Here is a 144,179-nt window from a genome sequence, read left to right on the forward strand (position 1 = left end):
AACCAAATCGCAAGTGGCAGTGAACTGCACTGCACGATGTGTTGTTGTGTGCGATTTTATACTAAAACAAACTTCACAAAATTGATTCACACAATACCTACATATATTTATTTCATATTAAATATATATTAATACTTTAATATTATATGAAGTAAGTGACCAGCCCATAGTTAATACGTTCCAATTTCACGTTAAAAACAATTTTTTATTTTATTTTATTAAATACACGATCAAAAGTTTAAAACCTTATTCACTTCTCCATCTCACACTTTCACTCTTCACATACCCTCATTCATTCTCAATCTCTCTCAAGTCTCACCCACGTCTTGGATGGATGGACTTTTTCATTGCATTCATATTTATTTAAACAATTTGTTATTGGGTTTGTAATTTAATACTTGTTTTGGGTTTGAAATTTATTTCATGCTTGCTTTAGAATTGTTTCCACTAGTTGTGATAATTGAAACGTGAAACTAATAAACATAACTAGCAGTGTATATGGTACACTGTTATGGACCTTATGGATGTAACTTGTTAAGCATTTTTGTGTTACATGTTATATTTGTTTAACATGTATAATTGTGTATGGTTTATATTGTTATATTTGATTATTATTTTATATATATATATATATATATATTTGTGGTAAGTTTAGTTCATTGTCAATCTGATATGATTTTTTTTTTTTTTTTTTTTGTCTTGTATATATTTGTGTTACTTTTATTGCTACGTATGTTATATATTTTTGAAACTTATTGTCATATTATCTTGGTTATTAATAGTAAACTAATAATTAGTTATAATATCTTGAAAAATACATCTTAGAAAAACCAATCAAACTGTATCTTAAACATTGCACCAAATCATATTGCACTGCACATATGATAGCAAAACTAAAATACAATGCCATGATTACCGCTAAAATACAATGCCATGATTACCGCTAACCACATTCATATAATACTGCCCTCTGGTAAAAAAGTTTGCTTTTTTGGGCCGAACTGTCTACCTAAAAATAAAATTGACTGCGGTTTTTTCTAAAAGATTGATTCCTAAAATGATACGAAATTAATTATGAAGAGAGAGGGAGAGTTCAAAACATAACGTGAGTTATTGATCATAACTTCGTAAGAGAAAAACGTGAACAAAAAAAAAAAAAATGTAAAGTCATTGATTCTCAATAATTATTGAGATGGTGTTTTACTTTTCCTTCCTGATAGAAGAGCCATCAAAAAGTTACAGATCGACAAAGAAGTCATGAGTACTGACTCTTAATGGAGTGATATATACTGATCATGTTGTAGCCTTTGGTCAGACTTACCATATTAGTAGTTTAGTGCTATTTTACATATTAAGGAGATATTTTTAAAAACTCATAGATTGATGGCGTGTTGAATTTTTTTTTTTTTTTTGGGAGAATGATGGTGTGTTGAATTGATGGGGCCTTTAGGTATAGGGCATTACCAACAGCTTCTTCATATTTTTGTAATATTTGAATAATAAACAGTAATATTTAACTTTTACCTACTACTTTTTCAAATATATCTTCCAACAGATTCTTTATCATTTTCTCTATCTCATTTAAATATTATTTCTTTATTCTTTTTTTAATCTTTTTTAATATTTCTTTATTCATTCTCACACAATCATAGTAATGCTATTGCCGCTGTCACCACCACGCCACTACCACTGCACTACAAACCAACATCAACCACCACCACCATCAATCACCCTAACCCCCACAACCACAAAACCCAACCACTCCCACACCCACCTAACCCACCACCACCCAAAAAAAAAAAAAAAAAAAAAAAGAGAAAAAGAAAGAGAAAAGCCACCGCCACAACCCATCAGCCACTACCACGCAATCTCCACTGTCAACAACACAAACACCACCCATACCCAAATTAATTCAACCAAAACGACCCACAGGCAAAACCCATCATCAAAAACGGATTAGAAACCCATCACCACCCACGATCATGTCGATCTCACCGCCACAGCAACCACTTCTCCACAAAAACCACACCGCAACAACCACGCTGATCTAATGGGGTTGTCTCCATGCTGATCTGAGAAAGAGAGAGAGGAAGGAAGTGCTGATGGGTTTCGAGTTTGAAGAGGCCGGTAGATCTTGCTGGAAGTGGTTTTATGAAGATTTTGATGATGAAGCTAATGGTGTGGCCATGGCATGGCGTGGTGTTGATGTATTCTGAAGAGAAACCAAAGAGCACAATAGAGAGGAGGAAAAACGTTTGGATGAGAGAGAAAGAATAGTAAATTAATACCACTTGGCAATTTTTTAAGATAAAATAAGGGTATAGAGTTGTTACAGTGGTCTCTAAATTAAGAGAACTATTGTAGCAACTTCAAAAAAAAATTGAAAAAGTTTTGTGTTTAGAGAACCTGTTGGAGGGTGAACAGTGAGCTTTTTTGTCCAAAAAATACAAATAGAACATCTATTGGAGATGCTCTTATGTTGCATTTGAGACTAATGAACTCTCCCCCTTAATTTGTCTATTTGGAAAAAGAATATTTCAATACTAGATATACTAGTATATTACATATTTCAAAATACCATTTGAAATTATCATTATTTATATATTACATATAATAAAAAATAGATATATCTATTCAAAATCAAATAATAAAAATGATTAATTTTGTCATCTCGTTAAAAAGAAGCTTACAAAATACTATTAGATAATGTCCCAACTTTGACGTAGGAATCAACCTACAGGCTACATCCAGTTCTTGATATACTAAATTAAAAAACTAATAAATTAATTTATTATTTTAAAGGATTAGATATATTAAGGGATAAAGAATAAGCGCAAAATTTTCTAAATTTATTATTAATAATTAAATATACTTAAAATTGTTCATTGTGTATTTTTTTTTTTTTTGGGGGTCATGTTATTGTAGTTAGCCCAATCTAGTTTATATTTAATTAATTATTGCATATCACAGTCCAACCTTTGGTTGAACCACGATCTAACTTCAAAATCATCAACCTTTCAATTTTTCAGTTCTTTAAAAGGTACTATAAGAAGAAAAGAAAAGAAGAAAGTGATGGAAGGGTAAAAAAGAAGAAATGAGAGAAGTTTGTAACATTTGAGAGAGAGAGAGAGGAAAAAAAATTTAAGATGATGATTAATGCATGGGAGAGAGAAGAGAAAAAAGTTGAGAAAATGTGATGTGATAGCTTGAAGTGAGAGAGAGAGAGAGAGAGATCATATATTCCACCCAAAATCTAAATATTAATCAAATATGACAAAATGATTGAAGCACACTATAATTTAGCAATTAAGAAATTATACCATATACCGTACGGTAATATGTTTTCTCTCTCTCACAATTGGTGGGTCTCACTAATATATATCCAGTGCATGATATATTTTCTGGAGCAATGGGGTTTAATGTACCGATTTCATAATTGATATGACATATTTCATTTGTTTCAATTGGAATGGATTTGATTGTTTAATTCAAACTCATATTTAGGAGAGAGAAGGAAAAATGCCATTAAGGCATAAGGCTCAAGGTGAGGATGATGTTTTGTCATCATGCCAATGTGAAAATGTAATGATGAGAGAGAGGTATGTAACACGTTTGTATGATTAATCTCAATAAAATAACATGTTTATGAGGGTTTTTTTTTTTTTTCACAAAATTTAGACCACGCACTCAAATATGAACATTATCTGTATATAATTATTTGATTTATTTTGTTAGATTTGTTAAATTAAGTGATTATTAATTTAGTCATGAGTTGATTATGTTACAATAAGTTAAGTTAGGTTTCTTCAAAGGGATTTTGCAAAGTCAATACATTCATGTTTTTGACACAAATACACTTTAAAGCCAAAGTTTTCTAGCCCGAAGTTGCACTCATGCAAATCTTCTTCTTCTTCTTTCGATTTGTTTTTGCTTTTAGAAAAAGAGGAAAGCAGCTCCAACTCATAACTAAACAAATCAAAGTCGCCTAGAAAATTTAACAGTTACCCTACATATAATAAAAACTCTGCATATCTATGAATAGTAATAGTAATAGTAATACTAATAATAATAAATAAATAAAACCCCACCTAGAGTGATAAAGTTCCCTCTATAAGAGTATTCCCTGTCGTATAACTTTCATCCTCAGGTGCTAGCTAGTAATTATCACCATCAATTTAGGTCTCACTCGGCAATGGAGGCTAAACAGCAAAATGGGGCTTCCCTCATTGTACCTCTCATGCATAATGAGAATCACCATGAGCAACCAGATGTAAAGTCACATAATATTGATGTTCAAAACACTTCCAAGTCCAACACCACGTCTGTTGTGGGGACTTGTTTCAATGGAATCAATGCATTGTCAGGTTATTTCTCTTTTTAATCTTGTTTCTTGTTTTGGGTATTTTTATTTATTTTTTATATTCGGAATTTAGAAATAAATTAATCCATTGGCCTCCTTCATTTGGCTTATCATAAGTAAATTTGTTTTCCACATGTTACAGGCTATCAGTGCATAACTGGTTTTGGATTTTGTTGAATAAATGTAAGTTTGGATACTGTATATTTTGTTGAAAACAATAAAAAAAAATAATTTTTGGATTATTGTTCACATCAAAAATACTGTTCATTTGCCTATTTGCATTGTTCATGGAATTCATGTCCCATGAACAATGCAATAGGTGCTGTTCTTTTTTTTTTTTTAAATAAAAAAAGGGCAAAAATGCATCTGCATTTTCCAAACACTCTCTAAGAATGGTTTCTTGGAACTCAACAAGGTTTAAATTTAATATTTTGGAATCTAGAGTCTCACATATTTGTGCTCCATGGAGTCCATGCTCTTGAATCTGGATGGAATTAGAACAGACCTCTTTTCAAATTGGACATGCATGTTATCAATGGCTTAGGAGTATATTAAGGCAATGTCCATTTTTTGAAAAGCAGGGTGCTCTTCATTTCGAAAAGTATATTAGTATTAGCATAATTACGTTATCGTATAATGTACTATAGGGTGCTTGCTATATATATATATATATATATATTCAAATCAAGTCCCATACTCTAAAGTTTATTTGCAAATGAGTATTCTTCGCTTAATAATAGAACCTAAACTTAGTTTGAACTTATTTTGTGTGCTATATAAATGAATATAAACAAAACTTTTTTTTTTATAGTAAAATTAGAGCTATTCATAAACAAGTCAATTCATTTAGAGCCCTAATCATTGCCACTTATAAGAAACTTTAATGGGTTTTACACATAAGAATATAAATTTTATGTAGACTGGTAAAACTGAATATTCTTGCTTTATATGTATGTATCTGAAATATAATTATATATATATTTTTTAACATTTTGGCCTTTGAATACTTTAAAAGGAAAATAAAAAGAACATGTAATAAACTACGATTCTGTACATTAGAAGTGAGATTGAGGATTTATATTTTTGCACCGCAAACATACTTATCGTGAATTTGGTCCCCCAGTTATTGGGACCAGCCAATATTGTGTGGTGCTGGTAGCCTTGTACTACACACATGATGTAATTTCTTCTCAAAATTTCAAACTGGCTTCAAGTTTTAAGGCAGGTTGGCATATTAAGGTTCAAAGATGTTCTATCTGAATCAACATCTTGAATTGGCTTATCGATCTGATGAGAGAACCACTTATAATTCGTGGCAGAAAAGCCCTCTCCCAAAAGAATGAATTTCTAATAATTATTTTACCTCATTTATCATGGGTTTCTAGTTTTTGAGCTCATCATGCATGTTTTATTTTTGAAACATTATAATCGTTTCTCAAACTTCAAATGAAAAAGACATCCATGCATTTCACACCATGTCGTCTAAAATTCCCACATTCAGAAGTAGATATATATATATATATGCAAGATAGCGATTTGAAAGATTACTAAAGCATTCATTCACAACAAAAGAGGTATAATTGCTATAATTTCATTTTAGCATCTAAAACTGTAAAATAAGGTCCACAGTAAAGCTGCTATACTTAAACAAAATAAACAACTGAGTTATAGTCAGTCGTCATCTTTGGCAGCATACTGCCGCTATAAACTTAAAAAATAAAAATAAAAATTCTCTCTCCTATTTACTTTTACTTTAAAAAAAACTTTTCTTCTCGTTTACCGAAAAAAAAAAAAAAAAAAAAGGTTTTCTTCTCTCTCTTTTTTTCTCCCTTTTTCTTCATTCTGCAGCCGTTTCTCTCTTTTTTTTTTTTTTTTTTTTTTTTTTTTCCCTCTCTTCTTCTCCTCTCTGAGCTCTCTCCCTCCCTCATCTAACTCAAAAACTTAGCAACAATGGTGGTGGGGTTGAAATCGGCAACAGTTATGGTGGTGGTTGAAATCAGCAACAGTGGCGGTTCGGTGGTCTAGATCGGCGATGGGCGGCAGCGGTTTCTCTCTTCCCTTTCTTCTTCTTCTTATTTTATTTTATTTTATTTCTTTTGCTATGGCCGAAAATCTCTCTCTTTCTTATTGTGTGCTTGGTTATTGGTTGATTTGGGTTTGGGTTTGGGTTTGGGTTTGAGTTTGAAAGATGGGATTTTTTGGTGGTTATCAGTTTGATTTTGGGCTGGGGTTTGCAATGGTGGCTGGTGGCTTGGGTCTAATGGTGGTGGTGGTGGATTGGGTTTTCTGATGGGGGTGGTGGTGGCTTGAATTTTTTGATAGTGGCTGATGGTATTGTAGTAGGTTGTTTTTGTTTGGGAGATCCGGACAGAACAAAGAAAGAGAGAGGAAGAGACGCATAAGAATAAAAAATAATTAAAAAATAATATTTTAATAAAATGGTAAAAAAAATAAAACATTTAATGTGGAGTGTATTATAAAGTGTGGTGTTAAAATAAATAAAGTAATGTTTTAAATTAAAAAAACTTATAATTTTTAGTAATTTTACTATATATCTTCTTCAGAAATGTCTACATAATTATCACTATATATTATATATATATATATATATATATATACTCATGCATTTTGAATTTTCTTAGTAGAATCTATATATATGAAAACACGTGGTTGTATTAAAAATAGGTCCTACAGTACTATTCACACATTTAAAAATTATTTTGTTACAGTGTTTTTAGTTTTCAGTTTTCAATTTCAGTAAAATAAGTTCTATCCAAACACACCTAGAATTTGACGGACATATATCCCCACTCACACGTTGCTACAGGGTATTGCTATTACATAGTTATTATATAAATTTTAGAAAGTATTTTGTCAATTTTTAAACAACAATTTTAAAGAGTATTTTTTATTTAGATAAAATTTAGTTACAGTAATTATATACTATTCTTTAGGTTTATTTATTTATTTCTTAAATCTAGTTATGTGAGCTTCGACCATTCATGTAGAAACCCCCCTCCCCCGATAAACCTGGAATTTTCAAATGTGCCTAAACTGAGACGGTGAGTTTTTAAACACAGAGGCACATGATCACATGGTAAATAATAATTTTCTACCCAATGTGTGTGCTATTAAATTTTTTCACACATGATGAATTATAATAATTGCTGTTGTATTTTGATGCTATTGACATATGCTCTGCATTATCAAAAAAATATTGGCATATACTCTGCCAATTCTCCTATTATGAATTAATATAAATTCGTCGTTTACAAAAAACATTAAAAAAAAATTAATCGGAACTTGTTAGTAAGTACTTTTTTTTCCCTTCTAAAATAATAAAAAACAAAACATACTTTCTTTCTTTTACTCTTGAATGAAATACATATGTATATCATGCCTAAAAGACGAGGGCCTCTCATGGTTAGTACAAAACAATGCTAACTGTGCACATGTCCTACTCGAAGAGGAAGAAATACAAGGATTGTATCACTATTTCTCCAACTGAGTATATGAAATTTTAATTAAAAATAAAAATTAAGTATACGAAATCGACACGCGATAGATGACAATATAGAATTTGCTTTAGAGTTCTTGAGAGTTGGGGTTGACACATGCTTTAAAGCCTAGCCTAGGCTTGCGTATTTATAATTTTATATCCTCTCATATTGCAACATTGTAGTTCCATAAGTATAGGTACCTTGGGTTCTTAATCTCTTAGCTTTTCCAAGTGTTGAACTATTCAACATTCTATAAAGTACATCTCTCCGATCTCTTTCTCTCTCTCTCTCTCTCTCTCTCTCCACCAATGGATGCCAAGCTCTGTGAGCCTCTCATTCATGATGAGACGCAAAATGGGCTAGCTCCCAAGCTAGAGGAAGTGGAATCAAACTGTCATCATTTGAATACAACCAGCGTTCCTTTCTTCAAAACGTGTTTTAACGGACTCAATGCTTTGTCAGGTTCTAATTTCTACTTTTGTTTTTTCATACCAGCGAAATTTCATTGTTGTTTCCATAATTAGAAAGTTTGTATGGTTTGTTTTCGGTAAACAATTTTGTTTTGTTTTGTTTTGTTTTGTTTTTTTTTTTTTTTTTTTTTTTTTTTTTTTTTTTGTTTTTCAATAACATGGTTGAATCCAACTAGTTAAGAGTTAAGACCCCAGAAATAGAATAGGCCTATTTTCTAAGCCTTTTGTTACATTTCTTTGTTCTGAGCTAGATATGGTGAATTTATTGAAATTCCCGTATCATGAATTTTTATATTAAGAACCAAAAATCTTGGTGTTATTCGTTTATGAAATGCGCGCTTTTGTTTATTTTTTTGTGAATCACTTAAACCATTTTTCTTTGTGAATCACTGAAACCATTTTTCTTTATATAGATTTACACTGCTAGTTCAAGCAAGGAATTCTATGTCTAATTCTTTCTTTATCTGGTTTTTTCAGGAGTTGGGATATTGTCAGTTCCATATGCACTATCAGAAGGAGGATGGTTAAGCTTGATACTTCTCTTTGTTATCGCGAGTGCAGCCTTCTATTCAGGCTTGTTGATGCAAAGATGTATGGATACAGATTCTGATATAAGAACTTATCCTGATATAGGCTACCGTGCATTTGGTAACATTGGAAGAATATCGGTATCCGTTTTCATGTACGTAGAGCTCTATATGGTTGCAACAGGATTCTTGATTCTTGAAGGGGATAACTTATACTACTTGTTTCCCAACACCGGAGTTGAAATTGCCGGGATAGCAATCGAAGGAAAACAAATCTTTGTGATAGTTGTGGCTGTTGTAATTTTGCCTTCTGTTTGGTTGGATAATCTTAGCCTTCTTTCCTATATCTCGGCTAGTGGGGTTTTAGCTTCTGTTATTATCCTTGGCTCAATCTTATGGACTGGTGCATTTGATGGAATTGGCTTTGATCAAAAGGGGACAGTTTTTAATTGGAATGGAATCCCTACGGCTGTTAGCTTATTTGCCTTCTGTTATTGTGCACATCCAGTCTTCCCTACATTATACACTTCAATGAATAATAAACGTCAATTTAGCAATGTAAGTATAAACAACTTGTTTGAGTTTTCATAGCAAATTAGATTTCATTTTGACATACATCATATGATTTATTGTGGAACATAACTTTTGAAATTAACACTACTACAAACAGAACAAATTTCATAGTTTTGTTTTAGAACTTATTACGGTAGTAGATTGTGATCGGTAGAACATAACTTTTACATGGGACTTTCATTGATATCACTTTTACTGTACACTAACCACGATTTTCGACCACAACATTTTTGAAAAAAGTTAAGAAATAGGTGTAAATATGATAGAAGATGCTTTAGCCGTTTATATTGCTCACTTTTACTTCGCAATGGAAAATATGAGAAGCAAGATGCCTTTAGCTGTTTATGTTACTCACTTCTACTTTGCTATTTTTGTTGCAGGTCCTCCTTGTGTGCTTTACATTATGCACCATTAGTTATGCATCAATGGCAGTTTTTGGTTACTTAATGTTTGGGTCAAATGTTCAATCACAGATAACTTTAAACCTTCCCATTGGAAAACTTAGCTCAAGAGTGGCAATATACACCACTTTGGTCAATCCTATAGCCAAATATGCATTGATGGTTACACCTATTGTGAATGCTACCAGAAGTTGGTTTCCATATCAATACAACAAAAGGGTGCTTGGCCTCTTAATCAGCACATGCCTTGTAATCAGCACTGTTATTGTAGCCTTGGCTGTTCCCTTTTTCGCGTATCTCATGTCATTGGTTGGAGCATTTTTAAGTGTCTCAGCTTCGATTATACTGCCATGCTTATGCTACTTGAAAATTTCAGGCACTTATAAAAGATTTGGTTGTGAAATGGTGATTATATGGGGCATAATCCTAATGGGTGTTGCCATAACAATAAGTGGTACTTACATATCTCTCTTAGAAATAATACATCATCTGTAAGAAGAGGATTTCTCTTTGTTGCTAGTAGAGTTTTGGCATTGTAATAAACTACTGAGTACTCAGAGAAGGGAATACGTGATTTATTGGAAGAAGTTGCCGGTATCTGTTCTGGACTGAAGTTCATAGATATAAGGAATTGGACAACTTGTACACTAATTTATAGAAATTGTAGCTATTTTGCATGGAAATATGATTTCCGTTGGTGAATGAAATATTTTTGAATTGATGGTGTTTCTTTATTTCTCCCATGGGAAACAGTGTGGAACCATGCTCAACCTGTTTGTATAACCAATGCAATTTTTAAATTAAAAAATGCTATCACTATGTTTGTATTATCAAATATCCTAGGCACTTCAAAACTTCTATTGTGGTACAGGGTCAGCATATCATACATGGAATGAAGACACAATTTTTTTTTCTTTTTATAAAAATTTTAACTCAGCTTGATTAATAATATCTACCAAAGATTTTGGTGCAAGAGTATAAGAAAGAAATATGACAGTTTTTTAAAGTTTTAGGTGGTGTTTGGTAGTGTATTTTGAACAACAATTTTTCGTGTTTAAATAACATTACATGTTTTTTCACACATTTTTTCACTTACACGTATTTCTAAAAAATACAAATAATAACATTACCAAACAAGCCTTACTTTTTCACATACAACTATTTCATAAACATAAAGCTATATCAAACACAGGTCAGCAAAGGATATCTTTTAACTAGATAAGGGAGAAGTAATAATTAAAAAAAAAAAAAAAGCGAAAAGGAGAATATATAAATGAACCCACTTGATCTATCGCTACTGGACACCAGCTTATGCTTAGGGATTCTGCATTCAAAATATTTTTAAAACCTTTTGAGAAGACTTTACATCCATTGATGCACATGAGACATGTATTGACAAGTGCCAAAAACCAAAGCAACAAACAAAACTAACAAAAAAGAATGAAAGAAAAGCACGGTGTTTTATTGGATTATATATGAAGAAGTACAACGTGACAAGGATATCTTTTAACTAGATAAGGGAGAAGTAATAATTTAAAAAATAATAATAATAATAATTTATTAAAAAAAAAAAAAGCACAAAGTAGAGTATATTTTTTTTTAGAAACCAAAAAGGATAGCTCATGTGTGATATCACAACCGACCACACCCTACAAATACATCATCTATGAGTACCACCAACATATAATGGTGCCAGCACAAAAGGAGAGTATATAAATGAACCCATTTAATCTATCGCTAATGGACACCAGCTTATGCTTAGGGATTCTGTATTCAAAATATTTTTAAAATCTTTTGACAAGACTTTACATGCATTGATGCACGAGACATGTATTGACAAATGCCAAAAACCAAAGCAACAAACAAAACTAACAAAAAAGAATGAAAGAAAAACATGGTGTTTTATTGGATTATATATGAAAAAGTACAATGTGGAAAAGGAAGTATTAAGATATATTTAGATACCGTTTATTTTGCTAAAATTGAAAAATTATTATTGAAAATACTATAGATAAAAGTAAAAGTTAATTGAAATAGTACAGTGAGGCTTATGAATAGTGTCAAAAAGTACAATGAGACTCATAAATAGTAGCTATAAGGGCCTTGGGCCCAGGGCCCATCATTTGGGTATATGATAAGCCTAAAGCCCAAGCCGATGACTAAAGGCGTCCGAGAAGGGGTAATTGCTATCAAAAGGGCTCATGTTGGCAAAAGGAGAAGTTAGTGGAGATCATAACTACCCTGGGAGTTGTGTCGAGGATGATAGCCTCCTCGGCTAACCATGGTCGAGGTCAGTAGAGGTGGCCTATCGTCCGGAAAAATGTCACAGAAACACTCAGTTGATGTGGATAAGCATTACGAGAACTCAGGACAGGGAGATGTCCTAAAATATCTAAAGAGAAAGCTGCTACCTCCACATTAAATGCACTGCAGCTAACTCCCTGGCCGTATTAATGTAGAAGTGATACCTGAACAGTGTATTTCAGCCTTACAACTACTACATAAGGACTTATGAAGAGTGCTGATGGGACAAGTATCCACACCGACCGTCTAGCAAGCACGTGGAGGGTGGATATGAAAAGGAAAGGCAATATAAAAGATGAAGGAGGCAGTAAGATAGGCGGATCGGAAAATCAAGGAAAAAAACACTGTAGCCATCTACAATCAAACTTGTAATGTTACCTAAGAACTTTATATAAGAACTAGTGTCCTCAGATTTCACCGAGGACGTTTTTTCTTCAGTTTACACTTATGAATTTTCATTCTTTTATCATCAAACCTATCTAACTCGTTCTTCGGTTAACTAAAACCCAATTTTCTAACATATTCTCTACAAATTCATTATTTTAGGTTTTTTGCGCCTAAGTCCATCCACGTGTTGGGCTTGGAATTCAAATCTGGTCCCTACAATTGGCGCCATCTGTAGGAATCACTGATGCGATAATGAGTTAGACGTTGAATGATGGTAGGTTCAGGTCCAAATCAAGTAGAATTGATGGGGTCTCAATGTCAAGATCATTTCCGTGAACTTGAGCGAAGGAGAGACCGGGAGCTGAGTGTACACCCTACCCACACCAATAAGAGTCAATCTCAGGGTAAAAACCATGTCTCTCATGAGGAGAATGCTAGAAACATGCAGAAGGAGATTGATTACCTAAAGAGAAGCTTACGCCACGGGCGCAGAAGTCGGGCTCTTTCTAACTCTGACTATTCTTTCGATGATAAGGAGGACAAAGACTATAGACAAAGGTCAAGAACTCCCCCCAACGAGTCTTTCTCATATGATGAAGACTATCGCCATGAACGCAGAAACAGAAATTCATCTTTGAGAGGCCTGGTAAATGATGCCATAAGTAAAGCACTCAACCAAATTTCCAAATCACCTTTCACACACTAGATTGAGGAAGGGAGACTTCCTCGGCGGTTCACTCAACCCACTTTCATCTTGTATAACGGCAGAATGGACCCTATTGAGCATGTTAGCCATTTTAATCAAAAGATGGCTATATATTCCAAGAATGAAGTCTTGATGTGCAAGGTTTTCCCATTCAATCTGGGGCCTGTGGCGATAAGGTGGTTTGACGGTTTGAAGGCAAGTTCCATTGATTTCTTTAAGGAACTCACCCAAATGTTTGGGTCCCGTTTTATTACGTGTAGCAGAGCTCCTCATCCTTTGGCTTCCTTGCTATCTTTGTCCATGAGAGAAGGAGAAAATTGTGAGATCTTCAACGAGATAGATAGTGATTTTGAAGACGTAGCCATCAATACTTTCAAGCTCGGCCTGCTTGCTGAGCACGGCCTAAGGAAGTCTTTGACAGGAAAACCTGTTACTAGTATATGTCAACTTATGGATCGGATTGACAAGTATAAGAGGGTTGAGGAAGACCAGCAGCAAGATAAGGGGAAGGGCGAGATTATCTCTCAGGAGAGGAGGGATTTCAGGTCAGACCGCTATAATAATAACAGACCCCGGAGAGATTTTGCCGGACAATCTGGGCTTGCAACCCCTCAAGTGGTAAACACCGTATTCCGAGAATCGGTGCATCAAGTTTTAGAGAAGATCAGGAACGAGTTGTATTTTAAATGGCTGAATAAGATGAGTGGAGATCCTTTGAGGCACAACCAAAGCCTCTATCGCTAGTACCACCAAGACTGGGGACATACCACCGAGGATTGCCAAATATTGTGGAACCATCTGAAACAACTGGTTAAGGAGGGGAGGTTGCAACAATTTCTGTACCGACCCAACGGACAGAGGGACCAGTCAAGGTCAGGGGCTTATGGGAATGCTCCTTCAAGGCCCCCATTAGGTATAATTAATGTCATTTTTGCTGCATCTGGAAGAACTAGTTCTTATCTTGCCAAGGTGATGTCTGTAGCCAGACCACCAGTTGAGAACCCTAACTCCGAGCCAAAGAGAGCTAGACTTGAAATCTGACCTTCATTGAGTTTCTCGAACGAAGACAAGATTGGAACTATCCAACCATATGATGATGCTTTGATGATCACCCTTAGAATAGGGGGTATGATGGGAAAAGGGTAATGGTGGATCAGGGCAGTTGTGTAGAAGTCATGTATCCTGACTTGTACAGAGGACTAGACTTAAAACCTGAAGACCTGACAACTTATGATTCGCCTCTGGTAAGTTTTGATGGGAAGCTTGTTACCCCGAGGGGCCAGATTAGGTTGCTTGTACAGGCCGGCTCAAAGGTAATGGAAGTGGACTTCATAGTGGTGGATGCGTACTCCCCTTACACGGCCATTGTGGCTAGACCCTGCCTTCATACTTTGGGGGCTGTTTCATCAACTCTGCATCAGAAGGTGAAGTATCTGTCCGGAGACCAGATTGAGGAGCTGGTAGGGAACAAATCCATGGCTAGGCAGTGCCTCGTGTTTGCAATTTTGCATCAGCCAGTAGCTGAGTCCTCGGTCATGGTCAAGGAAGGTTTATAGCAGTCAAAGTCTCCGAAATTACCTGGGAAAAGGCTAGCTGAGGAGGCCAAGTGTGAGGATTTAAAGAAATTTCCCATTAGTGGCGATCCAGAAATATTTTTTCAGGTTGGAGCTCAGCTGCCACCTTGGGAGAAAGAGGAGTTGGTAGTGTTTCTTAAGAAGAATGTTGATGTATTCGCTAGGAATGCTTACGAAGCTCTGGGAGTGAATCCGAGCTTCATCTACCATCATTTGAATGTCAGTCCTTCTGTCACTCCCAAGAAGCAACCACCTCGGCATTCGTCCAAGGAACATTCAGATGCTGTAAAGGACGAGGTGATGAAACTTAAGCAGGCTGGGGCTATTAAAGAGGTTTTTTTTACCCTGAATGGTTGGCTAACACCGTAGTGGTAAAGAAGATGACGGAGAAGTGGCGTGTATGTGTAGATTTTATAGACTTGAACAAAGCCTGCCCAAAGGAACATTTTCCTATACCTCGAATTGACCAGCTGGTGAACGTAACTGTGGGCCATCCTCAGATGAGCTTTCTGGATGCTTTTCAAGGATATCATCAGATATCTTTAGCTTTGGAAGACCAAGAGAGGATAGCTTTTTTCACTCCTATAGAAAACTACCATTACAAAGTGATGCCCTTTGAACTTAAGAATGCAAGAGCTACCTACCAAAGGATGATGACCAGGATGTTTGAACCACAGTTGGGAAAAAACATTGAAATTTATATCGATGATATGGTAGTAAAAAGCAAGGCAGAGTCCAAGCATATTAATGACCTCGGGAATACTTTTGCTATCTTAAGGAAACATAAACTACGACTTAATGCTTACAAGTGTTCTCTTGTCGGGTCAGTCAAGTTTTTAGGCTACATGGTTACACACTGCGGAATTGAAGTCAATCCTGACTAGATTAAGGCGATCAACAACTTGCAACCACCTCGGAATCCCAAAGAGGTCCAGAAGCTTACGGGGATAACCGCTACTCTAAACCAATTCATCTCTCGGTCAGTTGACAGGTGTAGACCTTTCTTTAAGTTGTTAAACAAGTGGAAGGGGTTTGAATGGACCGAGGAGTGTGTCCTGGCTTTCTAGCAATTGAAAGAATATTTGTCTCGGCTGCTTATCATGTCCAGCCCCGAGGTAGATGAAGTTTTGTTTGCCTACATCGCAGTGGCATCCCATGCGGTGAGTTTGGTGTTAATACGGGTAGATAATGGTGTACAAAGGCTAGTTTATTACGTGATCAAGTCATTACACGAGGCCAAAGTCCATTACTTACCACTAGAGAAGGCCATTTTGGCAGAGGTGCATGGCACGCGTAAGCTCCCCCAATTTCCAATCACACACGGTTGTTGTCTTGACTCAGGTCCCGCTTAGATCTCTACTTCGGAGCGCTGACCACACAGGGAGAATTGCTAAATGGGGCACAATCCTAGGGGCTTTTGATATCATCACCTCCGTCAAGGGTTAGGTCCTCGCCGACCTGGTGGTCGAGTTTGCTGAGACCCCATCAAAAGATGAATTAGGAGAGTGAAACATGGATGGAAAATCGGTTGGCATAATCTCCTTGCAAAAGCTCTTGCCATGGATGGTCTACGTTGATGGTGCAGCTAATCACAGAGGATCTGGGGTGGGACTCATTCTGATATCTCCAGAGAAGATCACAGTTGAAAAGTCCCTAAGATTGGGATTCTCAGCTACAAACAATGAGGTCGAGTACGAAACTTTATTGATAGGGATGACCATGGTTTAGAAGATGGACGGAAAAACAATGGAGATTTTTTCTGACTCAAGGTTGGTTGTAGGCCAAGTCCAAGCGGAGTTGGAGGCAAAAGATCCCAGAATACAAGAATATTTGAGCCAGGTTAGACACTTACAGTCTAGATTTGAGTCTTTTGTTTTATCACAAGTTCTTAGAAGTAGGAATGTCCATGCGGACTCTCTCGCTACATTGGCAACTTCCTCGGCATAGGGCTTGCCTAGGGTAATCCTTATGGAAGACTTGTGCAAACCCTCCGAGGTGGGAAGGAATGTGGTCCACATTCACCAAATAAGGGCAGGGCCTAGCTAGATGGACCCTATTGTGCTATTCCTTAAGGAAGATGTCCTACCTGAAAGTAAGTTTAAAGCCGACAAGATACGGAGAAAAGCTCCTCAGTTCTGGCTGTACATGGACCAAAAGTTGTATAAAAGATCCTTCTCTGGCCCATACCTGCTATGCGTACACCCTGAAGCAGTTGAGCTGCTCCTAGAAGTGTTACATGAGGGGATTTGTGGAAGCCACACGGGGGGCAGATCTTTATCTCATAAGGCCCTCACGCAAAGTTATTGGTGGCCGAATATGTAGAAAGAAGCACAAGAATATGTGAAGAAGTGCGACCAATGCCAAAGGTTTGCACCAAACATTCACGAACCAGGAGGAGTCCTCAATCCTCTGTCCAGCCCTTGACCTTTTGCTTAGTGGGGTTTGGATATTGTAGGCCCTTTCCTTAAGGCAGTAGGGAATAAGAGGTATTTGTTAGTGGGCACAGATTATTTCTTTAAGTGGGTTGAAGCTGAACCTTTGGCGAATATCAGGGATGTGGATGTCAAAAAATTCCTTTGGAAAAACATTGTTACTAGGTTTAGAGTCCCCCGTACCCTCATCTCGAACAATGAACTTCAATTTGATAGTAAAGACTTTAGAAGATATTACTGTGACCTGGGCATAACGAATAGATATTCCACCTCGATGTATCCGTAGGGAAATGGGCAGACTGAGGCTGTCAACAAAGTCATAGTCAGTGGACTTAAAAAGAGACTGGATGACGCAAAGGGGAAATGGGTAGAAGAGCTATCACATGTCCTATGGATTTACCGGACTACACCTCGAAGGTCCACAGGGGAGACGCCCTTCTCTATGACTTATGGGGCCGAGGCTATTATTCCTCTAAAAACCGGATTCCCTACGTTGAGAACAAGTTCCTTCACTCCAAGCAAAAATGATAAGCTATTGGAGAAGAGCTTAGACTTAGTTGAAGAACGGAGAGAAAGCACCATAGTCCAATTGGCCTACTATCAAAACAAGCTCAAGCAGGAGTATGATGCCAATGTAAAGTTAAGGCCACTAATAATTGGAGACTTGGTCTTAAGAAAAGTCCTAGGAACTGCAAAGAACCCAACATGGGGAAAATTGAAACTCAACTAAGAAGGGCCATATCGTATCACATCGGCGGCCGAGATAGGTGCCTATTATTTGGAGGATCTAGAAGAAAAAGCTGTACTACACCATTGGAATATAAATAACTTTAAAAGGTATTATTATTAATAAAGGCTTCCTTCATCCTATTTGGTTTTGTTGTATTATGTGTCATGCGTTATTAACATCAATCTAAGTATCAAACTAAACCTTGGCCATGCTTGGCTCCTCGGACCACATGCCTTTGGAAAATTGATAACTTTTAGTCATTATTTTAAGTATTAAACAGAACCTTAGCTATGCTTGGTTCCTTAAACCACCTGTTTTGGAGAAATTAATACTCCTTGACATCAATCTAAGTATTAAACTGAACCTTGGCCATGCCTGGCTCCTTGGACCACATGCCTTGGGAAAATTGGTAACCTTTAGTCATTATTTTAATTATTAAACAGAACCTTAGCTATGCCTGGTTCCTCGGACCACCTAGTTCCACGGACTACCTGCTTTGGGGAAATTAATACTCCTTGACATCTATCTAAGTATCAAACTGAACATTGGCCATGCCTGGCTCCTCGGACTGCATGCCTTGGGAAAATTGATAACCTTTAGTCATTATTTTAAGTATTAAACAGAATCTTAGCTATGTCTGGTTCCTCGGACCACCTGCTTTGGGGAAATTAATACTCCTTGACATCTATCTAAGTATCAAACTGAACCTTCGCCATGCCTGGCTTCTTGAACCGCATGCCTTGGGAAAATTGATAACCTTTAGTCATTATTTTAAGTATTAAATAGAACCTTAGCTATGCCTGGTTCCTCGGACCACCTGCTTTAGGAAAATTAATACTTCTTGACATCTATCTAAGTATCAAACTGAACCTTGGCCATGCCTGGCTCCTCGGACCACATGCCTTAGGAAAATTGATAACTTTTAGTCATTATTTTAAGTATTAAATAGAACCTTAGCTATGCCTAATTCCTCGGACCACCTGCTTTGGGAAAATTAATACTCACTAACATCTATCTAAGTATCAAACAAAACCTAAGCTATGTTTGGATCCTCAAATTGCTAAGTATTAAGTCAAAGTCTTGGTTATTATGGACTTGGTGAAATACATGTTTAAGGTAAATTGGTATCCTTTATTAATGACTTTGTTGCCAGGTGTAATTACTCCAAACAACAATGGTTTTCACTGCAACAAGAGTCCTAAACAAATGCCCATGAGTATCACTTAAAGCATTTCAAGGCATATCTGTGTTTGTGTAAAAGTTGACTATACCTTTGACCCTATGAACTTGTTGACGGGTAAGGCACAAAGTAATTTTAAACCTATATGCGCGTTGCAATACTGTGTATGTTCTTAAAATTAAGATTATGCTTTTCTAAGATGATTAACTTAGTAAATTTCACCTGCTTTTACTGCTGATCATATGAAACAGGACAATTACAATATTACTCAAGTGGATTAGTGAGAGAAGTGTTACATCATTATTATTTTTATTAAGGGTTAGCTAAGATAGAAATCATATCAACTTCAGTATGTAAATCGTAGGGAGAAAGAAAACGCCCACAACTTTCATTAATAACAACCTTAAAACAAGGCAAATCAAATACAAAGGGGCAAGTTGATTACAAATTGTGAAAAAAAAAAAAAAAAAAAAAAGAGAAAAGAAATAAGGGCAACCTATTGCTTCATTCTTATTACAAGTTTTTCTTTTGAATCCTTGGGAGGCTGGGTGTTTGCTGCTGTGGAGGACACTTTAGTTTTGTCTTTAGGGTCCTCTTTCGAGTGTATGGGGAGGGTTGCCAACGCCAACTCCATGTTTTGAGAGGCTTCTTTTTCCTTGGGGGGATCCTTTGGGGCCGTTGAGGGTAGGTCAGAGCCTTGGACTACTCCTTTATTCACATCCCCTGCCTTGGTAACACCCTCGGCCTGCTCTGTCTCCTCCGAGGAAGTGTTGGCTATAGAAGGAGCCTTAGGTGGGTTGTCTTGAATTTCATCGGCCTCCGAGGACACTGGGTCGACCTTGGAGTCTGCAGATTTGGAAAGGCGTATGGTTGGAGGGTAGTAGATACTTTCAGCTTTCTTGAGCACAGAAGAAGCCTCAACCCCGACTTAATTGAGTGCTTCACTACATGTCAGGGCACAGTAAGTCCTACATACGGCAAGGACCTCGACCCTGAGGGTGTCCTCGGTCTCGGCCCTGTGGGTGTCCTCGGTCTTGGCCACCCCAACATAATATCCATGCTACTCTGCTTCCTCTTTGGCTTTCTCTGCCTCTTCCTTGGCCTTTTCGGCTAAAGCCTTAGCCTTTTCAACCTCCTCCATTTTCTTCTTCAATGCAGCAATTTGGGTCCTGGAGGAGGCTAGTTGATCCTCAGCACTGTGCAGCAGCAGCAGCCTTTGGCTCTCGGCTTGCTTTTCAACATTTTCAAGAGCGGCTACCGCGTATTTTCTTTCTTTTTCCTCTTCCTGTAGCCTCTTCCTGAGCTCTTGGAGGCTCTTATCGGCCACTTGAAAGGCCTTCACAGCGGCGATACGCCTTCCTTCCTCTTCGTTCATTTGCCTATGTTAATAATTGGTCATCTCCTTGGCTCGGAAGAAGGCCTGAACAGCCTGCCAAGGAAAGAAACAAGGATTGGAGAAAGAGGATAAAGAAAACAAATTAGGGAAAAAGGAAAGGGACATACCATGGTGAGGTATCTTTTAAGACTGAGGAAGACCTCATGTCTCCTTATACCTCGCAGCTCGGCCATATCCTCGAGGAGCAGCAAAGCTTGCTCCACCGCATCTGCAACGTAGCCGACTGTTCCTCCTTGGAAATTGCGGATGGAGGCGTTGGTAAGGAGAGGTTCTCCATTCAGCATTGGGGTAGGGAACCAGGCTGGAGGCCCTACCTGGAGGTTGCTTCTCTTCTTGGCGCCCCTCTGCCCCGTTTCGGCTTGTTTGGATGCCCTTTGAACCTCTTCCTCGTGGGGAGGAAGGGTTTGTCCAACTCCCATCACCTCCTTCCCTTTTTGCTCTCTTTTCCTCTTTAGGTCGGCCATTTGGAAGGGCAAAGCAGGTGGAGGAGTGGGAGGCTTGGTATGAGTTGCCTTCCCAAGTGCATCCCTCCCAGGTTGGGACTCTATCAAATCCAGTGGACTGGACTTTGGTTTGCGTTGAATACCCATCTCGTCGATTATTGGTGATAACGGTGGGCCGAGATCAGGGATTGAAGTTTCCGGGGACAAGGCTTGGTTGAAAACTTCAAATTCATCCTTGGAATCAGCTACTTCTACCACTTCTTCCTCTTATGTGTTGATGGGGCGAGACGAAGTAGCTGCTCCGGTTGTTTGTTATGGTGACGAGGCTTCTACTTTTGGTATACCTTCAAAGATGGGAGTTGTGGCTTGTACGCCCTCTAGTTTTGGACTAGGAAGAAGAAAACCTGGTATGGCTACACTGATCCTTTGTAGGCACTGGTCGTTCGCCTTAATAATGCATTTAGGTGCTAGGAAAGTCTTAGAAACTGGGGTGTAGCCCAATATCAGGTGAGCGGCTCTAAGTTGACTGACAGAATGGATGAAGACCTCGGCCTTTAAGATCTCATCTAAACTCTCCCAGTTTACGAGCCGAAGTTGGGGACAACAGAGTGTGGGTCTGCGAGATCATCAAGAAAGCCAGGAAGATAACATTAGCGAAATACAAGTCAAAAGAAACCTTAAATACCTACATAAATCAAGGAAAAAGAAAAATGAAACAACTTTGAAATTGCGAATTTGAGCCTAAGGTCCCACCTGGTTCGCCCTCCCTTGTCGGACAAAGGAGGCCATCGTGCCAGTCCCTTGATATAATCAAGAAGTCTTTGTTTAAGCCTTTATTGGAGTCAGGGAGGCATTGAATAAGCCTAACCTTGGGGTATCTAGACTTAAGGTAATATCCTTGCCTAGTGAGGTGGTGGAGGTTGTAGATCCAGTTGACATTGTGGTGAGTCAACCCTAGTCCCATTTTTTCATTGAGGGCATCTACACACCCCAGTATTCTGAACATATTGGGGGCACATTGAGTAGGAGCTAACCTATGGGCCCTAAGGTAGTCTCTAGTGACAACACCCATGGGGATTCTCATCCCACCTTCGATAAAGGCAATCATGGGGATAACTACCTCTCCCTCTTTCCTATTTGTGTGCCATTGTCCCTCTTTGCAGTACCTAGTGCCCGCCCCTGGAGGTGTTCTATACATCGCCCTAAGATTCGCCATCCCCTCCTCGGAATCTACTAAGCTCTTAAATCTACCCATTTCTAAGAAAGGCTGGGAAAACTAAAGAAATTGAGAGAGGAAGTTAGAACCGAGGAGAAAAAGAAAGAATACGAAGAGAAGAGGAATGTGTAGAAAATTAAAGAGTAAAAGTTCAAGAAGACTTACAGAAAGAATAAAGGTGTCCTCGGACAGGTCTTTAGTATTTGTAAGGGCTCAGGTGAGTTGAAAAGGTGTGCAGGTTTAGGGTATGTGCGCTAGAACAAAATGAATGCTAAAGTGAAAGGAGAAGTTGATTTGAGAGGTATTTATATCAAGGGAAAAGCTAGAAGCGGGAAAATTCCCGCTCGGTACCCAACAAGAGTATCAGCCGTTGGATAAGCATCATGCCGTAGAACGTGGGGAACAAGATGCCATAAGAATTTAATGAAGGCGCGTCTCGAGTGCCATAACATTAGAAACGTGCCTTGGGCAATTAAAAAGGCGTATTTGCTAGCAGATGAGAGAGCCAAGGAACACAGGGCAACTACAGTAACATCAAAATCCTCATTTCTTCCCGAGGATCCAGAAAGAAGGATCTCGAGGGGCTATTGTAGGGGCCTTGGGCCCCGAGGCCCTTCATTTGGGTATATGATGGGCCTAAAGCCCAAGCTGAGGACTAAAGACATTTGCGAAAGGGTAATCACTCTCAAAAGGGCTCATGTTGGCAAAAGGAGAAGTCAGTGGAGATCATAACTACCCTAGGAATTGTGCTGAGGATGAAAGCCTCCTCAGCTAACCAAGGCCGAGGTCAGTAGAGGTGGCCTATTATCCGGAAAAATGTCACAGAAATACCCAGTTGATATAGATAAGCATTACGAGAACTTAGGACAGGGAGATGTCCTAAAATATCTAAAGAGAGAGCTGCTATCTCCGCATTAAATGCACTACAGCTAACTCCCTGGCCACATTAATGTAGAAGTGATACTTGAACAGTGTATGTCAGCCTTACAGCTACTACATAAGGACTTATAGGGAGTGCTGATGGGACAAGTATCCACACCAACCGTTTGGCAAGCACGTGGAGGGTGGATATGAAAATGAAAGGCAATATAAAAGATGAAGGAGGCAGTAAGATAAGGAGATTGTAAAATCCAGGAAAGAAACACTGTAGCCATCTACAATCAAACTTGTAATGTTACCTAAGAACTTTATATAAGAACTAGTGTCCTCGGATTTCGCCGAGGACGTTTTTTCTTCAGTTTACACTTATGAATTTTCATTCTTTTGTCATCAAACCTGATAGGCCAAAAACGAATTGACCTCTTGTGATAAATTAACCAATTAATTTAGCCAAGTGAATTAATTAAGTTAATTAACATGCAAACGCATGGTAGCGCAAACAAATCACCAATAAACTAAGTATGCAGCGGAAAATAAATTTGACACGGTGATTTGCTTACGAATGGGGAAAACCTAACGGCAAAAACCTCACCGAGTGATTTTCAGGTCACCATTCCCGAAATTCCACTATTATCAAAACAAGCGGTTACAAGTAAAAGAATTCCAGTACCTTATACCAACCTACAGTTAAACTCTTACCCCAATACTCAAATGGACTTGTTCTGTAGTGACAATTTCTCCTTTTGATGCACAGCTCCCAAGTACGTGACTAACCAATGCACGGATCCCAGTATACAACTTTAATCACCAACTAGAGAAGGTTGTTTGCTGCAAAGTTCTTCAGTTCACCCCAACAATGAAGATCAAGAAGATGCTTGGTCACAAAACCCTATAGTGCACATACACAGCAATTTCTTCAAGAACGATGAACTAGAGCAAATTCTGTCTCTGGTCACAATTTACTTGAACAAATTTTGCTCAACACTTGTGCAACTTGTGAACTCTTTGACGGCTCTTAAAATAATCCTTTTATATGTCTAGGGTTAGGAGAAAAGAAGGCCCAAAGACACATTCACGGATTCCAAAAAAACAGATCAGAATTTCTTTTTCTTTCATAAACCTTGACAGATAGGAAGTGTCGAGCAGTTGTCGAGCACACGGGCTGAAACAGCTTTCTTAAGCTCGATAGATGCAGCTGTCGAGCTTTAATGAATTTTCACTATTCAGCTTGTTTCTTGGACAAACTTGAATGACTTCAACACTTGATCTTGAAACCTTATTTCTTAAAGCATTAAAAACACCTAAATCTACCCAATTACAAGTAAAGCGCGTTTTGTCAAAGGATTAGCCAATTACATAAAATAGTGACATATGTTCCTAACAAGTAAATCACATATGTCCTAACAAAACCTATCTAACTCGTTCTTCAGTTAACTAAAACCCAATTTTCTAACCCATTCTCTACAAATTCATTGTTTTAGGCTTTTTGGGCCTAACAAAATGAGGTGGAGAAACTGAATTTCATGACTAATGCATTATAACAAAATGACACAATCACCTAACAAGTGACAATCAAAGTGTTTTACACTTTTAGCAATATAAGTTGCAGCCATGCATTTAAAAGTTAAAACTCTAAATCTAAAGTAAACTAGAAATAGCTATTTTTTTATTATAAAAAAATGGATAAATTCGATACCTAAGAAAAACTTTGCATAGAATGAATGAATTAGTTATTCAGTAAAAAAAAAAAAAAAAAAAAAAAAAAAAAAGAATGAATTAGTTACGCAATAACTAAAGAAATGTATATAGAATGTGTTACATTACTTATTTCGGTCCACTTTGGTCCTTTTGGTCCGGTTTTGTCTATTTGGTCCATTACGGTCCCGTTTGGTCAATTCAGTCCAATTCGGTCCATATTAGTTTAGCTTGGTCTATTCGGTCCATTTTGATCTTTCAGACTGGTGCGGTCCACTTTGGTCCATTTTGGTTCATTCGTGTCTAATTCGGTACATTTTGCTTCACTTTTTTTTTTTTAATTTGGTATACTTGATCAAGTTCGGTGTACTTACTTAAAATTTGAAAAAGACAGGTTTAGGTTAAGAATACCATCAATTATTTGAGTAATATCAATTGTAAGTAGGGGTATTCACCAAACCGCACAAACTGCACCAAAACCAATCCCAATATGGCATAATCACACCGCATCACAAGTAAGGATGACAATTTATGCCCGACTCGTGGCTACCCAGCTCGGCCCGACCCTAATGGGTTGGATTTTACCTGGTCAAATAAAGAATAGGGTCGGGTTTGGGTTTTAAAAAAAAAAAAAAAATGAAACGAGTCCAAATTTTGGCAAAAACCCCGCCTGAACCCGGAACCGACCCGACTCAACCCGGTTAGCTAAATATAAAATTTCAAAAAAACCTACCTATATATATATATATATATATATACATCACAACCCTAACCTAAAACTCATTTCTCTCTTCTCTCTCAACTCAGCCACCTTTCTCCTCTCTCTCAACTCAGCCGCCTCCCTCACTGACTCTCACTCTCACTTGCATCTCATTCGGCCTTCACATAGGGAATGTTCAAAGCTGGAATGTTCAAAGCTATAATTGATGGGAATGATGGTTTTTTTGATGAAGTTAGGGGTGTGAATCTAAATCTCTGGGGGTGTGAATCTAAATCTCATGCAAGTGACAGCGGAAGGGAACTCTATTCTTCACGTGGCAGCAAAATCTGGAAATGCACAAATCACAAAAGGGCCCTTGCAATCGATTCACAACAATCACTTTTGTATATGAAAAATTGGAAAGGCGACACTGCACTACATATTGTGGCGAGGTTAGGGCATTTCGACATGACAAAACTTCTTATAACTTGTGCAAATGACTGAGAAGTTGAAGAGTACAGCACTGAATGAGGCTATAAATGATAAATGATAAATGGAGTTTTGTTCCTCTCTCAATAGTTTTTGTTTTTGGGTATTTGTTTGAGGATTCAAAATGTAAAAATCTGTCCACAAATGTAAAAATCAGAGTATTGTTTCTTCCATAAATGATAAATGGAGTTTAAGGATTTAATTGATAACAATGTTGATTGATTTGTGTTTGTGTTTTTTTTTTTTTTTTTTTTTTTTTTTTTTTTTTTTTTTTTTTGCTGGACAGGGCCAATAGAGACTCGACGGGCCGAGTTTGGGTCTAAAAAAAAAGACCTGTTTATTAAACGGGCCAGGTCCGGGTAATAGGGGAGGACCCGTAGGTCGGGTTCAAGTATCAAAAAACCCAACCCGAACCTAACCATTGCCATTCCTAATCACAAGTAACAGTACACCGCACCACATAGTGCAGTGCAATTTGAGGTTTTATAATAAGAAAACTGCACCACACCGAACCCTCTCTATATATTAATATATTTATTTTTTTAATATTAAATATATTATTAATAGTTAAATAACCCTAACTTTCAAAAAAAAAAGTTTAATAAACCTAGCGACTAGCTACTGGGGTATTAAACTATTATAATATCAAATACACATTATTAATAGTTTAATACCCTAGCAACTAGCCGTCTAACTGATTATGTCAGCTTCTAAAAAAAAGGGAAAAAAAAATATCACTCTTTCACTCTCTGTCTCAGTGTCTTAGCTCTCAGAGCCATTCGTTCAAACCTTGCTGACACGATTTAAACAATTTCTTGTTGGGTTTACAATTAATACTAGTTTTGGATTTGTAATTCATTTCATGCTTTGCTTTAGACTTGTTTACATTATGGTTTTGATAATTGAAACTTGAAATTAGAACGCATGACTAGCATTGCTTCGAGTCTGGGTAATTCTTTTTTGCTTTGTACCTGGTGCTTCGCATAAACTCTTTACTTCATATTCTTGATTTAAAGTGAAGTGCATTAGATTTTGATAGTTAAAACATTTAGGTTGCTTGCCACTGTACCTTGTTTGAACTACTTGACTTCATTTAAATGTTTGATGTATACTTGAGAATCTGAGATAGTGATATTACTGATATATGTTGAATTGTATGGTGATATATGTTGAATTTTTATATAGCAGGTGTATTATAGGCTGGGATAGTAATATATGTTCAATTTTTGTTATATACCAGGTGTATTATAGTTCTTAAAAACAAAAATTTGGGCTAGCCCAAACCAACCTTAAGTGTTGATTAGGATAGCTAGCCCAAATAAAGAAAAATTAGCTCAATGGTTTAAAACTTGGCCCAAAACAAAGGGAAAATTCAGTTTTGGGATGAGCAGGAAAAGCTCAAAATTTGAAAAATATACTGACTTCAAACCATTCAAACCCATTTTATACACCGCACCGCACATATGACCACAAAAATGAGGTTTGGTGTGGTTATAGTTTTGGCTAAACTATACATTGCACATGTGACCGCAAAAATGAGGTGCGGTGCGGTTATAATTTTGGCTAAACCACATCGCAAAGTGTGGTGCTAAAAATGGCCCAAAACCGCACCGTTTTGCAAACACTCCTAATTGTAAGTATACAATAAGTTTTGATTATCATGATAATTTCCTTAAGAAAATGAAAATTTTGAATTGTAAATTTGACACTTAAAAATTTTAGTTATATCAAAATAAATTATGAAATTAGAATGCATAATAATAATAGTTAGAAGAATATGAACCACTTCAAAAAAGAATAATATCAATCAAAAACACAAAAAAATGATAAAATTATCCATTAGTAAAAATAGAGAGATAGAAATTACTTTTAGAAATTGTTATTAGCCATGTTAACATCTAATGTGCCATCTATGCACTTCATGTCCCACGTAAGCAATTTTTGTTAGTGAAATAATGGTATGGATTAAATTAAAAACAATTTTCAACATTAAGGAACCAGAATAGGAGTTCAAAAAAAGTGGAGACCTAAGTGAAAAATGGCCCAAAATGTGAGTACTAAAAAAGTATTTTCACGTTTAAAGTATCCATTCACCTTAGAAGGCCGAATAAAACTTGAAGCCAAACATCCACTTACCTGCACACCCACCCACCCCCCCCCCCCCCCCCCCCCCCCCAACACCAAAAAAAAAAAAAAAAAATCCTCAAAGTAGAGGCTCTTGCCATCGTCTAGGCTGTACAACTTGCACTATTTGAAGGATGGGACAAGATCATTTTTGAAGTAGGCGCTAAAATTTGCTTTGATAGCCTAGCCTCTCCTACTTCACCTTTTGACTGTCCATTAGTAGTATAATTTCTAATATTTTATGCCTAGTAGAATCCTTGGGTAGTTGCTCTTTTCAGTGGCTTAAGCAGCCAAGCTCTCTTTAACCTCTTCTGCCTCTTTTATGTTTTGATTGTGCAAACACAATAATAATGGAAATAATACACAAAGAGAAACTGAATAGTACTTCTGAATATTATTAATATAAAGAAAGGAAATACACAACATTATAACAACCTCTGCACAAAGTGTTCAAGCCCAAAACTCCACCAGAAAGAACAAAGTAGGAGGATCCAAGGGGCTGATTCATTTCCATTTTTGATACCTCCACTCTTCACCTCCCCCTTGCGCACGTATCTAGCCCAATATCTGAGACAATTCATGTTAGCCCATTAATCACCACAATTAAAAAGAATAAAAAAGTCTCTCTCCTTTTCAATGTGGGATTAAACATTTTTCACAACTCTTCATCTTCCATATTCACTCCACATCTTTACATTTATTTTATAACATTTACTCATTTTAATTATTTAATATTAAAATATTCCAACAATCCCCCACTCATTTTAATATTAAATTTTAGTTAAAGAGAGATTACCAGGCAAAGATGGGTCACTATGCATCATGAAGGTGTGCTCTGCATTGAACCTTCACTTAGTAAAACAGCGATCTCAACTCCAGAGTCGTAGTGGTCTCCGACTTGAACTAGGACTGCTTTAGGGAAATTAAACATCACTGCTTACACATAACAACCCAGGTGTTGACATGAGCTTTTATAGCTAGCACTTTACAGCCATGTGCTGATCCCAGTTTCATGGGTGTATTTGAGATTAAGTCCAAATCTCATAGGGAGCGGCCCCACCCCCACACTCACATAGGTGAAATTTGTCAAGGGTGCTCCTGCAATTCTGACACCCCACTCATACGAGCTATAAATTTCATTAAGAGTTTTTTACTCAACCTCTCCACATTACAGGATAAATGCACTTACATCATAGGGATGAACAATTAAAAAATTATTTACAGAATAACTAATTTAAAAAAAAATAAATAGTGCATTTCTTACGACCATCATATGATTCGTTTTTCCCATTGAACCCAATTCTCAGGATCTCTGGTCCTTGGGTTGGGTATCCTCATACATGGCTCATGATTCTATGGACTTTAGTCCCATCCCCCTCGATGTATTCCAGACTCTATCTTTTGCCAAGGCCTTGGTAAATGGATCTGCAAGATTATCATTAGATTTAATATAATCCACAGTTATGATGCCACTACTCAAATAAGATCGCACGGTACTGTGCTTTCTTCTTATAGGTCTGGATTTACCGTTGTAGTAACGGTTTTTAACTCTACCAATTGTGGCAGTGCTATCACAATGAATTAATATAGGTGGAATTGGCTTTTCCCAAAGGGGAATTTCATATAACAAATCTCTGAGACAATTTGCCTCTTCACTAGCTGAAGCTAATGCTATTAATTCAGCTTCCATTGTTGAATTAGCAATTATTGTTTGCTTTTTAGATTTCCAACAAATAGCACCACTACCTAAGGTAAAAATATAACCAGTGGTAGAGAGAGAATCACCTGACAAAGTATTCCAATCGGCATCACTAAAAGCTTCAATCACAGCAGGGTACTTTTTATAAAATAAGCCATAGTTTTTGGTACCAATTAAATATTTCATAACTCGCTCAATAGCTAGCCAATGATCTTTACTAGGTTTGCTAGTAAATCTGCTAAGCACTCCTACTGCATATGCAATGTCAGGTCTAGTACAATCTGTAGCATAACGCAAACTACCAATGATACTAGCATAATCCTTTTGATTAAAAATCTCATTATCATTATTCACAGGAAATAAATGAACACTAGAATCAAAAGGAGTAGCTACACTTTTGTGATCATGAAAATTATATTTTCTCAATATTTTCTCAACGTAATGTGATTGATCAAGATATATTCCATCACATGTTTTTGTAATTTTCATGCCCAAAATAAAATTAGCCTCACCAAGATCTTTCATATCAAAATGGCTTTTAAGCATATTTTTTGTTTCATTTATAACATGCATATTTGAGCCAAAAATTAACATATCATCCACATAGAGGCTAATAATAACATGTAAATTATTCCATGATTTAGAATAAATACATTTATCACATTCGTTTGATTTATAACCATTCTCAATCATGCAGGAATCAAACTTTTCATGCCACTGCTTAGGTGCTTGTTTCAAGCCATATAGGGATTTAGTTAGCTTACATACCTTGCTTTCTTGGCCAGGCTCTACAAAGCCTTCGGGTTGGTCCATATAAATCTCTTCCTCTAGGTCCCCATTAAGAAAAGCAGTTTTTACATCCATTTGATGAATTTTCAAATCAAAAATTGCAGCAATGGCAATTAACAATCTAATAGATGTAATTCTTGTTACCGGAGAAAATGTATCAAAGAAATCAAGATCAGCTTTTTGTTTAAAGCCTTTTGCAACAAGTCTAGCTTTAAACTTATCTATTGACCCATCCGGTTTCAACTTTTTTCTAAGGACCCATTTACAACCTATGGTCTTACAACCCGGTGGAAGATCTACTAATTTCCAAGTTCTATTAGAAATTAGAGATTCCATCTCATCATTTACAGCCTCTTTCCAAAATATGGCATCAGGTGATGTTAAAGCCTCTTTTAAATTTTTGGGATTTTCCTCAATGTTAAAAACATAATAATCAGGACCAAAATCCTTTTCAACTCTAGCTCTTTTACTCCTTCTAGGTTCCATTTCAAAATTTTCTTGATTTTGAAAATGTGAAGTAGAAGAACTAGGTTGTGACAAAATATTTTCTTCACCCCCACTATTTTTCAATTTAAAAGGAAATTTTTCTTCATGAAAAATTGCATCACCAGATTCAAAAATTATTTTGTTTTCAAGATCAAAAAATCTATAGGCTGCACTATTAATCGCATAACCAAGAAAAGCACAGGTAGTAGCTCTTATACCTAATTTAGGCATTTTAGGGTCAGTAAGCCTTACATAAGCAAGACAACCCCATACTCTCAAATATCCCAAATTTGGCTTATGTCCTTTCCACATCTCAAAAGGTGTGGTGTGTGACTTTTTATGTGGCACCCTATTCAAAACATGACATGCAGTTAAAATAGCTTCACCCCAAAAATGTAAAGGTGCACCAGATTCAATTAACATGGCATTTGTTAACTCAATTAAAGTTCTATTTTTTCTTTCAGCCACACCATTAGAAGCAGGTGAATATGGTGCAGTAGTTTCATGGATAATTCCCAAAGACTGAGCAAATGAGTTGAATGCACTTGATTCATACACACGGCCTCTATCACTTCTTATTCTTTTTATTTTTCTACCGAATTGATTTTCAACTTCTTGTAAAAAATCTTGAAATTTTTCAAAAGCATCACTTTTATTTTTCAACAAATAAATAGTTGTATATTTTGAGAAATCATCAATAAAAGTGATAATATATCTATTTCCTCCACGAGTTAAAATTCCCTCAAATTCACATAAATCGGAATGAATTAACTCAAGCAATTCGGTATTTCTTACAACATTTTTATGAGGCCTTTTTGTAATCTTAGCTTGACTACAAGTTTCACATTTTTCAAAATCTTTTGACAGTCTTGGAATTAATCCTAAACTACTCATGATTCCCACATATCTACTATTTATATGACACAAACGAGCATGCCAAAAATTAATAGAAGAAAGCATATAAACTGAACTGGTAGATGCTTTATTATTCTCAACATTCAATTTAAACATTCCATCACAAGCATAACCCTTGCCCACAAATAATCCCTTTTTTGTGATTACATAATTATCAGATTCCATAGTTTGCTTGAAGCCAGCCTTGTTAAGCAAAAAACTTGACATCAAATTCTTCCTCATGGACGGAGTGTAAAGTACATCTTTCAATGTTAGCACACGTCCAGAAGTGAATTTCAATTCAACCTCACCACTCCCAAGAACCTTGGTTTTACTAGAGTCACCAAGCATAACAGTTTTTTCTTCTTCAAAAGGAGTGTACAATTTGAACCAATTCTTGTCATAGCAGACGTGCCTATTAGCACCGGAATCTGCCCACCACCCTTCAACATATTGCACCATATTGATGTCTGTAATCATAGCCACTAAAGGCTCTTCGGTTACGTTAGCCTGCGGGACAGATTCACGTTTCCGAAATTTGCAAAATCGAGCAATATGCCCACTCTTGCCACAAACAAAACAGGATCTATTAAATTGATCTTGTGAAGGGGGTCCTTGGTTCTTATTGTAATTTTTATTTGGGTTTCCCCTTCCTTGAGGTCTATTATTATTTTTAAAGGCTCTTTTTTTAGGCTTCAATTGAACATTTCTAGGAAAATGATTTTTGGGCATATTATTATTGGATGAAATAAGGTTTACCTTTGTGGTGGAATTACCATTGCTCTCTTGTATCATGAGTGCATCTTGTCCTCTAGCCTCCTCCTCCACACGGATGCGTGTGATCAAAGTCTCCAAGGATGTCTCATTCTGTTTGTGCCGCAAAGTTTTTTGGAACTCCCTCCAAGATTGTGGTAGTTTATCAATTATGCCAGCTACCACCAAATTGTCTCCAATCTTTATGCCTTCGGATCTCAATTCTGCCACAATCATTTGGAAGTCTTGTGCTTGATCCACCACCGATTTTCCATCCACCATTTGGTAACGGAAAAATCTACTAGCAGCATACTTCTTTGCACCTGCCTCCTCGGTATCATACTTGCTTTGTAAAGCCTTCCAAATTTTCTTAGCAGAATTGTAAGTTGTATCATAATAATCATAGAAATGATCGGCAAGACAATTCAATAGATAAGAGCGACAATTATATTCATCTTTTGTATACTTATCTATTTTTTCTTGATGGAGAATATATTCTTCCTCACTCATCTCATCGGTAGGAACTTTTGACGGATTCTTGTCAGTGAGGATGTAGGAGACTTTGAGAAGACTTAAGTAGAAGAGGACCTTTCCTTTCCACCTCTTAAAATGGGCTCCCTTAAAGCGAAAGGGCTTGTTGAGATCTCCAACAGGCTCATTTGGTTTCTCTTGTGAAGACTCCATGTGTTTGAATCTCCTTAAAATTGATGGTGCAAACACAATAATAATGGAAATAATACACAAAGAGAAACTGAATAGTACTTCTGAATATTATTAATATAAAGAAAGGAAATACACAACACTATTTGGACTGAGGCGCGGCACTCGCTCTCTTTAAGGAGATTCAAGCCCTTGGTTGGCTAACTCTTGTAACCGATGCAGACCTTCTCTGACTTGTCTCCCCCAGGATACAACAGTCCAACAAGTGTTGTATGGCTAGAACAACCTCTGCACAAAGTGTTCAAGCCCAAAGCTCCACCAGAAAGAACACCCTTCCTTGCCAATAATCTCTCTATTTTTTTAGTGTGTATTGTGAATTGCAGTAACTTGGATTGGGTCTGAATGAGTCTATTTATAGGCTCAATGGGCCTTACGAAATTACTACCCAATTTATTCTAATTAATTAGGTCCAATTATTCTGATGTAATGGGTGTTACAAGATTAATTGTTGGATATTAATCTGATGGGCTGGAGTTACACAATTAATGGTGAGATGAGGAGTTTCTGAAGAATGAATAGGCCCAAACGGATAGTCCATTAAGTGGGTTAATGGCTCTTCATTGTCCATAATAAAAATGGAGTATTAATTCGGGCCATTTACTCACCAACGGATATGGTAATTATTCTGAATGGACTGTCAAGTAGGAGGATCCAAGGGGCTGATTCATTTCCATTTTTGATACCTCCACTCTTCACCTCCCCCTTGCGCACGTATCTAGCCCAATATCTGAGACAATTCATGTTAGCCCATTAATCACCACAATTAAAAAGAATAAAAAAGTCTCTCTCCTTTTCAATGTGGGATTAAACATTTTTCACAACTCTTCATCTTCCATATTCACTCCACATCTTTACATTTATTTTATAACATTTACTCATTTTAATTATTTAATATTAAAATGTTCCAACATGTTTCAATAATCATTGTCTGCCCAGTGACTTGTTCTTTCATGTAAGGCGGATTGCTGTTTCTTTTCCTTTTCTTGAATGAATAAATATTGAAGTTTATCCCAAAAAAAAAAAAAAAAAAAAAACCTTAGATAGGCCAAATCAAACTTGAAGTCAATACGTATAAGAAACTTATACTCCTTGGAAATACAAGTACACGTAACAATATAAAAAGACAGCCTGCACCAATTAACCATGCAAATTCCCCCTAAATTATTTTCAAAAAGGCACTAGCTTTTCTTTTCCACTAGTCATAGACTCATGCAATGTATGAGAATAAATGATTGTTTTGTATTGTAATATAATGTATAATTTTTTCTCTAAAGAGTTTTTGAAGATGATTTGTTTTCTCTAAAAATTAAACAATTTCTATTCAGTCCAATTAGGTCTATTGCAATCCCATTTGGTCCACTAGGTCAATTTCAGTCCCTTTCAGTCAATTATAGACTAATTGAGCCTTAAATTGATTTTTTTTGTAAGTTGCCTTTACAATTTTAGCTCAAAAATTCACTTTTCTTAATTTTTTGGTTTAAAAGTATGAAATTCTAATATATTTGGGCAAAACTCTTTAGTTTTGTTAAGTTAAAAAATATAAAGAAAATAGACATTAGAAATTAGAAATATGAGCCCTAAAAATGCAAAAAAAAAAAAAAAAAAAAAAAAAATTCAAAATTCTTATTCAGTCCATTTTGCCCTTTTTGGTCCTATTTGGTCCATACGGTCCTAATCAGGCCATTTGGTCCTATTCAATCCATTCTGTCCACTAAAGTTCTATTCAGTCCACTTTAGTCCATTCGGTCTTATACAATCCATTTCAGTCCGTTCAGTCCATTTTGGTCCTATTTTGCCCACTTTGGTCTTATTCAGTCCACATTTGTCCTATTCGGTCCACTTTGTCTACGTTAGTCCTATGCAGTCCATTCTGTTCACTTTGCTCCACTTCAAATCCTACTCGGTCAATTTTGTCCACTTTGGTACAATTCGGTCCATTCAGTCAACTTCAGTCCACATTCATCCTATTCGGTCCACTTCGGTCTAGTCTCTCAACTTCAGTTCAATTTGGTCCCGTTTGGTCTATTTTTGTCTATTTTGGTCCTCATCTGTGCATTTGTTCTTATTTGGTTCACTTTGGTCCAACTCAGTCCACTACAGTCCACTTTATTCCATTTGGTCTATTCGGACCATTTCAGTCCATTTTGGTCTACTTCGATCTATTTTTGTGCACTTACATAATGGGAAAAAACATGTTTGGGTTGAAAGCATCTATTCTAAATCCAAATTTTTTAAGAAAATATAAATAAATCTTAAGCTCATAATATATAAAATTGTAAGTATAATATTTATTGTTGCTACACTTTTGTTAAGCCACATTAACATAGCATTTTAGTCTGCTTCCGTACAACTAAATTTAAGTGAAAGTCTTTCTAAACATAAATGTTATGAATATACAAATGTAATCTTTAGGACAATTCATTTGTTTTAACATAGTTACTTTTAAATGAATTGCGTGAGGTTGATTATACATTTAAGCAAAGTATATATATGTGTGTGTGTGTTATTTTTATTTAAATAAATTATTCACTCTTTTAAAAAAGATTATCATAATTATCAAAACTACTCATATCAAACTTATACAAAATATGTATAATTTATTATCTAAATTTTATTGGAGAGAGAGAGAGAGAGAACTTGTGACACGGAATGTAAAGTAGAGATGCAAGAAAAATTAAAATTAAAAAAAAAATCCACCAAAGAGGGAAAAAAATGAGAGAGAGAGAGAGAGAGAGAGAGAGAGAGAGAGAGAGAGAGAGAGAGAGAGAGAGAGAGATTAACCTTTTGTGTGTGAGAAAACTAGGTATAAAATGGGAAAGATAATTGTAAATTTATAGTAAGAGGAGGGGAACAAGAAAAACAAAAAATAAAAGAAGATAAAGAGATAAATAAAAAGTGATATTAAGATAGATAGTAGTGGGGAGATGAAAAGGTAAAAGGGAGGGGAAAAGTTAGTGAAAGTATAACAATTAGTTGGGAAATGAATAAGAAAAAAAAGGAGTTAAAAAAAAAATGTTGAAAATGGGTAGATGATGTGGTCATTGATATGGCTCTACCGGAGTATAGCAATAATAAATGCTACATTTCAGCTTTAACTTTTAGATATAGATAAATTACTTTCTAGTTTCTTCCCATATCTTTGTATACATGCTATTTGGTCTTTCATGATATTTCTTCTTTGTTTTTGTCTTGATTTATTCTGTACAATGCCTTTATATCATGTACCACATAGGAATTATTCCCCCAGTGTATATAATCCTATCCTTTTTAATATATATGAGTTCCAATGACAATAATCAACTTCTACTAGAACTCCCCTAGTGGAAGTCATGGAAAGAGCTAATTAATAAACCGTATGCAAAAAACGATTTAAATAGGTTGGTTATTGAGCCATCCTTAATTATCAATGTACAATTACACTTAAACAATATAAAAGAAAGTCTGCTGGTGGTGTGTCTTGCTCTCATTTGTGCAAGAGTAATTAATTCATCCTTTTGTTATTATTTGTTTGGTTGTTTTTTTCTTCTTTATGAAGTACTTTACTTGGAATGAAGTGAGTCAAGTGACAAATCTGTGTTGTACTAGAAAATATTAAAGGTTAAATAGGACCACTAAAATAAGACCACAAATGACACCTCATTTGATGACTCCATACAGTGTGACTGAAGCTATCTGGTACCTTTAGACAAACAAGTGAAGAAAAAGTTTTGCCTTGCTCAAAGAAATTTTAATAAGTGTGTACTTAGATGAATTGTCTAGTTCCTGAAAATTTTTATTTTTTTGAAGTTTGAACTATTGCCTAATGCTCATAAACTAAAGTTATACGCATTCTGGTTTCAAAATTTTAATTAAAACCTGTGGAGGAGACTCTATATATATGTACAATGATGACAAAATCTACAAAATTATTTAAAAAAGAATGAAAGAATATCACACAGTATCTTAGTGGACGATAAAAAGCAAACTGGAAATGGGAGTACTCAATGAGCTTTGTGTGGTCTCCAAAAGCTGTGTCGCTTATTTGAACTCTTTCCTTTGGCAATGGAGGCTGAACAGAAAAATGGGGTTCCCCTTCCTCTCACTGTACCTCTCATGCAAGCTGAGACTCACCACGAGCCATCAGCAGTAGAGGCAAGTAGTGGTGTTCAAAAAACTATCAGCACCACATCATTTTTCAAGACCTGTTTCAATGGACTCAATGCATTGTCAGGTTCTGTTCTTTTTCTTGATAATTCTTGTTCTGAGGATTTTATTTTATATTTGAAAACTTATTTATTCGTTGTCATTGATTCATAGGGTTTTGTCGTATGTTTTTTTAGTATTTGTTAATTTGTTTCTCCAATCTATATGTTTCCTCAAGTTGGACAAAATGTATAGCCCCCATACAACGAAGTGAATTTGCAGATTGGAGAGTATTTTTTCTTATATATTTCTACATTGCCTAGATCAAACAAGTAGGTTTCATTGCTATAATTATATGCTCAATTATAAAGGTATTCAGCCCTTCATTCTCTCCTTACCCGATTTCCAGGTGTTGGCATACTGTCAGTTCCATATGCACTATCATTAGGAGGATGGTTAAGTTTGATACTTCTTTTTGCTATCGCCATTGCAACCTTTTACTCAGGCCTGCTGATACAAAGATGTATGGATATGGATTCTGATATCAGAACTTATACTGATATAGGCAACCGTGCATTCGGGAATAAGGGACGAATATTAGTATCGGTTTTCATGAATGTGGAGCTCTTTTTGGTTGCGACAGAATTCCTAATTCTAGAAGGGGATACATTAGATAATTTATTTCCCAACACAGGATTTGAAGTAGCTGGTGTTAGAATTGAAGGAAAACAAATCTTTGTAATAATTGTGGCCATTGTAATTTTACCTTCAGTTTGTTTAGATAGCCTGAGCCTTCTTTCATATATCTCTGCCAGTGGGGTTTTTGCTTCTGTTATTATACTCGGCTCAGTCTTGTGGACTGGTGCATTTGATGGAATTGGATTTCATCAAAAAGGGACACTCATCAATTGGAATGGAATCACAATAGCTGCTAGCTTATATGCCTTTTGTTATTGTGCCCATCCTGTCTTCCCAACAATGTACACTTCTATGAGAAACAAAACTCAATTCAGCAATGTAAGTAGAAACAAATTCTTTGAGTTTTATTATTTTAAAAATGATTTTAATTATGAAATATATCATGAGATTTAGACAATGTCAAGTTTTAGTAGTCATTTTGAAAGCAAGGTGCATTTAGCTGTTTATGTTGCTTACTTCTGCTTTGCTATTTTTATTGCAGGCCCTGCTTCTGTGCTTTACCTTATGCACCATTAGTTATGCATCAATGGCAGTTTTCGGTTACTTAATGTTTGGGTCTAATGTTCAGTCACAAATAACTTTAAACCTTCCAGCTGAAAAGCTTAGCTCAAGGGTGGCAATATGCACTACCTTGGTCAATCCTATAGCCAAATATGCATTAATGGTTTCACCTATTGTGAATGCTATCAAAAGTTGGTTTCCATGTCAGTACAACAAAAGGATGGTTCGCCTCTTAATCAGTGCCTCGCTTGTAATCAGCACAGTTATTGTAGCGTTGGCTGTTCCCATTTTTGCAACTCTCATGTCATTGGTTGGAGCATTTCTAAGTGCCACAGTTTCAATTATACTGCCATGCTTATGCTACTTGAAGATTTCAGGCAGTTATCGGAAAATTGGATGTGAAATGGTGATTATCTGGTGCATAATACTAATGGGTGTTGCATTGGCTATAAGTGGTACTTACATATCTCTTGTACAAATAATAGGGGATCTATAGGCAGATACTTTCTCTATGTCGATGTCAGAATTGTGGTACTGTATTCAACTACTGAGTTGTCTTGTAGGGAATCCTTGATTTATTCACACTGAGTTGTCTTGTAGGGAAAAAAAAAAAAAAGTAGATTTCATTATATTCTTGAGGCATAATGATATCAAATTTAGTGCCCGTTTAAGAACAACTTATCTAACTTTTTTGTTGAAAGTACTGTAGATAAAAAATTAAAGTTAAATAAAATAAGTAAGTAACTCATGTAGTACCTGCATATATTAAGAAAAATAAACAATAAGCTAGCTTATAAGTGCATCCCAAATAGGCACGTAGTATACTTTTTTGTTTTTGTTTAATACACTTTACCCTAAATTAAAGATGGAGCCTTGGTATGAGGGCAAGTTGCTTTCACCAAAAGTGACAGGTTGTGAGTTTGAGTCCAAGATTCAACCTTTCCAATAAATTGGGGGTAAGGCTACTTACCATAACCTCTCTTATACCCCGCAAAAGTGGGAGTTTTGTGCAGTAGGTATGACCTTTTTACATTGATACCCTAAATTCTCAAAATATTGACACCTTGCCCCTTTATCCCCCCCCTCCCCCCTTCCTATTAGGAATCTCAAGATAGTTTTGTGACCTGATGTGCTGTTGTGATCAGGAAGTTGTTGCTTGTTGCTACTTGCTTAATTGAGTTTAATAGATTGTATAATTAGGCAGGTGCCGTAGTTAGAATTGTCATGTACTGTAAATAGTAGTTAGCTAAGTAAGCTAAGAATGAGAATCGTCTTTACCCTCCAATCCCTTAGAGCTTGACAATTTCATGCTTTGATGCTATTAATTGTTAAGTACCATCATAATATTCTTTTTCCTATTATTTACTCTACCATATAATTTTTTGATCAGCTCAATTAGCAAACCAAGTTGGAATTTCTTGAGAATCCATACTTCAAAGAGTTCTAATGTGGGAATCATTTTATTGTTAGAATTAAGGTTGAGCAATTAAAATCACCATTTCCTAACATCTTAACCTTTTTGAGATAATCAGTAATTTATCATGATATCAAAGGAGGAAAACCTGAGTTTGATTCTTGTTTCTAACCTATCTCCATTTGAGCACCTAACCAATCTCCCATGTGTTTATAATCTGTTCCCTTTTAATATATAAGAGTTCCAATTACAATAATCAACTTCTAAAAGTAACTCCCCTGTTGAAGCAATGAAAAGAGCAGAGAAGCGTCAAATAAACCATATGCAAAAAACAATTTAAAAAGGTTAGTTATTGAGCTATCCTAAATAATCAATGTAGCCAGTCACAGATAACTTTAAACCTGCCAACTGATAAGCTTAGCTCAAGGGTGGTAATATGCACTACCTCGGTCAATCCCATAGCCAAATATGCATTAATGGTTACACCTACTGTGAATGCTATCAAAAGTTGGTTCCCACATCAGTACAACAAAAGGAAGTTTGGCCTCTTAATCAGTACCTCGCTTGTAATCAGCACAGTTAGAGCATCAACATTGGGCTTCTCAAATGCCAAATTGTAAAGTATATTTGGCATTTGGGCCCAAATTACTCCAACAATTGGATTGCTATACTTGGGATCGGCCAAAATTTTTTGGCATAGTGCTACAGTGCAATCTCACATATGAGATCGCACTGTAGCGCTATGCCATCCAAAAAAAAATATTTTAATAGTGCACAGTCCGTTCAACCTCTCTCTCTCTTACTGGCAGGATGACAGTTGGAAATGCAAGCATTTGAAAAAGCTGGGAATAGTTGATTTTGAAAAAAGAAATGACGGTTGGAAAAGTAATAATAAAAAAAAGATTAAAAGAATAATATTTTAATAAGATGGTAAAATAATAGAGTTTTGAGATGTTAGATGTATTGTAAAATGGTATGGTATAATTGATAAAGTAGCTTTTTGAGATGGTAAAATAAGATGAGATATAAGATCCAAATGTGGATGCTCTAAAGTAGCGTTGGCTGTTCCCTTTTATGCGACTCTCATGTCATTGGTTGGAGCATTGCTAAGTTCCACAGTTTCAATTATACTGCCATGCTTATGCTACTTGAAGATTTCGGGCAGTTATCAGAAAATTGGATGGGAAATGGTGGTTATATGCTTTATAATAGTAATGGGTGTTGCTCTGGCAATATCTGGTACTTACACATCTCTGGTACAAATAGTAGGGGATCTATAAGCAGATAATATCTCTATGATAATGTTAGAATTGCGTTACTGTATTCAACTACTGAGTTGTCTACCAAGGAACACTTGATTTATTAGATTTTGCTTCTGATTGATGTTCTACAATAAAGTTGATCTGCATTATTTGTAAAAGGCAGATGTTAGGAATTGGAGAAGTCTCCAACAATTTATAGAAATAATAGCTATTTTAGATAGAAATAATAGTGCCTTAGGTGAATGAAATTATTCTGAATTGGTGATTCTTGAATGCTCTCATGGAAACAACTTACTCTAGAGTGTTACACTTACAAGAGAACTGATTGCTCAACCCAGTTTGTAACCAATGCAAGTTTATTAGAGATGCACTATGTTTGTATTAGCACATATCCTAGGCACTACTGAACTTCGACAGTGTACTGGGACAGCTTGAAATATTTGGAATGAAGCAACAAATTGTGAGCTTTCAACTATAAAAGATTTGCTTTATCCAGTTCTTAGAGATCCATTTATTGTTGAAAAGTGGGCTAAAAGGTGCATGAAATTTTGTGTCTTGAAGAAATTATATAAATGATGCCCAGATTCCTATCAAGCAACAAGTCATTTGCAAGGAATATTTTCACTTACCAATCCAACTAATAATACAACTATTTTTCATAACTTGTTGAGATGGTACGATATGATTAGTTAATAATAAGTCTAACAATACTTTTCTTTTCTTTGATGACGTGGAACCTCACCAAGGTAAGACTCTTTAGACCCATCTTGAAAAGTAAACCATGAATATACGACCCCACCATTTAGAACAATGTATTTAAATAATACAGGATGTCTGGGTTTAACAATACTTTTAGATGGAAAAAGTTTATGGGTCTAATAATACTTTTTTTTTTTTTTTTTTACAAGAAAGAATTTCTACTCTAACCTAATCTAAGTGTATATGTATGTAAAACTTCCTTCTGGAGACTTGAACCTCGACCCTTACCCCCCACACCCTACAAGCACTTATACTTGTGGAGTGACCATCGTATCAAGGGTGTACGGTGGTATCTAATAATACTTGTTAACTTAAGCAATTTATGGAAAAAGTTTTTCCATAGACTTTCTCTTGACCTAAAGTAATTGCGATAAGGTAGTATTTAAATGAACTCTCTGGACTCTTCTGTGATGCTATTGTTAATTGTTTAATGGACACAATCTTATCCTCTGTAGATTCTTGGTTCAAAATATTTCATAAAACTTGTCGATTTGACTTTATATGCACATGTATGACAAATCACAAAAGCCCACAAAATTAATAAATAAATAAAAGGGTTGGAAGATTAGAGAACAAAACGTACCTTACTGGATTATAAATAAGCAAAACGTGATAAGGGATAGTTAAATTTTAATGAACTCTCAGGCCTAGAAAAGCTTGCATAACGGACCCCAAGTAATGCTCCAAAGATTCTGGGTTCAAAAATAATCTTTCAAGGAGGGTTAAATAAAAAACAATGTGCTTTATTGAATTATAAAAAGCAGATTGTGACAAGGGTATTAATGAATTCTTTGGTCTCAGCTGAGCAATCTGTTACTTTATTTTCTTTTATAGGTCATGCTAACGGGTGTCTGGGTAATGATCCATTTTAGAAAAAATTTAACATTACTTTTATGGAAAGTGGATAAAGTTGTCAAAATTTTATTTTATTTTATTTTTTCTCATAAAAACTTTCTTAAAATGGATTATTAACAATTACTCTAAAGGACATTTGTTAGTATTTTCCGTTTTTTATTGATGTACTGCACAGAACCCACAAAATTAAGAAAGGCTTAATTACAATCATCCTGATCCACCCTAAAATATGAAATTTGCATCTAAAGTTGAAAATTTTCTGTATAAAAATTAATAATTTATTGAGAAATTATCCATCTAAAACTATAAGAGCATTTGAAGTGTGCTCCACTAATTTAGACATTAATTTAGATAGTGGGTGGAAATTGCAAATTATTCCTGAATTAGGGCGTTGATTGCAAAATTTTGTAGTTTAGCTACATGTTACAAATATCCCTATAGTTTATGCTGGATAGCTACAATTAACCATTAGAAAAAACAACAATGTTAGGAACAAAAATTTTTCCGATTTTTTTTCACTCCTCACCAAGGTGATAACTTTTTTTCTTTCATACATTTTAAGTGGAAACACTAGACAATATCATTGAGCTACAAAGTACTTTGAAACAAGATTACTTTTACATAGATAATGATTCATTGAGCTACAAGTACATTGAAACAACACTACTTTACATAGATAATGATTCACTGATGACATCTCTGTTGTGCTAATCATAGTAGACGAAGTTTACCCAAAAAACAAAAAAAAAAAAAATCATAGTAAACCACGCCAACAACTGTTAAAAAAAAAAATTTATCTCTAATTTAATTCACCATACACATTAAAAACTAAAATATAGAAAAGACGGACAAGGTTTACCAAAAAAGAAAAGAAAAGAGGGACAAGCGTGTTTTATTGATTTGTACTTACCAAGAAAGTGTTTCATTGGAGGATTTTAAAACCCCCACGCCCAACCTCAAAGACTATTAAGAACGTGCTGAAGCTAAATTAACTTTGGTATTTCCAAGAACTCTTTGACACGTTTACAAGTATCAAGGGATAGGTTTAGGATATTCCATTCAAAACAAAGTAAAAACTCAATCTGCACTAATTGATTTCTCATCTTGAACTGCTTGTACTTGTATAAGCTAGGAGTAGGAGTGTGTGTGTGTTTTTTTTTTTTTTTTTTTTTTTTTTTTTTTAGTTATAACAATAAGAGGGAGATTCAAACACTAGCTCTTTTTTATAAAGAAAAACAAGGGAAAAATGACAATAGACCTCTTGAGCTTTAGGTGTTTGCAAGGAAAGGAACTAAAAATTAGTGTGTACTTTTTTTGTGTGAAAAAATTTAATAAGGAATTGAAAAAAAAGGGGAAAAAAATGCGACATACAAATCAGTAAGGATTCAATCAAACCTTCTGTTAAAGTTTCAACACCTTGTCCCCCAGCTCCAGATTTTGGCAAATGTAACTTTGATGCTGTGGTACGAAATGATCATGTTTGTATTGTAGCGGTGTTTAGAAATCATAGGACTGAGATCATTGTAATTTGGACAGATATTTTGGATTAGGGTGGCCCCATTTGGGCTAAGGCTCAAAATGGAAAAGTTGGTAGCTCTTTCTGTTGCCTCTTGGTCTAGTTTCTAGTTGTAAAGCAATCTCCATCTCTTTTGTTCATTTATCTGTTTTGGAGTACTGTGTTGTAGATGGGACTAGTGCCCCCTTATCTAAAAATATGTGTTTCAAGTAAAACAAAACAAACAAACAAAATCCTTTTTTTTTTTCAATTCTTTCAACAAACTTTTTCTCAATGATTTTCTGAACAAGAAGTGTAGTGTGTCTTCTACAACTTATGAAATAATATTTTAGTCTCATCTTTGGCGGAGAATACTCTCCTTGGAAGAATTAGGGTGGTTGATTATGGGTCAACTAGTTGTATAGGGATGAAATGGTCATCATTGCTAGAGAGACTCATCACAAAATCCATTAATATACTGTTAAGACAGTGTTGGAAGCACCTTTCCACACAAATCAGTTTAGTGCATCACAGTGAAGCATAGAAAAACGAACAAAAAAGTGTATACCTTTAGCGATGAGTAATGATACTAAGGTCTTTTATTATCTACACATCTCATTAATTTTTTCTTGATGGGTAGAAACAACCTAATTTATAGGTGTGAAAGGGACTTCTGCACATCTCATTAAATCCATTACACACTAGGCCATTTATACATAAAAAAAAAAAAAAAATAAAAACCTAGCATTCAATTTATCACTCTCCAAGAGAGTATAATCATCCTTAAAATAGCCATCTATATGCTCCTTTATGGTTTTTTCAAGCAAACTAATCTCCATCAACTTTTATGATCATTGACTGTTGAATAGACTCACATGTATATGTGGAAATGATCTCAAAACCACTGATCCAATTTTAATGAAATTAATATATATATATATATATATATATAGAGAGAGAGAGAGAGAGAGAGAGAGAGAGACCCATATAAAATAAAATTCTGACATACACGTCACAATTTATTTGGTAACCATGCGCTGTCGATCATCAGATGATTGTATAAAAGTAAAGATATTTTAATATGAAAAGGTAAGTTTTCAAGTAACACTTGAAAGGAAAAATAAAGGGCTCAAAACTTACTAAAAAGAAAAATTCATGGAAAATCAGAGGTTGTGCAAATCCAGTTTCCACATTCTGCAATAGAACAGCATCATGAAAAGCAATTTCAATTACAATAAGTTAATCATCTTCATGTGCAAGCTCAGCCCATCTAATAACTGGTAGATAACCCCATAATCAGCTTGATCATCATATCCAGAAAAGAACCTATGGATGGATCCACCTAAATTCACACAACTCTCTCCCGCCATTTTCTTCAACCTCCCAGCTTTCATAATCCTCCTCACATCTGCTGCTTTCTCCCACATCCCAACTTCAGAATACATGTTTGCAACCATCACAAAATTCCCACCTCTCCTTGGCTCCAATTCAAGCAACTTCTTCTTCACCTTATCTCCCACCCCATCTTTGTCATTAACATAATGAATGCTGCACGCACTAAGCAAAGTCCTCCATATAATTGGGTCGGGTTCCATAGGCATGTTTATTATAAAAGCATAAGCCTCCTTGAGTTGGCCAGCACGGCCCAATATATCCACCATTGCACCATAATGTATCATCATGGGTTTAATTTTATGCACATGCTCCATATCATGAAAGTATCGATACCCATCATCCACTAGTCCTGCATGGCTACAAGCACAAAGGACCCCAAGAAAGGTGACATAATTCGGACGTATTGATGAGTTATACATCATCTTTAAGAAAAGATCAAGAGCTTCCTTAGCAAACCCATGTTGAGCTAGCCCCAGAATCATTGCACTCCATGTCCAAACATTTTTCTCTTGCACTCTATCAAACACCAACCACGCATAATCTACATCTCCAGATTTTGCATACATGTCGACAAGGGCAGTACCCAATTGAAAATTCAAAACCATCCCTCTCACAATAACTAGGGAATGAACCCATCTCCCTAAGCTCAAGTTTCCAAGCTCAGCACACGCAGAAAGCATAACCACCATAGTGGTCTCATCCGGCTCAAAACCAAAATCCCTCATCTTTAAAAAATAACACATCCCATCATCAAACCACATGTTCTCAACACAAGCAGTTATTACAGCATTCCAAGAAACAACCGTTCTCACAGACATTTCATCAAACACCCTACACGCATCCGAAATCCTCTTACAACACCCATATGCACTGATCAAACTGTTCTGAACATACACATCAGAGTCCAAACCACACTTCACAATCTCCCCATGAACCTGCCTCGCTTCCTTAACCGCCGTAACCGCCGCGCACGCCTTGAAAAGGAACGGAAACGTGAGTTTATTGGGTCTAATTCCTCGCCTTCGCATTCCAAGAAATACCCATATCGCCTCTTTCGGAGAATCACTCGAGGCATATCCCCTGATGACAATGTTCCACGGCAAAGGCGTCGAATCATCGAAACCATAGAGAATCGACCGCGCATAACGCAAGTTTTTCGAGGGAGACAAAGTGCAGAACCGGATGAGTTCGCTTAAGAGGAAGCTGTCTCTGTGGAGGCCAGAGACTATGATTTGAGCATGGATTTGAAAGAGCTGCTGGGCTGAGGAGCAGAGCTTGAGAAGAGTGAGGCATTGGTGCTTTTTGGAAATGAAATTTGAATTACAGTTGGAGGAATTTGGAGGGAAGATGGGATTGGCAGTTGGGATTGGAAACCGAACCATGCATTGAGTTTTATGTCTTACCTTATTGATTGTTTATCTCTCTTTTTGTTTGTTTATTTGTGTAAGTTGGATCAGTATAGGTATTGGACTAATGGGCTTTTGTAGGCTTTGTTTTGAGTTTGCACTTTTAACACATTTAGAGCACTCACACTAGATGTGGGATATGTGTCAAATGCTAAATATTTGGCACATATTCCACACCAAACCCAATTTTAGCCCATTTAGTAGATGTGGTATATTGTTTTTTTTTTTGCAACATTGAATAGTACCGTGGCAAATTTGCCACGGTACGGAAAAGATGTGGTATATTGTTTGTTGTTTGTTTATTGTGTTGATGAATAGTAAATATTATTTTAATGTGTAGTAAATATTATTTTAATGTATATAATTGAATTATAAAACATCTAATAAATGGGATGTTGTAAAATGATGTGGTAAAATAATAAAGTAGGCATTTAATGTGGTAAAATGGCATAATTTTTGGAACATCTGCTACGGATGCTCTTATAGCAAATTTTAACTGGGTCATTACTCATTTGTTACTCATTCTTTAATATTTTGATATTAAATTGTAAGATTAACAACACTTCTATTCTTAGAGCCTTGGCATCAGGTGTGCCAAATGCTAAACTTTTAGCATTTGCCACACCAAACACAAAAATCATTGCTTCATGAGATGTGTCAAATGCCAAAAGAAATGACATGAAGCTATAGTGATGTTCTATAAATGGCTTGGTCATAATGTTATAAATATTTTAACGATTCTTTTTCTCTCCTCATGTCACATCTCCTTTATCAGCAAACGTCTTTCTTCTCTCTCTCAAGCCACTATTTACTTTCAAAAAAAGCTAATTTGTAAATTTTTTTTTTTAATTATTTTAATGTGTTTGAAATCTTAAAATAAAACATTTAATGTAGAGTGTATTGTAAAATGATGTAGTAATTTTTTTTTTTTTTTTTAAGTAGGTTTTAGTGTGTCAAAATAGCACTTAGCATAGCATAGTTGATGCTAGTGCTCTAGAATGAGATAGAATTTCTTTTATCATCTAAGTTTTTGGTCGGTATTTATATAGATAAACAGATTACATAGCAATAACTTCGAAATGGTACATTTGACTAGAAATAGGTTAATACTGAAATATTTTATTCTAATAGACAAACCGAAATAATTATCAAAATGATATTAACAATTTTACTAGTCACTCTTTATGTAGACATCGAGGGCTTTAATTTGAGCACAAGAATGGACTTGTTTCATTAAGAAACGAGTGAGATATGATTTTTTGCAGTTGACCTTGCTCGTTGTTACGGGAAGCTACAGGAAGAACCGAACTTTTGCTTGCTCTCCACTCCCTCCAAACTTTTCACCATCCCACATTTAAAAACTCTCAACCCTATATCCCCCACTCCTAGTATAAATAACCCCCCTTCACCTACAATTCAATTCACCCCAAAATCTCAGAGTTAAGTTTGAGAAAAAAATATTATGATGTTTAAGATCTTGAAGCTCTCTAGAGTCACTCTCACCTATACCAACTTTGGAGAGCATGAGAAAAAGAAATGTTTTATTTTTCAAAGTTTAACTAAAATACTATTTAAAATGAGTAAATAATAAAAAATAATTTAATTATTCACCTATCAAATAAACAAAAAAATATTTAAATAAATTTTAATGTTTAATCCTAAAACAATATTATTACATCAGTAATGGACAAAAGAACTAAAATGATTTCTTTGCTTATGTTAATTCATTAAAATGACAAAATTTGTGCTTAATGGATTCTAACGGCAATTCATCAAACTTATATGAATTTTTTTTCTATAAACAATTTAGGATTTTAATTGTGTTGAATATCTTTTTTGTTTCATATTTTTAGAACCCTTCTTAAAGTGAGAGATGCTCATTCCTTCTTTCTTTGTTTAATTAATTAGATATTTTTATTTATTTCAATATCTAATTATTGAACTCAAAATTTTTAGGACCTTTTTAGATTGAGGCCCTAGAAAATGGCCTTGACCTAATTAATGCTAGCCCTGGCTATGAGCTATATGGGAGAGTTTCAATTGTGAATGCTGTTGGAGGACTAAAAGAAATATTGTGTAATGTGCAACCGTTCAATCCATTTGACAGTATTGATATACATGTGTTGTTTGATGTGATTCAAGTGCATAAGTAAATCCAGTCATGCCTTAAAAGACAGTAGTTCCGTTTAGTTTTTCTGCAATGAAGACTAAAGTTTATCAGAAAGTGCTAAAGAAATTGTTGTTGTCAATGATTGTTGCATTGATTGTAACAGACTCTTCGGTACCTACTATATGTCTATATGTTAATGGAATTAAAAAAATAAAAGAAAAAAAAAATTTCAGGAAAACAAAATATAGACAACCAATAAGTGCAACTGGATAACATTACATGCTCAATCAGGATAATTAAATGTCTTAATAGTTCCATCCATTGAGTTCAAAAATGAAGTTAAAAAAAAAAAAAAAAAAAAAAAAACACACACACACAGGGACAAGCCAGTTACACAACTACACAACATTAATTCAGAACAATATTCAAACGGTACCTGCCTTGCAACACTCTGAACACAAACACATACAAATCCGTAGAATAAAAGAAAATTATTTTAAAGGCTTATTGAAAGAGAAACATTCCGAGACGTCCGCATTGTTCACCATGTGCACGAACCTCTTCCAATACTCTTGGACAATTTATGAATTTCTGGGCCGAATAATCAACGCAGATACTCATTGACAGAAGCTTGTGCCCTTTACACCAAAGGTGTGGTGTAGCATCGATTTGCTTCCAAATGGCGTTGGGTGAATATCCGATTGCGCGAGAAATTTTAATATAGTCAGTTTCTTCTTTAGGTTCAATGCACGTTGGAAGTTGGAAGTACTCGAACTCATTGAACTGCTTCCTACAACACCTTCCATGCTTCCTCCATTCCTCCTCCAAGATTGGGGTCAGTTTTGAAATCTGCAAGACTTTAAACTTAAATTATAAAAAGAAAATATAGCTAGTGTACGTACAACTAAAATATGGAAGAATAGTGTTGTCTGTGTCTAAAATTTACCGATTCAAGGTTGAGTTCTGGTCCAGTGCACCATGGATAACGTCGAGATTTTGAGTTACTCTGCCATAAACCATTTAGAATGAACTCTTGTGGAATAGGTTCCTTACATGGCGAAGGAGCAGTACAAAAAGTTGGTGGCCATGTTAGAACTAGCTGAAAGTAATCATAGGTGTTGGCAAATAGAGTCGGCCGTCGGGAGAGAGGTGAGGCAGAGGCGCACTGAATATTTTCATGTTTTTCACTTTTTTTATATTATTAAAGTACGGACATCAATTTAACATTATTGATTAAGTCCTTTTGTACGTGAGTTAAGGTAAGGTTTTTTGTGCTAGCTAGCAGAGCAAATGGTGTTGAATGGGCAAGGTGGCAAACAAAACTCATTGATTGAAGTCTCAATAGGTGTAGTAGCAAACAAAATCTTTTTGAGTTACCACAACTATTTATGTGATAGATTGTGACTGATTGCCTACATAGACTTATCATTTTTAATCCATTATTTGCAAAAAAAATTCCAAAATACATTTCTTGTGTAATTAATACTCCTTCCGTCCCACTTTGTTTGTTCTCTATTCCATTTTGGGATGTTCCAAAATATTGTCCTGTTTCTAAAAATAAAAGTTATTAGTTTACTAATGTTTCTATTATACCCCTAAGCCTCATTAAGAATAACTCTTTTTTAAAAAAGCTGATAAATTTATTTAAGGGTGATTTTGTAAACTTATACATTTTTATAAGGCAGACAAGATAATAAATGATGTTCCCTTAAAATATTTGACTTTTCAAACAGGACAAACAAAGTGGAACGGAAGGAGTAGCATTTATTTGATGGCTAATACACAATAAATTTATTTTCAAATATTTTATAAATTAAAAAATTATCATTATAGCCATATGTAATTCTCATTGAGGAAGTTATTGAATATTGAATGGTTTAATACCAAAGAGTTGAGATTTGTACAACACGACCAGTGGTCAAATCAATTGAAGAGTTATGCAATGGTTAATCTTTGGTGGGTCTGGAAGTAGAGGCAATATCTGTACGTAAAGAGCCACTTGGTGAAATAAGCATCCAAAGAAAGGAGTGCTTGGTTGTGAGATTACTAACCAATCGCTCCTACAAATAGAGATGCATGTTTATAAGAAAGCCATGTTCGAGAGGTGAAAACCTGTAGGTGAGTGCAGACACGACTCACTAGAGATTGAGCACCTTCCTGCTTTTGTGGTGTGCCTTTGTATTAGAACTCATTTCCTTCTCCCCTATATGTGTGTTTGTTTCTTAAAAAAAAAAAAAAAAAAAAACAAACAAACAATCAAAAAGCTAACAATGGCATTAAATATATTTCTAAATATATAGCTTTTAATTTGAACTACAAAATAAATTCTTTTCAAACAGATTAAATCCTTTTCCAAATTTACCCACACTACCAAAAAAAAAAAAAGTCTTATATCCGCATTTTTAAAACATGACTATATGGCTCTTAAAAATGTGGCTATAAGACAATTCAGCCTATAGCCACTTTTTTTTAGCTGCATTTTCAGCCATGGTAAATTCATAACTATAGGCCAGGACTAATGGCCACCATATTTCTAGCCTTTTAATTTTATCCAAAAAGAAAATTTTACCCACCATATTAGTACAAACAAATCGTGGCATACTGGCATGAAATCAGGACATTCTTTAGAATTCAAGAATACACACACATATATAAACACAAAAACAAAAACAAACAGAAAAAAAATGAGACCATCTCAATTTTTCCAAGTGTATGGTTGAGACAGAAGGATAAGATCTCCTTTTTGGCTAATATATGCTTGATGACCATCCCAGTTTTTCCAAGTGTATGGTCATCAAGCAGGAACATGCTTTTCAAAGACTCCCATTTCTTTCACACTCTTTCATCTACAAATAGGCTAAGAACACCACCATTCTAGACACTTCAAGAATCATCAAATGGAAAATCAGAGGACAATTCCCACTCCAAAACAGGCCAAGTGGAAGTGCTGGAAACCTCCAATGATCCCTATATCTAAACAATTCTCCCATAAAACAAAATCAATCAGCAACTGCTTAAGCTTAAACCAAAGAATAAAGACTGCCACTTCAAAGTTCAAACCTTTGTGTACTGCTCGGTATAACCCTTTGTTGAACGAAGGACATGTCACCTGCTCTATCATTGTCTCTTTCCCACCCTCCAATCTTCAAGTCTCAGGACTTCTCAAAGGATAACACCAACCTCACAAAAAGTACTTATAGAGAAAACCCATGTCAGAAAACACCTTTAGACATCAAAATCAGTTGGAGAAAGCTAATAAAGTCAACTGCCTTGGGCCTTACTGGAGGAGGACTCTCTGTTGCTCAACCTGCAAGAGCTGTACAAGAGAGTCCAGTTGAAGCCACTTCAAGTAGAATGTCATACTCAAGATTCTTGCAGTACTTAGATGAAGGCGCTGTAAGAAAGGTAGACCTGTTTGAGAATGGGACTGTTGCCATTGCTGAGATATTCAATCCAATACTAAACAAAATCCAGAGGGTCAAAATTCAGCTACCTGGATTGCCTCAAGAATTTCTGAGGAAAATGAAAGAGAAGAATATAGACTTTGCTGCTCATCCAATGGAAGTGAACTGGTGGCCTGCAATACTAGATTTGTTGGGGAATCTGGCTTTTCCATTGATATTGCTTGGCCTTTTGCTGCTTAGAACATCATCTACAAACACTCCAGGAGGCCCCAACTTGCCATTTGGACTTGGAAGGTAAAGTATGATAAATTAAAACTTGTACCAAAACTTTAAACGGTTAGAAAATGGTAAATTACTACCGTACACTCTTGGATGGTCACTTCATAAATATAAATATTTGTAAGGTGTGGGGAGCAAGGGTAGGGTTCAAGTCTTCAGGAAAGAGTTTCACACACAGATTAGACTAGAGTAAAATTTCTATATTGTTAAAAAAAAAAAAAAAAGGATATATTTAATTATTTAATAATTATTGTAACACTCTCTCTCACATACAAGCCTAGGGCCCTACAAGTGAGATTTCTGGGAGTTAAGTGGAGACAAAATTTAATATCACATGTTCTCATTATATGATGAATTATCACTTGTCCTAAAAGTTTAAGTTCTTAAAATTTTGTGAATTTAATCATTTCACTGTTATTTGGATTGTAAAAATTCTCATCAACTTTATAAAGCTAGTTTCTTTTCAAAATAGTTAAATTTTACATGATTCCAAATAGAATAATCTATGACAATTCATTGGACCAATTACTTCCAGTGCTCTAAATGTTCACTGCATATCTTATCTGTATACTTGTACCATATGTTTATCAACAGGAGCAAAGCTAAATTTCAAATGGAACCCAACACTGGAGTTACGTTTGATGATGTTGCTGGTGTTGATGAAGCAAAGCAAGATTTTCAAGAGATTGTTGAGTTCTTGAAAACCCCAGAAAAGTTTACTGCAGTTGGAGCTAAAATTCCTAAAGGAGTTCTTCTTCTTGGTCCACCTGGGACTGGAAAGACATTGTTGGCCAAGGCAATTGCTGGAGAAGCAGGGGTTCCTTTCTTTTCTCTATCTGGGTCAGAGTTCATTGAGATGTTTGTTGGTGTAGGGGCTTCAAGAGTGAGGGACTTATTCAACAAAGCAAAGGCTAATTCCCCATGCTTGGTTTTTATTGATGAGATAGATGCTGTTGGGAGGCAGAGAGGAACAGGTATTGGTGGAGGAAATGATGAGAGGGAACAAACACTCAACCAGCTGCTTACTGAAATGGATGGTTTTAATGGAAACACTGGAGTGATTGTTATTGCTGCTACCAATCGACCAGAAATTCTCGATTCTGCTTTGCTTAGGCCAGGGAGGTTTGACAGACAGGTAAGCTATGATTTCTTTATAAACCTTCCTAAATTAGAAATGCTCATTTTAAGCAAATGTGACACTATCAAGTTGTGCACGCCATTTGTTAAGACACATTACCATAGAGATAGTTGAGGTTGAGGTGAACATTCTTTTAAAGGCCTTAAATAAAATTTCATGGTTTTCTTTGCAGCTTACATAGGTCACTGTTAGTCTGTTAGATTAGAAATGTTCATTTCCTTTTAAAAGTTTCCCAAATTAGAAATGTTTATTTATAGAAAATGTGACACTATCTTGTTGTGCACACAATTGGTTAAGAAATATTATGGTATTTGAGGTTGACATGAACATTCTTTTAACTTTTAAGGCCTTGAATGGAAGTTTATGGTTTTCTTTGCTGCTTACATAGGTCACTGTTGGATTACCTGATGTGCGAGGGAGGGAAGAAATATTAAAGGTGCATAGCAACAACAAGAAACTTGATAAGGATGTATCTCTTAGTGTTCTCGCCATGCGAACCCCAGGTTTCAGTGGTGCAGACCTGGCAAATCTCATGAATGAGGCTGCCATTCTTGCTGGTAGGAGAGGTAAAGAGAAGATCACAATGAAAGAGGTAGATGATTCAATTGATCGGATTGTGGCAGGAATGGAGGGAACCAAAATGACAGATGGGAAGAACAAAATTCTTGTGGCTTATCATGAAATTGGGCATGCAGTGTGTGCGTAAGTAGCTCAAATCTTTCCTCACCCTGTAAAGTACTGAAACATTTCCCTCTTATTTAATTGGTTTGTATATACTACCTAAGCAAAAGAAATCACAAGGGAAAATGTACTTGATTTTGGTAATTCATGAGCTTTCAAGTGTACTGGAGCTTTATTAGTAACCTTCTTTAAAGTAAATTAGTACATGACAAAATCCAATCTGTCTTCAACTCTCACTGAAGTGATTTACTTGGCAATCTGTCTTCAATTAAAGCATATTTAGCTGCCCAACAAGGAGCTAAGCCTAAGACAGAGTGCTATTATAATATTATTATTTATGATTATTCTGCTTCTTTGAAGTCATATGGGACTAAATTGATCTAAATTCTTTGCAACCTCTAGGACATTGACTCCAGGCCATGATCCAGTACAGAAAGTCACTCTAATCCCAAGGGGCCAAGCCCGTGGTCTAACTTGGTTCATACCTGGTGAAGACCCTGCCCTCATCTCTAAGCAGCAACTATTTGCTAGAATAATTGGAGGCCTTGGAGGTCGTGCAGCAGAGGAAGTGATTTTTGGAGAATCAGAAATCACTACAGGTGCAGCTGGAGACTTGCAACAAATCACTCAGATAGCAAGACAGGTATGTGTTCACCATAAAGGAAGTTGTCTTTGGCACGTAGCTAATTAAACAACCATATGTATTTGTTAGAAATTACGCCACATTAATTAAGGAAGTAACAGAAGGTATAACTTTGGATATGATAGAATGAAGAAGAATAATACGTGTGAAACAAGTGTGATTAGTTTGTTGACATCCACTGAACTTTGTTGTTATTGTTTTTGTAGTTATTGGAAGTTGTCTCAAAGAAATTTTGGGATTTTTGTGGCTTGGGTAGTTGTTTTTTTTATATTTTTGTTTATATGAATTTGTTTTACTAGCCCCAAATTATAACATACTTCTTTTCTTTTATTAACAGATGGTAACAATGTTTGGCATGTCTGAGATTGGGCCATGGGCATTGACTGATCCAGTACTCCAAAGCAGTGATGCAGTACTAAGGATGTTAGCTAGAAACTCTATGTCAGAAAAGCTTGCAGAAGATATTGATTCATCAGTACGAGATATAATAGAAAGTGCATATGAGATTGCAAAGAACCACATAAGAAATAGCCGTGAAGCTATTGATAAACTAGTGGATGTTCTCTTGGAGAAGGAAACCCTCACAGGTGATGAATTCAGGGCAATCCTATCTGAATTCACAGATATTTCTTCCATTAAGATCAATAGAACCCCTATCCGTGATTTGATAGAAGCTTAGGTTACCTCAGTGTAATTGTACAGCCATGGAGACACTTTAGTCTCAGTATGTGTAGGAGGGAAGCAAAGTTAGATAGTTTGATAGATACAAAAAGCTTATATGATAGCTGGTGTAAGGTAACTTCATTTAGTGTAAGCCGCAATTTTACTCAAATCCATTATAGAAATATGCTAGAATTTGTGTGTAATTTTATGCTTTTTATGGTATAACCAAACAATTTCTTAAAATGAATTGCAAAGGTTATAAAGAGTATTTGAGCTTCCAACGTGACTTAAGAATTGTAGTTCACCATTTAAAAGAAGGACAAAGTTTAGCTATAAAATTTGTTGTAGCCTTAAACTACAACCTTACTTAATTAAATAAATATTATTAGATATTTTGAAACTCTAATCGTTAAATTGTATATTTTTTATATTCTTAATACACATCAAATTTTGTGTCAAGTGAATATTATTTACTATATGATCTATAAACTTATATTTTATGCATTCTTTTAAATTACAAAAACTTGCAATTTAAACAATTTATTGATAACATAGCTATCAATCTTCAATTTTCTAAAAATTTTGCAAGCATGGAGTATATAAGAAGAAGATGTAATCTAATGGTGGATTTGTCAAAATTCACTTTCAATAAAAAGATATTGAGTAAGACAAATCTAATGGCTACAACAATTTTGTATCTAAACCTTGTTCTTAAAAGAAACCCATTGAGAGCTAAGACAAATCCAATGTGAGCATAAATCAGTGGGGGGTAGGGCTATTAGAAAGACAAAATGGACTGGACTAGACCGACTAGGACCAAATAAGATGGACAGGACCGAATTGATTGAACAAGAGCAGACATAACTGAATGGACCAAATAAGACCGAAAATGGCTAAATTAAACTAAATAGGACCTACCATGACCGAATGAGACCAAATAAGGCTGAAAAGGAAAGGACCTAATGGATCATAAAAAACCAGCCAAACAAGACCGAGTAACGACCAAAGAGGACCGAACAGGAACTCACAAAACAGAAGAAGACCGAAGAGGACTGAATGAACCAAGTAAGACAAAACATTCACGTGTAGACCAACAAAACCGAGTAAAGACTAAAGATGACCAAATGGACTGAAAAAGACTATAGCGGACCGAACATGACCTAATGGACCAAATAAGAGCAAGGAGGACCAAATAGGACCGAACAAGACAGAATAAGACCGAATGGACCAAAAAGGATAGAATAAGACTTTTTTTTTGAAAATCGGATAGAATAAGACTGAATAGACAGAACAGGAGCGAATAGGACCGGACTGGACCGAACATAAACTATAGTTGGGGGTTATATGTATATCATGCATCTACGTTTATAGCCTTTATAGCATCAGCTTTATGTCCAAGTTCTGAGTATGATTTGATTTTTTTTTTTTTTTTTTCCCTCTTCTGCTATAGTTGGAATTCAAAAGATAGGCATAGGAAACAGATTGGAGCATGTTATACTTGTCATGAGGCAAAAACATATAATTAATACATAAAACATAGCCCATTAGTGATTTTAGTCCCTAAATTTAATGTAATCATTTTTGGTCCTAAACAAATTTGAAGTTATCAGTTTCAACTTTAGCTCTAAGTTGTGAGGATGACTAGCAAATTCAAAACTTTGCTAGTACTGGGACATGGGGTGAAGATTTATGGGAAGGAAATTGGTAAATTCAATGTCCTTTTTAATCTAAATTCAATGCGGTGAAAATTCATGGGAAGGAAATTGGTAAATTCATATTGTATTTCCAAATATAATTGGGTTAGTCAATGTTGAATTTGAATTTGAATCTTAAAATTAAATTTGGAAATTGCAGAGGCTTTAATGAGGTGACTATATATAAAATATGTCCACAAGAATTAAGCTTTTAAATTCAAATTTAAGTTGACATTTCTATTGACATTTGGCAAAGTTTTTAATAATTGATTTAATATTTTCTCAAATAAGTTGGGTAATTAATGTCAAGAGATTTCCTTCTAAGGATTATTTAAAATTCTAATTGAAAATAAAATATGGAAAGTATAAAAGATGATAGAGTCTAAAATGGGCAAATTAGTTCAGGTTTTAAATTGAAAAAGAAAATAAGAGGGAAAATTATAATAATAATTGATTTTTTTATTTATAATTGGAAATAAAAATATATAAATTCAAAAGATGTTTTTTTTTGGGGGGGGGGGGATTTGAGGGTACTATATTACAGAATATAACACCAAGCCTGCCAGAGGCGTAAAAAATTAAAAAAATAAATAAATAAAAAATAAAATAAAAAACCAGGATCAAAGGTTGGGTTAAACCTGAATTCAACCCAAAAACCAAAAATATTATGAGAGCAAGACCTAAACCCGACCCTAACATCCACCTGACACGCCCAAAGCCCTTTGGGTTGGGCGGGTTCCATGCTCAACCCTGCATGGGGAATCAAGATAAGAAATACAAAAATGAATTGGACGACCAAGATATGCAGTTAGTCCTTAACTTTAACCCATCAGCAATTATAGTTCTTAAAGTTTAATGTAGTTACTTTAGTCATTAACAAATTAAAAATGATATTGTCCTTAACATATCTACTAGATTATGGAGTGAAATGACACGTCATTTTTTAGTTAGGCCATGTCATCATTCTATTAGAGATTTAATGGATATTGATAGAAGGACCAAAAGCCATCACTTTTGGTTTGCTAGGAACTAGAAGCAATTATTTTAAATCAAATCACTCTGGGCTAAAGTTTAAGAATCATTTGCCCTGGCTTTACTATTTTATTTGAGGGCCATCCTTATGTATTGTCAATTTGTTTGAGACCATAAAATCTTGAATTAGGGAATTGAAGAAATGCTAACAGAGACATATTGTAACAGACATTTGATGTTGAGGATGATAGTTCGCATCAGGTCTCAGTATGGGTCGCATTAGCTATGCTGCTAATAGTTTAAACTTTAAAAAGTGGGAGACTATTGACTCTAGTTTATTTTACCAAAAGTCATTAGAACAGCGATAAGGAAAGATACTATATTTACATTGGTACTCTGAATTATGCATGCCCCTTATTGAGGTTGTAGGAAATTTGATACCTTTGTGAAAATTTCCGAGGGGGTGGTCAATACTCAATAGGTCGTATAAACACTTCTAAGCTTGCTTCATATTGGGGTTGCCAAAAATTCAGTTGGTTGCAGTAAGCTAGGGTAATGTGCATTGAGACTTTTTCCAAAATCAGCAATAAACTATTTTGTCTAATAATTGGTTTTAGTTAGCTTAATTGATAAAAAAAATTTGTCATTAAACAGAATATTTAGATTTCAACCCTCGTTTATACCAAAAACTAATTTATGTGCTAATTCGATAATAAAAAAGTAATCGTTATAAAACGATTGAGCGAACACCATTAAACAGATTTAGGAGGTGCAAAATTACTTGTATCAAGGACAAGACTAAAACGCTGGTCATTTTAGGCGCACAAAGACAAACTGACAGTTGTACATTTGACAAAGGCCATTGTTTTTTCTGGTTAAAGTAACGTCAGTTTAGGTCATGCTCTGTTAAGTCTTATGTCAGCCTTTATGTTCTTTTGAATGATGTGGCACATTCTAAGCTATAAATTTAGCTTAAAACTGTGGGTTCTTGTTATTGTATCTGGTAAATTTTTTGTGTTCGAATAAAAAATCTGAGTTGAAGCTTTGATTATATAATAAATTAATTTTTATTTTAATTTAATAATAGAGAATAGTCATTATAGAGAACATAATATATTAAAAATTTATTGTATCTATGTTAAAAAATAAAAAATAAAACCTTTAAATCAACTCCAACCTTTAAAATAGAGGCTCTCCATTTTAAAGTGCATGGAAAGTAGTCTACTAGTCTTATCCCCTAGAGGGTAGAGGTAGAGGACATGTCAGGATCTAAATGAGGGGACAGTTTTTTTTTTTTTTTTTTTTTTGGAGGAAATAAATGAGGGGAAAGTTGATACAGATAAGCAATCGTCAAATTTGGTATAAAAAATAAATAAATAAATAAAAATAAAAACCCAAAGAAAGAAGGTACAGTAATAAGTAAGGCATTCTTAATATTTTGAAAACAACCACCAATAATAATATCATTAGCCTGCCAGCAGTGTCCTAAGAGTGATGCAATAATAATATCATCTGCCTGCCACCAATAAATTAACCAAACAAGAGTATTTCTATGTTTTGGAATCCAATGTAAACAAAAAAATTTTAAGAGTGATGCAAGAATTATCGTAAGTTTTACCATATAAACCTTAAAATATAAAACAAAAAATTAATAGTAAATGTTGATATATAGCTACAATCAGATATAGTAAACTTAGTAGTAAATGTTCAGAGTACATAAAAAAGTTGTCTTTTATTTGGAGAGAAAAGTTTTGGGGTTCAGTTCTCATATAACTGCAATACGATGAAATGGTTTATTATGAGTGCTGGACAAGTATTTCACATAGATCTATCAATTTTTTTCCATCACATATAATAGTTATGGTAAAAGTTGTGTCGTATACTTTCACTTTGGGGTTTTTGACTTTTTCTAATGAAATTGTATTTATTTATACACAAGTAATTTTTTTGTATTTATCCAATTTTTTAGTAAATCATGTTTTTGGCATAAAGTTAAAGTGTTGTAAGCTCTAGTGAACGGATTAAATTTGTCCTATGGTTTTACACTAAAAAGTTATTCACATAAAATTTGTCATGTTCATTTGTTAATGTACTTTTGGTGTTTAATTAATTGTTTGTGTGATTTTAATTTTGGGTCATATTAACGGATGCCCTTAGGGCAATTGTTAATAAACTATAATATGAAAGTTTTGACATCACTTTCATGGGAAACATAAAAAGCTATCGACAATATTTATTATTTTATTATTCTCTTAATAAAATGTTTCTAAAAATAGTTCCTAAATCAATGCTCTAACGGCATTGTTTAACATTTTCCTTTAATTAATGAGTAATGTTATAAACACAAATTATTTTACAACATTTTTACAAAATATCGATGTGACCAATCTTTTATTGGTTTTCATTTAGGCCCATTATTAATATCACTTTTTCATTTACCAATAATCAAAGGACCACATCAACAATTTGTAAAAAATTTTGTAAAATAATTTGTATCTCTAACATTATTCTTAATTTTTAACATTGTTTAGTAGTTTGTGAAATTAATTGACAGATGGACAGTAATTTGTTCCAACAAAAGGCCCAGGCTATAAATATGTATACAACCATATCTGGCCAAATTGATGCTTTTTATTCAATAGATTTTAATGGGGAGTCAGTGAAGGACAATTGCTATTGAGGAAAAAGATATGAAAAGTTTTAATGAGAATATTCAAATTTCAAAATTGTTTTTGAAGAATTGTCATGTCCATCCAATTTTTTACTGAGCAACATCAATAATTCAATTGCCTGTGTCTCCTCGCATTCAATTGATTCAGTTGTCAGATTTCACCTTGTAAAATTATCAGATTGGATTCTTTTGACTAGTAGGTTCCTCATTGCTTGGATTTTGAATTGCAACATTCCCAAATTATCACATCTGCTTATAAATTCAGCACATAAGTTCTAAATAAAATGTGTGCTTGTATTTGAGAGACAGAGATGAAAGGATCATATTGGAGGCTCATTCTCATTCTCATATTCCAACTTCATCTTCAAGCAGCATTATGTGATACTGAGTTCGATAATGTCTGTAACTCTGTTCCAAAGGTGGCTAACTTGAACAAAAGCTTCTCTCCTTTACATTTTAGTATGTATATCTTTTGTTAGCGTAACATATTTTACTCACTGTTTCTGTACACATATGTATGCAGCCGCAGCCACCGGCAAGACAATATGATTTCATATACTTTGTTCAACAGGTTTTATAATATAAGAAAACAATTTGTTCTTATATATATTCAAAGAATTAATTCTATTGTGCTTCATATAGCCTAATGGGGTTGCATGGCTGACTTTTTTTCTCTTCAAATTAGTGGCAATTGTCTGTGTGTAACTTACGGTCTTGCCTAAAACCAGCAAGGCAAGTTTTCAGCATTCACGGTCTCTGGCCAGCTAGTTATTCCAGGAAAACTCAATGCAATTGTGGTAGTGAGTTTGTTCCAAAAAAGGTATTTCATGCATACACACTAATACACTACTTTAAGGGCTCGAAATTTGTGCTCTATATTTCAGTAATTCCATTGTAATTTTTCATGTGAGGACAGATTTCAGACCTCGTAGATAAGTTGAACGTGGAATGGCCATCAATGATACACGAGGATAATACCTTGTACTGGAAAAATGAGTGGGAAAGCCATGGAATATGCTCCGAAGCTGTACTCCCTCAGCGTGCTTATTTTGATGCAGCACTAAAACTTAAGCAAAAATATAGCCTCGTGAATATCCTAGCACAGAAAGGTTTGAAATTCTTTATAACTCACTTGCATTCAAGCTGTGATTGCTTGCTTTTAAAGTCAAAAACTTTTTTCTTGTCAAAGGATACTAGTATGTGTTTTACAACTTTTTCGCAATTGTTAGCATGACTTGTTGTCATTGGTAGATAACAAGAGTTGTCCCAATGCTAGACACATTGTGAATGCGATGTTGCTCTAATCATAACTTGTCACCTTATTAAGTTGTGAAAATGGTTGTTAGGCTACGTTTGTTTCAGCTAAAAACTAATTCAGAAATTACTTTTACACCCTTGTGTGTGTTTGGCTCCAACAGAATATATGGTCAAATGAAAAATCAATTACATGTTGACTATAAAAACACCCACTTCAGCCGTAAAAGCAATGCAGCCCTCATTTTACCTTCAAATGATTTCTAGGACTCGCAGAGAAAGAGAGAGAGCACAGGTGGCCGCCCAGCCAAACTTCGACACCCCAGATCGTGCCGGCCCCACCGCCCAGATCACGCCGCTCCACCGCCCAGATCGCGCCGGCCAAGCTTCCTCTTTTTTCTCTCTTCTTCCCCAACTCTTCTTCTCCCTCTTGCTCAACATCGCCGATCTGGCTGCCACCAACCACCAGCCCATTGCACTCCACCCCCAAACCCACCCTCTGCGCCAGTGAGTTTCCTCCACTGTTTGAGTTCTATTTGAGTCCAACGACCTCACCTCACCTCCGATCCACACACCTCCGCCCAGCTGTCACTCTCCCTCACGCCGGCAAAGCCATACCCACCTCCAAAAGCCAACCCACCCTCTACAAAAGCCGATCCACATCCCTTCAAACACATCTAACCAGAATCCACCCTCAAACCCAAAAACAACCCATAAATGTTTTTATTTTGATTTTTGGTTGTGTTAAAGTGTATATTTTGAAATTTTCTGTTATAATACCCGAATTTCATTTTCCTTACAGGAATTCATTTTCTCCTGCATTCATTTTACACTCAGAATTCGATTTACATATAGCCAAATGCAGCATTAATTAAAATTTTTTGTCCTTAGCATAACATAACTATATTTATGCAAGTGGAAACGTCTACAGCATAACATAACTATATTTAGCATTACAGATATTTATGCAAGTGGAAACGTCTACAGCAAAGGTAGCATTACCGATGCCATTAAAACAGCTACGGGGCACAGTCCACAAATACAGTGCAACTTATACAAGGAAATACCTCTGCTCACACAGATTTTCCTGTGCTTAGACTACAATGCAACTAAGATCATTGAGTGCCCCCCGAGCAAGAGATGTCAGTATGAAGATTTAATGATTCCTTACTCTTTGTTTAATACCTAGACAAAGAAAAAAAAAATGCTGACAAAAGGGGAAGGGCTTTTCTTTTCCTATCTGAAAAAATTGGGAAGTTTTCCAAGGAAAACATTAGCTTCTATTTGTTACTATGTTTGTATGGTGAGATGGAGGGAAAAGAAAATGGAGTAGTTCACTCCAGGAAATTTTCACTGCTGTAGTATTTGGATTATGGGAACTATGATCACTATAAAATATTAGGCTAAGGCCTTCAATTTCACAGATTACTTGTACATGACTACCCTCAATGACTTTCCACAATGACAATCTGACCTACTTGAGAGTAGTACAGAACTCGTTCAACATGGTACAATCTAATCATAGGTTAAGGTTTAAGAGAAGATCGCCCACTTGATATCTTAGGCTGATATAACTAATACCAATTTTATTACAAGATACTTACAAAGTGATTGGTACATTTAAATAATAAATAAATGTTTGAATTACGTCTATATATAGAAAACCTCTTGGAAGTATTTAAAGCAATCTTATTATATATTTTGAACGATTTTTTGGTACTAAATTACTTCTTTTCAATGATTTTCAAGTGATTGTACCTTTCAACAAATGGAATACATATAGCTTGTATTAAATTATCCACTACATTGCACGAGTTAAGAGCTAGTAAGATAATCAAAATAGAATAGATCAGCATAACTACCAATTTTCAGAAGAAAAGTACATGACAATTACTAATACATAGTGTTTTATCTAGCTCTGTGACACATCTATGGCTGCAAGTTTGAGACTAGATGGGATTGTTTATGTCTCTTTTCTACTTGACTTCTCAGCCACCAATGCATTATGTTCCAATCATGCTGTTATATTTTTGGCTCAATGTGTTGAAAGCTTCTAACCTAGAGCTTTCTTCTTCTTATTGTCCATAAGATGCTTAGTTGCTTCAATTTGTTTATTGAGCTCTTGAATCTTTGCACTTTTGTCCTTGAGCTGCGTAGTATTACCAACCCTTGCTCCATTAAGACCCCTTTATTGTCATGACCCTAAATAATAGTACATTGCTGTCCTAAGTCTAAAATAATATAAATATTACCTCATCAATTCTTATATGAGTCATGGATGAAGGTTGAAGATAGGTGAGCTGACAAGCTGAGGAAAAAAAAAAAAGAGCAAACAAATGAAATAAGAAAAGAGCAAGCAACAAATGAGAGACATAGAAGCAGATCTAAGATTTGGCGTGTCGAGGCCATGTCCAGACCATACCCCGATTAAAAATGTAATTTTTGTTTGCTCGATATTTGACACTTTTTTAGCCATGTCCGACGGATTTGGATCATCTCCATTTCACTTTGAAATGGAGAGAGTCTGTTTAAAGGTTGTGATTTAAAATATTGAAATCAAGGGTGCGGAGTATGCCACGTCATTTAAAAATAAGAACTTAACTTTAACCATGGTAGCATTCACATTGGGTATTGTATATGCCATATGTTGGTAATATTTAGCATTAGTACCTCAAAACCCTCCATTAACTGGTCTTGCAAAGTCTTGCAACTGCAAAAAATTTGCAAAAAAATTGTGCTACAATGTCATCTTAAAAATAGGATGGAACTGCAGCAACTTGTATACATTTTTATATTCTTTTTTTTTTCCCTAGTGATAGTGGGTGGGTATTTTTAATTATTTTATTATGAAGAGGAAGAGAGAGAAAGAGTTGGTGAAATTAATATTTTAATGAATAGATGAGATAAATAAAAATGGGATGTTGGGTGTATTATAAAATGGTATGGTATAATTGATAAAGTAGTTTTTGAGATAGTAAAATAGAATAGTTCGAAGATTTCAGATGTGAATGCTAACCACAATTGGGATTCTGACAATGATGCTTTTGGCCGCCTTAAAGGCTTTTGATGGTTTTGTCATTGTAAGTTCAATCTTGCATGTGGGTCGTTGTATGTGTGGGTTTTGTATTTTCTGGACTTAAGGATGAAGGTGGTACTATGCTTAGTGATCAGCTGTGCAAGGAAGGTATTTTGGGCAAAGTTTTGGGTATTTGTGAAATTTTCAAATTTGGTGGGTAAAATGGGTTGTTGGCTCTGATGTTTGTGAGAAGGGTTTCGTCGAATTGATGGAGTTGGTATAGATTGTTGTTTTTCCATCCCCAGAACTGGATCTTATTAGGGCTGTCCATGGGTATGTCCGGGTCGATTTTGGCCTCAATCCAGACTCAACCCACTCAAGTCGAGTGGAACAAAAATAGACTCGTAACCGACCGCCGACCACCACGGGTCGAGTTGGTCGGGCTCAGGGGAGCGAACAGTCAAGTCGGTCAAGTTTGATGATGAGCGATAGTGAGCGAAGGAGAAGATCTCTCTTCATCAATCTGAGTTGAAGGCCGACCGGATCTAACGGATTATCGCCGGATTTGAGTAGATCAGAGCCCAATCTAACCAAGAATAGTCGGATTTGTGTAGATCTAAGTCAAATCAAACCCAATACCGCCGGATTTGAGCAAATCTGAGCGAAGGAAGACCAAGGATGGCTGGATCAGAGCTGAGGAACACTGGATTTAAGCGAAGGAAGACTAAGGATGGCCGGATCGGAGCTAAGGAACACCAGAACGTCACCGGATCTCGAAGGATCTCGTCGGATTTGGTCCAAAATTCGTAATATTTTGCTGGAGAGGATGATTGTTTCGGTTCGGGTCAGGTGTCATGGGTTTTGAAACATAAAACCGGCAACCAACCCGCGTGGGGTCGGGTTAAAGAGTTTGGACCCGCCGAAGACATCGGATTGGGTGGCGGCGAGACGAGCTCGGGCGGGTTGGGCAGGTTGGGCAATGGCCGGGTGGGCTGGACAGCCCTAGATCTTATAATCAAAATCATTTTTTTGCAAATCCAAACTCAAAAAAATAAAATCAATTGTACTACTTACTTTGGAGATGCGCCTTGTAAGGAACCTATTGCACAGGAGGTTTTTGGCCGAGTAACTTTAAGTCTTTAACATTAAACACTATCCAAAGTGTGCCGGACAAGAACGCAACTCTCAAAAAAAAAATTTCGGTAAATCTTAAACAGAATACGACACCATTCTTCCATAATTTAGTTGTACTCTATTTTCTTTTTATGATCAGGGCGGCTCCTCATTAAAGGCCCTCGGCCGGCCCTAGGCCTAGGCCACTTAGGTCATCGCCTAGGGCCCCCTACTAGAGGAAGGCCCCAAATTTTGGGGGGAAAATTGATATTTAAAAATAAAATAAAAAATTGGAGATATAGAAAAAAAAAAAAAAAGTTTTATATTTTTGCTCTACTTTTAAGAAGTCTTAAAGAATTAAGTAATGCTAGAAATAATACAACTTCAAATACATGAGTCTTACAAATAGAGTAATGCTACAGTTACAAACTATTTTACAACATTTTTACAAATTATTGTTATAGCTAACTTCTTACTAGCTCTCATTTAGACCCATCAATAATATCACTTTTTTATTTATCTATAATCATTTACCACATCATCAGTTTGTAAAAGAATTTGTATCTCTAGCATTTTCCCTTACAAATATATGTTTCACTAATCACAAGAAACAATTTAGATAAGAAAATGTTAGAAATATTATTAATTTTACTTGAAAACTTTACAAATTGATGTAACAATTAATATGATATGTGGACATCAATAATCTATTAAATGCATTTTTGAATTATTTTTTGTGATTAGTGATACATCTTTGTAAGCCTCATGTTATAAAATTTATAATATCTTTAACATCATTCATTCAAATGCTTGTTTATTATCTTCTTCTTTTTTAGAAGGGTTTATTATCTTCTTGAGATGTCATTAATCGCATTCATTTGATCATTTCTAAATTGTTTGAAAGTTTTTTTTAGTAAAATTTGTTATAGCTTTAGCATTTTTCCCAAAAAAAAAAGCATATTACAAAATGAAAGAAATAGGTTTTTGTTATAAAAAAAAAAAAATTATGATATTAAATTCTAGTTAAATATTATTTAAGTGATAACAAAAATGCCTCATTTAATTATATCGCCTTAGGCCTCCAAATTTGTTGGGCCACCCCTAGGAGGGGTGTTCAAATAAACACCATGACCTGAAATAATTTTATATATATTATTTTAATCCCAACAAAACTATACTTGGTCCTCTTAAATATATCGTTGGTCTTTTAAAATAAAAAAACTAGGAAGCACAACAACAATTTCAGGAAAAAAAAAATATACCCATTTGGCAAAATTCTTTTGCTCAGTCCTCAATCCTTTGCTCAAATTAAAAAAACCAATGTTATGGACATAACAAAAAGTTCTTCTTAATAAAATTACAAAGACCACTAAGTTGAGTTGAATTGTTAAATAAATTAATTGTATTTGTTTTTTTATTGAATTGTTTAGTTGAATTCTTAATATAGTTTAGACAAAAAGAAAATAAAAAATCTTCTTAATTAATACAATTACAAGAATCAATAATTTGAGTTGAACTGTAAAATAAAAAAATTGCAATCGAATGATAGCTTGATTATGTACATTGAAAGAGACATGAGCAAAGTCGAGGGCAATTGCCCCCCTAACCTCCCCCAAGTCTTGCAGATTTTCATGCTGACCCCAATCTTGGCGAAGGAATTGCCCGATTTGCGTGGGTCAAATACGTTGTTCTGGAAGGATGAATGGTGGAAGCAATGCATGGAAGGTGTTCTAGGAACCAGTTCAATGCGTTCCTTCCAGTATTTCAAACATGCGTTGAACCTGAAGAATAAAGTGAATTTATTAAATATACCCATCGCCACCACAAATCCACCCTACTCACTATAATACGAATAAAATCAAGTGGGCCATTGAGAAGCAAATCAAAGCTGCACCACACCTTTGGTGCAAAGGGAAATCACTTCTGGCAATGAGCATCTGCGTTGATTTTTCGGCCCAGAACTTCATAAACTGTCCAAAAGATTTCTTCATTGAGGCCAGCTAAACTAGGCAATACAACCATCATTAGAAAGATCAATTTAAGACAAACTCTTTAGGCTAAGAAATTAATTTTTCTTAGCATGAGCCAAAATAAGGGATGCATGAGCCAAAAATAATTTTTCTTTTAAGGGCCCATTGCTGAGCTCTAGTCTTGTGCAACCGAATTTGCTTTAATAAAATTTCAATTTTTTTTTTTCTCATTTTGAATTTATAAAGGCTAATTAATTGGATTCCAGTTTTTTGAACGTTAAGATCATTAGGATTTTGGTTAATTCCAGCTAGAAAATGCCTATTTTCAATATTAATTAAGTCCAAACTATTATTTAGATTAAAAATTATTTAAAAATATTAATACTTTAATCAGCAATTTGATTTTGTGTATGTATCCACATAACTATTTTAGCCTTATCCAATGAGATTGTGACACACAATTAATTCTAAATTAACCTTTTGATGATCTAATTAAAATTAACTTCTTATGATCCTACTTGATCCAACCTTAAATTACCCGGATGCATATTAGTTGTCAAAAAATGATTTTATAATATCTTTTGATCAAATAGTCAGATTGAAGTTAAATTGAGTTTATAATATCCAAGATTGTAAAATGGGTTGACTGCAATACTATAATGTAAGAATTACTCTTATAGTTTTATGTGCAAACACAATTGAAATAAATATCCATTGATAGTTGCCATGATTATTAAACTTAATATTTAGACAAAAAAAAGGCAAAAGAGAAAAAAAAAATCATATTATACTAAATTTTCTTCTACATTGCAAGAAAATTTATAATGTATCTGATACATGCATCCATTCTCTCACATAAAGATTGACTTCACAAGTGTGGGATTCATTCTCATGTGAGATGATAGATACATGTATCAGATACATATAATAACACCTCGTATATTGCACGAGTTACCAATTAGTTATATGCTAATAAATTGAAGAAAAACTAAGTAATAACTTGAAATATAACAAAAAATCCCCTCACCTTCACAGTTATTTCAGAAAAAATCATCCAAACCAATACTAATAAGCCATTTATTTGATTTGTAGGCTATGTACAATAACAAAAACTTAACACAGAAATTAGTTAGCATAATGTTGAGTTGGACTTGGTATGCCCCAAGAAAAGATCCATTGTCATTATAAATTGTCTTGTCCCTCAAGCACACGTCTTTCATTTAGAAAGACTAGTGTCTTTGTGTAACTGATAAATTGAATGTAGTTGTACCGTCCATATTTACGATGATTTCTTAGTTCTTGTGTTCGAGGGTCATACAATACCAACCATGCGTCGTGACCCGTGATCTTCTATAAAAACTAACTCATCCCCCCCAAAATTTTAAGAATTGAGCATAGTCTTGATGGAGTCCGAGCCTTAATTTCTTGGTCCAAATCCTGCCAACACTACACTCATTCATCAATCACTCAAATAACATATATTACATATGGTAAGTACCGAATAGTCTATTACCAATGCAACAATCCTTGATAACAGCAATTTCTTTAGTACACAAAGGATGAGTTGTGGCCTTGTGGACTCAAAGATGTCTCTTGAAATATCTCATTACTCACGTAACTAAACAACGTATCACTTTTTTTCCCTAGAATCCCTGGAATTAATTTAGTCAAATCTTGGTAAATAATATAAAATAGTTTATTTTTCCCTTTTTTTAGTCCAGTTAACGAATGTCTTTTAAAATTAGATTTTATAATGTAGTCAATTTGTTATTTATAGGAAGTCAAGCCACCTTGGTTTAAAGGGAAATTGTTTATTAAGTTTTACTAGTTCCTAGTGCATATTGCAATCAATTTGCTACTTATAGGGAGTCAAGCAGCTTTTGGTTTAAAGGGAATTTATTTATGAACTTTCACTAGTTCCTAATGCATATGTAGATACGTTTGAAACCTCCTTTTTCTTTTTCTTTTTTATTGAACTCTTTGAGGTCTCCTTAACGAGGGTACAAGGAAACCCCCATAACATACTCCAAAATAAAATAAAATAAAATAAGGAGAAGCAGTATCTTCATGAGATTTGATGATATAAAAATTTTGGCGAAATCCTTTCACATATGTGAGTTTAAATTTAGGTGCGTCAAGAGGGATTTTAATGGCTCTCATGAACTTCCCTAATGGGCTGTGAAATTCCACTCTTTGGGATGTATGATGTATCTCACAATCACATTCCTTCCCCGTGTTGGCCAGGGCCCTCAAGTCCCCATATTAGCTCTCAACAAAAAGAAAAAAATCTCAGAATGCAATCGTCGCACCGACAAAAATGGTTGTTGACGTAGTCGAAATTCCATTCCATGTGGTGCAGTGGTGGTTCCATTTTTAAGAAAACCAATCCGTACGGTGCAGCCCAAGAACCTCTCCCAAAACCAGCCGCACCAAACCGTGTATGCCCCTAATTTCCAATCCATTTTACCGCAAGCATTGAGAAGCAGGTCTAGCCCATTTAAGTAAGAATATGAACGACTCAGGTCTAGCCCATTTAAGTAAGAATATGAATGAATAAAATCTGACTGCAACAAGCTAGACAAAAGCAATAGTAAAAGTAACATAAGAACAAGTTTACTAATCCTAAATTAATGGTCTGTTTGGATTGAAGAAGAGAGAAGGGGAGTAGACTAGAGTAGAGTTGATTTAGTACAAAATTATCTCATTTTTAGCCAACTCTACTCTACTCCCCTTCACTCTCCCTCCTTCTTCCCCTCCATCCAAATAGACGATAAAGAAAACAAGAGCTAAAATGTTAGCCTCTGCAACTGTTTTTCATATAATCTATTAACAAGAAGAAAAAATAACCATTGAATCTGACTTCATTAGTTACCAATAATTGTACTCAAAAGTACAAAATAAAAAGTTAATTGGCCCAAAAATTGGTACTATCTTCCAATAATATTTACCCTCAAACTTTCACAGTTTCTTTCCCTAAGAAACTTTGGCAATGAAATTGCTCCAGCATTGATGAGCCCCAAATATATGAGCCTACTTTTATTGAGCTTGCAAGAAGTTAAAATTTGTACATATCACACACCAAAGATTTACCATTGGTACTTGGCAGCAACAAGCACCTCCTCATACTTTTGAGCAGCATTGTCCCAACTTAAGTCTTGCATCATCCCTCGTCTCTGGAGTCCTTCCCAACTTTGCTTGTACTCTCGGTAAGTGAGTAAGCAGTTTCCTAATGCATCTATTAGCTTATTTGCTTCAGCACTATCAAATGTCCACCCAAGCCCTGACTCATCAAATGGATTGAAAGGTTGCACAGTATCTCTCAGTCCACCAACAGCATGCACAACTGGAACTGTCCCATAGCTCATAGCATATAATTGGTTCAGTCCACAAGGCTCAAATCTTGACGGCATGAGCAAAATGTCTGCGCCAGCAGTTATACGGTGTGCTGTCTTAATAGAAAAACCAACCCAGCCCCTGATTTTGTCCTGGTGTTGGTTTTCAAACTGCCTGAGCATCTGCTCCAGGTCAGGTCTGCCAGTGCCCAACATGATTAGTTGCACATCCTGACCCATCATCCATGGAATTGCCTCGGCTATTAGATCAACACCTTTCTGATGATCCAGTCTCCCAATGAAACCGATCACAGGGACATCCTCACGAATGGGCAGACCAAGCTCCTTCTGTAAGGCTGCCTTGCACTGAGGCTTTCCAGTCTTAAGTGTTTCAAGGGAGTAGTTTGCGTAACCATCTGATGTCAAGAAAACATCATATTGTGGGTTCCAATCTTTCATGTCAATTCCATTCACAATGCCCCTCAATTTCCAGTCATTCTCATTTATGATCCCATGCAAACCCCAACCGCCTTCAGAAGTTTTAAGCTCCCAGGCATATCCATGACTAACGGTAATCACACGGTCTGCTGTCTTTAAACCAGCTGCAAAGATATTTAAGTGATCACCTCCTACAGGATCATACAATCTAAAAAGGTCCAAGTAGTGTTCTGGAAGACCGAGATAGGTGAATTCATCAACAGGCCCCCGACCCTAGATAAAACATACAATTCAAATTGGTAATTAGTTCCAATTTACCATCTATAAAGCGTAATATGGGTATTAGAAATATGTTCAAAGCTTACAATACGGGTATAAGAATACTACACATTCATGAGTAATACCGCGAGGATGCAGCTTGAGGACGAGAAATATTGAGTCACCTTTCTATATCAATCAATAAGTATTTTAGCTAAATTGTCTGCAATCTACCCACTCTATGGGATCAACTTATGACTCTTGATTTAGTGGGAGATGGAACATAATGGCTCAACTTATATGATATGACTAAACTTCCTTAATTTTTCACTGAGGGTAAACCTTAAGTACAATTCCCTATGAGCAATACATTAGGTTTCCTGATTAAATTCCAACACATGATTGCATTGACCAATAAAGCACAAAACAATGTTATCTTTTCCAAGGACAATTAAATTCATAATTCATTGTAGCTGTGTTTGAATTTTATTGCAGAACCTAATGTGCTGCACTTAGGAAACTGTACTTAAGTTTTCACCCTTTCACTAAATGTCATGAGATATTTCTTTTTCAATGGGATTCTGAATAGCTCTAACAAGATTAGCCAAGCATTCAACTGTTCTGCAGCCTATGTTTCAAGGGTTTCAGAAACATGTAGTGGTCCTTGGCTCAAGTATACAATAATCTAGACAACTATTGTCTAATACATAAATCAACAATGATACGATCTGCTTTTACACAATTTGGAGGGTATTGAAGTCATTTGAAACTTAATCATTAGCCATATTGAAGAAATACAATTTATAATTTGGCCCGTCTGCTCAAAAAACATCATGCATTTTTATCAAGGTAGTATTTCCAATAACCGCTATTGAAGTAGAACATACAAGCACTAAAAACTATTTTGAAACAGATAAATGCAAGTTCCTAGACTAAAATGTTGTATATGCAGGCACAAACCAAGGTAAGTTGATAAAAACTGATGTCCATACCATATGCCATATCCACCCAATAGCAACTAGCTGTCTAAAACCTTTTCTTTTCTTTTCTTTTTTTGGTTCTTTTGTTAATTTGTTAATTTCACTACTCAATGTTAAATTGAATTTAGCCAAGCAGATTTTTCTAGGGCTGGCCATTTTTCCACAACTTACAAATACTTTGGCATAAATAAGTGCCATTTCAGGCAATCTGGCCTCAGTAATTACCCAAAAAAAAAAAAAAAGGATTTGTGAAAACCACTGAAAACAACTTTTTGACATTCCAAGTCATCAACTAACAATTAAAATGTGTTGTATGGGAGACAATAAAGTCAAACCATTCAATCTAAATACTATAAAAATAAAAATAAAATAAAAATGTTTTCAGCTTTCTTCAAAGTACAAAAATTGTATAGGGTAATTACACCAAACAAATTATATTGAATCGAACAGAGAACAAACCTGGTGAGCTATGTTATGAATTACAAGGACGGACCTTGTATAGCGCATTAAACCATTGTCCCGATAGTATGCCTTCAGATACACTGGCAACAATGCTGTATGCCAATCATTGGCAATGAAAACCAAATTTCCATCTCCATAGCAGACACCACCACATGGAACAAGCCAAGGGACCTGATAATCACCAAAATTTCTACTTTATACAAACTGATGACTTTCTACCAGAATGCAACTCTAACAGGCTGGCTATTGACATATAAATAAAGCCACCCTTGTTTGCAAGAGCAATGCATTAGCATTCACTTTTGGTTGTGTTTATGTCAATTATCCATATTTTTATCTTTGACCCAACATCATAAAGAACATTCTACATAATTATGATGTAAAATAGAAAATTGCAGGAAATCTGTCATGAAGAGCATATATGTGGCTTACAACAGAGTACCCACAGTGTGAATGACTGCAACAGGGTAGCACCATGGTTTCTAGCAATTATCCCCAACACATGCAGATATTGAGTCTAACTGCCATATCAAATCAGTTTGACATGGCAAAACCGAGCAGATAATAGACCCATTGCAAGACAAATATTATAGTTATGATAAGCTGAAAATTTTGTTCTTTTTGCTTCCAATGTGATGTGGATGGTAGTGTGAACATAGAATAATTTAATTTTCTGAAATAACATTTGGTGCTTATAGGTATCTCTATTATGTGCATAATGAGCTCTTTTCTTTCTTTTTTTTTTTGTAATTACAAGTGGGGGAGGGGGGCGGTGCATAATTAAGATATGCTATGCAATGAGTTCAACAAGCTAGAATTCATGCAACTTAATGTGGAATTAAAAAATTCCATATATCATTCATTTAAGGGTTTGTCTGAAAGGACCAAAACTATACCTCAACAGTTGCCTTGCAAAATAGTATCATGCGTTTTAAAATATCCTGCAATGAGGGAAAACCAAACACATATAGAACTCAGAATTTTATAAATGATATAATATATATATATATATATATAGGGGGAGAGAGAGAGAGAGTAAATTATGTATGCACCGGATTGCAATTGACACATTAAAATAGCATACATATTATGTAATGTAAATTTCAAATAAGGTAACTATTGCACTAGGCCTGGCACACTCACCAGACAGGGCCCTTTTGGGCCCACCCCTGGGGATTAAATTGTGAATACATGACCCCACCCATTAGAACCATGTATCAAGCAATCCAGGGGCACACTCTATTGTATTAAAGAAAGAAATACAAGAACCTTTTTTATGAGATCATAAACACAAGTTTGGTTGTAGAGTTGGATGACAAATCTATAACAGTATGGAAGTAAGGAAGTAAAAAGTATAAACCATCTGATATAGATTATTCGAAGTCTAATTAGCCCATCACTGAACTATGATCACCAATTCACCATCCTCCCTAAGAATAATTTAAGCAAAACTATAAGAACAATATCATACCACACGATTTCCTCCGTATACATTATCCAAATGGCGAAACAGAGAACTTTCAATGAAAACAAAGTCCACACCATCGATATAGGCCTGGAAGTAACATACTTCTATATCCTGCAAGCTCAAAAATTTGTTGCACCATGACAAAAATAATTTTGTCACTCTAATAGGAAATAAATTACAGCTCAACATTTCAGCTGGTGCATACCTGGCCATCTACCACATACCTCTTCCGAACTCCTGTATCTTGGGGTTCAACATAATTCCGATACAGAGGTGCTACTACCTAAGGCAAAAAGAAACAACAAAAGAAAAAATATATAATACAACTCATGCATTTGCAATCAAACCAATAAACTCATGGGTTTTTAATGGCCTTGTTTAATATTGAGGAAATTAGGGAAAAAGAAAGTCAGATATTTATTTCAAGTTGCAACTTGGAGTCTTCAGTTGACTGCAATGCAGTACTCCCATTTTCAGTTAACTATTTAAAAGGAATAACCAATTTACCATAACACGATGTCCACGCCGAGCCAAAGCCTTTGGCAAAGCACCAGCAACATCTCCAAGCCCACCTATGAGAACTCATAAATCAGCCTTGGGGCACATACTAAAGGTTTACAAAAAGACACACAGTGAGACAGAAGTTTTCATTATGGAAACGCCCCATCCCCCTCCCCCACCAAAAAAAAACAAAAAACAAATGTGCAATTAAATGAGGCTCATTACAAAGTTGATAATCTAACAAGTTGACAAGAGAACTAGGAGACTTGGACTTGCATTAGTAAGAAACAATCTATTCAAGTCAATTTCAAGTTTTCAACTTATAAAATGGATGAATTCCAGCATGTGACACCTATTGAGTAACCAAACCTATTACATTAATGTTATTTGGCCCCAGATCGACCTGAAGCAAGGCTGGGTGACCAGGTAAAAATAGATAGACTGATTGTTCGATCACTTAAACCAGGAAATGATTGATAAATTATATTACAAATAATCAAATAACACATTACATGTCAGGCATAACAATGCATGACAATAACATATTAGCAAAAATCTGTGGTAATATATGTTAACTCATTCAAAATTTAGGCTGCATTAACTACTAAAATGAATTCAAAGACTACCAAGTTAGCCCTGAGTAATCAGCATAATAAATTTCCCAGTAAGAGACACTTAATGACAGAAATAAATTTCCCAGTAAGAGACGCTTAATGACAGATTAATCAAGCTACTCATTAATTAATTCCGTCGACAGGCTGATCTATGGTTGCTAACTATGCTTGTATATTTCTAATATCTAATCCACATCTATTTCAATTTTTTGAAACAAGAAATACAATTATAATATACAATTACATGAAAACTTCATGAATACAAAAATGACACTTTGTCTGCCTATTAAGATATAGATATGAACAATACATAAGTTAAGAATTGTGCAAAAGGGTTTCTGAAAAAATATCCAATCAGATTTTTTTTCTTTTTTTTTTCATTCATTTGTTCTTTGGATAACCATTTCAAAAGATTATTTGTAATGTACAACAGAAATACCCAGAGAAACTTTTCTCAATAAACAATCTGGCTAGGAAGATCTTTACACAATACCTGTTTTAGACCATGGAGCACATTCTGCTGCTACCAATATAACATTCATAACATTGGCCCCAGCTAAAGGAGGGGGTTTGACTTCTTCAATTGCTGGATCATTTGCTTCACCATCCACCTCTGCTAAACTTGTTTTGTTGAAAATTTCATGCTTTTTATCTGTTATGCTGGAACTTTCAGAGGGACTAGAAAGAAAGGAAGGCAGCCCATCCGACCGAACTTTTTCTGAATTAGTTTCTTTTAAATGACTGGTGGAGTCAACATCAGAGGATGTTTTTCTTAGAGGTGCCACTTCTTCAGATTCCTTCTTTACTTCATTAAAATCTCTACTAATATCTGAAGGTAGCGTTTCCAGCTCCTCATCTACAGTCAAACGGGCATAGTTGTTGGAAGGAATGCCACTATTATTGTCATCAACAGATTTATCACCAGCTGAAGCAAGATCTGGATTTGGAGAAGAGTTTCCCCTTCCTTCATAAGATACTTCTTCATCCTCTTGATTTATAATACTATCTTTTATAGATGAAACCAGATTCCTTCTTTCAGCAATCTGAAAGTAGTTGCATTGGAGCATTCAATTTTTTAGATACTAAAAATTGTAATAATTAGCAGGGACTAGAGGAAGCACCATTTGAAACAGATAATATAAATTCAGGTAAGATCATGTGTACAAATCTCATATGTAGCTAAAAGTTACAACTTCTACAGTTGTTGTAATGGTTTCAAATAATGCAAAATGTGATGAATATCAGCCAATACATATAAATTTACATACATGCAAATTGAAAGTTGAAACCAATACCATTTTGACTAGCCTCCTTGCATTAGGAAACTTCAAACGTAATAAGAGCAATTTTTTCTAAAGTATTTCATACCTTTGAATGTATACATGTACTTTTTGCTATTGTAAGACATTCCAACAATTGCCTTTTGTGTGTGTGTGTGTGTGTGTGTGAGAGAGAGAGAGAGAGGTAGTTGGGGATTTAAGGTTATATCTTACATATATTTACCAATACAAAACATTTTATCTTAGAAGAATAAATTCTAAATTAAAATGTTACAGAATTTGGACTATGATGGGAATCAGTTGTGATGCCTAGGAGAGTACCAGATATCATTTCTAGTTGGAATTGGCTGCGTGGTAAGATGATGTATTCTAGTATTTGGGGGGACTGCTCCCTCATGCTTGATGTGGACTGTTTGAAGGGAAAGGAATCTGTGTAATTTTGAAGGACAAGAATGATTGATTATTTAACTCAAATCCAGCAGTGCAATCCCTTTTTGAGTGGCAGCATGTTTATTCCTCTGCTGCTGGTGTAGACTTAGACATACTAGCAATTCTGCAGAGTTTGTATTTTTCTTAATTTCTTTTTACTTTCTTTTCCTTTGAGTGTCCTTAGTATAATCCATGTATACTTGGGCCCTGGCCTCTTTCTTTTTCATCAAAGAATTTATTTCGTATTGATCCCAAAATAAAAAATAAATAAAAATAAAACTCTTAGAAGACTAAGAAGAGTATTTAGAGTTTCAACAATTTTATACAATGTAAGAACATGTTTCTAACAACATGCTTTCTCTAAATGATTTTCAAAATGCATTGGTATTCGTGATTTAAAGTTCTCACAACTTCTTTTTTTGATAAGTTTAAAGTTCTCCCAAATTCTCCAAGCTCACATAATCATAAGCCAAAGGTTTCTTCTAGCATAAAAAGGACGAATGAATTGGCTTTGAAAAGGCGACTACAGACACGAGTTAAACAACTATAATTCTCAGAAGTTCAAAAAATAAGATGAGGGGCAGATTTTGTCTGAACAGTTGAGGCAATACCACAACACCCCAAGACAACAACTTCATGAAATGACTGCTTCAAGTCTGCAATAATGCAAGTGCAGATAATTGGATCCGATACCAGAAGAGTGATCCGCTAACTTACTTGACTAGCGACTAACTTTTATAATCTTTTTGGAACTCATTTTAATTATTTATAGACCCATAGATTAGCAGAAAAGCTTTTAAAAGCAAATGTTGCTTTTTTACTTTCCCAAAACAAGAACAGTGTATACAAAATCTGAACCAAATGTCATGCGGCACAGTAAGACCCTAAAAGGCTAAAAGCCCTTTTATTGAGCAAAATATATGACCCATTTTGTAAATACAAAATCAACCTCAATACCAAAAGAGAATAAAATCCCAGAATCAAAAACTTAAAGCAAGATAAACAATCAATCTCAATACCTGTTGAAGTAGGTCCCTTTGCCTGGCAAGAACCTTTTTGCTCTTTTCGATTGTGGCCTGAAGAGCATCGTCCACTTCATTGCTATCATCCTCACTTTCCGCAAAGTCCTTGGCTTTCACCTTCGGAAGCGTAATTCTCCATTGCTGTCCTCTACCGCTTCCACATATCAGTCTATCACAGCTCAAAGAGAAACCAGCATAATCAAGCGGCTTTCTGGGGCGGTACACGAAGAAAGAGAACCTGGGTCGGCGATGATTTACACTGTGAAGAAGCACAGGGCTCTCAGACTTCGTCTCAATGGTGAAAGGAAGTGACCCAGCAGATGCCATTCAACTGTTCGACGTTTTGCCTCTGAGAAAACTAGCTAAAGTTCATGCGATCAGCAACGAGCTAGTGATGATTTAGTGGAAAATGAGGCAGACCCAGTTGAGGAAACTGAGAGAGGAACAAAACCCAGTTGCGGATTTTGGAAACTGAGAGTAGTACAAGTTTCCCTCAAGTGGACAATGATCGAAATCTATATGTAATAGAAGAGAAAGCTAGTGAGGCTGATGAGAATGATGGAGGAGCTATACCTATCAAAAAAAGAGAATGATGGAGGAGCTAAGAACATGTATCAGTTGGACGAAGAAAGGAACAAGAAAATCATTTCGAAGGGTCGTTGGATTGGGTCCCGTAGAATGGAAAATCATGGAGGGGTTTTTTTGCGGTTCAAATTGGCTGAGATTTTGGGAACCTTTTAGAACAGTTTTTTTTTTTTTTTTTTTTTTTGGGGTTTCTCACAGTATTTCCTCAAAGCATTCAGAACAGTTTTATCAGCAAACTTTGGTTCATAGTTGATTCTATCAGCTCTGCCACATATGGTTTCTAGAATAGGACACTGTCTCTGCCCAGTACGTGGATTTGTGGGGCCAGCTATTTTGAAGCTTCGAGGCCTTGAAAAAAAATATATATATATTTTAACCACCAAAATTGTTTTTGAGACAGAGAGAAACCACCAAAATTGCTTAATTGAATTGTAATGATGACTTCTTTGTTTCTTCTTTCACATGATTTTAAAACGTGGAGACCTCTCCGGCCAGGTCACTGATTTTGACAGCCATTCTATGTTTCTTAATCTTTACATAATTTTTTTTTATATATAAATTTTAATATAATTTGTTATAACTTGTAAATTGAAATACATGTACTTATATTTGAATCCATTATCCGAATATTTTTATTGTACATCGATTAAACAAAAAGGCCCATCAAAAAAAAAAAAAAAATTTAAACAAAAAGGAACTTCAACTCAGAAAAAGAATTCTCTCAAAAAAAAAACTCAGAAAAAGAAAAAATTTGATAAAAAAATATTTTTTCCCTAAATTTATTGAGTCTTTTCTCTTTTCTCCCCTTTTATCCAAAAATAAAAATCATTTGGAAAAAATTTCCTGCCACTACTATTGGTGTTATTGAAATAGTGTTATTACTTTTAAAATAAAAATACTTTTCCACAAAGTCATTTTCCATGAATTTAAAACGTGTAGGCTCCGAAAGATAAAAAAAGAAAAATCATTTTCACAAAGATTCGAGAGGGGTTATTTGGTAAAGGTATTTAAGTATTGTTGTTCAAAATAATGTAAAAATTGTAACTTAAAAAATGTTATAAAAACATGTATTTAAAATACTTATAATAAAAAAAAATGTGTTTGCATTTTTTTAGAAACAAAAATTGTTTTTGTGAAACCACCAAAATTGTTTAATTGAAGTGACTTCTTACACTTACTTATCACAAGTGTAATAGTGACTTCTTTGTTTCTTCTTTCACATGATTTTAAAACGTGGAGTCCTCTCCGGCCAGGTCACTGATTTTGACAGCCTTTCTGTGTTTGATCTTAATCTTTACATAATATTTTTTTATATAAATTTTAATATAATTTGTTATAACTTGTAAATTGAAATACATGTACTTATATTTGAATCCATTATCCGAATATTTTTATTGTACATCGATTAAACAAACAGGCCCATCAAAAAAAAAAAATTTTTAAACAAAAAGGAACTTCAACTCATAAAAAGAATTCTCTCAAAAAAAAACTCAGAAAAAGAAAAAATTTGATAAAAAAATATTTTTTCCCTAAATTTATTGATTCTTTTCTCTTTTCTCCCCTTTTATCCAAAAAAAAAAAAAATCATTTGGAAAAATTTTCCTGCCACTACTATTGGTGTTATTGAAATAGTGTTATTACTTTTAAAATAAAAATACTTTTCCACAAAGTCATTTTACATGAATTTAAAACGTGTAGGCTCCGAATGATCAAAAAAAGAAAAATCCTTTTCACAAAGATTCGAGAGGGGTATTTGGTAAAGGTATTTAAGTATTGTTATTCAAAGTGATGTAAAAATTGTAACTTAAAAAGTGTTGCAAAAATATGTATTTAAAATACTCATAATGCAAAAAAAGTGTTTGGTATTATATTTCTGATAACGTCTTTTTAAAAGTAAAAAAAAATGTGTGTTTAGTATGTGTGTTTTTTTTTTTTAAGTGATGACATATAATCTAATCAGTGGAATCCATCGTCTTTTACTTATTTAAAAGTGCCAATAAACAACGTTATTTGAAAACTGAAAACTGAAAAGAGAAGTTTTCTAAATTCAATGTTTAAAATATCTTAAAATGAGAAACGTAACTAAAACACTCCTAAAAAAAAATCTCTTACTAAACATGTTTTTTTTCCCCCCCACAGTTTTTAGTATTTAAATACTAAAAAATGTTGTTTGAGTTACCTTAGCGAATAGGCCCGATTTGTATTTCTCAAGAGCATTTTCCCTTCAAAACTTTTTATTGTGTATAATAAACCCTTTTGTTATTCTTTCCTCCCTCTCTGTGTTATTATTTAAGATGCATCAAAAATTTGTAATTATAATATCTCTTCTCCTATTGTAATTATCAAATTCAAATATTCAATATATATATATATATATGTAAGGACACAATTCTCTGGCGGCCCAATAGGATGTTGGGCTCGCGCATGAACGATCCCTCACAATATGATTTGTAGAGAGTGGGCTTGAAAAGCTAGCCGTTGGTCACGGGGCGGCGCCCGGTTCTGGTTTTAGAGGAATTCGTGTAGAAAAAGGATTTGGGCTTGAACGTTTAAGCCCTACGGCATCGCATCCTATGGGATGGGCCTCCTCGGACTTGATCCGAGGACCATTAGGGTCTTACCCCGGTTACCCGACGATGGGTTTTTTCTGTAATCTCAGGTGTTGTTGAGATGTTCTCACCCAGATCGTCTCCCTTTTTTGGAGGTGGAATGGGAGTCCCCCCCCCAGATTCATTTGCTCCTTCTTTTATACTAGCCTGCATTCGCTGTCCTTCGTCCACGTGTAGGGTCAATCTTTACAAAACTGACATTTGTCCCATCAGTCCAATCCCGGAATTGTTGGGGATGGTTGATAAAGCTGGAGAGTACGGCTCTGTCAGGGACAGCGCATTGAATGGCAATGAGAGCAGCTGTCCTGGATATTCCTTGATTCTCTTTTAAGTTTGGCCCTACACCAGTTTTACCCTTCTTCTTCTGGTGGGGTTTTGGATCTGCCGAGGACTGAGTTGTCCTCGGCTACATCACAAAACTGTTAGGTGCTCTGTATTGTAGAGCTTGGGCCATAGTTCTCCTTGGCTCGGGCCTTCGGACTCTCTAAGGGCGAATGGGCCTGGCCCATAAATTATTTGGGCCCCACAATAGCCCCTCAAAACCCTGCTATCCGACTTCTGGGTTGGAAAGGAGGGTTTTGGTAAACCCGGGCCTTTAGTATGGCTTATTTAGTTCAGCCCCGCATTAATGTGAGCGGTTTTCCACCTGTCCAGGAAGTTAGCCGTTCTTCAAGGAACTCCCTTTAATCTGCTCGTGATCTACTCCTGCCGCTTGACTGTCCCAGACGCGCCCTTAATGACTCCCCTTTACGAGGCTCATTTATGTCCGGCGACTCATCTGATAAGGTGGGGAAGTGGAACGGACACCTCTTTTTTCTTTAGATTCTTTTGGAAATTTGAATGCATTTAATACCCCCCGTTTTGCTCTTCTTATAAGAAGGCAAGCAGGAGGCCATCACTTTCGTGCAGACCCCTTTCCATCCTTCTGAGATCTGAAACCCATAGCCTCCTTTAGCATTTGCTTAACCCGATTGTTATACACTATATCATTATACGTCTACCATAACGAATGATGAAGGAACCATGCCTCTCCTCAAAACACCATGTTCTGATAAAGCTTGAAATGGCTCGGTCAGGGCAAGGATGGCGCAGACTTAAGATATGTCCCGCCTCTCTTTCAGCCAAAATCCGAAGCAGGGGCTCGTCACGTCAAACTCTCGGCGTGACTGAGTCGAGAATACCCAATGTCAGCACCACCTGGCTCCTCACGAGCATACCTAACACGGCACCAGTGTGTTAGGAGTCAGGGCTGAGGCAGAGGCTAAGTGCTTCTGCTTCTCCCTCTCTTTGCTCACTGGTGCCCTCCCCCGCCTTCCTCTCCTAGTCTTCCCAGCACCAGCTCCGCCCTGGTGTTGTTCTTTTCCCTCTTTTGCTCCTCTCTTTGTCTTTTCATCTCTCCCCCTCTTCTTCTCCTCCTTTTCTTACTCATGTCCTCCATCTTCTTCATTCATTTCCTCCATCTTCTTCATTGATTTCTTCCTTACTATTTCCTTCTTTTTCACCCTTTTTTTTTTTTGAAGTGGGTCCTTCTCTTAATATGAGCAACAATAGGGCAGAGATTGGAGAGACTTTGAAGACGAGTTTAAAAGGCGACTGACCGTTTACTTATCTGTACTGCGGATGTTAGTGCTGCCTCGGCAGCCCCTCTTTTGTATAGGCTTGTTGAGGCCCCTTTTTGTACATTGTAATAATTTTTCATATTAATAAAAAATTGTTGTCATTTCATTTCGCATATTCTGTCTCTTTGTTTTTATAAATTTGCAAGTGCTGCTCGGCTCAATAATATCGCATCTAAATCAATGACGACTAAGACCAAAATACTTAATAATAAAAAGATGTGGCCATAACTTTAATAGAAGTGCTTGGCACAATAAGGCAAACCAGTAAAAAGTAATACTTACCCCCTGCTAGCCGAGGAGAGAAACGAAGGCTTGATGCCGTGTGAGGAATAACCATTTGAAGACATACCACCCACTAAATGAACGGCCCTCTTAGGCCATTGAATACTGGGGCGTTCCACCACCTTCCTTACAATTTGTTGTCCTTAACCTTTTATGGTGTTTAAGCCGTGGGTCATGTGATCTGACATTTTTATCAAGTAACCCACCTTATGAAATCCAAACCTTTTCTTATCCGAGTAGTTGATTTCCCCATTGGCTTGGGTCCGAGGACCATGCAAGGCCTTGGCTCTGTCCAGAACTCGTAATAATAAATATTTTTGTACTTGGTTTCCCCATAGGCTTGAGTCCGAGGACCATACAAGGCCTTGGTTCTGTCCAGAACTCGTAATAATAAATATTTTTGTACTTGGTTTCCCCATAGGCTTGAGTCCGAGGACCATACAAGGCCTTGGTTCTGTCCAGAACTTTTTTTTTATTTTTTTTTTTATGCACTTGGTCTTTCCTCAGGTGTCTCACAAGCTGCCGAGCAGGAAGTTGTCCTCGGCAACGGTTATTCCTTGGTGTGGGCCACAGTCCGTGGGCTTCCATGCAGAACGGGCCTGGGCCGCGAATTTACCAGGCCCACAAATTAAGAGGCATTTCCGTAGTCTTTGGTCACGCGGTACTTTTTGGCGTCCCAGTGTTCGAGGTGCGCCTTCTCGAGGATCTTCAAATCCTACGGCTGAGGATGAAGTTGGAAATTGAGCCAAGTCTGCTTCGTCCGTAGCATTCCTTGGAAACTTGCACGAATTAAATGCCACCGGTTCACTTCTGGGTATAAATAGGATAGGGGATCACTTTACTTGCACATGAACTCTCCTGTTCTCTTCGGAACCATATTTCTTCCATATCCGCGATCTCTCTTTCTAGTGCCACTGCCTTAAAGCAAGATGTTTGAGGCGTGGATGGGGGTGGAAGGTCTCCGCGCGCTTCAGAGGCACCGAATCCTCAAGGTGATACGGTATGGACAAGGATGGCACAGATTCGAGCCAGTCCTCCGTTTTGACAGGAGGAAGATGGGGTTCCTTCCTCTTTTAGTCAAAATCCGAAGCAGGTTCTGGTCATGCCAGATTTTTGGTATGTCCGAAGAAGGAATTTCCGCCATCAGCGCCGTCTGCCTTGTAGCAGGCAAATTTTTGCGGGGGCTTCCCAACTTCCGGCTCCCTGCACCTTTTCTATAGATGGTGTTAGCCTGAGGTCAGGTTCTTTGGCTGCCTGAGTTATGGGCATGTAGAAGCGTCGAGGAATAGTTTCCTTAGACGGCATCTTGGAACAGTAGCCAATCTCTCCTCTGAGCTATCTCCTCGGCTTTATCTTCACTCTTTTGTACTTTTCTTTTGCTTACGCAGTTAACTCTAATGTAAGCTTGTTTCAGCTTTTTATTGTACACTGTGCTGTTCTTTTGTCTTAATAAAAGATGTGTTTATTTCTTTATACATACTTTTTTGCAACAACTACTTTGGGCCTGAATATTAAGTCTAAGCCTGCCTTCAACAATATTCTGGGCAGAAGAATACTTTAACACAAATCCCTATTAGTTTAAACTCGCAAATATTATCAAGTATAACGATGGTAATCCTCAATAGATTAAATTCATGGAACTAACCGGGATAGCTGTTGAGTGCTGCGCGATGCACGCTAGACCAATTCCCGAGAACGATAAACTCTAAACAATTCGTCCGAGATGATAGTCGAGTAGCGAAGGACTTTGTGCTTTCGGGTAATATGCTGTACCGTATCGCATTATTCCCTTTGGCACGGGGGATCCGAGGGTAGACCGGGGAACCCGTGCAATTAAGGGATTGACCCAACTGTTAACGAGGAGTTCTCTTCGGATGGATCTTGAGGTTTGTGTGCCATAGTAGTTCTTTTTATGTACTTGGTTTCCCCATAGGCTTGAGTCCGAGGACCATGCAAGGCCTTGGTTCTGTCCAAAACTTATGATCTTTTTATGTACTTGGTTTCCCCATAGGCTTGAGTCCGAGGACCATGCAAGGCCTTGGTTCTGTCCAAAACTTGTGATCTTTTTATGTACTTGGTTTCCCCATAGGCTTGAGTCCGTGGACCATGCAAGGCCTTGGTTCTGTCCAAAACTTATGATCTTTTTAGTACTTGGTTTCCCCATAGGCTTGAGTCCGAGGACCATGCAAGGCCTTGGTTCTGTCCAAAACTTATGACTCTTTTTTGTACTTGGTTTCCCCATAGGCTTGAGTCCGAGGACCATGCAAGGCCTTGGTTCTGTCCAAAACTTATGATCTTTTTATGTACTTGGTTTCCCCATAGGCTTGAGTCCGTGCAAGGCCTTGGTTCTGTCCAAAACTTATGATCTTTTTATGTACTTGGTTTCCCCATAGGCTTGAGTCCGTGGACCATGCAAGGCCTTGGTTCTGTCCAAAACTTGATCCATTTTACTTACCACTTGGTTTCCCCATAGGCTTGAGTCCGAGGACCATGCAAGGCCTTGGTTCTGTCCAAAACTTATGATCTTTTTATGTACTTGGTTTCCCCATAGGCTTGAGTCCGAGGACCATGCAAGGCCTTGGTTCTGTCCAAAACTTATGATCTTTTTATGTACTTGGTTTCCCCATAGGCTTGAGTCCGAGGACCATGCAAGGCCTTGGTTCTGTCCAAAACTTATGATCTTTTTATGTACTTGGTTTCCCCATAGGCTTGAGTCCGTGGACCATGCAAGGCCTTGGTTCTGTCCAAAACTTATGATCTTTTTAGGTACTTGGTTTCCCCATAGGCTTGAGTCCGAGGACCATGCAAGGCCTTGGTTCTGTCCAAAACTTGTAAAATTTCTTTTATTCGGTTTACTTTTCGACCATAAGCCCCTATACCAGGGCGGGGAAAGTTGGCTTAAGGCCGGAAGCCCCTAGAGATACCCGCGCCCTTGGCACTGTAAGGTGTAGCCCGTAGCAGAAGCTTATGCCGGAGCAACAACTGTATGTCGCCGGAGTCGGAGGAGGCCCCAGGAATTTCTGCTTGCTAGAGAGCTGACTCCACCGCCACCTGCGCCAACGCGCAAGCTTTCCCACAGACGGCGCCAATTGTAAGGACACAATTCTCTGGCGGCCCAATAAGGATGTTGGGCTCGCGCATGAACGATCCCTCACAATATGATTTGTAGAGAGTGGGCTTGAAAAGCTAGCCGTTGGTCACGGGGCGGCGCCCGGTTCTGGTTTTAGAGGAATTCGTGTAGAAAAAGGATTTGGGCTTGAACGTTTAAGCCCTACGGCATCGCATCCTATGGGATGGGCCTCCTCGGACTTGATCCGAGGACCATTAGGGTCTTACCCCGGTTACCCGACGATGGGTTTTTTCTGTAATCTCAGGTGTTGTTAAGATGTTCTCACCCAGATCGTCTCCCTTTTTTGGAGGTGGAATGGGAGTCCCCCCCCAGATTCATTTGCTCCTTCTTTTATACTAGCCTGCATTCGCTGTCCTTCGTCCACGTGTAGGGTCAATCTTTACAAAACTGACATTTGTCCTATCAGTCCAATCCCGGAATTGTTGGGGATGGTTGATAAAGCTGGAGAGTACGGCTCTGTCAGGGGCAGCGCATTGAATGGCAATGAGAGCAGCTGTCCCGGATATTCCTTGATTCTCTTTTAAGTTTGGCCCTATACCAGTTTTACCCTTCTTCTGGTGGGGTTTTGGATCTGCCGAGGACTGAGTTGTCCTCGGCTACATCACAAAACTGTTAGGTGCTCTGTATTGTAGAGCTTGGGCCATAGTTCTTCTTGGCTCGGGCCTTCGGACTCTCTAAGGGCGAATGGGCCTGGCCCATAAATTATTTGGGCCCCACAATATATATAAAGTAAAAATACGATGAGTAGTTATATATATATATATATATATATAAAGTAAAAATACGATGAGTAGTTTAATCTTTTTTTTCCTTTATACCGATGACACATCCCGAAAAACTCCATAAATCGATAATATAATGGATCAAGGTTGAGACCTCCAATTTTACATCATACCTAGACTAATGTCTAATGAGCACATCACCTGAATACTCCCGTGGGGTTCTATGAGGTGTTTTATTGGCTTATAAATCATGTTAGTCATATTGTTTACGATGAAAAAAAATGATAGTGAAAATAGAACTTTCTTAACTCAAACCTTATGTTTGGACGAAAAATTTATTAAATACACAGAATTTATATTTGCAGAAAAATTAAAATGATGGAATTGATTTGATATTAGTAACAGCATGTCTTTAAGAAAGGTTTAAAACATCCAATATATAAAACCAAAGGCTAAAACTAAAATTGTAAAATTATAGGTTACTTGTGAAAGAAAAAATCAACACCATGTTTACTCTTAGCTAGAACTTTTTTTGCTAATAACTGACCATATTATTAAAACAAAGCAGAAGCAGCATCCTTCCTGCAAGCATCCAAAATTGCAGTAGAAAGAATATGCGAATTACAACTGATGATGCCGAAAATCGTCAGTAAGTCACACAATCCTCACATGCTCAAGACAACACCTACACAACACAGAATAAGAAGACCTTAAGAGAGTACCAGTGTGATATCGGTCAAAAACCCTCCGAATGTTAAGTTAGAAAACTTCTCACAACTCTAGAATGCTAGAGCTGGGTAAATTATGCGTACCATGTTTTCTAAGGGCATTGGGCATTTATAATAGTGCAAAACTGACTCTGTTTCTTGGGCCGAAAGATCTTTCCCTATGGAAAAGATCCTAATAAATGTACTTTCTTTATGGGATTCTTTCCATATAGGGTCCCCATTGACTAAGGGCTATCATAAGACACAAGCTGTTTTCCATTTAGGATTCCTTGGAGTTTACTTAAGCCATATGAGCGCCACGCAGCTTTCTCATCCGACCCCCTTTTATTTGTTTAGTTGGAGTCCGTCTCCTATGGAGAATTCGTTCGTCTCCCTCTTGATTCGTCCGAACCGTCCGTCGTTTCATCTGATCTTACCAGTCCGCTTTATTTAACACCGTCACTTCTGATTACCCTTGGAGAATGGATCTGTTTTAGTTTTATCCTCTCCAGCTACCTCCTCACTCTATGAGTTCGTTGCCTAATTTGGCAGACAAGCTTTTAGAGTGACGGTCTAACTCAACCCTTAGGGAATGCACCTCGATTGACAGCACCTAAGGGCCTTTAATGCACTAGGGACACGCGTCATGTTGATTAATGGCTGGTTTGCTCAGACCGAGGCTTCCCTTTGTCTCCCATGCCATTTCCTTTATATATATATATATATATATATATGTTGTTTCTCCCTTTTATTTTTTACTTTCCATCACGAATTTCAAATCAGAGTGCTGCCATCTCCTACCAAAAGTACATAACCTGTCTTCTCATCATAACCGTCCACCAAGCTTTCTTCGTCAGCTCTCCCTTTTTCATCGTTCACTTGTAAGTATACTACACCTTAGATTTGTTTTTGCTTTTCTTCAAGTATTGCATGTCCGTGGACCTGTTAGAGTCTTAGGGTTTGTCTGTCATGTGTAGGTGACAAATGTCTAGTGCGGCATCGAGTGACCAATCGTATGTCCACGACGGGGCAGGCTACGATAAGGTGTATCTGTCGGGTCAGGATGACCCCAGCACCTCTTCTGATGAACGAGTCTCGTCCTTCAACTCATCTTCCACGGAGGGGGATGAGGATGTAAATATGAACGGGTTAGAGGATGACTCAAGCGACCAGAATATAGCCAATGCTGAACCCGCAACCCAATCCGTCATAGGTCCTGATGGCCTTAGGGAGTTCATTCTTCTTCCATTGTGGACAGTGAATGACTTTAGGTCTACAATCAAGCAAAAACACTTTGACACACTTAAGGAAAAATTCCAGATCCCCGTCAACATACCAATCCGTCTACCTTACAAATCCGAAAAATGCTATTACAAGGGTGCAGATGATGTTGGAGTGTACGAGCAAATGCTTAAAGTGGGACTGAGGTTCCCATTAAGCACTCTGCACCGTCGCCTTCTCCAATATCTTGGGTTGGTCGTCACCCAAATTTCTCCTAACGCTTGGAGGGTTTTCCTTAGCACGGAAGTCCTGTACGGAGTTCTTTCAAAGGAGGCGCGCAGGATGACAGTGGAGGAATTCTTTCACTGCTACCGTCCATCCGAAATCTTCCAGTCTAGAGGAATGTATAGCTTCCTGCCAAGGAAGCCTTCTCTTAGGCCAGTTTGTGAAACCCCCGACTCCAACAGGAATTGGAAGAGTCGATGCTTCTTCCTTGAGGGGGATGACTAGATGTGCCATCCTGATGACCAGGAGTTCATGCCAGTTGATAAGACTTGGGGCATAATGCCCCTGTTTGGTATGTGTCTGTCAGTCCTTAAATTTTTATTTATCATTACTAGTTTTACATAACGTTCTGACCGTCTCCTTTTGCAACTTGAGACCGTCCAGAGGTTACTCTCGAGCAGTGGAGTTTTCTTGAATGGATCTTTAGGATCAAATTGACGGAAAGAACTTGGGTGAAGCTTGTTACCTTGGATACTATCCATTGGTACTGCAAGGGTCTTGAGCCCACCGAAGTTGCTCGTCACTACGATCGTTTAGCTCACCAACGTAAGTCTGTCACATCTTTCTTTTTGTTTGTAGTAACGTCACCTAACTCTTCTTTGGTCTATCTTATTCAGAAATGGAGGACGGAAAGAGAAGGGCTTATACCAAGCAGTAGGCGGCTGCGAGGAAGAAGAAGGGAACGGGTACATCCTACCTATCTACTATGAGGAAACTGTCCAACAAAAGTGACCGTCCACCTAAAAAACCTAAAGTGGTGAAAGAGCCTGTCGTTGCTATTTCTGTTGAAAGGAAGCTTCCTTCACCTATCCATGGAAGAGGCAAGGGCTTGATGACAGGTCAAGTTCCTGGTGATGGAAAATGCCCTGTCCTTCTTCGTGAAGACCCCCAAAATGCTCTTAAGCAGCTCTCGTCCATCCTCACGAGTGAAGATTACAAGGACTAGGGCAACCATTCTATTGAGGCCATGGGGGAGACGAGCCTCTTTAACTTGGCTCAGGTATACTTCGGTCTGCCTTTTCTTTCCGTTGTGGTGTTTATTCATTGTTTCTAACCTTGGTTTTGGATGCTTGCTGAAGGTGCTCATCATGAAGGGCCTGATAAACTGTTGTGTGTCCCAGGTGACGGTGGTGGACCGTGTGAGGTCGAGGGCAGAGGCGTCGAAGGTCGAGCTTAGTGAGCTGAAAGCCTGGAAGTCCGTCCATGAGAAGAAGTTTAACCTAACAAAAAGGCTCCTAGAAGAGGCAGAGGAGTAGTCGGAGGTACTAAAAAAAGTTCTCAAGGACAGGGAGAATAAGATCTCCCAGTCCAAGAAGCTACTCCATCGGGCTAAAGAAGATGCAATAAAGGAGTATCGTGACTTCGACGCCCTTCTATCTGAATTGGGAGGTTCTTTCGCCGACGATTTCGACAATTGCCTCTGTCAGGTCAAGGCTTCCTTCCCAGACCTGGACCTATCCCATATCACCATCGACGCCAAAGGTCAAACGCCTGCCCGTCCGATTGAGTCTAAAGGAATTGAAGATCTCTTTGTCGATGATGCCAATCCTGACACTCAAGTTGAAGAGGAGGCCATTCATGGTGATCAAGAAAAATCTGTTGAGGATGATGTCCGTCACCTTGAGGTGGACCAGACGACTGAAGAGAAGGATGAAGAGAACCCCGTTGCCCAACAGTAGTCTCCCTTTTTCTTTTTTTTCTTTTTTTCTTTCTTTTTCTTTTTCGGAAGAAGTATGTTGTAAAGATATTTTGAAAAAACAATACCTATGTTAATTTAACCGTTTCACTATTACTTTCGTATGTAGACATTATTTCCCTTTATGGTTGTTTATAATATTTTGTTTATGCGCCTTACAAGATGTCCGTCTATTTTGGACTTTATCATTGTTGATCAACTCTTGGGACGAATCCATCCAGTTTGTGGCTTCATGAACATAAGTCATTGGTCAGAGTGAATCTGTCTACTTAGTAGATTAAACAAATATAAGTTAATCATCTAGGACTAACCCGTCCATGAATCTGTCGTTGGTCAGGCCAAATCCATCCACTTTCTGGACTTGTTTAAGTCATGTCTTTATAATGAACTTGTCCATTATACGGTTATGGTTGAACATGTCCATTTTGTGTACTGGATAGTTATGGGTCATCCCTTTAGGAAGAACCCGTCCACTTTATGGACTTGCTAGATATAAGATGAACCTGTCCACTTTGTGGATTGGGTAATCATGGGTCATCCCTTTAGGATGGACCCGTCCAATTTATGGATTTGCTAAATATAAGTCATCCCTTTAGAATGAACTCATCCACTTTACGAACTTGCTAGATATAAGATGAACCCGTCCACTTTGTGGATTAGGTAATCATGGGTCATCCATTTAGGATGGACCCGTCCAATTTATGGATTTGCTAAATATAAGTCATCCCTTTAGGATGAAATCGTCCACTTTATGGACTTACAACTTCAAATTACCCCTTTTGGGGTAAGTTTGTTCATTTTGGATGCGATTTTATGGTCACTCACTTTGGGATGACTCTATCCTCTTGGGACTTAATAATGACAATGTAGAAATGTAGATAGCATACACAAGGTATTTCTTAAATAACTCCTCTTATTGTGAAAAAACTTCGTAGATAAGAAATTGTCTTATGGAAAATGAAAAAACTGCCCTTCCGGCTTTAAAGAAACTATAGATAATAAAAATTAAATTAAAAGGAACTAAAAAACTGGAAATGAGGAGTGTCGTCGTCCTTGCCATTGTCTACTAATAATACTTCTTTAGGTGCTCTGTGTTCCATGGGTGATGCAACTTTTGCCCATCCAGTGTCTCCAGGTGATAGGTTCTCTTCCTATGCCATGATGCAACTCTGTATGGTCCTTCCCAGTTTGGTCCTAGATTCCCTTGGGAGGTGTCTTTTATGGCACACATCTCCTTTCTTAAGACAAGATCTCTAACCTGGAAGTCCCTATGTCTGACCTTGGAGTTGTAGTGCTTGGCCATAAGATCTTGGTATCGAGATAACCTTTGCTCAGTCGGTGCTCTAACCTCGTCCACCAGATCAAGCTGCAGGCGCAGTGCTTCATCATTTCTACCCTTATCATGGTTTCCTACTCTGTAGCTTGTGAGCCCTACTTCAGCTAGAATGACCGCGTCGCTTCCATATGCTAGTCAAAATGGTGTCTCTCCTGTAGGTGTCCTTGCCGTCATCCTATACATCCATAAGATGCTTGGCAACTCCTCCAGCCATATGCTCGTTGCCCCCTCAAGCCGAGTCTTGATGATTTTAAGCAAGGATCGGTTCGTGACTTCAACTTGTCCATTGGCCTGAGGGTGAGCAAGTGATGAATAGTGGTTCTTGATGCCTAGTTGTAAGCAAAAGTCTTTGAATGCGTTGTTGTCGAACTACTTTCCGTTGTTTGAGACTAGCACTCTAGGTATACCGTACCTACAGACGATGTTCTTCCATACGAAACTTCGCACATTCTTCTCCGTAATGGTGGCCAGTGCTTCGGCCTTCACCCACTTGGTGAAGTAGTCTATACCGACCACCAAAAATTTCAGTTGTCGAATTGCCATCAAGAACGGACCCATGATGTCCAATTCCCATTACATGAAAGGCCACAGGGCCATTAATGGAGTAAGTTCTTCTACTGGTTGCTGAATGAGGTTGGCAAACCTCTGGCATTTGTCACATGCTTTGACATAAGAAACGACATCCTTCTGCATGGTACGCCAGTGGTATCCCGCCTGAATTAATTTGTGTACCAATGACCATGATCCAAAATGGTTTCCGCAGATTCCCTTGTGTACTTCTCACATGACATAATCTGCCTCCTTGGGGATGAGACATCTCAGGTACGGTAAGGAGAAACCCCTTTTGTATAGAACATCTTTAATCAAAATGAAACGTGCTGCTTAAACCTTCAATTTCCTTGCAACCTCCTTTCCGTCAAGCAACACACCGTCCTTTAAGTATGAGATTATCGGTGTCGTCCAATAATCCCCGGAACCTATTTCTTGTACACTGATGCTGTCTATTAATGGTGAGATTTGAACGAAAGATAGTACCTAACTGGGGATGAGCATGTATTCTACAGACGCAAATTTAGCAAGACAGTCGGCGTTCTCATTCTCGTCCCTTGGTATCTAAAAAAATTTTATTAGAAGGTCGCTTACCCGCTTCTTCACTTGCTCAGGGTACTTCTTTATCCGTTCATTCTTGCAATCATAGTTGCCATTAACTTGACTGGTCACTACCTGGGAATCACAGTGTACGACCATATTTACAGCTCTTGTCGCCTTGGCAAGATCGAGCCCTGCTATCAAAGCTTCATACTCTGCCTCATTATTTGTCGTTAGGAAATCAAGATGGATCATGCATTCAACTTTATCCCCTTTCAAGCTATGGAGTACCACACCAGCTCCGCTCGCTTGTTTGTTAGAAGATCTGTCCGTGTGGATGCTCCATTGTGGGCTCGACTCTGCCCCCTGGCCATCCATAAAAGTAAATTCTACGATGAAGTTAGCGATCACTTCCCCGTTTATAGCCGTACATGGTCGGTACTATATGTTGAATTCGCTTAATTCAATCACCCATAATGCCATCTGTCCAGCAGCTTCAGGTCATTGCTCTTTGTAGGGGCTTGTCTATTAGGACGACCATAGTGTATGCTTGGAAATATGGCTTGAGTTTTCACATTGCGGTTACCAGTGTGAAAGCGAGCTTTTCCATCGAGGGGTATTTTTCTTCCGCTCCTCGGAGTGCTCAACTTGTGAAGTACACGGGCTTCTACATCTCGTTCTCTTCCCTAACCAAAGCCATGCTGACAGCGGCCGAAGAGACGGCCAGTTATAGGAACAATTCCTCCCCTGGTTTGGAAGGGCTTATCAACAATGGGGAAGAAAGGTAGGCCTTCAAGTCTACAAACGCTTACTGGCACTCGTTCGTCCATTTAAATGACCTCTTCAATGTGCGGAAGAAAGGTGGGCACTTATCCATTGCTCTTAAGATGAACTTGTTTAATGTAGCTATCTTGCCGTTCAGGCTCTGTACCTCTTTGATGGTCTTCGGCGATGTTAACTCCATTATGGCCTGTATCTTCTCTGGGTTGACCTTAATACCTTTTTAAGATACCATGAACCCCAAGAATTTCATTGCTGTCAACCCGAACACACACTTGCTTGGATACAACTTCATGTTATAAGATCGCAGGGTGTCAAAGGTCTCCTGGAGGTCGTTCAAGTGGTCATCCTCCCGTTTACTTTTTACCAGCATGTCATCTATGTAAACTTGCACGTTCCTCCCAATCTGATGTGCAAACATTTTGTTCATCAGCCTTTGATACGTAATGCCCATGTTTTTGAGTCCGAATGGCATCACTTTGTAGCAGAAGAAACCCTAGCTAGTGATAAATGAGGTCTTCTCTTGATCGGCCTCGTCTAGCTTGATCTGGTTGTAACCGGAGAACGCGTCCATGAAGCTTAGCAACTGGTGTCTTACTGTTGAGTCCACTAAGATGTCAATCCGTGGGAGAAGATAGCTGTCCTTGGGGCAAGCCCTATTTAGGTCCGTGAAGTCTACGCACATCCTCCACTTCCCGTTGGCTTTCTTGACCATCACCACATTGGCTATCCAGTCGGGGTAGTACATGTCTCGGATGAAATCTGCTTCCTATAACTTGTGGACCTCTTCTACTATGGCCTTGTTGTGCTCCTATGAGAACACCTGCTTTTTCTGATGGATGAGAGAGAAGGAAGGTGACACGTTTAACCTGTGGACTATGATGGATGGATCAATTCCGAGCATGTCTTCATGCCTCCAGGTGAACACGTTTTGGTTTTTCCTCAGAAATGTCATCAGTGCTTGATGGATTGGCAAACTAGCTAGAGTGCCAATCTTGGTTGTTCATTCAGGCCTAGAGTCGTCAAGGAGTACTTCTTCCAACCCTTCCATTAGCTCTGCCACCGTCTGCTATTCTTCTATACACATGGTATGCAAATTATCGTCCATTTCCAGCATGGCAATGTAGCATTCGCGCACCGCTACTTAATCTCCTCGTACCTCTCCTACTCCGTACTCCATGGGAAACTTAATCATCAAATGGTATGTTGAAGTTACGGCCTTCCACGAATTCAAAGTGGGACGATCCAATATGGAATTGTAAGCGGATGAATAGTCAACAACTAGGAATGTGATGGCCCTGGTGATCTACTGCGGGTAATCTCTGATTGTTACCGGCAAAGTGACTGCTCCTAGGGGGTGTACCCTTATTCCTTAGAATCCGACAAGTGGCGCGTTAACCAGAATTAGCCGTTCCCCATCAATCCTCATCTACTGGAACGCTAGGTAGTAAAGGATGTTGACAGAGCTCCCATTGTCCATAAGGACTCGGTGGGTGTTGTAGTCACCCATTCAAATGCTAACCATCAACGCATCGTCGTGAGGGTGGTGGAGACGCCTGGCATCTTCCTCTGTAAACCTAATGATAGGGTTGTCTATCTGTGCCATCTTCAGGACGAATCCCGTCAACTGGACATTTTGAACCATCCGTAGGTAGGTTTTGCATGCCTTTTTAGACAAACCTGATGCTTGGTTCCTCCTACGATCATCCTTATGTCTCCTAGTGGGGGTTTGGGATGCTCGTTTTCTCTCCTGACAGGTGGTTCTTGAGTCTATCTGTTCCCTACCGATGAACTTTTGCAACTTCCCTTACCTGATAAGAGCTTTTATCTGCTGCTTTAAGTTATAGCAGTCAAACGTGTCATGACCGTGGTCGCGGTGAAAATGACAGTACTTGTCTCTAGGTCTCTTACTAGGGTCTCCCTTCAGCTTGCTAGGGAATGTCAGGTCTCCGTCATCCTTGATCTGCATCAAGACTTGATCAATCAGGGTGTTCAACTGGGTGAAGCTTGCGAATCTTTCGATGGGAGGCTGAGAGCGTCTATCTTCCCTTCTATCTCATGTCCTTGCTATCTTTTGCCCCTTGTCCTATCGTGATTCCTCTTGTCTTTCTCTCTTCTTGGGCTTCTCTTTGCAAGCAAGTAGTGCATCTTTCGCGTTCATGTATTTAGTAGCCCTATAGAGTACATCCAACATAGTCTTTGAGTCATTTTTGTATAAAGAAAATAGAAACTTACCCTTCCATAGTCCATTTGTGAATGCGACCACGAGTCTCTTGTCGTCAACCTCATTGATTAAGAGTGCCTCTTTGTTAAAACGGGCTATGTAAGACCTCAGCGTCTCGTCCTCCCGTTGCTTAATGCTCATCAGGCATGCAGTGGACTTCTTGTATATATGTCCTCCAATAAAGTGTGAGGCAAACTGGGTGCTTAACTCCTTAAAGGTACTAATAAAGTTAGGCGTCAACCTGCTAAACCAAACCTTTGCAGGGCCCTTCAACGTAGTGGGGAAAGCCCTACACATGATCTCGTCTGCCACTTCTTGAAGGTGCATCAAGGTCATGAACGACTTTAAGTGATCTAGGGGATCCTTTAATCCGTCATAGCTCTCCACTTGTGGCATACGGAACTTTGGTGGAAGGGGAAACGAAGTGACGGTCACAGTGAATGGCGAATCAGTTCAATGGAACAAGTTATCGAGGTCGCTCGACACCTATCCTCTGAGGGCGTTCATCATGAAGTCCATTCATTCCTTCATCATCTGCATTTCTGCAACCATGTGAGGAGGAGCCATATCTATGGCGGATGGACTGCTTATGTCCTGTTGCTCTGGTTTTCTTGGGGCATTACTACCTTCCGGCCTCTCTTGGTCCCTTCTCTTAGTGCTGGTGCCTTCTTGGTCCTCCTCTTGAGTGTTTAGCCCTACTTTCTTTTGGCATAGTTGCTCTTCTAGATCATGGTTCTGCTTGGTAAGGCGTTCTACGACAACAATGAGAGTTTGAACCTGTCTCTCAAGGGTGGTGGTGCGTGGCTTGTCTCCTTGAACATTGTTGGTCGCTGCCATCGAGCAAGTGAGCACCATGCAACTCTTTGTCTGGAAAGCAATAGTATGGCTTACAAGTCCAAACTTCTTTTTCCACAGACGGCGCCAACTGATGATGCTGAAAATCATCAGTAAGTCACACAATCCTCACATGCTCAAGACAACACCTGCACAATACAGAACAAGAAGACCTTAAGAGAGTACTGGTGTGATACCGACTAAAAACCCTCTGAAAGTTAAGTTAGAAAACTTCTCACAACTCTAGAATGCCAGAGCTGGGTAAATTATGCGTACCTTGTTTTTTGAGGGCATTGGGCTTTTATAATAGTGCAAAACCGACTCTGTTTCTTGGGCCAAAAGATCTTTCCCTATGGAAAAGATCCTAATAAATGTACTTTCTTTACGGGATTCTTTCTATATAGGGTCCCCATTGACTAAGGGCTATCGTAAGGTGCAAGGTGTTTTCCATTTAGGATTCCTTGGAGTTTACTTAAGCCATGTGAGTGCCATGTGGCTTTCTCATCCGGCCCCCTTTTATTTGTTTAGTTAGAGTCCATCTCCTTTGGAGAATCCGTCTGTCTCCCTCTTGATTCGTCCGAACTGTCCATCATTTCATCCGGTCTTACCAGTCCGCTTTATTTAACGCCATCGCTTCTAATTACCCTTGGAGAATGGATCCGTTTTAGTTTTATACTCTCCAACAACAAACAGTAGACCTATGCACAACTGCAAATTTATCTAGACAATGAACTACAGACTGTAGTATTAAGCTTTCTCGTAACCCAGTTTAAATTACAATTAACAAAAAAATTTGCTAAAGTCTACAACATTACAAATTATAGATTGGATAGGCTATGCAACAGTGGAGCAACCTCCTTTAATAGCATCAAAACAACTTTTAGCATCGCCCTCCACTTCAATTCTCTCCATATTTTCTGCCTTTGCAATTTGTAATGCCCATAGAATTGCAGCTGCTTCAACTTGCATAGGATCAAATATTTCATAAACTTTTGCTGAGCCTTTAATGACCTCTCAACGGAAACTTTCTTCAACATGAGAAATTCTCTTTTATTCTGCACAAGTTTTAAGTTGTTCATTTCACTAAGTTCTAGTATCACAGAATTCTTAATTGATAACAAATAGAATTCATTCAAGCTGAAGTTGAAATACTCAGAATCCTTTTGTGAGCTAACATCACTAATAACTTTACAAAAGTGAAATATTTTTTTTCTTAAATTACAATTTTCTAGATAGGTAGATAGTGGAGGAGGGAGGCAGGGGTTTGAACCCCAAACATAGAGCACAATAAATAATGTCATTACCACTAGGCTATTACTTGAACTCCTATAATAGCGGAACTTTGCATTGTAGTAATTAAAGTCAATCTTTTCTTCCTCAAACAATATATTTTGTTTACAAATTTATAGAAGGCATAACGAAAGAAGTTTATCGTCAAGAAACTTGTAGTTCAATGGCATTACCTAACTCTTTTCATGGGAATAATCTTGCTTCTTTATATTATTATTATTATTATGAGAAATGATATGTCTACAACATTTTTATAACAAATCCTAAGTAGCAGGTTGTTACTGGTTGTTATTATTAGGGAAAAAAAGTAATCTTAGTGTTAGTTTCAAATTTGAATCAATAACAACTAACCACCTGTAATTTGTTGTAAAAATATTGTAGACGTAACATCTCTCTATTGTTATTATTATTATTACTACTGCTTTGAGAAGATTGTTTCTTTACATTAGATTACATTAGGAGAACAAATATCATCATAATACATCTCAAAATAATTTCAAAAGCGATAAATGTGAAATTCCATAAGTCTACTCTTGGGTGTCCCTTAAAGAACTCCTAAAACTAAGTTGGATTTCGTTTACAGCAAATAATCAAGGTGGAAACAAGGGACCAGTGCAAGCCCTTATAATTATCCCTTCTTTGAACTCTATGTTGTCAATCTTCTCTTTGCACCACTGGAGTTGGGAAGTGGTAACCAGAGGCATTTGGAGCACCCTTGACACAAGCTTCATATCTATCATTGTACATAAAATCTCCATTTTTTGTGACTCTTTGGGAGGGTTCACTACTTGCTTGAACCAACATCTCCTCTCTCCTTGTAAATGTTTCAGCCATAGTTCCTTCTTTGAAAAAATTAACAATTTTGGTTAGATCCACTAAATTTGTAGCAATACTTAGAGAAGAAATATCGTAAAGAGTCTTGTTGCCCAATAACATTGTCTAGTCTCCCTTATGTGGAGAACCTGAATTTAAATCCTCTCAGACTTATTAGTGAAAAAAATCTCTTAATCTGACATGAATGCATTAAAGTTATATGAATAGATATTACTTGAAATGTACCTTTTGAAGTCTCTTAGTGAGACCAGCTAATAGACGCAAACTTCTTGGGTCTTCCACAGGTGGATTAATCCATAATGAGCTGCTGAATTTCCACCAAGACTTCCTATTGTCTGTTTCCAAAAACTCCCAAAAAGCCTGTATGCATTGCTCTATGACCTTCAACACTTCTTTTATATTCAAGGTTTCTGCCTTCACTTCTTCCTTTTCCACATCTAAAAAGCCTTGAAGAACCATAATGATATTCATATAAGACAAATTGAAAAAGAGAGAGAGAGACTAACAAATATATCCATTGATGTCTTGTAAAAGTTAATGATTAGTTCTTTTTATTTTTTAAATGTGCGGATAAATATATAATTGACAATTTGGAAAGAGCAATTTTAAAATATAATGCGTTAACTCTTCAAAAAAAAATATATATATATATATATATTTATATATATATAATGCGTTAAAATTATTGTATGCATTGTTCTGTTTTTCAACAAAAAATATGTTTTTAAAAAAATTGAGTGCTCACTGGGCTAGATCTAAACAATAACATAGACTTGATTTGCTCTCAAACAATATTAGAGTTCCATGTTCACATCATGTTTATTCAAAAAGAAAGTAATCTTTTAAGATCTCGGTCTATTGGGACATATATTGTAGATACCCTTCTTAGCAAAGGAACAAAACTTAGTGATTAAAGTTTCATAGCAAAAGAACAAATCTTAGTGATTAAAGAACTCATTTATTTAGTTTTCAAAACAAAATGATAGATTTTTGTCGTTGGTACAGTGGATAAACACCAATAAGTTTAATACTTGATCACATGAAGTTCTTAAATAATAGTCTACATACTTAAAATAAGCCTATTTGCTGCGTTAACCATGATGCACATCTAGTTTAGGATGGAAAGACAGAGAAAATCAAAAGATACCTAAAACCTCTGGAACTTGGAGAAGACTTTTGAGAGAAAATCTCCCTTGAACATAATTCCAAACCCTTTTCCCTCCACACCTTTCATCTTCCATGAATCTCTCTAGCAGTACTAAAAACTTTTGGAATTCTCCTGCCACATTGGAGTGCAAGATGCAATTTTGAGAGCTAGAACTTGCAAGAGACTTCACTTTTTTGTATTGATGATGGAGAGCTTCCCAGGACAAGCATGACTGAGCCACATAAACCATTTCAAAGTCACTTTCTAGGCTTCTTAGCAGCTTTTTTCTGGCCTTTGTGCTACATGGGATATGTGAGACTGAGAAATCCACTTGCTCAATTCTTTCTAATGAGTTAGGTGATTCCAATTGCTTGTTCAAGATTGTATCTAACATAAACATGTATACAAAGTCGAGAAAATAGTCACTTCTAGCAACATATATATAGTACTAAAATATTTATTTAGTTAAGATGCTGTTTGTAAACATGAACATCTTTTTTACTTCTAAATTAACAATTGAATAAACACCTAATCCCACAACCTTCCCCCTGTTTATACATGAACTGCTTAAATTGTTTCATGTGCTCTAGGGTTCTAGTGTACAAATTGTACTTGACTATACCATTGGTAGGTTATGATGTGCAAATGACATGGCATGGAAGATGTTGCATGTTAATTTGATGAATGAACAGGAAAATTTTTTGCTGTGACATGACATATAATATGATGAATGAATACCTACTTATTCCACATGTTCTATCGTAATTCAGTATGTCAAACCATCTCATTCTTTCAGCGTAATTCTTGTAAAATGTATCAGATTCTTCCTTGTCACGTCCATTAGTTACTTCTCTTGCTTTGACTGGGGAATTGGAGTCACAATTCGATGACCAATGTTCATTCATGTCTAAATGTGTGGCTGGTAAACCAGAGCTAGAACAGGAACTCATACAGTCACTAGAATTTACTTCTTCCACTGATGAATCGAAGCTACAAATGGATGACAAATACTCATTGATACTTGTATCTTCATCGAGATCAAACATTGTTTCTTCTGATCTTTCATCCTCATGAAGAATTGAATCTTCATAGTCATTCTTCTCTTCTAATTTGTACATCTGAATGTTGTATATTGTCAGCTTGCACGGTATAGTTTCAAGGCTGGAACACATATATGAATCAAAATTTTGATTTTGATTGAAACCCTGTAGAGTTTCAAAATACTCATCCTCTTCTACTACTTCTGCAGTGTTCAATCTAGTGAATGAGAAAAAGTCAGAGAGACCACTTCTAAAAAGTATAAAATTATATAAACCAAGAAAAGAAGTTATAAGAGGAAGAATGACTATTAATAAAAGCCATTCCCTTAGCAATTTGAGCCACAGGAAGATCTGGCAAATAAAAAGAACAAAGGGATTGATAAAAAAGCTCAAGCAAAACCATTTTCGAAATCCATCTGGGATGATTACAGATTCAATAATGAACCAACAGGATATAAGAAAAGCCATTATCAGACTTAACTTCTTCATGAGTATTACCTACTCATTTGGAAATGTATGGTCCTAAAGGTAGTGTGTATTGGACCTATTGGTATAATTCCTTGATTCTATATATAAGTTTGAGGAGTTGTTATCGATGAAACATCCAGGAAAGATAATCTTTGGAAATTTGTTATCTAATGAACTAACAATAGCCGTTAGTAGGTCAAATGAGAGAATAATTTTCACTTTTCTATCAAGAAAAACAAAACTTGACTTAGAATATACCTTTTAACTTTCATGACTAATCTTTTCGTTGATATTTTAACAATTTTATATTCCCATGCTTACTCGGATCCTATCCAACTCCGAAGTCATTCAATACTACATTTTTTTTCTTTGGTCAGAATTCTCTAGTGGATTTGAAAATTAAAATATTTGTACAAAAATCGATTACCATCATTAATTAGAATGATATGGATTTTTTTTTCTTTTGGTTTACAACGAGTTCGGAAGTGGGGATTCTGGTCTAGGTTCTCACTAGAATAACTGTGATGCCCCAATTTGATTGATTGTGTGATGTGTGTGGGTGTGTGATGAGTCCCACATCGGGTATTTACTGGGTAGATCTAGACTTTATTAACAACTACAAGGAGTCTCAATTGTGACTAGTCCTTTTGAGGTATAGCGCAGTGATGCCCCAATTTGATTGATTGTGTGATGTGTGTGGGTGTGTGATGAGTCCCACATCGGGTATTTACTGGGTAGATCTGCACTTTATTAACAACTACAAGGAGTCTCAATTGTGACTAGTTCTTTTGAGGTATAGCGCAGATGTGGCTAGCGCTTTTCCTTGGGTTGTTACATATGGTATCAGAGCCAGCCCGGTAACCTCGTGTGGGCTTGGAGACACTACCCCACAAAGTGGGCCCTAACGAGGACGTTAGGGATTTAAGTGGGGGAGATTGTGATGCCCCAATTTGATTGATTGTGTGATGTGTGTGGGTGTGTGATGAGTCCCACATCGGGTATTTACTGGGTTGAACTGGACTTTATTAACAACTACAAGGAGTCTCAATTGTGACTAGTCCTTTTGAGGTATAGCGCAGATGTGGCTAGCGCTTTTCCTTGGGTTGTTACATATGGTATCAGAGCCAGCCCGGTAACCTCGTGTGGGCTTGGAGACACTACCCCACAAAGTGGACCCTAACGAGGACGTTAGGGATTTAAGTGGGGGAGATTGTGATACTCCAATTTGATTGATTGTGTGATGAGTCCCACATCGGGTATTTACTGGGTAGATCTGGACTTTATTAACAACTACAAGGAGTCTCAATTGTGACTAATCCTTTTGAGGTATAGCGCAGATGTGGCTAGCGCTTTTCCTTAGGTTGTTACATATGGTATCAGAACCAGGTTCGGTAATCCCATGTGGGCTTGGAGACACTACCCCACAAAGTGGACCCTAACGAGGACGTTAGGGATTTAAGTGGGGGAGATTGTGATACTCCAATTTGATTGATTGTGTGATGAGTCCCACATCGGGTATTTACTGGGTTGAACTGGACTTTATTAACAACTACAAGGAGTCTCAATTGTGACTAGTCCTTTTGAGGTATAGCGCAGATGTGGCTAGCGCTTTTCCTTGGGTTGTTAGGGCTCACTTTGTGGGGTAGTGTCTCTGAGCCCACATAGAATTACTGGGCCGGCTCTGATACCATCTGTAACGACCCCGCCCCAACTGTGTAGATATTGTCCACTTTGGGGCTCATACCCCTCACGGTTTTGTTCTTCCCCAGGTTGCGCTGGGGAAAATGCCTCTACACATTGAAGGGAGATCATTCCTTATAAACACATTCTCATGTGCTTCCCTAGGCGATGTGGGATTTCATAGAATGCAAGACCCCCCTTTTTGGGTCACTACAATATCTGTAACGACCCCGCCCCAACTGTGTAGATATTGTCCACTTTGGGGCTCATACCCTTCATGGTTTTGTTCTTCCCCAGGTTGCGCTGGAGAAAAGGCCTCTACACATTGAAGGGAAGTCATTCCTTATAAACACATTCTCATGTGCTTCCCTAGGCGATGTGGGATTCCATGGAATGCAAGACCCCACTTTTGGGTCACTACAATCCACCCCCCTTACGGGCACACGCGTCCTCGCGTGTGGGGCCCACACTTCCGGCTAGGGTATAGCTCTGATACCATCTGTAACGACCCCGCCCCAACTGTGTAGATATTGTCCACTTTGGGGCTCATACCCTTCATGGTTTTGTTCTTCCCCAGGTTGCGCTGGAGAAAAGGCCTCTACACATTGAAGGGAAGTCATTCCTTATAAACACATTCTCATGTGCTTCCCTAGGCGATGTGGGATTCCATGGAATGCATAGATATTGTCCACTTTGGGGCTCATACCCCTCATGGTTTTGTTCTTCCCCAGGTTGCGCTGGAGAAAAGGCCTCTACACAGTTGGGGCGGGGTCGTTACAATAACCATAAATACTATTGAGCCACAAGGCTATTGGCATATCGAATCGGACCTTGATTATATTCAGCATGGCAAGTGATATGCTCTCCCCAAAATTTCAGGAACAAGCTGTACATTGATTGTCCTAAAATAATGTTAGGAAGGAGTTGTTTTATTGTTTACTGTTATTAACCAATTTGGGAAAATATGAGGGATTTAAATGATAATCTTTCTTTAATGATTTCCTTAATTGTTAATAAAAAACATGAAAGTTTGAGTTTTACCAATAATGAAGACGGGTGAACAAATTATTGCAATTATGAAAAAAGCAATGGCAAACAAACGGCTGGGACCAATGCATAATTTTTGGATGGTGCTACGTCATGACTCGTAAGTTATGGGACGTAAGTGCTTATTCTTTTCTGATACTCAAAAGGATAATCATGAAGCAAGTCAATTATTTTTCTATCTCACCGGTCATTAACTTCCCAGTTCCCACCTAACCTCATTAAAATAAAAATAAAAAAACCAAAAAATGTGACTTTACCTAAGCATGGACGTCTCTTAATTGGTTCTTTTTTATGTCATGTGAAGCAAAAATAGGAGTTTCCAAACTCCATGGCTCATAGATATTGCTATTATTATGTAGTGAGCAATATTATATGGAGAAGTGGGTGCAGTGGGCTCTCTAAATTTCATGTCATGTTCCTCCTCATTTAGCCAATCAGTTGCCAAATATTGGAACTTTCAATATTTCTCATTTCGATTCTAGCAATTTAAGTGGATTGTAATTTGAAAGTGTCAATTTTTAGGTGTGCTATATCCCCCGATGTGGAGATAAGTGATAACCATCGGAACATTTAATTGTAACAGATTTATTGATATTTTTAAATGCATTAGTTTAACAAAACTGCATTTAATTTATGTTATATAAACTAGCTTATAACTCGCACGATGTGCGGGATACTTTTATTTATTACAAAAGACAAACCATAGGTGAAAATATAAAAATTTCATAATTAGATAATACAATTTTTTTTTTAAAAAAAAAATTTGCAAGAAAGAAACCTAAATTCAAGGAGTCTTACATAGAGACAATGAAATGTAATCTTGAAATTTCTTGCTCATTCAACAAAATTTGAAATAGTCCAAAAAAAAAAAAAATTGTTTTCCTTCATCACACATGCACTCAAGCAAATGAAAGAAAGTGACTTTTTCTTTCTTTCTTTTGACTCCAAGAGCTAATTATTTTGTTTCTAAAAAAAAAGAGTTAATTATTTAAAGCATGTTCCAAAGTTCCAAAAAGATAAACAAAATAAATTCAAGGTTGTCCAAGAGAGATAATAGTTGTCTTTGTTTTTGCTAGAAGTAAGTACCAGTGTCTTCAACTAACAATAATTAATAATTAAAATATCATGAAATTCAAATCCTATAGTAATAATCTATGAATTACATCAACTGCAATAGTAAATAATCTCACAGAATTCACTTTGCCCAAAAAAAAAAATCACATTCTCACTATAAAAATGATTCCAAAAATGTAGTGCCACTAATTTATACCAAATTATCAATTTCACTTTTTTTTAATGACAATACCTACTACACCAAAGGAAAATGCAGACAATGTTTATAATGTAAAAATATGAAAATGTAAGAAACCATTGGTGAAGCCTACCAATTGTATTAAAGCAACAAAATATTGATTAGAACCCAAATGAAGGCCAGTTTAACTATGAGAAATCTCAACCATGTATAAAAATCAAACTGAATATTACAATTTTTTGTATATAATTGAGAAATCTCAACCTTGTCTAAAACTAAATATGATAATCATTTAACTACTAATATAGATTGTCTATTTAAGGTAGCAAGATCATACGCTCTACCAGCAACCTCCTCATCATAATATTCACCTGTATACAAAACGTAAATAAATGAATACACAATTTATATGAGATAACACATCTATTACCAAGTTAATCCCCCATAAGTCTATAGAGATTCATTTGGATTCTAAAGTCACCTTACTTTCTGAACATTCACAAATAAGAATGAACTCTTAAAATTTCATCAATAGTATCCAAAAAAATATTAGATATCAAGGTCTCATTTTGGCCACAAACAATATAATATTCATATAGTGTTACCAAGTAAAAAGAGTAGGTATTTGCTTCGTAGACACCCTTAGTTCAATCCAACTAATTTGAGAGGTCAGCTTGTATTTTCTAGGGTTTTTGCTTTATGTTTTGTTTATTGAATTTCTGCCATGTGATGCAATCAAAGCATAAACGCAATAGCTGTATTTTGCTTTCAGTTGTGATGTATATTAATAGTTTTAAAAAAAAAAATCAATCAATTTTAGTAGGAAGAATAGATTCAATAGAAGCCTTTTAAAGTATGTTTACTTTATTCCTTTAATTACAAATATACCCAATTATCACCTTTTTAAAAAACATGAAAATAGAATTTGTATCACTTCTGAAATATGATTTTAGAGAATCAACACAGGGACAGGAATATACATGTTTGTATGATCTATAGGACAAATGATAGGAGACTCATTATAAAATCATTCCCTACTGCCATACATGCAAGAAGAGGCACTCATAAAAATAAAATAAAATAAAAGCCTAGTGGAGCTCAAAATCAAGGAACAAAAATACCCATATCATTTTGTAATTGGATACATATGCTTTAAAGTAAATATTTGATAAAAGGGAAATGCATGTATAAACATAACAACCCTGTAAGCATAAATACAAGGGAACGAAGACCTGTTCTGCAGAAAATAAAATATGCAACAAAATAAATACAGCCCACAATTACCCCCCTGTAAGCACAGATTATGCAAAAAATCCTGAAGTTGTTTTGCAGAAAACAGAATATGCAGCAGCAAAAATACAGCCCATGGACATACATCACAGAAATAGCAACAGATATTACATTCAGCCCGCCTGTAAGCACAGATTTTGCAGAAAATCCTGAACCTATTCTGCAGAAAACAGAATATGCAACAGCAGAAATATAGCTCATGGACATATATTACAAAAACAACAACAGATACATCGTTTTTCTTTGGGTCCGAATAGATGCATCGATTTTCTTTGAGTGTGGCATTTCAAGTTTGTTTTACGCGTGTTTGTTTTTTAAGTGGGTATTTTTCCTACATGGCAGAACAGCCAAATCTAAATCAATCCAACCAAGAAATTCAAACCTAAATCATATTCAATCCCTAAACTTGAAAACAATAATAATAATAATAATAATAATAATAATAATAATAATAATAAAGCAATAATTTTACTGATTATGGGGTAATGGGTATGCGGTCTCTCTCTTTGTGCCTTCCAGACTATATCTCTGCGTGCATGTGGTTTTAACAAAAAAACTCTAAACTAAGATTGAAAAAGGAAAAAGAAATATCAGTGTAATGTTCAATTCTATACTTATTTGACCCCAATGAAAATTTCATGGAGAACTCAAAAACCAGAAACAAAAAAAAAAAAAAAAAAAAAAAAAAAAAAAAAAATCAAAGCCAAAATCAAATCTAAACCTATACAACAAAAAAACTCAATAAAAAGTAACATTGCATACCCAAATCTATAAAATAAAAAATATATATAAAAAAAAAAAAGAGAGAAAAATGTACCGGTTCTAGTTCTGACAATTTGATGGTGGCAGATTTTCTTTCTCTATGTGCTTGCAATTCCAATTGTCTAAGTCTAGCGAAGGAACGGACGGTGGTCTATATCTGTGTCGTATTTTTTTTCCCCCCTTCTCTATCTCTATATCGTAGGTTTTTTTTTTTTTTTCTTCTCTATCTCTGTATTGCAAGTTTTTTTTTTGGGAGTATTGCAAGCCTTTGTCGTGTATTTCAAGCGGTTAGTTTTCTTTTTATTGAAAAAACTATAAAAACTCAATCCCTAATTTTAACTCGAATACTCCAAACTAAAGCATTCTTACCCAGATTCCTTTATCAAAATCAAATTTAATCCAAACACCTAAATTGATATCAATCCGACCAAAATAACCAAATCTAAATAAAAATTAATCCATAAATTTTAACAATGAAAAAAAAAAACAATAGGTTATGTGCAGCATATATGTAAATCTAAATCTAAACCAATCCAACCAAGAAATTCAAACCTAAATTATATTCAATTCCCAGATTTTAAAACGAAAAGGAAAAAAACAATAACAAAAACGAAAATAATAACTTTATCGGTTATGGGTACACGGCCTGTCTCTCTAATGGTGACAGATTTTTCTTTCTCTATGTGCTTGCAGTTTCAGTGGTTTAAGTCTGACGGGGAAATGGAAGGTGGTCTATCTCTGTAGTCTGTATTGCGAGTTTTTTTTTTTTTTTTTTTTAATATATATATGGAGAAACTATCCAACGGTGTTTTAACGTGAAACAGTATAATTTATCGCTTTTTAATTGTGAACGTGGCAGAATTTTAGATGCGCATTTTTCCTACATGGCAGCACAGCCTTAATTGCAGGAAAAGGCTTCTACTATTATATATAGTATATGATATGATGTAGCTTTTGCTTAAGCCCCCACATTGTTTTCTGGATGAACCATTGGCAAAAATAAAATAAAAATTTAAGATGAACCAACCAAAATGTACCCTTCAATTTGATTGCACACATCCTATGATATGAATGCTAACCATATAGTTCTTATATTTAACACGCTGGAGATATGGTTGGAAATATGGATGATGAAGGAGCATTATATTGAGAGGACTTGTACTAAACAATAAACAATGGACCCTATTCAATTTCATATCTTAGGAGGAATTTTGAAGAATGGTGGATTTGTAAACTTATTACTCGTACCTTTACATGGAAAGCCTAGTTCCAATTACAATAGGAAAGGAGCTTACCACCACACACCTTTGGTAAGTGTTTGTGAGGTGTAGAGGGCAAATGACGAGGTTCAAGTCTCTAAAAAAGAATTTCACACACATATATACTTACATTAAATTAGAGTAAAATTTCTATTTTGTAAAAAAAAATAAAAAGAAGAAGGAAAGGAGGATGATTGAAAACATCAAACACAGAAATCCCACATGGTTACTATTCTACTCTCTGTTTATCAATTTTTTTTTTTGGGGTTAGAAATCTACCTAAAATCTACCCCTACCCCCTCCCCCTCCCCCCCAGGGGACTGCTACTCCATCGGGAGTTCCCAACTTCCCCAAGCCTTATGGCTTAGGGGCACAATATTCCGGCTAACAGGCAGGTATCACTGTTTATCATTAAGCGTAAGAAAATTGAAAATTGTAATGTCTCTGATTGGTATCCTGAGCTTTTTTCTAGTTGGAGGAAAAATGCATTGAGAGGAAGAGTTGGAGACTTAAGACTGGAAGGATGGGAAGCACGGACAATGGGATAGATGCTTTTCAAGTAACGTTCCAAATATCGTACTAGTTATCCTGTACGTTCCTAAACCAAAAGATTATGTGACTCTGTTTTAGCTGAACCAACTTCAAAAATTGCACCATAATCAACTATAAACAATCAAAATCATTTATGATTCAATATGTGAAATAATTAACTATTGAAGGACAAAAGAAACATTTATTGATTTTTCAATAAGATAAATTAACGTTCAACAACAAACAATAAGACCCCACGAAAACATAAGCTGATGGAAATACATTATTATAACCAGAAGCCAGACAAATACATCCACTCATTTTAACTCGTAATGGAAATTTTCCTATAGTTTGACTCAGCTGAGAGCTCTATGTGAAGGAAACTCTCCTTTCCTGATCAAACTGCAAACAGACGCGTGTTGAAAGAAGCCCTGCAAAGCCCTGTGACAAACAACCTTCAACTGCACATGGAGACTTGGAAGAGCACAATGGACTATTATGTCTCGTGATTTCCATGCAATCTTCTGTAGTATTACCTGGTGGATTATCCTCCCAGTTTGCCGGTCTGGGAGAAGTCAGCCTGATTCTCTTAAAACTCAAAGCAGGATCCCGGTCTGTATAGTGGGGGAAGGTGAATGAGGACCTCATTTCATCCTGTTGAAGGTCCTCAAGTACTTTCCTCTTCAAACCAGGAAAATCTTTCAATCCTGTGACAAAACCACCAAATTGTTGGACCACAACTCATATTTTGTTGCATACAAGCCTCTATTTCAGTGAACAATTGAAATCAACCTATATGTTTTTGCAATGGATTGACATACCAGGAAGAGGTTCCTCGAATACGGATGACTGGGATTCTGAATTACCACAGTTACAGAAGAAGTTAGCATTATCATTAGTTCCCAATACCCTGCACAACAAAGGATACATTAGTCATTAAATCTCTGAGATGCCAAATTAGCGAAGGGAGAAAGTGCAGCATTAGTCAATCATAATTACATATCAAAAGTTTTTCTGCTTTTCTTGTGCATATATTCCAGGCACAACTCTTATAATGAAGTGGAAGAGCCTATCTAATATAATGGTCCAGCACCAGGATCTCCAAGCCTTATAGCTCCTACAGGCTACTGCCACATCACTGACAGAAATTAAACCAAAGTCCACTGGTAACTTGCTTTTCCATTTGTAAGTGAGCTCCCAAAATATAATTAAAATAAAAATAGATCGTTTTACACACACCCCCAATAGATTTGAAGCCACAACTTCACCCTCAACTGATTTTTATAGAGTAGGAGGCACCATTTGACCTAGAGCTCATCAGCACAAAATTAAAGAATGCACATACTCAAATGACTAAAACTTGAGGCAGACCACCCACATGAACTAATTTCTCAAAAATATGTATGGTTCCTGGTTTTTTCTTTGAAGAACTGAAATTTTTCTCCTAATGTTAAAAGAATACATTGAAACTGGCCTCCTTCTTGGACCTTTTCCTTTTTCATTTTCATCTCAATGCATTTTGAAATACCAGGTACCTACAAGATTGATATTGAAGGAAAGCTCAAGGTATTATATAAACACACCCTTAATCATGCTTTGTGCAATATCACTTTATGAAAAAAAAAAAAAATTTCTTGATAATTCAATAGTTACAACACGGGGGGGGGGGGGGGGGGGTGGTTGGGGTTTGTGTAGGGGGAGGTTGAACCTTGGATGTCTTGGAAAAACCAGGAAATGCAGGAAATGCCAACCAATTGAGCTACTAGGCTCTTGGCTCACTTTACGAAGTTACTGCCAAGACTGGATAAAGGACAGAGCTTAAGTGTGCAGAAAAACAGTATAAATGCTTACTCAGATGTATATGAACAAACACTAGTCCTAACCCCAAAGACAGCAATAGGCACGGCCCATGTTGACAAAAACATGAACAGTCACTTGAGATGGTTTGGTCATGTGTTGAAGACAGCGATTAATACACTAGTGAGGAAAAGTGAGTTGATTTAAGTTGAGGGAACCAAAAAATAATTCTATTGAGGATCCATAGCCAACCCCAAAGTTTTGGGACTAAGGCTTGATTTTTGTTTCATAATTGAGATGCATTTAAGTTGTAAGAGAAGCCTTGGAAAGTTAGTGAGGCAACATTTCAAAGACAAACTAGAAATGAAAATTCAGCAAACATTTGTTATTTGGCATAATCACATCTACAGGGGAAAATTTAAAAAAAAAAAAATTCAAACAAAAAAAAATAATAATTATAGCCAAAGGAATATCTCAAAAATTCCATGATGCATTGTTGAAGGTATAGAATTAAACCTGTACATATGCTCAACAAAGTCATCTATTAGAACAGGCCAAGCACCTGCAAACAAAATTTAAGCATTACTTTAGTTAATTCGATAGTAGTATCTATTATTACTTTTACAGAGATGGCACTAGGAACCTGTGCCATGAAAATAAAGCAAAACATAAACAAACAGGAGGCTTAAGTACATTTAAGATTATTTATAATGTTACAGACAACCTCCTAATAATTGGGTTTAAAACATCAACTGGGATATGCCATAATGATCATGCTACAGTCCTTAATATCCCACCAACACCCAGGTATTTTAAGTTTCCAATGGAAAACCAGTCAATACTGAATTCACATCCGAGATTACAGAAGAGAAGATACTCTGAGGGCAGGGAAAGAAAACGACCATGGTCTACATGCAATGGCACAAATGAAATGATGACTACCATTTGTATCCATCTATAATGGTATCTGACCAAGAAATAGCCCTACCCACACAAGGAACTTCAAACGTTAATTTTGAAAACTGATTGAACCAATGGCAGGAAAGGAAAAAGTTTTTCCATAACTTGGCTTCATGAACAACAAACAAGAGAATCAAGAGCATGCCCAACCCAAGCTCCTACCCCTAGTCCAGAGCAACAGCAGAGGGAAGAAGGAACTTTTTAAGATTTAAAATTCACAGTTTTGCTTGGCCAGTGCCTCTTCCTTGGCATTATTTTCTGATAACACTTCAATATTTCAATCCAAACATGTTATTCTTTTGATCAAGTTCAAGTCTGCGCAACTTAGTAGTAGTAGTTTACAATCATTATGGTCGAGATCAGATGCAGTAATCTTGGAAAGCAACAGGAAGTTACAAAATTGATTCTAACAAGTTTGAAACCGAAAGCTTATGAAAATCTATAATTAACCTTGACTTTCCAGACGATCTGAACTTCCAGAATTTGCATAACAAGTTCATGAGATCATACGAAAATAGCAGGTCTACAAAACAAAAGGATGAATGACCAAAACTCATAAATAAAAGTACACCAAAAAACACAATAAGATCCCCATATTAAAAGACTCGAGGAGTCCTCAAAGTTCGAGAAGTTTGCATCTGCTTACTTCCTTCAACAACCTTTTTACAACCTGTAAAGACTTGTCACACACCTTTTTTACTTTTTGAGCTTAACTAATTTAAGCAGCATGTTATCAAAGATAAAGCATGAATAGATGGAGCTTTGCCAGCAGGAAATAGAACTCACAACACAATAATGATTATTAAGTACAATAAGTTTTACATAAAAAAATGATGAAAGGTTAAATAGACTGTATGATATGACCACATCTTAATATTCAAATAAAGATCTGGTGAGTATTAGTACCTTCAGGATCATACCCTTCCAGATTTTCATGTACACACCGGCTGAAAGCTAAAACTTGCTGCCAAGTATCCTCAGAGATGTTGTGTCGTTGATTTTTCTAGAAGGAATTCAATGGATCAATTTCAAAAGAAATGCACAAAAAATGATAATTTTTACTTTACAACAATAACAATAACGAAGCCTTAGTCCCAAAATATGCCCTATACAAGGGAGAACCAAAGAACTACAGTTCAAAATTATAGAATTTGGCATGCAGTCTGACACAGCATTTCCCTGGTACTCAACAATGGATATAATTTCATACCAATATTCCTGTTGGATTGGAAATTACCTAAACCTAGCCATTACATCTGATTATATGATGATGGGTATTTTGAGACATCAAATCTGTACAAGGAACAAAGCATGGCAAACATTAAACATTTGCATTTGATTACCTCAACAAAGTCGCACCATTGATTCAGCAGTCGAAATCTACCTGCTAGGACTAATTTCCATGCAGTAACTGCCTTGCTTACAGCTGCAAATGATTCAGTCAAGAAAAAAAAAGTCAAGAAATTTCATCACAACAATCTGTAACTCATGTATCCTGCATGTTCTTTTTCCAGTAGATATCCAGTACAATACTGTACGAAATCATAAAAAATAATTACATTGAACAAAGGAAGAAGAAAACTTACTGATGTTCTTTTGACCATTTTCACGGCAAATTAAGAAAACAAAGTCATAGAAGCGGGAAAATTCAGAAAAGTCTACCTACATTATTAATTAAAAAAAAAAAAAAGTCAAGGTAGAATCACATTGTACCCATCACAAAAATAGAAGACACATCCAACATTCTAAAAGTAAATAAATGTAAAAGCATTTAATACAAGATGGAAATGCTTATTGAAAAAAATAACATCATTAAGTAATGGAAATCAAAAACAGTTGAAAAACTTAAAAAAGAAATGAATTCTCACCACCAAGTCTAGCTTTGACATGAGCTTGGAAAGTTCATAAAAAATAATCCTGTCAACATAAACACTATAGTTTTTCAATAACTGAGAACAACAGAAAAGTGCTCAATGATGTGCCATTATAAATTTATAGAATTCAGTTATTAGCCACACATAATGATGAATGATAAATACAATGTGCAGATAACAATCAGCACAGGTAAGGGGAAGCATCTGTGTGTGTAACTTGTATAATTTTAACTGCAAGTTAAGCAGATCAGGTCACAGCACAACTCAACCGATTGGCTGATTAAGCTGACTCCTCCACAGGGAAAAAAGAAAGAACATTCACTAAAAAACATAATCACAAACAGCAAGGTAGATGACAAGAAAACTTGCCCAAGTAAATTATTTTACACATCCAGCAATCTCCAGGTAGTCTCTTTTAGCTTCCAAACCCTATCTAAAACTTTATCACAAAAAAATCTATTTTGGATATGCTCTTTTTAGTTCTATTACTACTATTTCATATCCACAATTGCCAAGAGTCTTGTAGCTCAATGGCATTACCTAGTCTCCTTTATGTGGAGAACCATAAAAAAGACAGGCAATCGAATTATTAATATATATATATATATATATATCCCTAAAATAAATCCATTTTTAGCATATTTTTGTAATGCATTTATAATTTTTAAGCTCCTGTAGATTCCTAAATTTATTTTTCCATAAAACAATTCCTTTGATAGTTACATCCTTTCCAAAATACACACCCAGCGTCACACCCCCCACCTACTCACACAAAAGGTGAAAGATTCATCCTTTTTTTTATTGGTAAGTTACACACACCCAACGGGTCTCAAACAGATGACCTCACCCTCTACCTTAGTCTCACAAACAAATGAGGTGCCATTAGAAATAGATTCAAAATCTTAGGACTTGTCTTCTGAAACTTCAATCTCTTTATTAAGAAGGATGGAAGTCTAATTATATATACGAAATTGCAGTTGAATGGATGACTTTTGGTTGCAAATTACCACAGACCCCAGCATCACTTATTGTCAATGCCTTTGTCTCTCCTTAAAACAACCATGTCTATATGTTGAATAACCCTAAATTCAGTCCTTTTGGTCAAGAATTATGCTTAAAACCAAAATATGTTCGTATCCTTACTCCTCTCTGTCTCCCTGCTGCAGAAGTCATATGTACTTCATCAAGCATGCATGCTATTTCAATTCTTCAATCCCTTTTTTTCCTTAGTAAAGTTCATGGGTATGGCAACATGAAAATATATCATGTTTATACAATTATTGATGTTCAATCCCCTGAAGAAACTCAATGAATTCTCTCTCTTTTCATATTTACCAAGAAAATATTTCAATTAGTTCACCTCCAAAAATTGAAACTATATCAATGATTCAATGTATTTTGGAAAATGACTGAACAGTTAGTTCACACCATGAAATTCTATGTCATTTAAAACTGCAAGTTATGCCCACAGCTTGCTCAAGCAAGGCTGAAAAATATTATAGGAAAATCAAGTACTTTGTGCACATGTATGTCAATATAGCCTCAAATTAATCTAAACTAGCATCTAACACCAACTTCCTAAGAGAACTTCAAGTTTCAAAAAGCAGAGCGTGCAGCTTATAGAGATTTATACCTTGTGTGAACCCTTGACTCCACCAATTTTAAGAGCTGGTTCAATGTGTCTCTTGAAATTTTAGCCGTTTGTGATTCATCGTCTTGTTTGTAGCCCTCATTCCCATTAACATATACATTTCCTGATGTAATATCTGCAAAAGTTCACAAATCAACCAAATGACAACTATCAATTTAGACTATTAATTTGTTTAAATCATATTAAAAGTAAATGAATGAACATAAACCCCACACAAATATCTTAGGTAACCAAAGAAAAAAACAAGTTGAACTAAATTGGCATCACAGAAAGTTTGGAAAACATGATGCCCATGTAAAAAGAAAGTTTTGGAAGCATCATATAATACCATAAAAGACAACATATGTAGTTCCAGAAAAGCATGTCAACATGTACAATCAATCTCTGACCCAATTTTCAAATCAAATCCAATTAAATCTTATACTCTTTAATTTTCTTCCTTTTTTTTTAGCAAAATAATTTTCTTTTTTTTATAGACTTCTCAATATGTAAAATTAAGCTCTAAATCCTTTACTCATTTTTTCCTCACACCTACGCAAAAACGACCACCAGACTACGAAACACTATCCAAGGATTTTTTTTTTTTTTTTCACTCATAAATCACGTATAAGTAGGGAGATTTTCATTCTCTGTAATATCAAAATCAATGAAATGTCAAACTCTTGGAATAATGGTATCTATTGTTATTTAGATTTATACATTAGAGTCAATATGGTTAGTGAATTAGGTGAAAGATACAGAAAAAGAGGGATTCAAACCCTCCAAAAACGAAAAGCACATTTCTTTTGTTCTTCTTTCTTATACAGTTAAAAACTAGCTCAGATAATAGAACGTTCAGAATTTAGCAAAAGACTGCACCTTTACCCATTAAGAAACACAAAGAAAGCACCCAAGATTGACAACCACCCCAATTTTTGTATAAAAACTAATAGCTCAACAAGCACTTATACAGTACACATTTCATATTTCCTACCAACAGAAAGTAAAGAATACCAAAATGCAACATTGCTGAATCCCATGAATCATATTGCATTAGCTTTCACTTTTCACATAATAACACCTTAAACCAGACCAAAAATTCATATTGATCACAGCTGAGCTGAGCTCAGAATTACCTCTAATTGAATCCCAAAGAAAAAATTAATTAATTAAAAATTTAAAACCCAAAACTGAATTTTGCTTTCCTTTCCAAGTTCCAACCATCAAAACCTCAGCTTGAAAGAAAACAATAGAAACCCAATTGAGAATCTTAATTATAAAGTCCAGAAAACCAAATTCCCAGGTTTTCCCAGCAACCAAGCAGGGCATCAAAACCAACCCAGCTAAAAAAAGAAAGTAAAAACCGAATCTTTAGCAAGAAAGTTTGAAATTTTATTGCTTTTAACAATCAAATTGGCAGTGAAAAAAATTGAAAGAAGGTGAGGAAATTCGAAATTACCACAATATTGCCTGTAAATCTCGCAGATATCGAACTGGGTCGACCCGGAGGGATCCATGGAGCCAAGTGGTCTGGAGCTCCTCCTGTGGAGCTATAGAGCTTTTGTGGGTGAGATTGAGGAAGAGAGAAACCCTACCGCTACAAGGAAGTGGAGAAGAATTGGATAGACAATAGAGACTCTCTCTCTCTCCCTCTCTCTCTCTCTCTCTCTGTCTCTGTGGCTTTTTGGATGTATCAGACAGTGCAATCATACGCAGAACTCTTCGAGAGATTTTTGGACATATTTGGAGTTTTCAAAATTTTTGTTTTTTTGTTTTTTTTGCTAAAATGCAAAATCTACGTAATTTATTCCATTTCCCTAATTTTACTTTCAAATTTTATTAGTTCTTAAATTTTAAATTTATTCAATTAATTTTTTTAAATTAATTTTAAAAAAATTAAAATCTAAACAATTAACCACAATATTTTAATAAAAATTGATAAATAGATTTTAATTGAATAAATTGAAAAGTTGGAATAATGAAATTAAATAAAATAAAGTTAAAAAACTTAAATGAATTCTGATAAAATTTACATTTTAGTTATTTATTTTTATATACAATTATATTAAATATCTAAAACAATCTATTATAATCTTATAAAAAATTAATAATAATTTATAATAAGATTGAAATCCTTTTTGGAGGAAAGTTGTTGTTGAAGTGCTCCGACATTAAATGGCTCTCTACTTGTCATCACTCCTGTCTCTGATCCTGACATTTTTTTTTTTTTTACTGATTTCTCATAAAATCACAAACCCTGCAATTTTTTTTTTTCACATATTAAAATTCTACATTTTAACCTATAAAGAAAGGAACTTTAAAAACCTTGCAAAATTCATTAGGGTCATTAAGAACCCTAAAGATGAAATATTTTACAGTGAGAATAGAAAGATTCACACTTGTGTTTAAGTTTTTGGAGGAAAGTTAGGTGTGCTACGTTTTTCAATTAAATTCAAATATATTAAATTTTATTACCCTTAAAATTATAATACTTTATTATATTATTTATTTTATTGGTTAATGTAATTAGGTGTGCTTTTTTTTTTTTTAATACAATCTAGTATTTGAATTTAATTGAAGAACTTGATAATATGATTTTTAACTTTCCAAATTTTACATTTTATAATTTAGTGTCTAAAACATTTAAATATTTTTATAAAACTCACATGAAAAATATTTTATATTATGTAAGAAATTTTTCAAAATATTTTTAATTTATTAATTACATACTTAACGACAATTTCAAACAAAAAGCTTGAACCATTGATTAAATTTGAAATTTAGAGAATTCAATTGATTGAAAATAAAGTTAAATAACTGAAATAAATTTCAATCAAACTTAAATTGTATAATTTGCATTTTAGCTTAAAAGTAATTATCTAAAAGCAATTCTTATGAAAGATTGGTATTGTATTTTTAATTATATTAGAATTTTTTTTAAAAAAAGTGTTAATATTAAAATTCAAAAATCATATAAATTATAGCACCTTGCTTTTGAAGAGAGAATAAGTAAATTGTTTGAGATATATATGAAGCCAATTGGATCTATTGTTGGATGGACCAGTAAATGGAATAAATGGACCATAGTGTATTTTTAAGTTAGGTAAATTGTATTTAATCCCTCAAATTTGGGATAGATTCAATTTAATTTAGTCCCCTAACTTTAAATAATAATAAATAAATAAACCAATTTTAGTCCTTGAATTAAAAAAAAAAGGAACAATTAAGTCCTTTTTAGTCATTTTTATGTCCATTTTTGCTTACTTGATTAACATTTTTATGATGTGATTTTCATTAAATGACAAGGAAATTCATTTATTATGTGTTTGGAAGTTTGGAGAGAGAAGAGTAAAGAGAAGGAGATGGAAGGGGAATGTTTACCCATTCTTTTTAAGAGAGGGAGGGAAGATTGGATTTACATAGTAATATTTTGCTAAAGTCATTGTTGGGTTTTAGAATTATGAGTGTGTTTGGTGGATAATTTGAGTTTGTGACATAAAATGAATTTGATTTCAAGTGTTGGGTTTGTTGGAGAACCAAAAAAGAAATTGCTTCGGAATAAAATACATACTACTTATATATTCCTCATATTGTCTCTCTATTTCTCACTCATATAAGACCAAACCCAACAATGGCTTAATAAATTTGATCAAAATGATAATTTAAAAAAAAAAAAAAAAAAAAGGATGGATGTTGGGTTTGAGTGTGCTCTTGTTGTTGGCAATATTGTAGCAAATCCATAATCAGAATGAATTAAGGTTTGCACCTACGAATTCATTGTCAAAGTTATGCTTTTCTTGATATATATATATATATATATATATATATATATACACAATTTGACTCTATTTTTGGAAAAATATAATTAAAAAATGTGTGTGTATATATATATATATATAATAGAGCATTAAATATATCTTAATGTGTGCTCTTAGGATACTCTTTAATTAATAAAAGCTATAATAATAAAGTGATGCTTTTGTAATAAAACGATATTAATAATATATTATCATGTCAACTTTTTAAATTTTTTTAATACTAAAATTGATAGTAATTTTCATAATTTTTTTAGAATTTTAGTATTTTTTTATAAGAACTTACCACTTTTTTTTTTTTTTTTTTTGAGAAAAAGAACTTACCACTTAATAGTGAAGTTGACGCCATTTCATTTTTTTGGGGTGGTTTGGTTATCAAAATTTTACTCATACCAACTAAATGATTAGTTCATTGGTATTCTTATAATTAGGCATAGCTACTAGCTAGTGATATACAGATGTAATATATATAGTACAAAATATGTAAGTTTTTAGTTTTTTTCTTTGAGAAGAAAGTTTTTAGTTTTAGTTGGTTCAAAATTTAAAATGCATTGTAAAAAACGGTATAAAAATATAAATAATTTTAAAAAATAATGGATGTACCTACATGTATATTGCGAATTTAAACAAAAAAAAAAAATTGGGAAAAAGTGGGCTATATATTGATATTTATTTATTTTATGATATTCTAATTTAATAGTATACTTCTATTATGTTAATATAATATAATATAAGATATTATAAAAATCGCCTAATCTATATCATATTGTAAGGACTCGATTTCGTAACGAACCTAAACAGTATTGGGTTCGCACGTAAAAGGCCCAGACAATATGATTTGTAGAGCGTGGGTGTAAAGAACTAGGTTAACTCTGGTCTCCCCTCCCAAAAAGTCACTCTTAAGAACGTTAGAGGTTTCAAGTTACTACTCTTCCTTTTTCTTCTCCTTTTCTTCTCTCTCTCTCTTTTTCTCTTCTTTTCTCTTGTTTTTCTGTTCCGATCCCTTTCTTCATGCTCCTCTTTTTGTTTATATACTCTCATTTGCGCTCCATCCTTACCGCACACGTGTAGGTTGGGTCCGGAGGATTTCTTTCTGTCCCATCTGGTATCTCCTGGAACTTCCTACGGGCAGCTGTAAGGCTGCTTCCTTACTGTTCAGGTATCACCTCCACATTAATGCGGCCAGAGAGTTGGTTGAGAGGTCATTAATGCGGAGGTAGCTGTAGTTTCAGATATTTGTTGGCCTTATCTCTTTCATCTCTGGTCGGCTATTCTACCCCTTGGAGATGACCGAACTCTGAGAGCTGATCACAGCGAGTCCACGTCCTGACCATCCTCGGACACGATCGTTCTCGAACACGTTCTGCCGAGGACCATGATGTCCTCGGACGGGCATATGGCCTTGGATGGGTCACTGGCCCAACAATTCTGAACCAATTCTGAATCCTATGGGCCCATCAATTGAACGATCCCCACAATAGCCCCTCAAAATCCGACTTCTCGACTCTTCAGGAGAAAAGGTGGATTTTGACGTCATAAGCCTGCACCTGTGCGTGTTTTGGGGCATGCCCCTGACGCTTCAGCACCCCAGTTTTGGCAGCATTAAATTCTAACAACTCCCTTGTCTCCCACGTTCGACGGTGAGATCCAAATCAACGGTAAGGGGCTTCTCTCGTTTTGTGAGCGGGAATTTTACCGCTCACAACCTTCACATGACTATCAAGGCGCTCCCAAATTGAAACCGCGTCTTATCCTCAATGGTTACGTGGTTCCAGAGTCTGTACATCGAATCTGCCTTCTTCCAGTCTTCACTGTTCTCCTGGCAACTACAGATAAACATACGTTGTCCGAGGTCCTTCCTTTGAACCTGTAAGTCCTCTTGAAGCTTTTGCCATTTTTATTCAATACCAAAAAGTTTTTTCTCTATTAAGTCTCTTTAGGAAAATGGGGAAACAGAGGAATCCCTTCCGGTGTCTTGTTGACTCCGAGGAGGGTATTAGAAACTTCCGCTCTAAGTATAATATCCCACCAATGGTAGGGATGAGGTATGCAGCCCAAGGGGAGTGGGTTGACGCCAGGCAAACTGGGGAAGTGGTTATCCCTATGATCGCCTTTATTGAAGGCGGGATGACCATCCCCATGGGCAGTATCACTAGGGGTTATCTTAATTTCTTTAGGCTATCCCCCACTCAATGCGCCCCCAATATGTTTAGGGTTCTGGGGAGTATAGACGCTCTGAATCAGAGAATGGATCTAAACCTATCCCATCACGACGTGAACTGGGTGTACAGCCTTCACCGCCTAGCTGACCAGGACTATTATCTCAAATCGAGATATCCTGCAGTAAGGCTAATCCAGTGCCTCCCTACTTCAAATAAGTACTTAAAAGAGGATTTCCTTATTTTTTCTGGGGAATGGCATGATGGTCTACCTTGCCCGACAGTAGAAGGAACACCAGGTGGGTGCGAAGTTACAGACCTATGCCATCTAGCTCGTGAACACGTTTTACTTACCTTTACTATTTTCGGATCTTATAACTTTAACTTTAAAATGAATGGTTTTGCAGATAGACGCTACACGAAGCCCAATCTTGGATTAGTCAATAAAGGGAGCCTAGACAAGTTATTGAAAGCCGAAATATATGTGAACGAGGCTGATGGTCAGCTACGAGCAGCACATTTAATCCTTGGCTATACCCCCCTTTCTTTTGGCTTTCAGGCGCCGAAGTGCGTGATTAGGGCACGCGATCCTCGGCTTCGCCGTATCAGTGTTGCCTACGAAGGGTTCGTTGTTCCAGAGGGTATTCCATTTCCCAAACACACATCTCTCCCAGAGCCTCTTTCTGCGGCCTGCGTCTCGGCGGGGCCTTCACTACCCCCATCCCCCTTTAAGAAAAAAGGAACCAATAGGAGCAGGAAAAAAGGAAAAAAGAAGGAAACCATTGTAACAGTGTTTGAATCTACGGACGACTTAGAGATTCTCGATCAACCCACAAGTCCCGAGGAAAGTTCTGACGAGATGGGGGTACACAGGAAACCCCAGAAAAGTTTGATGGAGCTGATGGAAGGTCAACAGGGAAAGGCTGCACCTGCCCAACCGATACCATCCCTGGTTCCATCTCTTCCGGCCAGGTCTCCTCCTACAGTTCCTCGCCACCCTCATCGATCATCTCCGCAACCAGTGCCGACCAGTTCTGCCGAGCAAGAGAAGCGCGGAGAACAGAAGGGTAAGGAGGTGGCAGATGCGAGTAAGTCTCGTCCCACTCGGGAGGAGGATGTCCAACGAGCTGCAAAGCAGCAGAAAACTAGGCACCCCGCTTCACGGGGTCAAGAGAAATCCGACTCCCCACATCCCGATTCACAGGCGTGGCTGCCAGCTCCTATGCTCGGTGGGGAGCCCCTACGAGACGATGCCTCTATAAGGGACTTCAACGGCGGCATTGGGTGTCACGTAGCCTCGGCCATAGAAGATGCCTTATTGCTCCCAAAGGATATGGCTGAAATAAAGAATGTGAGGAAGAATCAACTCATCCTTGACAATAAACGATACTTGGGCATGGTGAGAAACTGTTCCATTGTGCGACTGTTGCTTATTAATGCGCATTTCTCATTAACTAGAACACTAATTTTACCCCCGTTTTTTACAGATCATCCAAAATACTTTCAAGCTCGATGAGATGCTCAATGCTTGCTCCAACCAGCTAGATGGTGAGAGGAAAAGGAGGGTAACGGCTGTACAGACCTTGTCCAAATCTGAACAGGATTTAATCGTTGCAAGGAAAAAGCTACAGTCCGAAGAAGAAGCTCGCAAGAGTGCTGAACTGGCATCAGAAGGTTACCAGAAGCAGGCCGAGGAACAGGCCAAGCTTCTGCGCGAGGCAAATGCCGAGCTGAAGAAGACTCAAGAGCAAATTCTTGTTCTTAAGAAGCATCTAGAAGAGACCCAGAGGCTAAGGGAGAAAGCTGAAAAGCTCAAAGAACAATCCGAGAAAGCGAAAACCAAGTTCGAACAGGCAATGAACGAAGCCGAGCAAAAGGGCTACGAACTTGGGAGAGCTGAAACTGAGAAAGCCTTAAGAGCCGAAGTTCCGGAGGTGTGCCGTATCTTTTGTGCGAGAACCTGGAGTGTGGCTCTCGACCGTGCTGGGGTTGAAACCTCATCTGAACTACATAAGCCAGAGAACGTGTATTATCCTGAAGCGATACGCTCCTCGGCTCCTCAATCATACCAGGCTGATACCCCTTCCCCAGCTATTAACCCTAACGAGGAGGTTTTGTCTCGCAATTCCCCTCCAGGAGCTTCCCCCAACAAACCCACCACTGCCTCAAAGGCGGAGACGGTCTCACAAGGTTTTCAACAAGACTTGGATTCCACAGTTCAATCAACTGGGGACATTACCAAATAAAAGTAAAAAAGTAGAAGCTGTTTTGTAACTTTAACTAGACATTTAATAGAGTACTTTCTTGTTTAGTTTCTTATCATTCTGATGACTCTAAGTTATCTTTACGCGTACTTACTTTGTCGCTGTAGTTTTGTATGGGTTCATCTTTAATCACCTTTTTCATTGTACACCGACCTTGCATTCGAAACTTTCTCTTTCAGACTCCTTGATGAACGTTCATAGGGCATCATTTTCATCAAGTTTATGATTTAGAGAACTCATCACCGCTCTATTTACCACTTAATAATTCGATATATCACTTAGCAGGTTAATTTCTACTGAGTTTGTCGTCTAAGGACTTGGCATGACCTAGTCCCTTTTTAACAATTCAATATGAATGATAGGATGTTAATTTCCACCAAGTTTGCGATCCGAGGACCTGGCATAACTCAGTTTCTGTTTAACAATTCAGTATGATAGGATGTTAATTTCCACCAAGTTTGCGATCCGAGGACCTGGCATAACTCAGTTTCTGTTTAACAATTCAGTATGATAGGATGTTAATTTCCACTAAGTTTGCGATCCGAGGACCTGGCATAACTCAGTTTCTGTTTAACAATTCAGTATGATAGGATGTTAATTTCCACCAAGTTTGAGATCCGAGGACCTGGCATAACTCAGTTTCTGTTTAACAATTCAGTATGATAGGATGTTAATTTCCACTGAGTTTGCGATCCGAGGACCTGGCATAACTCAGTTTCTGTTTAACAATTCAGTATGATAGGATGTTAATTTCCACTAAGTTTGCGATCCGAGGACCTGGCATAACTCAGTTTCTGTTTAACAATTCAGTATGATAGGATGTTAATTTCCACTGAGTTTGCGATCCGAGGACCTGGCATAACTCAGTTTCTGTTTAACAATTCAGTATGATAGGATGTTAATTTCCACTAAGTTTGCGATCCGAGGACCTGGCATAACTCAGTTTCTGTTTAACAATTCAATATGACATGACAGGATGCGAAATTCACAGGATGCATATTTGACGTAAGTTTAAAAGAGAATATATGAATTGAAACTTCTTTACTAGTAATAATACCTTCTAAGATTATTTACATTCCAAGGATGGAGTACAGGTTTTTCATCTAGGTCCTCTAGGTAGTAAGCCCATATTCCTGCTACAGAAGTAATCCTGTATGGTCCTTCCCAATTGGGTCCCAGTTTTCCCCAATTTGGATTCTTAGTGGCCCCCAGGACCTTTCTCAGCACCAGATCTCCCACGGCCAACGGCCTCATCCTCACATTGCTATCGTAGCTCTGCTTGAGTTTGTGCTGGTAGTAAGCCAGCCGAACCATCGCGTTCTCCCTTCGTTCTTCAATCAGGTCTAGACTTTTTTCCAACATTGCATCATTATTGCTAGAAGAGAATGCACTGGTTTTCAACGTTGGGAATCCTGTCTCCAGGGGAATAACGGCCTCGGCCCCATAGGTCATGGAGAAGGGAGTTTCTCCCGTCGAACGCCGGGGTGTTGTCCGATACGTCCAAAGCACGTGTGGTAGTTCTTCCACCCATTTTCCTTTCGCGTCGTCTAGCCTCTTCTTAAGCCCACTGACAATGACCTTGTTAACAGCTTCAGCCTGACCATTGCCCTGCGGATACGCTGGAGTGGAATATCTGTTTTTTATTCCCATCTCCGAACAGTATTTCCTAAAGGCATTGCTATCGAACTGGAGCCCATTGTCCGAAACAAGAGCTCGTGGGATTCCAAATCGCGTAACAATGTTCTTCCAGACAAACTTCTTCACGTCTACGTCCCGGATGTTCGCCAAGGGTTCAGCTTCAACCCACTTGGTAAAGTAGTCCGTGCCGACCAGCAGGTACTTCTTGTTTCCTATAGCTTTAGGAAAAGGGCCTACAATGTCCAGCCCCCATTGCGCAAAAGGCCAAGGGCTTGAGAGAGGGTTAAGAACTCCTCCAGGTTGGTGGATATTCGGAGCATATCTTTGACACTGATCACATTTCTTAACGTACTCCTGCGCTTCTCTCTGCATATTCGGCCACCAATAACCTTGCGTTAGTGCTCGGCATGACAGGGACCTTCCTCCGGTATGGCTTCCACAAATGCCCTCATGCAACTCTTCCAGGATTGACTCTGCTGTCTCAGGAGGCACGCAGAGCAAGTATGGCCCAGAGAAGGACCGTCTGTATAGCTTTTTATCCTCGGATAACCAGTACCGAGGCGCTCTCCTTCGAATTTTCTCAGCTTCCACCTTATCCTCGGGCAACACGTCACTGTCGAGAAATTTTAATATAGGGTCAATCCAGCATGGCGTCAGACTAGCTTGACGAATTGGACAAACCTCCTTTTCTGGTGAAGTGGGAGTACGCAAGTCCTCGACAATAATTACCCGAGGGAAACTTCGTACTGAAGAGGTGGCCAGGGTCGCTAAGGAGTCTGCGTGGGTATTTTCACCTCGTGGAATATGTAGTACGTCAAAAGATTCGAACTCTGTTCGCATATGCCTAACCCGGTTCAGATACCCTTGCATCCTTGGGTCTCTGGCCTCCAACTCTCCAGTCACCTGACCGACGACCAGTTTCGAGTCCGAGAACAGTTTCACCGCCTTTCCACCCATTTTATGGACCATGCTCATTCCCATTATCAGAGCTTCGTACTCTGACTCATTGTTGGTAGCTGAGAACCCCAGTCTTAGCGACTTCTCGATGATGACCTCTTCGGGAGATATCAGAACCAATCCCAGTCCAGCTCCCCGTTGGTTTGCGGCCCCATCCACGTATACCTTCCATACCGGCCCTCCTGGCGCGGATATTATGCCAACCGATTTTTCATCCATGTGATCTTGATTCCTGCTAACTTCCTCAGGGCACTCAGCGAATTCAGCTACCAGATCCGCGAGAACTTGACCCTTCACAGAGGTGCGGGGCATATATTTGATGTCGAAAGCACCCAGAATCGTTCCCCACTTGGCAATTCTGCCGGTATAGTCAGCACTTCTAAGTATGGATTTGAGAGGCAATTGGGTCAAGACAACTACAGTGTGAGCTTGAAAATAGTGCGGAAGTTTACGTGTTGCATAGACGACTGCCAGTATGGCCTTCTCTAACGACAGATATCTCACCTCCGCTTCATGGAGAGATTTACTTACATAATAAATTGGCCTCTGGACGCCACCGTCTTCTCGTATCAAGACGAAACTGACCGCGTGAGGAGCTACCGCCAGATAGGCATACAACACCTCATCCACTTCAGGGCTAGACATAATAGGCGGTCTGGATAAATAGTCTTTCAACTGCTGGAACGCCTCAGCGCACTCCTCGGTCCATTCGAATCCCTGCCACTTATGTAACAGACGGAAAAAAGGACGACACCTTTCAGCCGACCTGGAGATGAACCGGTTCAACGCAGCAGTCATCCCCGTCAACCTCTGCACTTCCTTTGGATTTCGAGGCTCTTGCAAATCGTTAATAGCCCTGATCTGATCTGGATTCACCTCAATTCCCCTATGGGTCATCATGTACCCCAAGAATTTCCCGGAGCCTACGCCAAAGGAGCACTTCGAAGCGTTCAGGCGCAATTTGTGCTCTCTCAGTATCCCAAAGATGTTAGTAAGGTCCCCCACATGCTCAGCTACTACTTTACTTTTCACGACCATATCATCAATGTAAACTTCAATACTTCTGCCCAGCTGCGGCTCAAACATTTTTGTCATCATGCGTTGGTAAGTAGATCCAGCATTTTTCAAGCCGAAAGGCATTACCTTGTAATGGTAGTTCCCAATCGGGGTCACGAAAGCGGTTTTTTCCTGATCATCGACGGCTAGCGGTATTTGATGATATCCCTGAAAGGCATCCAAGAAACTCATCCTAGGGTGGCCCACGGTTGCATCCACTAACTGGTCAATCTTGGGCATAGGAAACGGGTCCTTAGGGCAGGCCTTATTAAGATCGGTAAAATCAACGCACACTCGCCATTTCCCTGTTTTCTTCTTTACTACCACCGTATTGGCCAGCCATTGGGGATAAAAGACTTCTTTAATAGCCCCAGCCTGTTTCAGCTTGGCGACTTCACTTCTGACTGCCTCGGCATGCTCTTTCGATAGTCGCCGAGGGATTTGTCTCCTAGGGGGAACGGCAGGGTTTACGTTGAGCCGGTGACAGATGAAACTTGGGTCTACTCCTGGGGCTTCATACGGGTCCCATGCAAAGACGTCCACATTGGCTCGGAGGAACTCCAGCAAACTGTCTTTCTCTTGTAGAGGCAGCTTAGCCCCAACCCGGAAGAATTTTTCCGGATCGTCAGCGACGATCATCTTTTCCAGATCTTCACACTCCACCCCATTGGTTAGTATGTCTACACCTGACGCTGGGGGCTTTAATTGCTACGACTCATTATCGGCTGTAGCCGAGGTTTCTGCCTCCGGCCGATGCTGAATGGCTGCTACTTGGCATTGCCGAGCAGCCATTTGGTTCCCTACTATCTCCAGCACTTGGTCTCCGGATGGGTACTTCACCTTCTGATGTAGGGTAGATGAAACCGCTTTAAGTGTGTGAAGCCAAGGTCTGCCCAAGATAGCCGTATATGGAGAATAAACATCTACGACAATAAAATCCACCTCCACCACCTCCGTGCCTGACTGTACGGGCAACCTAATTAGTCCCACAGGAATGACCAACCTTCCCTCAAAACTGACTAGAGGGGAATTATAGGTTGTTAAATCCCCCTGTTTCAAACCTAGCCCCTTGTACAAATCCGGATACATCACATCCGCTGCGCTCCCCTGATCAACCATCACTCTTCGGACATCGTACCCACTAATCCTCAGCGTGACCACCAAGGCATCCTCATGGGGTTGTATAGTCCCAACCAAGTCTTCATCCGAAAAACCCAAAATCAAAGGGACACGCCTCTTGGCCCTCTTCGGTGCTTGAGAACGATCCTCGGCAGGGAATCGGGACACCGACGACACTCTTGTGGGGCAAGAACCGGTCCTTCCCGGGGCCGCAAAGATGACATTGATCGTTCCCCGGGGGAGCCTTGATGAAGCATCCCCACGCACCTCAGAACCTGCCTGGCTCGCCCTTCCACTGGAATGGTGCAAAAGTTGCTTTAATTTCCCTTCTCGGACCAACTGCTCCAAATGGTCCCATAAATTCCTACAGTTGTCTGTCGTGTGGCCATGGTCTTGATGGTAATGGCAATACAAACTCGGGTTGCGCTTTGTAGGCTCTCCCGCCATCCTGTTCGGCCATTTGAAGAATGGCTCATCCTTTATCTTTTCCAAGACCTGCTGAACAGGCTCCCGAAACACTGCATTAACGACCTGGGTGTCCGCCGAGGCTGACTGCCCAGCGAAGTCCCTTCTTGTTCGATTATTATTATAACGATCCGACCTGAAATCCCTTCTCTCCTGAGGGATCACTTTGGCCTTTCCCTTCCCCTGAAGTTGATCCTCCTCTATTCTTTTGTACTTCTCTATTCTGTCCATGAGTTGGCGCACACTGGTGACGGGTTTACCCGTCAAAGATTTCCTCAAGTCGTGTTCAGCTGGGAGGCCGGCTTTGAAAGTGGTTTTAGCCACAGCGTCGTTCTTCCCCCCTATCTCGTTAAACATTTCCTAGTACCTATCTGAGTAGCTCTTGAGAGTCTCACCCTCTCGCATAGACAAAGTCAACAAGGAACCCAGAGGCAAGGGAGTTCGGCTGCATGTAATAAAGCGAGCGCCAAAAGCCTGGGTCAGTGCCTTGAAGGATCCAACGGAATTGGCCCTTAAGCCATTGAACCACCTCATCGCCGTTGGGCCCAGACTCGATGGAAAAATCTTGCACATCAAAGCATCGTCCCTAGAATGAATAGCCATCTTCTGGCTGTAATAACTTACATGCTCCACCGGATCCGAGTGGCCATCGTACAAAGAGAACGTAGGTTGATTAAACCGCCGAGGATGGGTAGCGTCATCTATGCTTTTTGTAAATGGTGATTTGGAAATTTGGCTCAATGCTTTGTTCATCGCATCGTTTCCCAAGCCCCTGCTAGTGGGACTTTTACGCCTACGCCTATGATGACGCTCCTCTTCGTAGGAGAAAGTCTCGCTGTGCGGAGTCCTCGACCTCCGCCTGTAACTAGTTCCATCCGACTCCCCGGATGATGGTTCGGAGCGAGGTGGTGAACGTTCCCGTCGTGCATGGCGTAACTCTCTCTTCAAGTTCGCAATCTCACGTTGCAGATCCCCATCATGCTTCGCGTGGGAAACGTGACTCTTCCCGTGTGTGCGGGTTCTCGTAGTATGAGCAGTATGTATGCTCCCCTCATGGACTTCCCTCCGTTCGGGACTTCTTCGAGAACCACCATGCTGAGAGCCCCTTGACTCCGCCTGATGCGGGCTGATATCACCCTGATGCAGCCCCGCCGCGGGGTGAGGCAGTTCCACTCCTTCCATCGAAAACGTTGTATTAGAGGTTATAGAAGCTAACACAAGCTCTCCCCACAGACGGCGCCAATTGTAAGGACTCGATTTCGTAACGAACCTAAACAGTATTGGGTTCGCACGTAAAAGGCCCAGACAATATGATTTGTAGAGCGTGGGTGTAAAGAACTAGGTTAACTCTGGTCTCCCCTCCCAAAAAGTCACTCTTAAGAACGTTAGAGGTTTCAAGTTACTACTCTTCCTTTTTCTTCTCCTTTTCTTCTCTCTCTCTCTTTTTCTCTTCTTTTCTCTTGTTTTTCTATTCCGATCCCTTTCTTCATGCTCCTCTTTTTGTTTATATACTCTCCTTTGTGCTCCATCCTTACCGCACACGTGTAGGTTGGGTCCGGAGGATTTCTTTCTGTCCCATCTGGTATCTCCTGGAACTTCCTACGGGCAGCTGTAAGGCTGCTTCCTTACTGTTCAGGTATCACCTCCACATTAATGCGGCCAGAGAGTTGGTTGAGAGGTCATTAATGCGGAGGTAGCTGTAGTTTCAGATATTTGTTGGCCTTATCTCTTTCATCTCTGGTCGGCTATTCTACCCCTTGGAGATGACCGAACTCTGAGAGCTGATCACAGCGAGTCCACGTCCTGACCATCCTCGGACACGATCGTTCTCGGACGCGTTCTGCCGAGGACCATGATGTCCTCGGACGGGCATATGGCCTTGGATGGGTCACTGGCCCAACAATTCTGAACCAATTCTGAATCCTATGGGCCCATCAATTGAACGATCCCCACACATATCATATTATATACTATATAATAAAAGTTGGACTTAGAAACCGTGATTGTGCCAAATGACTTCACCAAATTGTAGAATTTTTTTATAGATTTTTTCAATAAATTCATTCACTTAAGTTTTTAGATAAAAATAAAAAGTTTTTGATCTTTATCAACTTCTTTGGATTAAATAACTATAAGTGTTCTAACGAACTTCTTCTTCTTATTCTTTTATTTTATTTTTTAATTTTATAAAGTAATAATTTTACTAGCTTACATTAGTATTTTTTTTTTTTTTTTGGGATAAACATTGAACTTTATCACCTATTTCCTAATAATAAAGTAACAAATTTAAAAATATTATTTTTTCTTCTCAAAATTTTTTTCTTTTGGAATAAATAACAAAAAAATAGCTAATATTTATTAACTTCAAGGTAAACTAAAACAAATTTTAATAACAATCTAATAAAATTAACTAATTTTTTTGGGATAAAGTAAAAAAAAAATGTAATTAACATAAACTTCTTAATTATGTAAACTCTTTTTTCTTTGTGTTCATATCAAGTTATCAATTTTTTCACAATTTAAAATTATCTAATATAAAAGTGGGGGTATATATACAGTTGGGTATATTTTTCCCTTTTTCCTACCGTATGGTTTCTTGATGTATTATTTCCTTTTCATACTTACCTTACCTATGAAACTTGCATGTATGTATTTGTCTTCTTCTTTTTGTTATTTCATAAAATTCCCTTCTTTATATTTTTTTTTCATCAAATTGAATATGTTTTGTATGCGGGTTGCCTTTTGTTTAAGTTATTTTTGTTAACTTTGATCTAATTTATATGCTTATTATGGTATTCAGAATCAATTGTATATCTTCCATGAAAACTAACAGATTAATTTTAACAAAAATCTTATTCACTTTTTGAAAGATCTGTTTTCCAATATGTGTAGATCCCACTGGTAGCCATGAGACCAAGATTTGAGCATCCAAAACCATGATAATGAACATCACTCCACAAAGAATGGAGACAGAAAATTAATTAACTATAAAAAGGGTGATGTAAAAACAATGGATATTTAAGGTGATGTGAAATTTCCATGACTTCACTACCTCCCACTTGCTGTCAAAATTAATTTAATTTTCATGTGAGTATCTTTACTTGAACTCTAATTCCAGATTTTTTTTAATGTTTAAAAATTAATATTGTTTGTAATTATTGAATTCAGAGTTTCTTTGTGTCTATATATTTATGTGCGTGTTATTGTGAATTTTGCTTTCAATTTTTTTTTTAATTTTATAAATTTGGGTAGTTTTAATTTGTAAATTTGGGATGATTGCTTGGAGTTAAAGTAAAATATTAAGACAATTTTAATCATAATTCATGCAATAGTAGGGTGCTAGATGTTGATATTAATTTTATGCTTATTTACATTAATTAACATAAACATCTTAGCATGTTTAGTGTTGATATTAATTTAACACTTTGAGATGCAAGCGCTCCATTATAATTAAATATAAATGTTATTATGCTGATATGTTATAATTATTATTTGTTATTCCTCACCCTACTTCACCTTAATTGTTAGTTGAATAAGTAAAAGTTATGTCGTAGTCCACCGGGTATAGCGTTTCTCTTCAATCATTAATTAGTGTTTCTCAATAAAATTATTCATGTTATAAGTTTATGATCAAAACCATGCAAAACCCGGCCTGTTTACTACTAAAAGTTTTTAGAAATTTAAAACTTGTCATAATCTTTAAAATATTTTTACTATTTTATTTGTTATTAAATTTAATTATATTATAAAAAATACATTTAAAAAAATTTATATATAATAATTCTTTTATTAAGCTATGCATCTCACTAGCATAATACTAATATATCATTATTTTATAAATAAAAAATTGTCCCCAAAAGTCAAACAATAGCTACGTGCGTCCCTGAATGTGAATCAGTAAGTGATAAATTTACTATATTCACCTAGGATAGCCGCAATTGGGCCAATAGGGCCAGTACAAATGTCTTCCTTCTTCCCAGCCACTTCTCTTCCTCCTCCAATATTTCAAAATACTCTATATCAGCTAAGCTTGCTACGTTTTCTTTCTTCCAGCAAGAAGAGATGGCTGATGCAATCCTGTATGGCGTTGTGCAGACGATCATTGAAAGCTTGGGCTTCTCTATCCTCCAACCGATTGGATCGATTTGGGGTGTTAAACATGAGCTCGAAAAAATGAACACTGTTCTCACAATTCAAGCTGTACTTAAGGATGCGGAGGAGCAACAGGTCAAAAATCACCAAGTCAAGCACTGGCTCAGGAATCTCAGAGATGCAGTTTATGACGCGGATGACTTTTATATATATATATATATATATATATATATATATATATTATATATAAAACTAAAACTTTTGAAACTCCCATAATTTTTCACGTTATCACTATTTTCTTTTTCTTTTTATTTTAGATTTTATATCTTATATATTTATTATTTCTCTTCTACATGTAAGTATCTTATCAAGTTTTACAATAATTTAGTTTAAGTAAAACTCTATTAGATATATATTTCAAGAGCTTGAAAATTTTACTTCAACTAAAATTCTATAACAAAAATTTCAACAAATATAAATCTCTGCCAAAGTCGAAACTCTTCCTACTCACTTAAATTTTCACAAAAAAAAAAACACATATAGCAAATTGAAGATTTTGCAAAGAGGGTACGGAACTTCATGAGACCACTTTGTAACTTTATATCCATAAAGTTGCTCAGAGTAAATGCAGAGGTAAGGACATGTTACCATCTTTCATGCTCTAACTCTCTATGATTACTGTTTTATAATATTGTTATTGTTGTAACTTGTGAGTGAATTTATTAGTATCAAAAATCTACATGTGAAAATTTTAATTGTAAAAATTTGTTTTTACGATTAAAAGATTAGATTTAATCGTAATTTTGATTTAATAATTAACAATTTCATCAATCAAATTTTCTTTAACGTTGGTGTAATTTGTACTACAATGTATGTTATATATATAACCCTCATATGATTTTGGAAAAACCACTCTATAAAAAAATTGTCATCAATAACAAGAAGAAGAGCTTATTCCTGACCATCAAAACCACAAATTTCCTATCATCAATAATTAATTTTATATCAATGTTGTGATATAGTCCATATGTATATATATTTTTTTAAAAGAGAAGTATAGTCTATATGGGTTAGATGTTTCCTACTTGATTTCGGAATCCCAGATTGATTAGTAGAACAATATGGAGTGAGCAAATGCATTATTCATATTAAAAGTGGCAATTCACATTGATAAGAAACTAAACAAGGGCGTGTAATAATCTCTACACATATGATGGTGGTGTAGTGTTGGTGCATGTGAGAGTTAGAAGACAAAGTTTTGTCTTTTTTCTTTGTTTAAAATATGTGTAACACATCTGAGTTAGACCTGGACGTGACCACAAAGAGTGTAACACATCTTCTGGACTTTGTGAGTAGAGGGAACATGTTGAGTCTTCAATAACACAACGACGCACCAGGTTGGAGTTTGTTGGAATAGCATTTCGACAAGCTCTCCAAACAAAATTCCTTACCTTGCACGGGACTGCCAGTTACCAAATCCTTTTCCACAGTGATTTTGTTTGCACTAAAGCTTGATTCCTTGGTGGGGCTGACATTCGAGCTTCTATTTTGAGGAAGTAGTACCCGGATTTGGTTGAGTAAATTCCAGACTACACATACAGCCAAAACAGAGCATCTTCATTGGGCTGTTGGCTTTTTTAATATAAAATATGTATCCTACTTGGTTGATAACTATACAATACCTATGGAAAACTACTTTAAATTATAAAATAAATTTTCTATTAACTTTTAATTAATAGTTTTTTCATACAAAACTCTCTATTTGTTTTTTAAAATATATGTAATTTTAAATTGAACTATTCCGTATATTGCACGGATTAGCGACTAGTTAAGTATATAAAATAGTTAATATTTTTTTAAAAGAATATATATATATATATTTTTTTTTTTTTTTCCGGAAGCTTCCAGTGCCTTTCCAAATCCTCTTTGTACTTCACTACTTCTGCATAAAAACACACGATACGTAACTATGGATCCATCTCTTACGTACTTTTTTTTTTTTTTTCTCTCTCTCTCTGAATACTGAATAGTGAATACTATGGATCCAGTAACCGAAGATCCATATCGTCATCTCATGTATCTGGCCTCGCTAGTAGTACAAGCCATAGACTATGGCATCTCGCCGGAGAAGCCTAGGGAGTTGCCTGCGGCGATCGAGGTGATCATGCCGAGAGTGATAGTGACAGCAGAGGAGTCTGATGAAAACTGTTCAATTGCTTGGAAGGATTTGAGGTCGGCGGTGAGGCTAGAGTGATGCCATGCAAGCACAGGTTCCATTCGGCTTGTATTGAGAACTGGTTCAGAGTTCACTGGACGTGCCCGCTTTGCCGATTTGTTATGCCTTTGGAATGAGAAGATCTAGAAGAAGAAAAAGAAAGAGTTGAAGAGAGGAAGAAGAAGGAAAATACTAGAGTATGGATAGATATTAGTGAGTTCGGAGAGTTTTGGATACATATTAGTTTAGTTTAGATTGATATTTAATATTTTGTCCATGGTTGCTGATCGATCTTGGTCTGATCAAGAAATTTTTTTTTTTTCCTTCCCAATTTTTACTTTTAGGTTGCTACGCATGCATGTGTGAGTATAATTAAATTTCAACAGAGTTAGGGATGTATTAATCCATTACCGAATAATTAAATTTCATAAAACTTAATAAATTCAAAACAAGCCGAATGGAACTTGATAATAAATTTATTATCTACTTTTTTTTCAAATATATTTTCTTTAATTTATTTTTTTTGGATAAATATCAAATTTTTGGATAACCAAAAAAAAAAAAAAGTTAATAATGTTAACAACTTGATTTTTACGGTAACAACTTGATTTTTATACCGACTTCTTCATCACTTAAATTTATTGTTTTAAATAGAAACAACTCCTTATTAACCTTTTTTTTTTTTTTGAAGTTTACTGTAGTTGAAATTTTGTTTGTTGGATAAATATAGGAATGATTATGGATAATAGTTTTATTATATCATGACTCTAATCTTTAAAACTTTAAATTTTTAGGTCATTATAAATAATAAGGCCAAATTCATGGTTTTTCTTATTAATATTTTAAACATCCAGGTATCTATCATCGCTTCAAAAAGTAAACTCGCAACTTTTTTTTTTTTTAGGGAGTTTTCTTGAGGTTTTGAAACACCCAATCAAACAATACTCTTGGTATTGAGTTTTTCTCAAAAAATATTCTTGAAGTTTATATTTACACATTTAGTTTTGATAGGGTGAAATTTGGTACCTTTTCCCTCACTTTTAAAGACAAAAATTCAATTCTTATGTAAGTTTATCTACTTTTATTTTTTAACGTTTAGTAATTTGGGTTGTCAATAATTCTTAACTATTACATTGAGGTTATCACTTAAATATGCTTTGAATCTTTTTTTTTTTTTTTTTAATTATTGAATTCAAGGTTTTTCAGTTAAATATGGGCTTTAATTATGCAAACTCTTTTTATAATTTTTTTCTTTCTGACATCTCTTTTTATATTAGTTGCATAGTTATCCACCATATCCATTTTATACTAAAGGGTTGACTTTGCATCCCATCTCTAAAAATAAATTGTGTGTGCAAATAGTAACTGGAGTTAGAATGAACATAATTCACTACCCTTCCACTTTTTGCCCCGCCACATATATGTATAACTTGGAAAAATTTAATAAAGTTTTGAAGATCGAGTTCTTTGAATATATCTTGAACATCGATCATCCAAATAGAGAATTCACAATTTTTTTTTTTTTTTGGAATATTCACAATTACTGGAAAAATCGTTGTTTAACAACGATGTAGCCTATAAACAAACAAACAATATAGATGATAAATAGAGAACAAAACACCACAAAAAATTAATAAATAAAAAATTTTACTGCAAAACCGAAAAAAATAGTTTTGTGCAACACTTGTACTTCAAAATATATAATTCCTCAATTTAATTTTCAAACTAATAGACTAAAGCATTAGTTTGCAAATAATAAATGTGGAAAATAAACATACATAACACATGCGCAAAATAAGAAGAATACTCTACATGCAAATCATTATAAAAAAATCAATGAGATGGGTAAAAAAATTTTTTGACAAACTATGGTAAAATTGATATAACTCAAAATGAAAATAATTTTTTTTGTGTGTGTTTTTGGTGTAGACCGTAGAAATAGTTTACACAACTTTTAAGAGTAATGACCACAAAGACAATAAACAACATGGTTTTATTGCAATTTAGTGTGATCTTTTTTGAGTCATGCTTCTCATCGCAATCTTCCCAAGCTTTGATCAATGTAATATCATGAAAACAAAGACCTATAATGAAACTACATGCCCTACAAAGAATAATACCGATTAAATATAATTTTTTTTACTAAATAGACCAATAAAAAATGTATAAATTAATTGATTCCTAGAAAACAATTTTATCTTCGTATTGTACAAATATTAATACAAAGTAAACTCATCTAGTACTGAGATTCAAGAACTTTGAAACTAACCTCAACGTAATGTCAAGCATCTCAAAATATTAGAAAAATCAATGTTCAGCCACAAAATAATCGTTCAACCAAAAATTCTAAATACAAAAATAAAAATGTGAATTGATAATTTTAAAATACACTAAATAAAAAGGGGAGAGAGAGAGAGGTATTATTGTCATGAAGCTAATTTCCCCATTGCAACTCCTAAACTGCATGTATATATAGAGAGATTTAGAGAAACAATCCAAATTTGAGAAATATATAAAGTTGAAGTTTTGCAATGTTTTGTTGAGAAAGGGGAAAGGATGTAAAAAAAATTGAAAGTTTATTAGATTTTGGTAACAATCATTTATCAACATATGAAAGATTGTGATAAATATATAAAATGTAATCTATATATCTATATGATTATATAGATAATAATAGGTGAAACTGAGAGAAACTTAAATTAAGTCAAATTAGAATTCCAAATTAGAGTTTTAATTTCGCACCATATGTCTAGATTTATGTGGAGACCACACTATAATTATCCTTCCAATTACTCAATTCAAATCTAAAATTAGAGTCCAATTTTGTTCCATCTGTCTACATTTAAGTAGGAGTGTGGTAACACGTTATACCATTCTCATAAAAAAAAAAAAATGTTGCGCTCCTTTTTTAGCTGAATAAAACATTAGGTTCACTTCCCCTTCCAGACTCCTGCGTTTTACATTAAAATGCTGTGCTCTTTTTTTTTTGGCTGAATAAATCGTCCTGCTATTCTTTAATATCAGACCCGCAGGTTCACCTCCCTTTCTACAATAATCAAATGCAAATCAGAAAACCCAAATTCCTTTCACACCGGTTCAGGAACCTTAATAGACAGCTCCCCTCTTTTTCATTGAATGCTACTGAATTTGAAAGGGATCTCTCGTTATCAATGATGCATGCTTTTGGCTTTTTCTGTATCTTTATATAGGAAGAGGTTTTTGGTCAAAATCGTTCATTGGACCCATTCCAATGCTTGTGGATGATAAGCAGCAGGCATCTTCTTTGTAAGCAATGCATAATTGTTCCCTCTCTCTCTCTGTCTCTATGATGATATCATATATCCTAGATTATAAAATTGGGTACCTAAAAACAGTTTCTTTAAGTTACTCTGCTATTACCTTTTTTTTTTTTTTAAAGTTAAATTGTATTGCCTAATTTAAGATAAATTTAAAATGATACTATAACTAAAATTCTCTAACAATAAGTTTTAACAGATTTAGGGTCTGTTTGGATACCGTTTATTACTGAAAACACTGTAGCAAAAGAATTTTGAATGTGTGAATAGTGCCGTGAGACCCAATTTTAAAGTTAGATTTACATTTTTCTGTACTTGTAGGTCCTGTAAATAGTGCACGGAACCCAACCAAAAAACGCAGACACCACGCGTTGCTATCTGAACTAACGCTTAGAATAAAATTTCGGCCAAAACATATTATTGTGCTCTAAGTTGCTAATTACTTTAGTTGTGCTCACTATTAGTTTTGTACCCTTTTCTTTTAACTACCCTCCTTCTCATGCCACATCTTTTGATTGATAGATTTATTTACTCAGCAAGATACACAGACTGAAGTTCCGACTTTGAATGTCCACTTGAGGCGTAAGTTCCATTTTATTGATTATTTTGAAATCCTTTGAAATTTATATTTGACATTGTTGTTCACCCTATCTAACTTGCATTTAATATTACTGCTTCTAACAGGTAGATTTACTGAACAATGGAATTTTGGCAAGCCAACACAAACATGTGAGAGTTGTGGGGCTATTCTATGCTATGAAGAGAGGAATGTCAAGTCAAGAAGACCATCACAACCAAAGTTTTCGTTGTGCTGTTTGGAAGGACTAATTTATTTACCTTTGTTAAAACACACACCTCCAGTTCTTGAAGAATTGCTGAATTATAGTGGTCCTTCATTTTAAATAGTATATCTAACACATTCACATTTTATTGTAGCTGTCCGGTATAACAATGTCGAAAGGATATAGCTTTCTTAATCAAATATCTGATGCTAAAGAGACATGGAGAATTAGAGTGAGAATATACAGAATGTGGAAAGCAGTGAATAAGAGAAGTGGAAATAACCTCATCAGTCTTGACATGATCTTTATCAATAAAAAGGTTATTATACTTCACAACAATGAAATGTTTGAATCTTTCAACTATTCATCGTATTTGTTATATAATATGTAAACTAACTTTTGACTTCCATTTTTTTTTTACACAAAAAAAAAAAAAAAAAAAAAAAAAAAAAAAAAAACTTAATGCATTCAATTGTAAGAAAGAATGTTTTTCAAAAATTTAGTGCCATCCTACATAAAGGAGGAACATTTATCATTTCAAACTTTAAAGTAATTATGAAAAATAAAGGTTATAGACCTGTTTCAAATGACTTGAACATCATTTCCCTGTTAACAACTTCGGTTAAGGAATGCAATGAAGAAAGTGAACTCATACCTATGCATGCAACATATGATTGTATCAACAGTCATTTGAATGATAATTCTTACCTAACAAGTAAATCATATTTTAGTTCACCTCTTCTCTACTTTAATTAATCAAAATTCATCCTTCAAATATATTTTTAGCATATACAAACTCTTGCAGATATAATTGGAAAACTATTGCTATTGGACCCATTGAACAAGTTCACTTTGACAACGGCTCTACAAATATAATAAATCTTCAAGTTCTACTACCTCAGTAAGGAACATTTCATTTTACTGCCATTGATTACAGACAATATACATTTTATCTTAACTTTTTAATATCTATTGAATGTTGTAATGTACCATCAGGGATAGAGAACTAAAACTTTCATTGTGGGTGAAAGTGCTGAAATAATTACTGAAAATGACTTCAAAGAAGGTGGTCCATATATAATTATGGTTACTTCAAAGACTATAAAAGCATTCCAAGGTAACGAAAGATAGATACTATATGTATATGTAACATTTTTTATATATGAAAAAAATGTATATGACAAATTCTTCAACGTATTTTATGGTTTTTTTTTCTAAGGCAAACTAATTCTTAACACCACAAGTGCAAGTAAAGTCTACGTCAATATGGACATTACATAGGTTTATGAGCTTATTAACAAGTTCATAAACATTTACTTTACTAATTCTCTATGATGGATTATCAGTGGATTTTTTATTTTTTAAATTGATCTCTTGCTTTGTTCAGATATAAAGTTGTTGAGGATGAATACGATAATGTTGTTCGATATATTCCAGCACGTGACAAAAATCCAAAATTTGAATTAGAACTGATAATGCAAACTACGACGTCATTGGCAGAAATTAAAGCATTGGAATGGGTGAAAGGAGTCAAGGTTTTCTTTATCTTGAACTATTTCAAATCAAAATTTTTATTATTCAATTAAAACTAACTACAATGAATGATTTTGTAGGAAAGGTTTTTTACCTGTTATGTTGATATTGTAAACTAGGAGTGTCCACAGGTTGGTCTGAGTCGAGTTTGTGTCCAAATCGAGACCAACCCGATAGAATCGGGTTGAGAAAATCCTGATCCGTCGTCGACCAGCGAGGGAGTCAGATTGGCGCGATCGATTTTGCGACGAAACACGGTCGGGACCGTCCACGGTGAAAAATCCAGTCAAAATAGTTGATTTCAGGTGGAAAAAACGCCAAATCCAGCGGAGATCTAATCGGATCTGGTGAGATCTCGCTAGATCCGGTGAGATTTCACTAGATTTGGATGAAATATCACTAGATCTACTTGATAAGTCACCGAAATATGAAAATTTTTTGCCAAAATCTGAAAATTTGAAGTCGGAATCTGGAAATTTGAGGCCTAAATCTGGAAAATCTTACCGGATTCTGGAAAATCTCGCCAAATTCTCGAAATTTCTGCCGGATTCTGGAAATTTTTTGCTGGAAATTCTTAGTACATCGGTCAGATCGGGTTTTTTCGGGTTTTGGGGAGGAAAACCAAGAACGACCCACCAGAGTCGATTATTGGAACAAATGACCCGCCGCGGACCGATGACCTGATCGGGTCAGCCGGTTTTCGCGTCGGATCCGGTCAGAACCTTCAGGTGGGTTGGGTCGTCGGATTGGATGAACAGCCCTATTGTAAACATAGAAATAGAATTTGGGTGGAATTATATCTCATGTCAACTTTCCAAACGAAAAGTAAAACAACAAAATAATATGTTTTGGTGTGATACTTGCAAATCTGAATCTCAGTTCCCTATGCCTAGGTGACCAAATTGTTCATTGCTTATACTATATAACTATTAAAATGACTGCATAGGAAAACCAAATGATAATTGCTTTAATTATAAATGTAAAAATAACCTTATTACATTTTCTAACTTCTCTCATTATTATATTTAGTTACAAAGTAAAAATCCAAGTGAAGGATCATATTGCGACAACTTTTTTTGTT

At 36.5% G+C, this 144,179-nt stretch overlaps 10 protein-coding genes across 13 annotated transcripts; 6 read left to right on the plus strand and 4 right to left on the minus strand.

Moving 5' to 3' along the window:
• Positions 1–8,019: 8,019 nt before the first annotated feature.
• Positions 8,020–10,548, plus strand: LOC115976873 (amino acid transporter AVT1I-like). Its single transcript, XM_031098384.1, has 3 exons — positions 8,020–8,322; positions 8,808–9,415; positions 9,811–10,548. The coding sequence occupies exons 1-3, from the start codon at positions 8,169–8,171 to the stop codon at positions 10,324–10,326; spliced, it is 1,278 nt and encodes a 425-aa protein (XP_030954244.1). The 5' UTR covers positions 8,020–8,168; the 3' UTR covers positions 10,327–10,548.
• A 2,743-nt stretch (positions 10,549–13,291) lies between these two features.
• LOC115972497 lies at positions 13,292–13,972 on the plus strand. Its single transcript, XM_031092812.1, has one exon. It carries the CDS (start codon positions 13,292–13,294, stop codon positions 13,970–13,972), a length of 681 nt encoding a protein of 226 aa, XP_030948672.1.
• Positions 13,973–37,310: 23,338 nt separating this feature from the next.
• Positions 37,311–39,384, plus strand: LOC115978360 (amino acid transporter AVT1I-like). The gene is made up of 3 exons (XM_031100382.1): positions 37,311–37,637; positions 37,959–38,566; positions 38,730–39,384. Exons 1-3 carry the CDS (start codon positions 37,469–37,471, stop codon positions 39,243–39,245), a joined length of 1,293 nt encoding a protein of 430 aa, XP_030956242.1. The 5' UTR covers positions 37,311–37,468; the 3' UTR covers positions 39,246–39,384.
• A 6,286-nt stretch (positions 39,385–45,670) lies between these two features.
• Positions 45,671–47,402, minus strand: LOC115976874 (pentatricopeptide repeat-containing protein At2g36730). The gene has a single exon (XM_031098386.1). The coding sequence runs from the start codon at positions 47,309–47,311 to the stop codon at positions 45,764–45,766; it is 1,548 nt and encodes a 515-aa protein (XP_030954246.1). The 5' UTR covers positions 47,312–47,402; the 3' UTR covers positions 45,671–45,763.
• A 4,850-nt stretch (positions 47,403–52,252) lies between these two features.
• LOC115976875 (ATP-dependent zinc metalloprotease FTSH 6, chloroplastic) lies at positions 52,253–56,445 on the plus strand. Its single transcript, XM_031098387.1, has 5 exons — positions 52,253–53,143; positions 53,723–54,263; positions 54,655–54,968; positions 55,350–55,590; positions 55,928–56,445. The coding sequence occupies exons 1-5, from the start codon at positions 52,548–52,550 to the stop codon at positions 56,267–56,269; spliced, it is 2,034 nt and encodes a 677-aa protein (XP_030954247.1). The 5' UTR covers positions 52,253–52,547; the 3' UTR covers positions 56,270–56,445.
• Positions 56,446–61,628: 5,183 nt separating this feature from the next.
• LOC115976876 (extracellular ribonuclease LE-like) lies at positions 61,629–64,272 on the plus strand. Of its 2 annotated transcripts, XM_031098388.1 has the most exons (5): positions 61,631–62,009; positions 62,114–62,161; positions 62,276–62,410; positions 62,507–62,699; positions 63,804–64,272. In XM_031098388.1, exons 1-5 carry the CDS (start codon positions 61,902–61,904, stop codon positions 64,031–64,033), a joined length of 714 nt encoding a protein of 237 aa, XP_030954248.1. In that variant the 5' UTR covers positions 61,631–61,901; the 3' UTR covers positions 64,034–64,272. The 2 variants fall into 2 exon arrangements, with proteins under 2 accessions (XP_030954249.1, XP_030954248.1); XM_031098389.1 differs by lacking the exon at positions 62,114–62,161 and having other exon boundaries at positions 61,629–62,009.
• Positions 64,273–71,780: 7,508 nt separating this feature from the next.
• Positions 71,781–80,597, minus strand: LOC115976877 (granule-bound starch synthase 2, chloroplastic/amyloplastic). The gene is made up of 8 exons (XM_031098390.1): positions 79,725–80,597; positions 77,490–78,039; positions 76,389–76,453; positions 76,087–76,164; positions 75,885–75,992; positions 75,310–75,354; positions 74,411–74,584; positions 71,781–72,986 (listed from the first exon to the last, which is right to left on the minus strand). The coding sequence occupies exons 1-8, from the start codon at positions 80,052–80,054 to the stop codon at positions 72,030–72,032; spliced, it is 2,307 nt and encodes a 768-aa protein (XP_030954250.1). The 5' UTR covers positions 80,055–80,597; the 3' UTR covers positions 71,781–72,029.
• Positions 80,598–100,563: 19,966 nt separating this feature from the next.
• Positions 100,564–103,671, minus strand: LOC115978361. Of its 2 annotated transcripts, none has more exons than XM_031100384.1 (4): positions 102,860–103,671; positions 102,118–102,504; positions 101,196–101,416; positions 100,564–100,975 (listed from the first exon to the last, which is right to left on the minus strand). In XM_031100384.1, the coding sequence occupies exons 1-4, from the start codon at positions 103,644–103,646 to the stop codon at positions 100,727–100,729; spliced, it is 1,644 nt and encodes a 547-aa protein (XP_030956244.1). In that variant the 5' UTR covers positions 103,647–103,671; the 3' UTR covers positions 100,564–100,726. The 2 variants fall into 2 exon arrangements, with proteins under 2 accessions (XP_030956244.1, XP_030956243.1); XM_031100383.1 differs by having other exon boundaries at positions 100,564–100,978.
• Positions 103,672–111,628: 7,957 nt separating this feature from the next.
• LOC115976878 (defective in cullin neddylation protein 1) lies at positions 111,629–119,462 on the minus strand. Of its 2 annotated transcripts, XM_031098392.1 has the most exons (10): positions 119,167–119,462; positions 117,711–117,843; positions 116,072–116,120; positions 115,790–115,865; positions 115,547–115,629; positions 115,110–115,206; positions 113,760–113,805; positions 112,268–112,356; positions 111,983–112,153; positions 111,629–111,887 (listed from the first exon to the last, which is right to left on the minus strand). In XM_031098392.1, the coding sequence occupies exons 1-10, from the start codon at positions 119,222–119,224 to the stop codon at positions 111,844–111,846; spliced, it is 846 nt and encodes a 281-aa protein (XP_030954252.1). In that variant the 5' UTR covers positions 119,225–119,462; the 3' UTR covers positions 111,629–111,843. The 2 variants fall into 2 exon arrangements, with proteins under 2 accessions (XP_030954252.1, XP_030954251.1); XM_031098391.1 differs by having other exon boundaries at positions 111,629–112,153; positions 119,167–119,460.
• A 5,120-nt stretch (positions 119,463–124,582) lies between these two features.
• On the plus strand, positions 124,583–125,927 carry LOC115972575 (ensconsin-like). The gene is made up of 3 exons (XM_031092907.1): positions 124,583–124,885; positions 125,223–125,369; positions 125,451–125,927. The coding sequence occupies exons 1-3, from the start codon at positions 124,583–124,585 to the stop codon at positions 125,925–125,927; spliced, it is 927 nt and encodes a 308-aa protein (XP_030948767.1).
• Positions 125,928–144,179: the final 18,252 nt, after the last annotated feature.

Source organism: Quercus lobata, chromosome 2 (genome assembly GCF_001633185.2).
Source record: "Quercus lobata isolate SW786 chromosome 2, ValleyOak3.0 Primary Assembly, whole genome shotgun sequence".
Lineage (NCBI taxonomy): Eukaryota > Viridiplantae > Streptophyta > Magnoliopsida > Fagales > Fagaceae > Quercus > Quercus lobata.

What these genes read in the sequence shown, in the direction of transcription:
- LOC115976874 (XM_031098386.1), bottom strand. Translation starts at nt 47,311, where the DNA reads ATGGTTCGGTTTCCAATCCCAACTGCCAATCCCATCTTCCCTCCAAAT.
- LOC115976878 (XM_031098391.1), bottom strand. Translation starts at nt 119,224, where the DNA reads ATGGATCCCTCCGGGTCGACCCAGTTCGATATCTGCGAGATTTACAGG. An exon ending in AAATGGTCAAAAGAACATCA is followed by an intron (nt 115,630 to 115,789) that starts GTAAGTTTTCTT and finishes AATCATTTGCAG; the next exon opens with CTGTAAGCAAGGCAGTTACT. An exon ending in TTTGTTGAGCATATGTACAG is followed by an intron (nt 112,357 to 113,759) that starts GTTTAATTCTAT and finishes TTTGTTGTGCAG; the next exon opens with GGTATTGGGAACTAATGATA.
- LOC115976877 (XM_031098390.1), bottom strand. Translation starts at nt 80,054, where the DNA reads ATGGCATCTGCTGGGTCACTTCCTTTCACCATTGAGACGAAGTCTGAG. An exon ending in AAAGGGACCTACTTCAACAG is followed by an intron (nt 78,040 to 79,724) that starts GTATTGAGATTG and finishes AACTACTTTCAG; the next exon opens with ATTGCTGAAAGAAGGAATCT. An exon ending in TTTGCAAGGCAACTGTTGAG is followed by an intron (nt 74,585 to 75,309) that starts GTATAGTTTTGG and finishes GGTGATTATCAG; the next exon opens with GTCCCTTGGCTTGTTCCATG.
- LOC115972497 (XM_031092812.1), top strand. Translation starts at nt 13,292, where the DNA reads ATGGACCCTATTGAGCATGTTAGCCATTTTAATCAAAAGATGGCTATA.
- LOC115972575 (XM_031092907.1), top strand. Translation starts at nt 124,583, where the DNA reads ATGGAAGGTCAACAGGGAAAGGCTGCACCTGCCCAACCGATACCATCC. An exon ending in CCCCACATCCCGATTCACAG is followed by an intron (nt 124,886 to 125,222) that starts GCGTGGCTGCCA and finishes TGCTCCAACCAG; the next exon opens with CTAGATGGTGAGAGGAAAAG. An exon ending in CAGAAGGTTACCAGAAGCAG is followed by an intron (nt 125,370 to 125,450) that starts GCCGAGGAACAG and finishes GTTCTTAAGAAG; the next exon opens with CATCTAGAAGAGACCCAGAG.
- LOC115978360 (XM_031100382.1), top strand. Translation starts at nt 37,469, where the DNA reads ATGGAGGCTGAACAGAAAAATGGGGTTCCCCTTCCTCTCACTGTACCT. An exon ending in TGGACTCAATGCATTGTCAG is followed by an intron (nt 37,638 to 37,958) that starts GTTCTGTTCTTT and finishes CCCGATTTCCAG; the next exon opens with GTGTTGGCATACTGTCAGTT. An exon ending in ACAAAACTCAATTCAGCAAT is followed by an intron (nt 38,567 to 38,729) that starts GTAAGTAGAAAC and finishes TTTTTATTGCAG; the next exon opens with GCCCTGCTTCTGTGCTTTAC.
- LOC115976873 (XM_031098384.1), top strand. Translation starts at nt 8,169, where the DNA reads ATGGATGCCAAGCTCTGTGAGCCTCTCATTCATGATGAGACGCAAAAT. An exon ending in CGGACTCAATGCTTTGTCAG is followed by an intron (nt 8,323 to 8,807) that starts GTTCTAATTTCT and finishes TGGTTTTTTCAG; the next exon opens with GAGTTGGGATATTGTCAGTT. An exon ending in ATAAACGTCAATTTAGCAAT is followed by an intron (nt 9,416 to 9,810) that starts GTAAGTATAAAC and finishes TTTTTGTTGCAG; the next exon opens with GTCCTCCTTGTGTGCTTTAC.
- LOC115978361 (XM_031100383.1), bottom strand. Translation starts at nt 103,646, where the DNA reads ATGAAGAAGTTAAGTCTGATAATGGCTTTTCTTATATCCTGTTGGTTC. An exon ending in CGATAGAACATGTGGAATAA is followed by an intron (nt 102,505 to 102,859) that starts GTAGGTATTCAT and finishes TGTTTATGTTAG; the next exon opens with ATACAATCTTGAACAAGCAA. An exon ending in TCACTAAGAGACTTCAAAAG is followed by an intron (nt 100,979 to 101,195) that starts GTACATTTCAAG and finishes ATTTTTTCAAAG; the next exon opens with AAGGAACTATGGCTGAAACA.
- LOC115976875 (XM_031098387.1), top strand. Translation starts at nt 52,548, where the DNA reads ATGTCACCTGCTCTATCATTGTCTCTTTCCCACCCTCCAATCTTCAAG. An exon ending in TTGCCATTTGGACTTGGAAG is followed by an intron (nt 53,144 to 53,722) that starts GTAAAGTATGAT and finishes GTTTATCAACAG; the next exon opens with GAGCAAAGCTAAATTTCAAA. An exon ending in TCACTCAGATAGCAAGACAG is followed by an intron (nt 55,591 to 55,927) that starts GTATGTGTTCAC and finishes TTTTATTAACAG; the next exon opens with ATGGTAACAATGTTTGGCAT.
- LOC115976876 (XM_031098388.1), top strand. Translation starts at nt 61,902, where the DNA reads ATGAAAGGATCATATTGGAGGCTCATTCTCATTCTCATATTCCAACTT. An exon ending in TCATATACTTTGTTCAACAG is followed by an intron (nt 62,162 to 62,275) that starts GTTTTATAATAT and finishes TCTTCAAATTAG; the next exon opens with TGGCAATTGTCTGTGTGTAA. An exon ending in GAATATCCTAGCACAGAAAG is followed by an intron (nt 62,700 to 63,803) that starts GTTTGAAATTCT and finishes TTAGCATTACAG; the next exon opens with ATATTTATGCAAGTGGAAAC.